Here is a 131,780-nt window from a genome sequence, read left to right as displayed (position 1 = left end):
TCGTCTATCAATATATTTCTAGACTCATGTATAGTTTTCATTTCCTTTATACACTTTCTTTCCTTGTGAGAAAATATTTTTTCATGAAATATCATGTTTCTAGAAATAATGACTTCACTAGTTTCTTCAAATAGCAATTTGTATCCCTTTGTACCAAAAGGATATCCTATCAACACACATCTTCTTGCTCTTGCATCGAATTTTCGTCTTCTATTAAATAAAGTAGATGCAAAGGCTAAGTACCCAAATACTTTCAGGTAACTATAATTTGGTTTCTTTCTATGTAAAACCTCAAAAGGTGCCTTCCCACTTAACACGGAGGAGGGTGTTCTGTTAATTAAATATGTAGTAGTAAGAACAAATCGCTTCAATATTTGGTGTCCATTCCATTTTGGAATTTTAACGCCCTTGCAATGTTGAGTATTTGTTGATATTTTTTCTCCACTTTCCCATTATGTTATGGAGTTTCTACACAACTCTTTTGATGCATGATTCCCTTCTCATCATAAAATCTCTTCATTTTGAATTCTCTTCCGTTATTAGTTCTAATTACTCTTACTTTTCTGTCAAATTGGGTCTCAACAAAGGTGCAAAAATGTTGCAAATGTAAACCTGTTTTAGCCTTACTTTGCATTATATATACCCAAGTACGTCTAGTAAAATCATCAACAATTGTTAAAAAATATCTAAAACCATCATAAGAAATTTCATTACAAGGTCTCCAAATATCACAATGTATTAAATAAAAAAATTGTTTTACTTTATTACTACTATAAAAAATGAAGGTTTATGTATATTTTCCAATGAACATATATAACACAACTTAGAGTCTTTGTTTGCTAACATATCAAAATCAAAGCTAGATTTGAATGAAGGGTGTCCAAGCTTGTAGTGCCACAAATCAAAGTCTTTCTCCTCTTTGCTGGAGCTTTGTAGTGTCATTCATGTAAAGATTTGTTGACTTGTGTTTTCTGAATCCTTGGCTTGTCTAAGCTAATATAGTCCATCCTCAATCTCGCCTATCCTAAGTGTCTTCTAGGTCAAAAGGTCCTGAATGACACAATGTTATTGTAAAAAAATTAGATAACACCTAATAGCCCGTGTTAACCTTCTTACAAATATTAAATTAAATCTAAATAAGGTCACACATAACACATTATTTAACACAAATTTACCACTTAATTTTACTACTCCTGCATGAGACACATCTACACTTTCTCTATTCGGTAATACAACTTTAGATTTAACGTTCAATGTTATCTCAGTATATAATTGTGGTGTGTGTACTATGTGATCTGAGGTCCCAATATCAATTATCCAAGTTGTGTGTGTGTTGATATTTTTATTTATTGTGCATACATTGAAACAAGAAAATAAATCAGAGAATGTAGTGAGTTTCTGATCCTGAGTTTGCTCTGAAGTTACTTGTACCATATTGACAGTAGCTTGATTTCGTTGAATGAAGGCCACAAGTTAGTGGAGTTGATCCTTTGTCAATAGATTGTGCTCTTCTCATTTAAGTTCAGTTTATACATCAACAGAGGATACCTGATTAATAGTGGGTTGTCTTATCTTGTTTTGGGTTCTTTATCCCTTTGTTTGGTTATCATCTCTATAGTATACCTTAGCTGTATGTCCTGGCAAATTGCAATTGGTTCATATAGGTCTATTTGGATTACCCTTAAAGTATCTTTCCAAAGAGTGTCCAATCTTCTTACAATAGGTACAATAATACTTTTCCTTATTTGGGTTGGCAGTTCTATGTGGCTTGTTGGCCTCTTTTATGCTGAAGGCCATAGCCTAGTTGGTGACAGACTTTAAAGAAATTTTTCTCATTTTATTCTCTTGTTGGATGGTAGAAAATACCTCGTTCAGACTAAGGAGAGGCTTCCTTGCCAAGATTTGGGACGTCAAGTTACCATATGACTCATTAAGTATTGTGTAATCCCTCTCCTGGTACCCAATAATCGGTTTAAGTCCCCCAAATGTGCATATGGGAATGGATTCATAATTTACGAGTTCATCAATAAAAAATTTGAGCTTTGAAAAATAAGCTCATACTGGCTCTTGATTTTGCATAATTGCAGATATCGACTGCTTAATTTGATACACCCTAGTTACATTTTGTTCAGAATGTCTTTGTTCTAGTTCATGCCATAATTGATGTGCTCTTTGAGCATAAAATGTGTCGATCTTAATATCAGGTGATAGTGCATTCTATATTCAAATAATCACCATATCATTGCACCGTTTCTAGTGCGTTATCAATGGGTCCGTTAGATCTGTAGGTTGTGTTAGGGTTCTATCTATAAATTTTATCTTGTTTTGTATATTCAATGCCCGCTCCATGAAAATTTTTCAAGTGTATTAGTTGCTGTCATTAAACAGTTCCGGGATAAGAACCACCTTAGAATTAAGTAATTTATCAAGATAATACAGGTTGTTGACATTTGAGAGGTCCAAGTTTGCTATAGCCAAATCCCTAAAGTTTGGGTTCGGGTTTGCAGTGGTTTTGTAAGAATTTTGACTCTCAATTCCTAATATGCTATGATAACATGAAAGAAAATAAAGTTCATCATTCAAACTATATAGAAATCAACGTTTTTGCATAAAAAATAACAAGAAAGATTGAAAGAAAATACTAAATTATGCAGGTGGTCCTTGGTGATGACAGAAGACGCAGAAGCGAGTGAATGGAGAGAGAAACTCGGCGAAGGCAGAAGGCACGGAGGCGAGTGAACAGAGATAGAAGCTCAGTGAAAGCAGAAGGCACAGAGTTGATGAACGGAAAGAGAAGCTCTTCATGGGAGTAGGTGTGTAATGTGTGTATGTATTCACCTGCAAACAACCAGAAACAAAATGCAAGAAAACAAAGTAAACTAAAAGCTTTCGGTGTCTGTCGGTGGTAGTAGAGAGAAGAAAAAATTAGGGTTTCTTGGGGAAGAAGACGGGTTTAAATACTCATTCTATTCTTGAGCTTACATGAGCTCGAACGCACCAGATCACTCTTTAGTGAACCAGTGCGTTTTGGTCTTTTGTCATGCGGGCAAGGTCATCCTGTTTTATACAGGCCCGATAACACTAAAGGAGCTAGAATCAACAAAATAAATTGTAGTTTGCTTTATATTTGGAGCTTAAGGATCGAAGCTGAAGTTGAAGATGAAGGAATGCAAGTGACAAATGATTAATGCACTTGAAGCAGTAAATGACGGACGAAGATGAGGTACTTGAACTGACAAAAATTTCAAGGACTAACCTCAAGTGGCAGAAAGTGTGACCAACAATGAAGTAGAGGAATCGAGGGAAATATGGATGAAGAGGTCTAATTGCAGCTAAGGAGTGGAAAATTCTTAAAACTACTTACAACATATTGCCAAGTTGAAGAAGAGAGTGAAAATTTAGGAGTTTTGGTCTAATTTCGATTAATATATGTAGAGAGAGAGAAAGAGAGAAAAAGAAGGGGAGGAGAAGGTTGTTACCTGCATAGAGAAGCTGTCATTAATGATAAAGTTGAGGTGAGACAGCAGTTGAGGAGTGAAAAATCCTTCAAGTCACAAGAAGATGAAGATGGAGATGTGTGCACAACTAGGTTAAAGCTATAGATTAGGGTTTTGTTCACTATTATTTTTTAGTAAAGTTGAAAATCAAAAGGATGGGTGTTAATTAAATTAGTAAAGGTCTTACAACGGTTTAACAAACCACTGCAAAAGTGTTGTAAATTTACAGAGGTATGTTGAATTTTACAACAGTTTAAGAAATTGTCGTAAAAGAATTGCAACAAATGCCTTATTTTATTATAGTGCCCATGTGAGAAATATTTTTCAATTTAGATTACAAGTCCACTTGCACAATGTTTTTTAAATTTTCCTAGATAAACAATAATTTATTCTTTGTGGTGTAAAATTTTGCCATGAGTTTAAGCAAGTGGCCTCCATATTGACTTCATCTTTCAGTTTAATGGCCTATAGTCTTCTTAACTTTTTCATCTTTCTTTGCAATTTAAAAGTTTGTCTCATTATTATTTTAAAAGCTTTATTCTTTATATTATTTTATAATTTCATTAAGATAGTGATATAGAAAATGACTATAAGTCTTACATCCACCTCATTTTCATTTACATCACAATCTCATTGTATAACAAACGATCTTGACAAATAATCATTTCATCTGTTTCTATTGGACTTAATCAAAATAAAAAAAAATTTCTTTTCATTTTTTTTTTCAAAAAAAATGATTGAAGAATGAAAAATGTGTTATCAACCCTTAAGAGTGTCTTCATCCAAATTTAGATGTCAATTGAAATTTTAATTCGTGAAACGCTCATATTGTGTTGGTTGCACTCATTAACGTCGATCTATGTTAAATTTTAAGATCTGTATTTAAGTTTTAAAAATTTTAATTTTGTGGCACTTTAAATTCAGTGTTTCTAATATTAGTGATTAAATTACATCAAATGTCAAACTTTAGGAATTGATTTGAAAATTTACTCAAGATCTTTATAATAATACTTAGCTTATAATTAAAAAATTAAATTAAATTAAAGTCATAATACTAAAGATGGTGAACTTCCATATATAACTCTTTCCTTAATAAAATCTCTCCAAAGTAAATCATTCAATTTTATCTATATCCTATTCTTAATAAGGTTGTTTTAAGTCCAAGACACGTCATGTTCCTAAGAGTTGAAGATGCTAAATATTTTGGAGATAAGTATTTAAGTATAAGTTTCAAAAGTCAATTGAACAAAAGTTTAGTTTATAGAAAAAGTGGAACCTAATTTTTAAATTGATAAATATAAACACATGAGAAGACATATATGTAAGATATATACCAAAAGAATATATATATCTCCTAATGTATTTATACTTATCAATTTGGAAATTGAGATTATATTTATTGGAAAATTTCAGGTTCATTTTTCTTTCGGATTGAATATTATAAATAAATATTTTTGTACTATTCTTATTATTATATCGTTAGTCTCTTGATATATTTAGATAATAGAAAATAATTTTGTATAAAGAATATTTTTTTTTAAATTAAAAATTTTTAACTATAATAGAAATAATAAATTATAAAATTAGTCTCTAAAATTTGACATTTTTACCATTCGATTTCTATGTTTTTTTTTTTTTTCTGTTACAAGTTGGTCTTAACATTTTCCTTCTATTCTAAAAATTCAATTTCTATCAAATTTTCAATTAAAAAAAAATCTAAAATAATTAGATCATATTTAAATTTTTTTAAAATAGTTTATTTTAAAATTTAAAATAATAAAAAAATTCTTAAAGAACAATTTTTTTGTGTGTAAAAATAAGCTTTTTTTTTTTAATTTTTTTAAAAATTATTTTAAAATTTAAAATAAATTATTTTTTGAAGCTTTCAATATGGTCTAACCATTAAATTTTTTCTTGGAAAATATGTCCGATAACTAAATTATAATGAAAAAAAAAAATAATATGAATAAAAATTATATAATTGACCCACCCTAAAAAAAAAAAAAAACTACTTGTCTCTATATTATGCTTTTAAATATAAAAAAAATAACATTTGTTTTTAATGTTAATTTTCTTTTCTTTCCCCTCTGTTATCTTCTTTTCATTGAAAACTTAGATACGAAATTGAACTGATTACCTTTTTTTTCCTACTATAACTAATTAATTAATTAATTAATTAAAAGTGTTAGCCAGCAAATCCTCATGCAATTGGCATAGAAATTAAAACCATATATGTGTATGTATACATATATTTAAAAATAATATATGGCAGCTGCACTTGAAATTGTATGCTTTATTAATAGAAAAAAAAAAAAGATGGTGGATAAAAATTAATAAACAAAAAAGAAATGGAATTGTTGCCTCACACATCAAATTCCACTAACTCCTCTCTGAAATTGGGTGAAGATATTTGTAAAGACTTTTTTTTTTTTTTTTGATTAAGTGGTCTACCTAACATGGGTGTTTTGATTAATTTCTTTAAAGCAATTTTACTTATAATAGAATTTTAATTATTTATTCAAAATAAGCCAAATTGATTACCCAAAATTAGGGTAAAGCACAATTACAAGCAAAAGCAATTTCAAGGTTCAATGTTGAATTTCTATAAATGGTGCTTCACCAACAACATTAGTTGCATCCTTAGCCTATTTGATTTGTTTTATATATAAAAATGTATTCTGCCTCTTCCTAAATTTTGTCCAAAATTCTAACTAAGATACATAAGTTCAAAAAAAATTGATTTATGATGCACGCTTCACGTGCTAAACAATCTTATTCATTTCATTTTTCTATATGAATTATAGTTATATATTGAAACATAAAAAGTATTTCGAATTTAATATAAGATATGGTTTTATAATCTAAGAAATGTATAAACTTTTCAATAATTTCTAAACTATATGAATTATTACTTTCAAAATGCATCATTATTTTATATTCATAAATTTCAGTTGATCAATAGTGTTAGCTTGAAAATATATTAAACATTTATTTAGCCAATATTTTTTTTAGAAGAAAAAAAAGGTATAATTCATGTAAGGAGGTTAGAGTTAATATTAGAGGAATCATAAGTCGGGTTTATGAAAGTGAGGACACTTCCCATGGTAGCCAAAGTATCATAACAATGATATTCATATGATATACATTTACATCTTCAATAAACTTCATTAAGTCGTGACTATCATCAAAGATCTTATGCTTCACAAAGTGGTTAACAGACGATCCATATCTAAATAATTTGACATTGTTAAGTCATTAGTCTCAATGAGTATTTTGTAAAAGTCATTGTCCACAAGCTACCTATGACACATTTTTGAATATATGAGTTATTCAATTATAAGAAATTATACATAAAAAAAGTATAGAAATCATCTAGCCAGTATGGGTGGTCAAATTCTAGTCAGGATCCAAAAAATGGATTGGACAAAAAATATGAGTTGAATAGAATTGAACGATCTATACTAAAAAAAAATCAAATAATGTAAACCGATTCTCAATTGAAATATCAAACAATCAAAAAAATGATATATTTTCATCTCATCCTAGTTCAAAGCGAAGCAAATCAGTTTTGGACCCAAAATATTAAAAATAATAAAAATTATTATTAGTTCTTAGTTAACAAAAAAAATATCAATTTGAAGTGGACTAGAATACCAATATGATACAATCTAGATTGAAACTAAAACTATCTAGTTTTTGGACTAGATCCTAACCCTTAATCAATGCTCAATTTGTCCAATTTTAGACCATTATAATTCTTGCTAACTAGTTACCATTATTGTTACAAATAACACATCTTACATAATGACGAGTAAAAATAGCACCATAAATAGAGTTAGCATTTATTTTTAACTAGTTGTTTATGGGATGGATCTGTTTGGAATTTCATTAAAATTATTATTGATTTATTAGTAGTGTGACTTGATCACTTATATAAAGTTAAAAAATTAGATAATTCTTAATATCCTCACCAAAAACCACATATTACAATCATAAATTACAGTTTAAAGATCCACAATATCTAAAATTGTTGAGTCACCAAATTAACATGTTACTCTGGCACCATTTATAACACTATAGGTCTAATAACTACTAGTTCAACAATTTTCAGACTGAAAATATTGATTAGAGCTCAACAATCACATATATCTGAATGTGAAATTAGAATATCACAATATAGTTTCTTATATCTCAATAGTTTGAATGTTCATAGACAATATTTATGCTCATTTTAACAAAACAAAGTTGTTGGGGCATAATTCTTAATCTAATATATAGCTTATTGATATAAATATCTCACATTGAGAAGCAATCCAAATGAAGAATAAAAACTTGCTTGGAAATTTAGGCTCTTTTTTGTGTATTCTAAATTTAACTTTCTCAATTTATAAATATTTCATCACAAAATTATATAAGTTTCTTTACAATCAAGGGAACAATGGTAAAAATGATGATGAAATTATAAAATTTTAAACTGTTATTCATAATGATTTCTAAGAAATTATTTTATAAATATGCAACTCTTATATGCTTTTATGAATAAACATATGCATAAACACGTTTCAAAAATAAAAACAAGAAAAATATTTTTCTTTATGAAGTAAAGCCTTAATTAGTTTTCCAAATACAACAACATAATTCATTTTGGTCAAGAGTTTAACGGTTGTGGATGATGTGATAAGTATATTTGCAAATAAAGATATATGTTCTTATCTAATTCCTAAATACGACAATTGTTGACCCCTCCAAGTGAGGGAAAGGGAACTTTTCGATTATATCCTAAATATATGAGGGATAATATATAAGAAAGTAGTTAAGACATAAAAATATATTCTCATCCACATGAGTCAAGGGTTAGTTAAGACATAAAAATTTGTTTTATAAGAAGATGGAATAGCCATTGCTAATCCTCCACATGGTACCTTATTAGATTACATGTTGATTTTTCATAATATCATACCATATAGGGAAGTTATGAGAAAGATCTATTGTGTCAACGAAATTCTTTCCCTCATGATATTTCTTCTCAATAACAAGCTCTAGGGGTTGGGCGACCATCTTTTAACCCAATTAATGAACATGAGAGTGTTCGTAAAAAAATTAAAATGCCAAAAAGAGATATGTCTTTAGGATTATAAATTTTATTTAGAGCAAAGAATGTAGGGTTTGTAGTAAGCCTTAATATTTCTAGTTAAGTGTTCATAATCTGTTCTTTGAATTTATCATAAATACAGTAAGGAATCTATGTAATTTGCATTGGGTGGATAAGGAGAGATGTGACCATTGATTTCGCTAATATAACAAGTCTAACTAATTAAGATATTCATATTTCCACCCGTCAAGCCTCATATAAACTTTATTAAAATGGTAATGATAGTCAGTAGATCTAATCTCCCACGATTAACATTCATCCGTTATTATTTTTTACATTAGTTAGTGATAGCAAAAGTCTTTTTTGTTTAACATATTTTAAAAGTTCATTTAAGTGTTTATGATGGTTTTTTTTTTTTTTTTTTTATGATTCTAAAACTCTAGTAAATAAAAGGAGATCACAAACAAAAGTTAAGTGATTGGGCACCAAAGGGAGGAAGATACATGGCAGGATGTGTTGGCTTAAGCTAACATCATATTTTTCTCTTCCTCACAGCCACACCCCATTTACCCTTTTGCCATTTCCTTTCTTGTATAAAACACTAACTTCCATTTGGCCATTTTTTGGCTAACATTCTCCTATAGTATTTTAGCTAGCAACCGGTTCAAATATTATTCCATTTGGACCACATTTGGGCGACCTCTTCACCCTTGATTAAAACCTCATGTTTCCCCTTTTATCCCTTCTTCAATTCGACCATCCTCATCCATTTTCTCTCCTAAACCATCCCACACAGCTGCTTGCTTTATTTTTGGACATTTTCTAGACTCCTCTCAAATATTATCTAGTCCCCAAATGCCACTTAGTTAAGGCAACATGGGAGGGGGAAGTGAAAACTGAGAGGAAAATTCTCCCGAATTATTTTTTCTTATTTAACAGATTAGTTGTTCTTTCTTGAAAAAATTTTCTCTTCATACTACTTTCTTCGTTTATGTCCCAAAATGTACTCTCTTGAGCTTGAGCTTCAATTTCCAAATATTTTGGCCTCATGAAGCATTTTCCTCCCTAAAGATTATTTTTCCCTCACTCGAGGAATTTTTTTCCCACCTAACCCTAATCTTAGTTTTCTTTTCCTACTTCTACTTTGATTCTTTCCCTCATTACTTTGGGATGTTTTCTAATATCTTAGGATGTTATCTGGGTCTTGAATAATTTTTAGAATCGAGAAAAAGTCAAAATTTTCTTTTGGGAAAAAATTCTCAGTCGGGGGATTTTTCTCCCTTAACCTAATCTTTTCCCTTTGTTGTTTTACTTTTATATAATTTTGATTTTTATACTTATATCATGATTGTATAATCATGCATATATAACCATCATATCATTCATAAAATAGAATAATCAGAGCATTTCAGGATATTTTATATATACTACATAAGATTAATATTTATTACTCTTTTTTTGAATATTTCATTTTATAGCAAAATTGATTAAAGATTTTAGTTCCCCTAGGTATTTAGGTTGATTTGGCTAGTTATTATGACCAATTTGATTTTTTCAAAATTTGAAAATTTTAAAGTGAACTAATCAAATAAACTAAATGCACAACCATAATCAGTAATATAGGATTGGAAAATATTTCTTCTAATGAAATGATGGCTCCCCTAAAGAAAATCCCCATTATTTTTTGCATATTTAATTCATGCTCTATACTACCTAAACTTCATAGTGTATAAATGTCAATTTTAGAATAAGACTGCTCATTCATAATCCTAAATTTAACATAAAGACGTAAGAATCTATATAGTATCTATTTAGAGATGTTTGTACAAAACTTTCTCATAATGAGAATTTATATAAACTTATTCCAGTCTGAATCAATTTGAAATGAACAATAATGGAATTGGCTTTAGATAATTAGATTATAGATATAAGTCTATAATCTTAGCCCGCTCTCATTTTGCAAGGAATCAATCTACTAATTTATTGATTCTAGTTAGTACTAGTAAGAGTAATCTTGAACTAAAAAATATATTCTAAAAGCCAATTATAAACTGAAAAAGGATATCTTTAGCAATTGCAATAATCAAGTTCATTTATATTCCTGATATAGTAAATGCTATCACACATATGACCATACTCATCCTTTTTTAGATAACATACTTCGACTTTTTTTAAAGAAAGTTTGTAAGTTAATAACAAACAAAAGTTTTTGCATTTTAAAGTCTTTGTACTTAATTTAATTCTTATAATTAAAGTTCAATCCAGTAGTTATAACTCAGAAAAGGTTCTTTTTTTCATTTCCTAGTGATTTATTTTTCATTTATATAATTTTTAAAATCTACAACTCTATTTTTATCAATTAAATGCAAAAAAAATTATCATTTTTTACTTATCACGATTTCAACATGATAATCCAATCACTCGAAATGAAAGGGTTTATGTAGTTTTGCCATTACTTTAAACACACTTTTATCATATGGTTATCCTACCAAACAAGCGCAAGCATATTGCCAAATATCTCTTTTATTACGATGACCATATGATGGTGAAGCTTATCCAGAAGATTTTCTTATTTGCATTCGCGTTTTAGAAAAATTTGTTAAATCAAGCTCTTGGTTAGGTGAAGGAAATGTGATTGTTTTACTAATGGTTAAGATCTAGTTGAGAGACACAATCCAAATTTTATTCCTCGCTACTGCACAGAGAAGAAGTAATAAGTAGGGATGACAAGATTTGAACTCATGACATTTTGTACCCAAAATAAATATACAGCCAAACTGCGTTATATCCCTTTCGATTAGTTTGCAGTATCATTATAGAGAATTTTTATCTTATTTCTCGTATTCTTATTTTCTCTATTGATTGTCAAAATTTCTTTATTTGCTTTTTTTTTTTAAAAAAAAAATCTCATAGTATATAACAAACATAAAAAGGAGTTTATAAGAAGAAGTATGCTAATGACTTGTGAAGATTATTGAGAGGAATAAACTTGTATAACATTATACACTACTATATTGCTTAATATCAAATTTAGCACCAACACTAAACACTAGGCTTGAGGTTTACAAGTCCAAATTCGGTTACCAAGTTGTAAAGATAGTCATTTTCTCAAGATAAATTTGGATATTTTTTTCAAGATGATACATACAAAAATGCACGAAATCTTAGAGAAAATTGAATAATGTTGGCCAACATTGGGGAGAAAACTCTGAGACTCACAATAGAAAAGTTTAACCGATCAAACACTCTTTTTAATTTAGTTCATAATTCTTTGCTCTCTTTAAGATTTTTTTTTTTTTTAATTTCAAATAAGACTTACTTGCTCTAATGATGTTTTTAGCATCTATTGTTAATTAATTGAACTGAATTATAATGTTTTTTTTTTTCCAATTCACACAGACTAGATTATAATTATCTAAAATTAATGGACTAAGTTGCAGTTATATCCCAAAGTATAATTTACCCTAATATTTATAAAATTGTAAGTAGACATTATCGAAATTGTTCTTCATTCAATTAAACTACACTTAAGCTCTTGTTATCCACAACGAGGATCCCAAAATCAAAACATCCAAACAGCTTCAATTTCTACTCCAGACGCAAGCATTAGAAAACGAATTAAATGATCCAATATCACAAAAAATTATTATAATAATAATTAAAAATAAACTATTCATGGAATATTATGCCTAGATGATAATTAGAAATAAGACGGAGCCTTGAACATAATCTGATATATATTAGGAGGAGTATACATCTGTAAACAAGCAATATATATAGTAATATCAGAAAATTTATTGATACAAGGTGCTTAAAAATAATAGTCAGCTTACTTAAAAAGCTCTAGCTAGTATATAAATTAAAATTTATAACTAATAATAATTATACTAATTAAGAGTACTCTTGTACAATTACTTCTCTTCAACATCGCATCTTCCCTCACAAGACAAATATTACTCGACCCAATTCCACCAAAACTAAATAGATCCAGCTTAATTAAGAAATGAAGGATAAAAACAATACCTTTTTTTGATTTTTCTGCGGTCTTTTGCAGCATATACACTATAAAGATATATAGCATATATATAGAATTACATACATATATATATATATATATATATGTATACACTAATTAACAATCAACGCAGCCTCTACCCAATTGTGGCCTTGGAGTGTGCCGGTTGTTAGCTCCTGAACCTGGATAATCATTAAGCTCCATATCCATTCTAGCTGGTAATTCCACATCAAAACTTTCCTGCACATGCCAACAATTTATAGAAGTAAATTCAATAACATGGAAGACTTAATTTACTTGGCTTTTTCAACTCTGTTAGAAATACCTGCATGAGGGTTTTTGGTGGAACTTCATGCATTAACTTGCTTCCAATCCCTGAAAAAAAAAAAGAGAACAAGAAAACCATGACTAGAAAAACAAAGAATCGAAGAAGAAAGAAAGGAAGTAAAGAGAAGATGGGTAGTGAAGGTTACTTGTAACTGGGACAGCATTTAAGCAGACTGTAAAGTGAGATAGACCCAATAAAATTACTAGTAAACGAAGAAAGAGAATGCTTGCCATTCTCAGAACAAATATTCTTTGTTAATGATAACCAATTGTAATTAGGTTTTTGCTGCTTGGTGAAGCTTTAGCTAGGTGGGTAAGTAACTCAGTTTATATCTGCATGTAAATGCATCACGATATATATATATATATATATATATATAGATATATAATAGATATTTCTGGATGTTTGGCAGGGAACAAATTAATCATCTCAGCCAAAGTCAAAAAGTTGATAGCAATCGAGCATGTTCTTATGGAGGCTAGAGGTTAACTTAACGCGTCTTAATATTTGTAAAGCAATGAATTTCCGCCATTGATGTGGAAATCAGTGTAAAGTGATGAACGCATTAAACAAAAAGGGTATAATAATATTTTATTTGAAGTAAAATGGAGCACATTATGGAAGTGGAGGGTGACAGAAGAATGAAATGATAGTGTGGCAGCAGCTGAGACATGCACTAACTTCAAGTCAGAGTGTAGTAGAAATTATCATGAAAATCTCATTTGGGATATTTAATAAATTGAATTGGCAATTTATTTTAGTTCATATATATATTTAAAATTTTACATATTTTATCAAGTAAATTATAATGTAAAAAATACACAAACTCGGATGACTATATAAATTATATTTGATAATTCATTGATATTAAGCTATCAACGAGAACACTTTTTCACCTCAAAATTATCATAGAATAATGCATATGAGTTTCTCATTCACAAGAAAATTTTAAAAAGGGAAAAATAATTGGTGACACAATTGATAGTGGGAGCCCAAAATGCAGCAGATGCCAAATGCAATAGCAATTTTTCCATGTAACCATGATGGTATTTACAATATCACGACCCACCAATATTTTATGCCCAACACCAATATTTTTTTTGAGTGTAAGATCTTAAAGATATGGGAATAGGAGATTTTTCTAATTAGTGTGTAAGATTTACAACAGTTTATATAGTAGCTCTATAAAATGTACACAAAATGAATTTAATATTTATTTATCATATGGGTACATCAAGAAAATATAAGCTTATAAATAATATATCAGAAAATATTATTTCTTAAATTAACAATACGATAATTTAATAATTAAGACCTTTATATTTTATGTGAAAGTTTTAAGTTTTGAATGTTAGTGATGATTTAAAACTCATTACTTAATATTTATATCTATGAGTTTGCGGCGACCAACCTATAATACTTAACTAAGTGAAATTGAGAACTTAATTTATTAGTATATTGGTGGAGCAGTAGTGACTAAATTGAATTAAGTTTTAGCGAGTCTATTAAGGTTTTAGGTAAAAGAAATATTTTATGATGGCTAAGTTCTCTTAGTTGTGGTAACAACAATGGGTTAAAAACCTAACCTAAACTTTTTTCAAATGAAAAATATTATCTCTTGTGAATTTTAGAATTTATGTGTTTGATCCATAAATGTTGTAGTATGTATTTATAAGTATAAGAAAATAAACAGTGTAATTTTAATAATACAATAGAAGAATCAATAATAGTAAAAATTATAAAATAATAAATTATACAGAGACAATACAAGTGAGATTCAAGTGAGGTTAATTCCTTGCCAACCTCCTTTATAAGCTAATGGTAGCATGAAATAAAGACGTCAATTATTGATTGAAATTTTTTGTAGGAAGTTAACTTTTGTACCTCTCTATGTTTCCATCAAGGTGACATTTTATTTTAGAACATCTATTAATTCTAACATTGTTACCAATGGAAGGAAAATGTACCTATGATCCGATATAATTGATAAGTAAAGCTTGTAATTTATCTAACATGGCCTTTCTCCATACTCGTAAGTTATTCTCTTATATTCTTGTGGAAGGTTTAATTTGTGAGTAATCAGGAGAGTAAGAAGAAGGAAAAAGTATGAATTTTACTTGAGACTTGTGAGTGGTAAAGGATCTCATTGGGTTTGTATGGAATAAAATATTCAAATTTTGAATGGTTGATAAGAGTAACAGGAAAATATTTACTTAAGATGTATGATCAATAGTGAGAAGAGGTTAAAATTGGATCAAACATGTGAGAGAAATATTTAGATTTTGAAGAGGGTGAGGATTGGCTTGGTGCTTGAACTGGAGAGGGAAAGGTGGGTAGAGATTTAAGGAAGATTGAAATTTTTAGTTTGTATTTGGTAAAGGATAGGATTATAAGGGGTTTAATTCAATATTCAAATTGAAAATGATATCTATAGACACTTTGTCTTTTTGAATAGTAAGAAAATTTCAAAATCACTAAGATAAGGTGCAATAAATCTTTTTTGAAGAATAGCTTTTCTAGGGATATAATTCTTATAAGGCTAGTACTCTTTGTCCAAGTGCGTGTCTTATAATGCTGATTAAAGTTTCATTTACAAGGCTAACCTCTATTTATAGAAATTGTTGGCAATTTAATTTTGTTATAATTGCTTAGACAATAAATTTATAAATTAAAAAATACTTAATACTATATTAATAGAAAGAACATAAGTTTTACAATACTTACAAGATAAAATTTCACACTCTAAACCCGTTATGCATTAACTTGTTGAAGCTAATAAATCTCTTTTTTTTTTTCACCTCATGTCCCAAATATTTTTCTTTTCCACATCATTGTCTATTCTTTTTTGCCTAAACATATTTATATAAATAGAAAGGTTATCATTTTGCCTTCACATTCTTTATTGTTGTCGTTTATTTCCTCTCTTTTTTGTTGCCGCTTCACCGTTGCCTCTTTATTATAAATTAATTGAAGTCTTAATTTTCAACATTAATTAAATCAAGTTTAATTATTCAATATCCTCCCTTAAACTTGATTTAACTAATCCCAACATCTTCTTTAACTTGATAAATATATCTGCTTTAAATGGTTTTGTGAAAATATCTGCAATTTGATCTTTAGATGCATAGTACTCGATCACGATCTCTTTATCTTTCACTAAGTCACAGATGAAATAATATTTGATGTCGATATGTTTGCTACGATCATGAAATACTATATTTTTTGTTAAGGCAATAAATGAGTGATTATCACAATACATTGTCACTGGACCATCTTATTGATGTTCTAACTCATTAAACAACCTTTGTAGCCAAACTGCTTAGCAGTGCAACTTGCACTTGCTATATAATATGTTTATGCTGTTGAAAGTGCTACTGCCTGTTGTTTTTTAGAGGATCAAGAAAATGCTCATGAACCAAGATTCAACACATAATCTGAAGTATTTTTTCTTTCTTCTGTATTACCTGTCCAATCACTATCTGTATACCTAACTAATTCAATTTTGTTAGTGGCTGAATAAATAATGCCATCATCAAGTGTTCCTTTAATATATCTCAATATTCTCTTTACAGCTTGCCAATGAGACTGTCTTGGTGATTCCATAAATCTACTTACAATACCAATTCCATAAACAATATTAGGTCTAGTTGCTGTTAAGTACCTCAAGTTTCCAATAAGTCTCCTGAAATTTGTTGCATCAACTAAATCACCACTGCAATTTTTCATAAGCTTTAACCTTTCTTCCACTAGTGTTAATATTGGTTTGCAAGCTTTCATATTAAATTTCTTCAAGATATCTCCTACATATTTCTTTTGAGAAATGAATATGTCTTTATATGTTTGATTGACCTCAACACCAGGAAAATAAGACATTAATCCCATATCTGTCATCTCAAAGTGAGCTGTAACACCCAACCTTTCTTTTTTTTTTTTAATTATTATTATTAATTTTTTATATATAAAAGTAATTATTATTTATATGATTTTAATTTAATTTATTTAATTTTAATTTGATTTAATGAGAATAATAATAAAAAGGGTAAAAAAAAAATTAGTTAGGGATTTAATTGAAAATAATTTTGGGGAAAAGGGGTGAAAATTTGGGTTCTGGGGGTATTTTTGAAAAAAAAATCAGAAACTGGGGGTCAAAACGCAATTTAAAAAAGTTACGCCACGTTAGCTGCCTGGTTAGCAGCTCCGACCAACCAGGAGGCACCAGGTGGCAGAGGTGCTGACGATTGAGATTCGTTCCCGCGCACACGGACGGCCCAGATCAAAAGCGCGCACGGATGACCCAGATTGCATCACGCACGGATGGTCCAGATTGAATCGCGCACGGACGGCCCAGATTGAATCGCTATGAATGGTCTAGATTCACTTCCTATTTAATCGCGATCGGATGGTCCAGATTAAAAGTGATAGACGGCCCAGATAAAAAGTGGATGGGTATAAATAACCAAATTCGCACCCAAATTCTAACTCTAGCCGCTAGAGCCCTTCACCGGAGAAGACAGCCCAGCTGCTGGGGAGCCGACCGCCAAATGAGGTAAAAATTTTCCCTCTTACACGAAATTCAATTTTAAACCCATCAATGGCCAAATTGGAGTGAAAGAACCGGCCGATTGGCCGAAAAATGCCACCGAAGCTCGGCGGGGGTGCCGCAGGGTGTTTCGAAAAATGCCTTCGATGAGGCCCTTTCTGATTCCCGTTTGATGTGATTTTTTCACCGTTGTGACCACCGTTTTCTTCTCTACAGGTTGACCGAAGCAAAACACCCAACCGCAACGTGAGCCAGAGGAACCGCCGCACCGAAGAGCCCCACCGCCGGTGAATTTTGGTTTTCTACATTTTTCAGCCCACTGAGGCCCTAAGTGTGTTTTCTCGTAGGAACCGGTGCAAGTTCGGCTAAATTCAACCAAAACGCCTGAAAATAGCCAACCAGAGGTGGATCGCCGCTGTGCCAAAATTTTGAAATTGGCCGAGTGGGCCCTAGGTCTAATTTTTTTGGTTTATTTGGGACACTTGTAGGTACCGTAAGCATGTTTAAGTTCCCGAAGAAAAATTCAGGGAACCTAGGGATCGCCCGCAGGCGCAGTAACCATTTAGTTTTCGGCATCGAATCAAGTAAGGACCCCTCACCATCTTTCCCATCATAGATATGAAGTTTGAATAAATAATAATATGGTCTTTTGTACAGGTTAGATAAATATGCATAATTAATTACGGATTGCTAATAGAGCCCGAAATCAGACATTTTTCTCTGTTGATCGCTGTTGATTTATTTTACAGTTTAAAAGCATGATGGTGTCTAGTTTTAGAGTCTTAAATGCATGTATTACTGTATTACTTGACCACTGTGTGATTTTCAGATTTAAGATATGATTGTATTACCGGGTACATGTTCATTGTTTATGTAATTGTGTTTAATTTGGTAATGGAGATTAAGGATAAACAGGAAAGGGATGTGATCTAATAAACAGATAAGGTGACAGCTTCACTAGATATTCTGAGAGATGGTGGATGGGCCGGGTTCATAGGGAACCCTACTGTGAATGTTGTCTCATACTGGACGGAGTATGGAGACTTGGTCATTTGACGCTCATACCGGACGGGGTATGGGGACGACCCGTTTTACTCTTATACCGAACGGGGTATTGAGGTTTAATGTCTTGGTGCTCATATCGGACAGCGTATGGGGACGACCCTAGAATTAAAATTGTTAATGGAAAGGGTTTACGTGTAGCGGGGACACCCATATGGATCCAGTAGGCTGATAAAAAAGGGCAATTGTTGTTTGATGATTTAAATATAACAGTATAATATGTGCTATGTTGCAGATTATATATGAAATCATGATATTTATAATGTTATTGTTTCTATAGGTTGTTTTTATAAATCTCACTACGGTAAGTAGATGGTAAATAGCTTTATTATTGATAAATGAATTTGTTTAAAATTTGTGCTCCATTGGTTGTTTTTTATTTTCTACCGATTTTTACTTTTGTGACGACGATATATTGTGATGTCTTTACTAGGCTAGTGTAGCTTACCCCTTATCTAACCATTACAGATCAGGAAGACCCGGTTCCCGAGCCCGATCCGCAAGAAGACTACGAGTAGACCCTAGATACTTTATAGTTTCTTTTATTTTTTCCAATTTTCATATTTCTTTCAAAAAAATTTCCGTGATGTTTGTTAGTACTTTTAAATTATCGTGTAAGGGATGTTAACCTTAACCTTTATTTCGCTTTCGTACTCAAATTATTATATGCATTTCTTTTTAAATTTTTGGAGTCGTTACATGAGCAATCATATCCTCCCTGAATTCTGACATAAGTCTTGAATTATTATTGGTGAAGATTAGATCATCCACATAAAGATAAACAACAATAATATCTTCATCTTTTTTGTCTTGATATATAGAGTATGTTCGTAAGGATACTTTTGAAAACCATGATAAAGAAAATAAGTGTCAATACGAATGTACCATGCCCTTGGCTCTTGTTTAAGCCCATATAAAGCCTTATTCAACCGATAAACTTTAACTTCTTCACCTTTCTTTTCACAACCAGGTGGTTGTTCAAAATACACTTTTTCTTCGAGTACACCTGTAGCGCCCGGGAAATTGAAGAAGAAGAGAAAAAAAAAAGGGGGGAGGGGGGGCCACGTCAGCAGCCACGTCAGCAGACCCATTCAGCAGTCCCGGCCAACCGGAACCTGCCACGTGGCAAGACCACGTCGATCCGGGACGGGCCACGTTGGCGATCCGCGTATGCGCGATCGGACGGCCCAGATCAAACGTGCGATCGGACGGCCCAGATGCAATCGCACGGACGGCCCAGATTAAAAGGCAAAAGGGTATAAATAAGACCCCCACACCAGACCACAAAACCCTAGCCGCCTGCCCTCACCGGAGAAGACGAACCAGAAGCCGGCCGCCACCACCCGCCGCCGCACCGGAGGGATTTCCGACCGCCGATCGAGGTAAATTTCATACCCCCGACTCGTTTTTCCATGTTGATTTCCCCTGTGGCCAAATCAGAGCCAAAATCCCGGCCAAACGGCCGAAGCTCAGCGGCACCGCCGCGCCCCTCCTCGATTTTTGCCTCCGATGAGGCCCTTCCCGGCCTCCGTTTAATGCAATTTTTATATCACCGTGATCACCATTCTTTTCTTTACAGGTTGATCGGAGCCGAATCACCAAAACACGAACTTCATCGGAGAGCCGCCGCACCCAAGAGCACCGCCGCCGGTAAGCTTCGGTTTTCCGTAATTTTTTGGCCCCCCGAGGGCCCTAGAGTTGTTTAATCGCAAGGATCGATGTAAGTGTGGCCAAATTCGGCCGGAAACGGCCGAAAACGGCCAAACCGAAGCGAATCGCCGCCGCAAGCGGCGCCGTCGTCGCCGGAACACGGTGGAGCCGCCGTGCCGAAAATGCGATATTGGCCGAAAGGGGCCCTGGGCCTAATTTGGGACTTTTTGGAACACGTGCAGGTACCAGTAGTGCGTTTCAGTTCCCCGAATAAAATTCAGGGAAAATTAAGGACAGCTTGTAGACGCACTGTGAAGCCGTGTTCGGACCCCGAAACGTGTAAGGACCCCTCACCCTATTTCCTATCACGGTTTTAAAGTTTAATAAATGATAAAACGGTATTTCATGAATCAACGAATGTGTGAAATTGCTTAGAGTCGCTAATGGAGCCCGAGTCTAGTGTGTTTGTCGGTTAACTGTTATTTGGCATGTTTTACAGTTTTAAATGCAGTATGAGGTTTGATATTTTCATTTTATAGTTTTGTGTGCATATTGTACTATTTTATTGATTATGGATTGAATGACTGGGATATTGATGCTGTATGTTGTCTGTTTGGCATAAATTATTGTTTTGCTTGTTTGTATGTGGATTGATGATGCTGACTGAGGGAAAAGAGAATGATAGATTATGTAAATGGGTAATTGTATAATGTGGTCAGCCTGACTAGATATCCTGGGAGATGGTGGACGGACCGGGTCCGTAGGGAACCCTACCGGGATTGTGGTCTCCCATACCGGACGGGGTATGGAGATCTTATGTGTTTTGGCGCCCATACCGGACGGGGTATGGGGACGGCCTGTTTCACCCTCATACCGGACGGGGTAATGAGGTCTATAATTTTGGCGCCCATACCGGACGGGGTATGGGGACGGCCCTGGAAAAATGATTTCAAGTGTTAAGGGTTAACGGGTAGCGGGACCCCTATGGATCCCCATGGATACTAGTGGGCTGGTAAATGAGGAAAATATGTTGTGTAACGATTGAATTACGAAAGGCTTGATAAGTATTATGTTATACAGTTTATATATGATTTCATGATGATGATGATGTTATTGCTTTCGTACACTGTTTTATGGATTCTATCGAGGTAAGTGAATGGTAAAGGTTTTATTATTGATAAAAGGATTTGTTGTAAATTATGCTCCATTGGTCTTTTTGTGTTTTCTACCCACCTTTACTTCCGTGACGGTGAGATATCATGATGTCTTTACTGGGCTAGTGTAGCTCATTTCTTATTTAATCATTTCATATCAAGAGGACATCGTTCCCGAGCCGGTTCCGCAGGAGGATGACGAAGGGGACGCCTAAAGACTCCATAGTCATATTCGTAGCTTTTACTTTCAAGTTTCTCCTTTAGGTAGTTTGATCTTTTATATTTTGTGAGCACGTTTTTGGTTTTAGTGTAAGGGATGTTATTCAAATTTTGACTTCGCTTCCGCATTTGATATTTTTAATATACATTTCATTTTAAATTTCCGGGGCCGTTACAACACCATTTAGAAATGTTGTCTTCACATCCATTTGATATATTTTCTAACACTTTTGGGCAGCAAGTAAAATAATCATACACACAGTATCCAATATAGAAACAGGAGCAAATACTTCAAAGTAATCAATGCTTGACTTTTTTTGTATCCTTTTGCAACTAGCCTCGCTTTAAACCGTTCTACTTCTCCGTTAGACTTATATACCCATTTGACTCCAATTGGCTTCTTTCCATTCGGTAGAGTAGTTAATTCCCATGTATTATTCTTCTCAATGCAAAAATTTCTTCATCCATCGCTGTAATCCACCGATAATCATTATATGCTTCTTCGAACACTATTGGATCACACTCTACAAAGAAAGCATAATGAACAACATCTCCATCATCAACGAGATTATTACTAACTTTATAATTCTTTAAATAGGTAGGCGGACGACGATTGCGTTGTGAACGTCTTAGTACAAAAGGAGATGAAGCTTCTAGAGTGATACTAGATTATTCTTCAGAAACTAGAGGAGAAGACTGCTCATCAGTGCGATTACTTGTTTCTATTTCATTATTTATGAACACCGAAACTGATAGTGATCTCTTTTCTTTTTCAGACCATTCCCATACTCCATCTTCATTAAAATTAATATCACGACTAATAATTACCTTTTGGGTCTTTGGGTTATACAGCTTGTAGCCCTTTATTTCCATGTTATAATCAATGAAGATACATTTGTCAGCTTTGTCATCAAGTTTCTTCCTTAACTCATCTGGTACATGTGAATAAGTGATACAACCAAATACTCTCATATGGCTTAAATTAGACTTTTGTCTGCTCCATATTTCTTGTGGTGTTTTATCACGAACACTTTTAACATGACATCTATTTAAAATATAAACTACACAAGCAACTACTTCTGCCCAAAAACTCTTAGGTAACTTCTTACAACGCATCATACTTCTCACCATGTCTATAATAGTTCTATTTTTTCTTTCTGCCACTTTATTTTGTTGAGGAGTATACTTAGCTGTTAACTGATGTTTAGTTTCATGTTTTCTTAAAAAATCATCACAAATAATATATTTCATGCCTCTATCAGTTCTTAAAGTTTTGAGAGAGTAACCATTTTGTCTTTCAATATATGCCATAAAATTCTTAACTATTCCACATGCATCCGATTTATGCTTTAAAAAATATACCCATGTCTTTCTACTAAAATCATCAATGAAAGTTATGAATTAAAAGGAGTATCCACGTAGCATAAGTCTGAATGTACAAGCTCAAGTGGGATTTTGGCTCTCCATGCCTGCTTTATAGGGAATGGATCTCTGTGATTCTTCCCTAAGACATAATGCTCACAAAATTGGTCAAGAACATGAATAGTTGGTAAGCCTGAAACCCACTCTTTATTTGCAAGAAATTTGATGCTCCTAAAATTTAAGTGCCCGAGCCGTATATGCCATAACCAATTATCATTGACAATCATAGAATTACAGTTAAACGGATTACCATAATTGATCTACGTTGGAAATAAATGGTTAGATGACATTTTTGTCTTTAAGATCATTCATTTCTTTGTATCACTTATAGTACACCCGTATTTGTTGAAACACAAATCATAACCCTTTTCTACTAGTTATCCCACGCTTAGTAGGTTTTGACAAATAGTAGGAACATAGTAAACTTCAAAAATGTAATATGTAGACCCATTATTTAATTTAATGACAATTTTTCCTTTTCCTAAAATTGAGACTTCATGGTTGTCGCCTAGTTTCACCGAAGAACGAAACAATTCATCTAACTTAAAGAAGACTTCCTTATTTCCACTCAGGTGATTGATACAACTTGAGTCTAATAACCACTGATTATTGTTACTTCAATTACTATCATAAGCTTCCATCAATAAAGTCTCTACACTCTCATTTTGGGCTACCCAACCTAATTTTCTCTATGTTCTGATCTCTTCGCACGACACTCTCTACTATAATGACCATATCTTTTGCAATTATGGCACTGAATAGGTAATTTACACTCTGATTGATAGTGACCATATTTTTTTGCATTTATGACATTGGATGTGAGACTTACCTTGAGAAAATTTATTCTCTGTTGCTCATTGTCTTGAAGTCGTTATGAAATTTCCTCCTCCTCTGCCTATGAAATTTGAGCCTCTTTGACTATATTATTATCTAGATGTCTCATCCTTTAAATTTAATTTAGCCTTTAAAGCTTGTTCTATTGTGCTTGGAGATCTTTCATTCATCCACATCTCCTGTGACTTTAATAAGCTTATAAATCATTAAGGGTCATGGTGTCCAAGTTTTTGGACTCTTCAATAGCTATCTCCATATAGTCGAATCGACTTGATAATGTACGTAAGATCTTTTTCATGACATCTCTCTCATTTATTTAGTCTCCATTATTCTTTATCTCGTTTATTAATTTCTCAATTCGTGAAAAATAATTACGAATACTTTCGTTTTTGTGTTGCTCTATTAGGTCGAACTGTCTTTTCAATCTTTACAATCGAGTTCGTTTGACTAGATTTGCACTTTCATATGTTTTGAGTAAAATGTTCTAAGCCTCTTTTGCTATTTTGATATGAAATATTTTTTCCAGGACCGACACCTCCACAGACTGATAAATTAAAAATAAAGTCTTCTTGTAACTCTCAGGTTTGAAAATTTGGTTTCGAATAATTTCACAATTAATAAAATAACATATTAAAATAATTTAATTTTTATTCTATTTTAACTTTGTGAAATTTTTGAGAAAAATGGATTTAGGGATAAAATTAAAAATAATTTTAGAAAAAATGGGCAAATTATGAATAAATTGATACTTTTGAAAGAAAAATTCAAAACATGGGGTAAAATCACAAAAAAAAAAATTCGGTCACGTGGGACGACCATGTCAGTAACAATGGTGAGTCAGAACGTGCAGTGTGGCAGACACGCTGACATCAGTTCCATACAGGAGGCCACACGGGCCATCCACTTGCTTGGGTGATCCAACGGTCCAGATCGCATCCCATGCACACGAACGATCCGAATTTGTTTCTTCTTCAGATGCGATCGGATGGAAGGGATTGATAGTGATAGACGGTCCTGATTCACACACGTGATCAGCCTAAATAAGTAATGATCAGACGGTTCTCCTTGCTCCATATTGACTCAAATGGACGACCTAAATTGAATGGAGAGGAGTAGTTAAACTCCTCATCGCAGGGAACCAAAACCTTAGCCGACAGAGGGGTAACCATAGAAGAAGAAGAAGGGCAGCTGAGAACTGAACAAAAATGCCAGAGAAGGAGACTAGCCATTGTCGCTGCCGCACCAGAGCCAAAACCCTAGCCGACAGAGGGGTGACCGTAGAAGAAGAAGAAGGGCAGCTGAGAATTGAACCAAACGCCAGAGAAGGAGACTAGCCATTGTCGCTGCCGCATCGGCACCACCGAAGCCACCGCCAACACTGAAAAGTTGAGATTTTCCTCTTCTCTGCTTAGAATTTAATACTGAATCTCCTTATGCCTATATTAGATTCGAAAGGCCAACGAATGAGCTAAAAAATACAAGCAAAACTCAATCGAGCCGTCACAGCCGAAATCCAAAACCCCATCCAATGAGCTTCTTTTTATTTTTCATTTTTTATGATTTTTTTACTGTTGTGTTCCTTGTTTCATTCTGATACAGGTTAGCTGAAGAAACACTCCGATCGCAAAGGAGATATGACATAGTCGCTGTACTCAGAGACCCTTCCGCTAGTAAGGTTTCGATTTTGCATTTTTCGGCCAACAAAGGCCCTCTAACTTAGTTTTTCATAGGTTTCCATGCAAAACCAGTCAAAATCGGCCAACATTGATTTAAAATGGCCAGACCGAGAGGAACTGCCACCGCGAGCAATGACAATGCCTTGTTGGAATCCTAAATTGGCCATAAAAGTTCAAAAACACATGTTTTAGCTTTTTAGGGTATTTTTATATATGTGACAAGTATTTTAATTTTTGTGGGAAAAATCTAAGAAATCTAGAGACCGCTAGGTGGCGCAGTGAAAAGTATGGTATTTTGAACACTGATCCGGGGTAAGAATTTCTTAGTATTTTCCTCATTATGGTAAATTGAAGCTTAATAATCAATAATATTATATTTCGTAAAAATTAGAAAAATTATCAAATTACAGGTCATCAGTGCAGTTGGAATTGATCAATACGAAATTGTTTACTTTACCTATATTGTTCATTGGTTGCTAGATTGTTATTGTTGCTTACCGCATGTACTTTAATTCATAAATTTAATTGCTTCTTGTTTATTGATTGAACAATCGTTATTTTCATATGTTGATTGTTTTAAAATAAATTCTCTAATTACATTTCTTAATTGTTAAAGTATAAATTTTTATTGTCTGTTTAAATGTCGTTCTATTAATCTGTAATTATGAAATGAAATGTTGGTATGTAATTGGTGATTGGTTGATGATGCGAACTCATGTACGAAAGGCTTACTGGGTACCCTAAAAAAGAGTGGACGGACTTGGTACATAGGGAAAACCCTACCGTAGATATTACCTTAGTCGAACGGGGCTGAGAAGTTCCATACTGAAAGGGGTTGGGAGGTATAGCTCACCCTCATATAGGACGGGATATCAAAGTGGTGGTATATTTGGTGCCCATTACCGGATGGGGTATGGGGACAACCAATCAATTGACAATTACATATTGGGTTCACGCATAGGAGGACATCTCTATAAATTCTTAACGGTACCGGTAAGTAGGTAAGGAGGTAAGTTTACTGTTTATTATTCATGTAAATGTGTAACGAAAATGATATTAGATTATTGTCCTCATAGGTCGATTTTGGAAACTCGTAAGGGTAAGTATGAAGTAAGGATTTTTTTCTTAAATGAATTTATTTAAGAAAGAAAATGGCTCAATTGGTTATTTTATGAATTTTTTACTAACTTTTAGTTTTCTGTAATTGGTGATAAGTGTGATATTCTTACTGGGGTAGTGTTTCTCATTCCCTTATTTAACTATTTTATATCAAGAAGATTAAAATCTAGATTTTGAATAGCAAGAGAGTTACGAATAAAGGTTACTCCCCGGACCTCATCAGAGTTGCCCAGTGGAGGTTAATCCCATAAGATTTTTATTTCCTTTTGTTTTAACCATTTATTCCATTACTATGAACTATTATAAATAGGCATTTTCGTAGCTCTATTAGGTATCTTAATTTACTGTGTAAGGAATGTAAACCTTAAATTCTAAATTGCTTCCACTTCTAGTTGATATAATTCAATATTTCCATTACCTTTAGCTTTGGTCTTTTATAGTTGGTATCAGAGCTGCGTTTTTCGGGACCATTCCTTACATAAAGATTAAATCACCAAAATACAACCTGTCACTCAACTCAGTTGTCCCTTACCGTACGAGTCGCGTAGAGATGGAAGGACTGAAAAAATAGATCAAAGAATTGTAGGATAGTAAGTTGATCCGACATAGTGTATCTCCTTGGGGTACTAGAGTCACGTTTGCAAAAAAGAGAGATGAGCATGATCACAATTAAGAACAAATATCCCCTCCCCAGGATCGATAATCTTTTCAATCAATTATAGGGTGCTCAGGTTTTCTCCAAGATAGACTTGCGTTTGGGTTACCATCAGGTAAAGATCAGGGTAGAGGACATTCCTAAGACGGTCTTCAGAACTAGGTATGGACACTATGAGTTCTTGGTCATGCCATTTGGGCTAATCGATGCATCAGACATTTTTATAGACTTGATGAATAGGATTTTCAAGCAGTTCCTGGATCAGTTCATCATAATGTTTATTGATGATATCTTAGTTTATTTAAAGAGTAAAGAGGAACACGTTAACACCTGACTCAAGTTTTATAGGTTCTTAGGGAAGAGAAGTTGTATGCAAAATTAAGTAAGTACGGGTTCTGACTCGAGCATATTACCTTCCTAAAGCATATAATATCGAAGGTTGAAGTGTCGGTGAATCCTGAGAAGGTTGAGGCGGTACTCAGTTGAGAAAAATTGACTTCGATTAAGGAGATTTGTAGTTTTTTTGGGAATGACATGTTATTATCGCAGGTTTGTAGAAGAGTTTTCTAACCTAACTGCTCCTTTGACCCTGCTTACAAATAAGAATGTCAAGTTTGAGTCGAATGAAAATTGTAAAAAGAGTTTTACAGAACGCAAAAAGCAGTTGACTACCGCACTAGTGTTGGCTCTGTCGAGTGGGACATATGCATATATAGTGTATAGTGATGTCTCCTACCTAGGGTTGGGCTTTGTTATGATACAGTATAGAAATATTATAGCCTATGGATCCAGACAGTTGAAAAGTCATAAAAAAATTACCCAATCCACGACTTAGAACTTGCTGCCATCATCTACGCTTTGAAGACTTGGTGTCACTACTTGTATGGGGAGACTTTTGAGATTTATACATACCATAAGAGCTTGAAGCATAAATTCACTTAAAAGGATCTCAACATGTGTCAGAGGCGTTGGATAGAGCTTCTCAAGGACTACGATTGTAAGATTTTGTATCACCCAGGTAAGGGCAATGTAGTAGCCGACGTGCTCAGTAGAAAAAGTACAAGTATATTGGCTCACTTAATAGTTTCTGAATACAGGGTAAAAGGGGTTGCATAACATATATGACTTTAGGACTTAAAGAGGGTTATATGTCTAGCCCATCTAACTGTCCCACATGAACTGATTAAGAGAATAAAGGAAGCCTAATTGAATGATTCCACCCTATTAGCTCTCAAGAAGGATACAAAACATGGGGTAAATCTAGAATTTTGAGTTTCTACCGATGGATTGCTCAGGTTCTAAGATAGAGTGTGTATCCCAGATAACATTGAACTAAAAAGGGATATTATAACAGAGACTCATAGTTCAAAGTTCACCATGTATCCTAAAAGTACTAAGATATATCAAAGTATACGACCTCGATTTTGGTGAAGCGGGATGAAAAGAGACATTGCCGATTTCGTCTCCAAGTGCCTTATATGTCAAGAGGTTAAGGTAGAGCATCAACGCTCAGGTAGGCTACTTTAGCTATTACCGATCCCGGAGTGAAAATGGAAACATGTCACCATGGATTTTATAACAAGGTTGCCTAAGGCACGCTCAGAAAATGATGTCATCTGGGTAATTGTTGATCGGCTCACCAAGTCTTCTCATTTCTTGGCAATCAAAATGACTGACTCCTTAGATAAACTAGCAAGAATTTATATCTAGGAGATAGTCAAGCTATATGGAGTTTCGGTGATAATGATATCCGACAGAGATTCCAGATTCACATCTCGATTTTGGTATAGTTTTCAACAAGCAATGGGGACGAAATTGTCTTTCAGGATAACATTCCACCCTCAAATAGATGAACAATCAAAACAAATGAGGGACAAAATTTCTTCTTAAGAGTGGGATAGTTGTAACACTCGGCCCCGAAAATTTAGTCCAGGATAATTTTAAAATTAATAAAATAATATATTAAAATAATTTGATTTTTATTCTATTTTAATTTTGTAAAATTTTTGAAAAAAATATATTTAGAGATGAAATTAAAAATAATTTTAGAAAAAATAGGGAAAGTGTGAATAAGGAGGGTACTTTTGAAAGAAAAATTCAAAATAGGGGTAAATTTGTAAAAAAAATTCCGCCATGTAAAACAACTACGTCAGTAGCAACGACGAGTCAGAACGCGTTGTGTGGCAGACACATTGACATCGGTTCTACGTGGGAGGCCACACGGGCGATCCGTCTGCCTAGGCAATCCAACAGTCCAGATCGTATCCCGCGCGCACGAGCGACCCGGATTTGTTTCATCTTCAGACACGATCAGACGAATGAGATTGATCGTGATGGACGACCCTAATTCGCACACGTAATCGGCCTAAATAGGCAACGATTGGACAATTTTCCTCGCTCCATGTTGACTCGAACAGACAACCTGGATCAAATGGAGATGAGTATTTAAACTCCTCTTCCCAGGAAACCAAAACCCTAGCCGACAGAGGGGTGATCGGAGAAAAAGAAGAAGGGCAATTGGAAAGTAAATCAGACGTTGGAGAAGGAGACCGGCCACCGTCACCGCCGCACCAGAGCCACCGCTGACACCAAAAGGTAAGATTTTCCTCCCCTCCACTCAGAATTTAATCTTAAATCTCTTTATGCCCATATAGGAACTGAAAGGCCGACTGGTGAGCCAGAAAATATGAGCGAAGCTTGGTTGAGCCACTGCGACTGAAATCCAAAACCCCCTCCGATGAGCCCTTTCCCATTTTTTATTTCTCTTAATTTTTTGACCATTGTATTTTTTATTTCATTTTGATGCAGGTTAGCCGAAGAAACACCCTGACTGTAAAGGAGGAATGGCAGAGCTGCCACACCAGGAGACCCTTCCACCGGTAAGATTTTAATTTTTGCCTTTTCGGCCAATAGAGGCCCCCTAACTTAGTTTTTTGTAGGTTTCTATGCAAAATTGGCTAAAACTGGCCTAAATCAGCTGAAAATGGCTAGGCTAAGAAGAACCGCGAGCGCTGAAGCTGTTGCCGAAGCATGGTGGCACCACTCATGCCGGACCCTAAATTGGTCAAAAAAGTTTTAAAACACTTATTTTGGCTTTTTGGAGTATTTTTGGATACGTGACATGTATTTTAATTTCTACATAAAAAATATAAGAAATCTGGGGACTACCAAGAAGCGCAGTAAAAAGTATGGCATTTTGAACACCGATCTAGGGTAAGAATCCCTCAGCCTTTTTCTCGTTATAGTAGATTGAAACTTAAAAATAAATAATATTGTGTTTTATAAAAATTAAAAAAATTTTAAAATTATAGGTCACCAGTAGATGCAAAATTGGTCAGTATGGAATTGCTTACTTTATCTATATTGTTCATTGGCTGCTAGACTGTTATTATTGCTCACTGCATGTACTTTAATTCATAGGTTTAATTGCTTTTGGTTTATTGATTGCTCAACCACTATTTTCATCTATTGATTGTTTTAAAATAAATGCTCTTATTATGTTTTTTAAATTGTTAAAGTATAAATTTTTATTGTCTGCTTAAATATCGTTCTATTGATCTGTAATTATGAATTGAGATATTGGTATGCAATTGATGATTGGTTGATGATGCGAACCCATGTATGAAAGGCTTACTAGGTACCATGGAAAAGGATGGATAGACCTGGTACATGGGGAGAACCCTACCATTAACATTACCTCAGTCGAACGGGGTCGAGAAGTCTCGTACCGGAAGGAGTTGGGAGGTATAGCTCACCCTCATATCGAGCGGGGTATCAAGGTGGTGGTATGTTTGACACCCATTATTGGATGGGATATGGGGATGACCGGTCAATTGACAAATTAGGCATTGGGTTCACGCGTAAGGGGACATCCCTGTGAACCTCCAGGGATACCATTAAGCAAGTAAGGAGGTAAGTTTGCTGTTTATTATTCATGTAAATGTGAAACAAAAATGATATTCAGATTATTGTCCTTATAGATCGGTTTTAGAAACTCATAAAAGTATGAAGTAATGGTTTTTTGTTAAATGAATTTATTTAAGAAAGAAAATGGCTCTATTAGTTGTTTTATGAATTTTTTTACCAACTTTTAGTTTTATATAATCGGTTATAAGTGTGATATTTTTATTGGGTTAGTGTAGCTCATTATCTTCTTTAACTATTTCATATCAATAAGATCAAGATTTAGATCCTGAATAATAAGAGGGTTGCAAATAAATGTTACCTCTCGAATCTCATCAGAGTTGCCCAACAGAGGTTAACCCTATAGGATTTTTATTTCATTTTGTTTTAATCATTTATCTTATTACTATGAACTACTATAAAATATAATTTTCGTAACCTTATTGAGCATCCTGATTTACTGTGTAAGGAATGTAAACACTGAATTCTAAATTGTTTCTGCTTATAGTTGATATAATTCAATATTTCTATTACCTTTATCTTTGGACTTTTACACTTCTCATTTAACGAATGATCACGAACTAAGTCTTATAAACTTGCTGCTGACAACTTTTTCTTTTCAGCAAAATCATTATCTAAAATTTTGTCATAACCATTGCTTCTCGAACACAGCTCCATTAAGTGTTTCCATATCACAAAATTATTTTTGCCATCAAACTTAAAAATTAATGACTGCACTTGTTGAATTTGGACTCCTGTTATTGAACTGGAAGTCATATTGATCAAATTTTATGCTCTGATACCAGATGTTGACAATTAAATTTTGTTATAATTGTTTAAAAAATAAATTTATAAATTAAAAAATACTCAATACTTTATTAATAGAAAGAACATAAGTTTTACAACTCACAAGGTAAAATTTCATACCTCAAATCCGTTATGCATTAACTTGTTGAAACTAATAAATCTTTTTTTTTTTTTTCACCTCACATCTCAAATATTTTTCTTTTTCACACACTTGTCTATTCTCTTTTACCTAAACCTATTTACATAAGTAGAAAGGTTGTTGTTTTGCTTTCACATTTTTTATTGTTGTCGCTCGTTTTCTCTCTTTATTGTTGCCGCTTCACCTTTGACTCTCTTTATTCTTGTCGTTTCACCTTCGCCTATTTATTGTAAATTAATTGAAGTTTTAATTTATAACATTAATTGAATCAAGTTTAATTATCCCACAGAAATACTTTTATAGGGCTACTTTTTTTTTTTTTTTTTAAATAGAGGCTAAAATTAAGTTTTTCGCAAGGGGTAATTATTTTCTTTACAAGAAAAAAAGATTAATGACCGAATTTGGTGATTTTTTATTTTTCTTCCTAGAAAGTAGTTTGTTTGAGGGAAAGGTTTTCTACAAGATTAATTTCTTTTAATGAATAATATATTTATAATATTGACTTTTCAGAGAGTTCTTTATAAGAACAATATTCTTTAGTGGAAGGGTTTTTCACAAAGCTAGTCTCTTTGTTGAGAAGGCTTTTGACAATATTAACCTCTTTTTTTGTTTTTTTATGAGACTTTTCTTTTTACAAGGTTGACCGACCTCCTTTGTTGAAGAGAATTTTACATTACTAGACTTTCTATAAGGTTAGTCTCCATCCATTTGATTTAATTTATGATTATTGGTTGATATAAATTAATTAATAAAATAATTAAGATATACTAACATAAAATTAGAGTTAATATAATCAATAATATATAGTAAAAAAAAAATTATTATTATTATTATTATTCTCCTCCTCCTCCTAAAAAATACAAAAACGTAATAGCGAAATGGGTATGGAAGAGCGGTAGCCAACTTTGTTGCTGCCCTCCTAATGAGATCACGAAAATTTGAATGACAATAAAAAATTGTTGATTTTTTCTCTATTATTTATATATATATATATATAGTACACGTTATACACGCAAGCCGATGTTTGACTTTGTCAGTGACAAAAGAGTATATGTATATATATATATATATATATACACGTATATTATTTATTTATTTAGTAAATTTTTCTCTCTATAATATACAATTTTTTAGTTTTTCTTTTTTTGACAATTGAATACTTTGTGATTCGATATTTGCCACTTTATATAAATTTATTAATTCTTTTTTGGAAAATAAGTAAATGCTAAAATGGTATGAAATAAATTGGGTTGGTTCATTAATTTTGAAGGGATTTGGGTTTAATCTTCTTTCCTTTGAGTGGATTCTAATGGGCTCCATTCTGTATTCTGTTTTTGCTTTCCTTTTTCTCCCTCTAAATTATGAGCCCAAAATGCTTCTTCTCCATAAATTTCTGTTTGTATTATCTTCTTGGATTTCTTGTTCCTACATAAATATTTTAATTTTCATAATCTTAAACTTATATTTTAGAAAAAGTAATAATTCGAACAAAATTAATAGAATACATCGGTAAGAAAATTTTTCATTTTTTTAATTTTGTCCATTAATTTAGATATAGAGTATGTTACTAGAAAAGTTATTAAAGAACGACAATTATAGAATTTTTTAACAATAAAAAGAAAATTTTCAATATAGTATCGAGAAATTAAGATAGAATATTACTAATTATATTTTGATATACTAGTTAATAATTGAAGTATAACTACAAGAACAATTACGGTTACATAAATCTTATAGTTCCCTTTAATGAAGAAATTAGAAGGTTGTGTCATATTCATGGTAGAAACATACATATGGATGCTGGAGTTGCTTGTAGTATTTAGGTTAAAAGAATCCAATTTATGGAGAGATTATTTTATCTTTATCACTCATTAGGCACAACAAGAAAATGGAGGCTAAACGAAAAGCAATTTCATCCACACTTAGACTACTTGAAGTTGGTAATGAAAAACTTAACTTAGTGTATGTTCAACCCTACATTAAGAAAGGAGAATATGATAACAAGTACCTTAGCCATCTTGGCCTTGACTTGTGAGAATCCTAGTAAGGTGGGATTGAAGCCCATTGTGCTTGTGAGATCAAGCTCTTCATGCTTTGAAAACCTACAAGTTGTAAAGCTAATACAATTGAAAAAAAAAAAAAATAGTTATATTATCTGAAAAAAATTTAAAAAAATAAAAATGTAACAACCCAAAGAATTAGACGGCCAAGATTTGATTTTGGACTTCAGGTCGTTACAAAACATACATCATAGATGTAACACCCAAGAATTTTTTTTTTTTTTTATTTCATTATTTTTAATTTAATTTAATTTAATTTATTTAAATAGAAATAATAATAATAATAAAAATAAAAAAGGGTAAGAATTATTTAGGGATTTAATTAAAAATAATTTTAGAGAAAATGAGTGAAAATTTGAGTTCTAAGGGTATTTTTGAAAAAAAAAATTGAAAACCGGAGAGTTAAAATATAATTTAAAAAATTTTCACCACGTCAGTTGCCTGGTCAGCAGCCCCGGCCAACCAGGATGCGCCAGGTGGCAGAGACACTGACGCGGGAGACCATGCGGAAGGGAGCCATGTGGGCGATCTGCGTGCGTGCGATCGAACAGCTGAGATACGTTCCCGCGCGATCAGACGACCCAGATCAAAACGCGCACGAACGGCCCAGATTGTATCCCGCACAGATGGCCCAGATTGAATCGTGCATGGACGGTTCAGATTGTATCGCAATAAACGGTCTATATTCGTTTCCTATTTAATCGCGATCGGACGGTCCAGATCGAATCGTGATGGACGGCTCAGATTAAAAGCCGATGGTTATAAATAATCACATCAGCACCCAAACCCTAACCCTAGCCGCCAGAGCCCTCGCCAGAGAAGACAGCCCAACCGCCGGGGAGCCGACCATCATCACCCGGCGCCATACTGGAGCAATTTCTAGCCGCCAAATAAGGTAAAAATTCTCCCATTGGCTCAGAATTCGCTTCTAAACCCACCTATGGCCAAATCAGAACGAAAGTACTAGCTAATTGGCCGAAAAATACCACCGAAGCCCAGTGGCACCACCGCAGGGTGCCTCAGTTTTTGCCTCCGATGAGGCCCTTCTCGATTCCCGTTCGATGTTTTTTCCACCATTGTAACCACCGTTTTCTCCTCTACAGATTAACCGGAGCAAAACATCAAACTGCAACGTGAGCCAGAGGAGCCGCCGCACCGGAGAGCACCACCGCTAGTAAGTTTCAGTTTTCTGTGTTTTTTCGACCCACCGAGAGCCGTAAGGGTGTTTTCTCATAGGAACTGATGCAAGTTTGGCTGAATTCGACCGAAAACAACCGGAAACAGCCAACGAGGCGGATTGCCGCCGTGCTGGAATTCTGAAATTGGCTGAGTGGGCCCAGGGTCTGATTTTTGGGTTATTTGGGACATATGTAGGTACCGTAAGCGCGTTTCAGTTCCTAAGAAAAAAGTCAGGGAATTCAGGGACCGCTCGTAAGCGCAGTGAAAATCTAATTTTAGACGTCGAATCAGGTAAGGACCCCTCACCCTATTTTCGATCACGGAATTAAAGTTTAAATAAATGGTAATATTATATTTTTGTAAATTAATAGATATGCATAATTAATTAAGGTTGCTAATGGAGCCCGAATCGGACATATTTCTCTGTCAGTTCTTATTTGATTTATTTTACAGTTTAAATGCATTATGGTATCTGGTTTATTTATGCTATAATTTTGAATGCATGAATCACTGTTTACTTCATTACTGTTTGATTTTGTGAATCTAAGATATACTTGCCTTGTTGGATGCACGTTGCTTGTTTAAGTATTCATGTTTGAATTGATAATGGAGATTAAGGAAAAATAGGAAAGGGGTGTGACTTGATAAATGGATAAGATGACAGCCTCACTAGATATCCTGAGAGATGGTGGACGGATCGGGTCCATAGGGAGCTCTACCGTGAACGTTGTCTCATACCGGACGGGGTATGAAGACTTTAATGTTTTGGCGCTCATACCGGACAGGGTATGGGGACGACCCACTTCACACTCATACCGGACGGGGTATTGAAGTTTATTGTTTTTGGCGCTCATACCGGACGGGGTATGAGACAACCCTGGAATTTAGTTTATTAATGAAAATGGTTCACGTGTAGCGGGGACCCCTATGGATCCCCATGGTTACTAGTAGACTACTAGACTGATAAAAAGGGAGCATCTGTTGTTTGATGATTGAAATATAAAAGTATGACATGTGCTTTGTTACATATTATGTATGAATTCATAATATCTATAATGTTATTATTTCCATAGGTCGTTTTTATAAATCTCACTGAGATAAGTAGACGGTAAATGGTTTAATCATTGATAAATGAATTTGTTTAAAATTTGTGCTCCATTGGTTGTTTTGATTTTCTACAAACATTTGCTTCTGTGACAGTGATATAGTGTGACGTTCTTACTCGGCTAGTGTAACTCATTCCTTACTTAATCATTTCAGATCAGGAGGACCTGATTCCCGAGCCTGACCCACAAGAAGACGGCGAGTAGATGCCTAGATGTCTTATAGCTTTCTTTATATTTTTTCATTTCTAGTATTTCCTTTAGATGACTTATTTTTTGATATTGTTTAGTTTGTTTAAGTTATTGTGTAAGGGATATTAATCAGAACCTTTTATTTCACTTCCGCACTCATATTTTTATATACATTTCCTTTTTAATTTCCAAAGTCGTTACAGTTGGTATCAGAGCCGCGTTCCTCAGACTCGTCCCTTACACAATAATACTTAGAGAAATACCAAACCAATGAATCATTACTCAATCATTCCTTGTGAAATGCAGGTGTAGAGAGATGAGGAGAGGAAGACCCCCACTAAACCGAGCAGCCTCGGATAGTTCGCTTCAGGAAGACGTTGACATAATATTTGAGATGCTGGAGAGATTCATTGCTGCCCAGCAGGGGTCGAGAGGAGAGAAGGGAGCTACTCGACCCTCCCTCGCTACCACAGGTTGAGCCACCACTGCAGCGAGAGGATCCCAAGCCACCCCGGTACGAGTCTGCTCCTCCACAGTACCACCCAGTGCCACTACTGCAGTATAATCCGGTGCCCCAGCCACAGTAATGCCCGACACTGCCACAGTATAATCCGATGCCCCCACCATATCAGCAAGTACCACCATAGTCCCCCCTAGTCTATCCTCAGCCTGGCCCAATCCCTCTTTCGAGGGACCCAGCTCATTCTATGATTGACTCAGGCTACGTAGAGAGGTACAGGAGACTGAACCCATCCACTTCTATAGGGGAATCCTCCTTTGAAGATGCCTAGTATTGGTTGGTGGAGACAGAGAAGGCCTTTAAGACCCTTGGAGTGACTCCCGAGCAGAGGGTCACCCTTGCTACCTACATGCTGGTGGGAGAAGCAGACCACTGGTGGGAACTCAAGTAGACCACCTTGCCTGTTCTAGTCACTTGGGAATAGTTCTTAACAACCTTCCATGTAGAGTACCTCCTAGAGCACATCCGACATTTTAAGGAGATGAAGTTTGTCCAGTTGGTCCAGGGGAACATGACGGTGTTAGAATATGCCCGTAAGTTCCTAGAGTTGGGCTGATACTCCCCTGAGATGTTGATGGATGAGGGCAGGAAGGCTAGGAGGTTCTAGTGGGGCCTCCGCCCAGAGATCAAGAAGCACCTATTTGTACTGGAGCTCAAGACATGGTCAGCCGTTTTGGCCAAGGCACAGTTAGTGGAGAGGAGCCTCCACACCCTCCCTCAGTCAGCAAGGAACCACAGACCCTCAGCTCCACTCCGCAGACCAGCACCTATTGCACCTGTCCAGAAGAACAAGAGGCCCAGACCGGTGATCCATGCTCCCCCTCAAGCTCCAGTGGCAGGACGTGATAAGATCTGTCAGCATTGTGGCAGGGACCACAGGGACCGACCATGCTACTGCCTCAACAACACTTGTCGCATATGTGGTAGTGCCCAACACTATGTGAGGGAGTGCCCAAGGAATCAGAATTAGGGAAGACTTCCTATCCAAGACAGGGCTTACAACCTCACCCAATAGGATGCCGATGCCGACCTAGATGTGGTACAGGGTATGTACACTATCTGTAACCATCTTGCTCATGTTTTGTTTGACACTGGTACATCATATTTATTTGTTTCACCTATTTTTGTATCCAAATTTAATGTATTACCTAATAAACTTGATTCAATGTTATTTGTATCTACTGTTAGGAGTGTAACACTATTAGGAGAAGTTGTCTACAAGGCTTGTGCCGTGGAGATAGCAAATAGAAAACTAAGTGTAGACCTGATAGAATTAGATACAGAAGATTTTGATGTAATCTTAGGCATGAATTGGCTAGCGGCATATCATGCCACCATAGATTGCTTTAACAAGAAGGTTGCATTCAATCCTCCTAATGAGGAGCCATTTATAAATAAATAAAATGATTTAGTACTTATTCCTTGATGACAAATTTTCTTATTTGCGAGTACCTTAACCTTGCTATTTTATCTAACTAGACAAACCCAAGAAAAAGAATTGTATTCAAGAGATTCTGATAGTCTGAGACTTTCCAAATGTGTTTCTGGATGAACTACCCAGACTACCAGTAGACAGGGAAGTCGAGTTCATCATAGATCTACAACCTGGCACCCAACCTATTTCGCTTGCTCCTTACCGCATGAGCCGCATTGAGATGGAGAAGCTGAGGAAACAGATCACTGAATTGTAAGACAGTGGTTTTATCAAACATAGTGTGTCCCCCTGGGGTGCCGGAGTCACTTTTGCCAAGAAGAGTGATGGAACGTTGAGGCTATGTATTGATTACAGAGGATTGAACAGGGTCACAATCAAGAACAAATATCTCCTTCCTAGAATTGATGACCTTTTTGATCTGTTGTAGGGTGCGCGGGTCTTCTCCAAAATAGACCTACGATCAGGTTACTATCAGGTAAAAATAAGAATAGAAGACATCCCTAAAACAACTTTTCGAACTAAGTACGGACACTATGAGTTTCTGATCATGCCATTTAGGCTAACCAATGCCCCAGCCATCTTCATGGATATGATGAATAGGGTCTTTAGAGAATTCTTAGATCAATTTGTTATCGTGTTCATCGATGACATCCTAGTCTACTCAAAAAGCAGAGAAGAACATGCTCACCATCTAGCCCAGGTTTTGTAGGTTCTCAGAATAAAGAAGTTGTATACAAAGTTGAGTAAGTGTGGATTCTGACTTGAGCAGACCGCCTTCCTAGGACATATCATATCAAAGGATGGAGTATTAGTGAATCCCAAAAAGGTTGAAGCGGTGCTTAGTTGGGAGAAATTGACATCAGTTAAAGAAATTCATAGCTTTCTGGGAATGACAGGCTATTACCGCAGGTTTGTTGAAGGATTTTCTAGTCTAGCGGCTCCCCTAACCCGACTCACAAAGAAGAATGCCAAGTTTGATTGGAATGAGGACTGTGAAAGAAGTTTTTCAGAACTAAAGAAGCGACTGACTACTGTACCTGTACTGGCCTTACCAAGTGGATCGGGGGGATATACGGTTTATAATGATGCCTCTTATCTAGGCCTGGGTTGTGTCCTAATGCAGCATGGGAATGTTATAACCAATGGGTCCAGACAGTTAAAGAGTCATAAAAAAAATTATCCCACCCATAACTTAGAACTTGCTGCAATCATACACGCCTTGAAGATCTAGCGCCATTATTTATACGGAGAGACCTTTCAGATCTATACCGATCATAAGAGTTTGGAACACATATTTACTCAGAAGGATCTCAACATGCGTCAGAGAAGGTGGATAAAACTTCTTAAAGACTATGATTGTGATATCTTGTACCATCCGGGTAAGGGTAACGTGGTAGTCGATGCACTCAGCAGAAAAAATGCAGGTATCTTAACCCATTTGATGGTCTCAGAATGCAAGTAAATTGGGACTACACAACAGGTTCGACTTCAGGACTTGAGGGAGGCAACATGTTTGGGCCATTTAACCGTCCAGCCTGAGTTAATTCAGAGAATAAGGGAAACTCAGTCAGCTGATCCTGCCCTGGTAGCCCTCAAGAATAATGCAGAACAGGGAGTTAGTTCAGAATTTTGAGTCTTTGCCAATGGGTTACTTTGATTTTAGGACAGGGTGTGCGTTTCAAATGACAGTGAGTTGAAGAGAGACATCATAGCAGAGGCCCATAGCTTAAAGTTTGTTATGTATCCCGGAAGCACCAAAATGTACCAAAGCATGCGACCCCAGTTTTAGTAGAATGGGATAAAAAGGGACATAGCTGACTTTGTGTCTAATGCTTGGTATGTCAGCAGGTCAAGGTATAGCCTCAGTGCCTAGGCGGGCTACTTCAGCCTTTACCGATTCTGGAATGGAAGTGGAAACATATCACCATAGACTTCGTGACAAAGTTACCTAAAGCACGCTCAGGACATAACACCATCTGGGTAATTGTTGACCGGCTCACCAAGTCTTCCCACTTCTTAACCATCAGGATGACCAATCCCTTGGACAAATTGGCAAGAATGTATATCCGAAAAATAGTCAGATTGCATGGAGTCCTAGTGACAGTGGTGTCCGATAGGGACCCTAGGTTCACTTCTCGATTTTGGAGTAGCTTTCAGCAAGCCATGGGAACGAAGCTGTCCCTCAGTACTGTCTTCCACCCTCAGACTGATGGACAAGCAAAAAGGACAATCCATACACTTAAGGATATGTTTTAAGCTTGTGTCCTTGACTCTGGGGGCCATTGGGATGACCATCTGCCCCTGATAGAATTTGCCTACAACAACAGCTACCAAGCGAGCATTGGAATGGCTCCGTATGAGACATTATATGGGCGTCCATGCAGATCGCCGATTTGTTGAGAAGAAGTGGGTGATAGAAAATTGTTCGGCCTGAAGCTGGTAGAGGAGACCACATCCAAGATAATTAAGATCAGGAGGAACATTCAGACAGCTCAGAGCAGGCAGAAGAGTTACGCGGACACCTAGAGGAGAGATTTAGCGTTAAAGAAAGGCGACAGGGTGTTCCTTAAGGTCACTCCTTTCAAGGGAATTAATAGGTTCGGTAGAAGGAGAAAATTGAACCCCCAATTTATTGGACCATTCGAAGTCTTAGACATGATTAGTACCGCCGCCTACAAACTAGCACTACCTTTAGAGCTTTCCAAGGTCCACAATGTGTTTCATGTGTCCATGCTACGCAAGTACAACCCGGACCCCTTTCACATCTTGGCCCACGAACTCCTCCCACTCCAGGAGGACTTATCTTACAAGGAAGTACCAGTCAGCATTACGGATCGAAAAAGTAGATTACTCCGCAACAGGAAAATATCGTTTGTAAAGGTCGTATGACAGAACCACACACCAAGGGAGACTACATGGGAGCTAGAATCAGACTTGAGAGCCTAGTACCCTCAGTTGTTCGAGTGAGAGCAAGAGACAAATTTGAGAGACCAAATTTCTTTAAGGGGGGAAAGTTTTAACACCCAAGAAATTTTTTTTATATTTTAATTTTGTTTTAATTTAATTTAATTTATTTAAATAGAAATAATAATAATAAAAGGGGTCAGAATTATTTAGGAATTTAATTGAAAATAATTTTGGGAAAAATAGGTAAAAATTTGGGTTCTGAGAGTATTTTTGAAAGAAAAATAAAAAATCGGATGTCAAAACGCAATTTAAAAAAATTACACAACGTCAGCTGCTTGGTCAGCAGCCCCGGCCAACCAGGATGCGCCAGGTGGCAGAGACGTTGACGTAGGAGGAAATGCGGAAGGGAGCCACGTGGGCGATCCGCGTGCGCGCGATCGAACGGTCGAGATCCGTATCCACGCGCACGGATGGTCCAGATTGCATCACGCATGGACGGTCCAAATTGAATCGTGCACGGACGGTCCAGATTGCATCGCGATGAACAGCCCAGATTCATTTCCTATTTAATTGTGATCGGACGATCCAGATCGAATCGCGATGGATGACTCAGATTAAAAGCGGATGGTTATAAATAATCTCATCTGCACCCAAATCCAAACCCTAGCCGCTAAAGCCCCTCGCCGGAGAAGACAGCCCAGCCGCCGGGGAGGCGATCGCCACCACCCGCCGCCGTACCAGAGCAATTTTCGGCCGCCAAACGAGGTAAAAATTCTTCTTTTGGCTCAAAATTCGATTCTAAACCCACCTATGGCCAAATAAGAGTGAAAGCACTGGCCAATTGGCCAGAAAATGCCGCCCAAGCCCAGCACCGCTGTTGCGGGGTGTCTCAGTTTTTGCCTCCGATGAGGCCTTTCCCAATTCCCGATCAATGTAATTTTTTCATCATTTTGACCACCGTTTCCTCCTCTACAGATTGACCGGAGCAAAACACCAAACCGCGACATGAGCCGGAGGAGCCGCCATATCGGAGAGCCCCACCGGCAGTAAGTTTCGATTTTTTATATTTTTTTGGCCCACCGAGGACCCTAAGGGTGTTTTTTCACAGGAACCGATGAAAGTTTGGCTGAATTCGGTTGAAAATAGCCAACTGAGGCGGATCGCGTCGCCGGAGCACGGCAGAGCCACCGTGCCAGAATTCTGAAATTGGCCGAGTAGGCCTGGGTCTGATTTTTGGGTTATTTGGGACATGTGTGGGTACCGTAAGTGCGTTTCAGTTTCTGAAAAAATATTCAGGGAATCTAGGGACCGCTCGTAGGTGCAGTTAAAATCTAATTTTGAACGTCGAATCAGGTAAGGACCCCTCACCCTATTTCCGATCATGGACTTAAAGTTCAAATAAATGGTTTTGTTATATTTTTGTAAATTAATAGATATGCATAATTAATTAAGGTTACTAATGGAGCCCGAATCAGACATATTTCTCTGTCAGTTCCTATTTGGTTTATTTTACAGTTTAAATGCATTATGATATCTGATTTATTTATACTATGATTTTGAATGCATGAATTACTGTTTACTTCACTACTGTTTGATTTTGTGAATATAAGATATGCTTGCCTTGTTAGACGCACGTTGCTTGTTTAAGTATTCATGTTTGAATTGGTAACAGAGACTAAGGAAAAATAGGAAAGGGGTGTGACTTGATAAATGGATAAGATGACAGCTTCACTAGATATCCTAAGAGATGGTGGACGGACCGGGTTCATAAAGAACCTTACCGTGAACGTTGTCTCATACCGGACGGGGTATAGAGAATTTAATGTTTTGGCGCTCATATCGGACGGGGTATGGGGACGGCCCGCTTCACCCTCATACCGGATGGGGTATTGAAGTTTATTATTTTTGGAGCTCATACTGGACGGAGTATGGGGACAGCTCTAGAATTTAATTTGTTAATAGAAATGGTTCACGTGTAGTGGAGACTCCTATGGATCCCCATGGATACTAGTAGGCTGATCAAAAGGGGGCATCTGTTGTTTGATGATTGAAATATAAAAGTATGACATGTGCTATGTTACAGATTATGTATGAATTCATGATATCTATAATGTTATTGTTTTCATATGTCGTTTTTATAAATCTCACTGAGGTAAGTGGACGGTAAATGGTTTGATCATTGATAAATTAATTTGTTTAAAATTTTTGCTCAATTGGTTATTTTTAGTTTTCTACCAACATTTACTTTTGTGACAGTGATATAGTGTGACGTTCTTATTGGGCTAGTGTAACTCATTCCTTACTTAACCATTTCATATGAGGATGACCTGATTCCCGAGCCCGACACACAAGAAGACGGCGAGTAGATGCCTAGATGTCTTATAGTTTTCTTTATATTCTTTCATTTCTAGTATTTCTTTTAGAGGACTTATTCTTTGATATTATTTAGTACGTTTAAGTTATTGTGTAAGGGATATTAATCAGAACCTTTTATTTCGCTTCCGCACTCAAATTTTTATATACATTTCTTTTTTAATTTCCAGAGTCGTTACAATAGAAGCTATACAAGAACAAAGCTCAAAAAGAGATATAAAAGCTCCACCATCAAAACATATGGACCTCATAAAAAAGAATTATTTGAACTCCAGGACCATGGGTCAAAGATAATTTTATCTTGTGATAGAAGATCTCACATATAGTTTATGAAAAGATAATATGATCTTTAAGTTCTTGGAGATTTAGTCACTGCCATCTAATAGAATTAAACAAACAAGCATCACCTTGGTCTTTTAGAGCTTGAGGCATATATGTAATTAGCAAGATCATCCCGACCTTTACAAATGGGATGAAGTACATTGTGGTAGCCATAAGCTCCACCTCAATGTTGAATTGAGTGGAGTACTTCAACAACTTAAAGATAAATCATACAAGAAAATTTATTTCTAAATATATATATGTAAACATTCTAAAAGAAATATATGGTGGAATACCCTAAAGTCTTCACTATATAAGCATATAACGTAAGTCATTAATAAAAATATCGAAAAAATTCTTACCAAAATAGTTCAAGAACTACATGTATTGAGTAAAAAGAGAAAATCTTTGCACAAAATGCTAGAACACCAATAAGGGCCACTCCTTATTCACTAGTATATAGAGTTGAAGTTGTTTTACCAATTAAAATAGAGATACAATCATTATAATTGATGAAAGTAAAGATCCCAACCAAAATAAGACAAACTATCATTAATATACGACAGAAATTATAAACCCACGCATTTACGCATATAGACTAGAACAAAGGTTATAAGGATATCCAACAAAAAGATGAAATTATTAAAGATTAAAAAGGTAACTTATTATTCAAATAGGCTAAGTTCATATCATTTTATCAAAAGGGGGTGTTCAAGCCAAATTGGGAAATACATATTGGGTGGAGAAAATCCTATTTAAAGAAGTTATTAAAATTTTAATCTCAAAATTAAAAGAATAAATTCATAAAAGCTATAAAAATAGATTGCTTAAATGATACTTGTTATGAAGAAAAATGCAAAAAGAAAAAGGAGGGAGAAAATTAAACTTTTATAAAAAGTAAAAAAAAAAAAAAAAAGAAGTCCTAATAAATAAAAACACTATAAATTGCTTATCAAATAAAACTTTAAGAGATATGATGAATTCAATGGGTAAATGTCTTTAAAAAGCTAAAAAAATTAATATATATATATATATCAAAGAGAGGAATAACTAGTTTAAAAACTTGAAAAAATGATTACAAATTTTTTATGAATATGAGTATCCAAAAATTCTTTGTTACTCAAGAAAGCTAATGAAAAGTTTCATTAATTGAGTAAAAAAGTAGTATTTATTTTATTAATTGATTACATTGACAAATCATTTTTCTTTTTTGGACGTCCAATTTTGGTTACATCGCATGCTTCCAAGAAGATATCTTTGAATTTGCAATACTAGCCATAATAAATGTTGAACGTGGGAGACGACCCATATCTCGTAATTTTTATTATTAAAATTTTTGAAGTAATGTAATTGATAATTTGATAAAAATAATTTATTTTTTTATACTACACATAATAATCTTGACTAAGTTTATCGTATTTAAATTTAATATCTTAAGAGATTATAACAATTCCGTTTCACTTTCATAGGAGAGGAGATACTTAGCATGATGATTTGTGAAAGGTTCAATAATTCTTATCCCAATTAAAAAAAAAACTGAACCTTTCATCTATACTCATTTTTTACATAAAAATTAATTAATAATATGTACAGTCATATTTTCTTGATTTGAAAAGCATACATCTTTATGAGCGATTTATAATAATGTAGGGGAAACACCCTTATTAATGTAATTCAAATTTATAATTTGATTAAGATTAAGCTGTCAAATCTTGTGTATATGTTGTCTTTAATGAATGTAATTAATTAAAAAAAAAAAAAGAAATAATAAATAGATAAGCATATTCTTAATAGAGCCCTAAACCGGCCACGCGGCCGTCCCGGATTAATAAAATCAATATTTAATATTTAAAAGTTACTTTCTGAGTTAGAGGTGTTAAAGTTAATTATTTTTTTAACTTAATTAATTAATTAATTATATTAAATTTAATATAAATCTGTTGACCTTTTTACACCGAAAGCCCCAAAAAGTCGTCTTCGTGTTGGGTTACTTTTTTTTTATATTTAATTTCCACGACCACGTGCACCAATCATAAAAATCTAAGAATAAAAAAATAAAAAAAGGAAAGACACGTGTCAAATTTCTAGGGCAAAGGCAGAAAGAGAGGGTAAGTGTCGATGTTTTGAGTGACGCATACGTGCACAACTATGACACGTGTCGGAAAGACACAGGCCATGTTGGTGTAAGAGATTTAAGAGGCCTTTAAGATTCGTCCATGTGGGACCCACTCGAACACATGGACGGAGATGACGTGGCCAGATCACATTTTTCGTTTTATCATTTTTTTTTTCTCGCGTTTTAATTTTTAATAATTATTTTTATTAAATTTATTTTAGTTTTTTAATTTAATGATATTTTTATATAATTAAGAAATTTTAATTTTTTTGCTCTCATCTATATTTCGTTTTTAGTATAAATTTGAAAGTACAGAAATAAAAAACTTTGATAGAAAATAATTTTATTTTTTATTTAAATTATTTTAAAAAAAGGCTTACAAACCATAATTTCGTTTTTTTGTTTTGTTTTTCTGAAATATGATTTTAAGTATAATAATAAATAATAAAATTAAATGTGACATATACCTAATTTAAGCTACACCAAGAATGAATAAAAAGAAAAGAAGGAAACCCAACTCCTGCTTTTTAGTGCAATTAGGTTTGTATGTACTTCATGACGGGAGATTGTGGTTCTTGTTAATATAATATTTAATTAATATCTAAATATGTTTACATGCCTAAAAAATTGTGAGATCACCATAATTTATATATTAAAAACTATATGTATACAATTTATCCGAAAAAAGAAAAGAGACAGATCGTTCTGTTGATTATCCCAGCAACATCTTTTTACCAACCACCTTGTTTACGTGTCAAATACATCTGATGTGTACATACACGTATATGTATGTACCCGATGTGTACATACATATGATATATGAATATTTGTTGGTTTATAGCAATACAAATATTAAAACCTGAAAAATGAGAAATTTATACTTTTTTTTTAGTTTTTATATTTTATGCCAGATTTTTCTCTTGGACCATTCGGTAGGGGAAGAGGGTGGAGCCTTCCAAAATAATTCAAGTATTATAAAAATTATATACTAAATTTTCTATATATATATATATTTTTATTTCTTTATGTTACCATTTACGTAAGGTGCCTAATTTCTTTAATACTTACCAAGTATTGTAAAATACCTTAAGACATATTATATTGCCAAAAATTATCGTGTACATAAACAATATGAAAATTGATATCCTCCTACTACTATTGTTTGGGAGTCTACGGTTTCATATTCTATTTTATTTTTCAATTGAGATTCTTTTCACAATTCTCTCGCTATATTACTTCGATATCAAATATTTAATATTATAAAGTGGTCTTTACTAAATCACATAAAATTCTCTACGTACTTTATGTTATTCGTGTCATACCATAAATTAGTAATATTTTGAATTACTGGACTTTCACTATCTAGGATGCAATAATCTACCGCTTCGTTTACCAGCATGATGCTTTTATTGCTCTTCCACAATCCCATTTTCATAATTTATACTGTTTTCATTTTTTACTGCCATTACTGTTTAAATTATAATTAAAGATAAAAGTTCAAGTTTCAATTCTAATTTTAAGTAGAAGTAGTATATATATTACTTTGTATTAAAAGAGCAATATGAGAGGGGTTTTTTTTTTTTTTTAATTTTTTATAAACTACATGATGAAAGATTTAGATACATGTAGTCTTCATCTATTTTATATATCATCATAAATAAATGAATCTTGCTGCTGTTATACCATTTGGTTCATTTTTATTTTAAGTTTTAGTCAATTCATAATTTTAATTAGTTCTTATAATTTGTTGATTGAATGATGAATATGTACACCCATTTTTATAATACCCAAATTCAAGTTATAGAATGTATATTTTTATTAAAAAAAAAATTATATTATAATTAGTAGACATGTGTTAACCTAATTAATTAAATAGATAAATTTTTACTCAAAAAATACATAATTTTTAAATTAGATTATCATCATTTTCACTTTTAATTTTTTTTTATTTTTTATAATACGAGTGCATTTGGTAGAATGACTGACTTATAATTATGCTCATTATTACTGTATTTAATTCTGCTATGAATTGAAACTTGCACGAAATGTAAGTAACTTAAATAAATATACAAGTGATATGTTAGGAGGGCATTTTATAATTAACATAAGTAATAATGATGGAAATAGATAACATTAACAATCAAAAAGTAACATAATTGCATTACAATCAACAATTAAATTTTCTGAATACTATATGAAATAAGTAAATTTTATATAAAATTTTAAACAACCATATAAAAAGTTTAAATACATAAATTTTTATTTAAAAAAATTACGAAATTTCAGTTTGGTATATATATATATAAAGTTTTGGTGTAAATTTATTCATACCTAAATTGTGAGTACATTATTCATAAAATAATATAAATTAATTCAAAATTAAAAGAAATTAACATTCTGAAGAGGTGGTATTCATGTTTTATAACATCTTACACAAATTATAATTACAAAATATAGTATAACCATTATTTTAATTTCAGTAAATAAAAAAATATAGAACTTTATATTATATTTTTTAACATAAGAATTTTATAAGTAAAAATGTTCAATTTAAAATTATATGTTTTTAATTATTGATATTAAAACTAATTTAATTAATTGAGCATAAATTTAAATAAAAGCAAGAGATGTACTACAAGCTGAGATGAACGAAAGCCTGATTGGAGACGCACTAATGTCCCCGTGAATGCAGCAATCATCAGTGAATTTTCTAAAAAAACAAATTGTTGGAAAGACAGTTTTATCCGTCTTCCAACCAATAATAACTTGACACGTGGCGAACATCGGTATAAAGTTTGGTAGAGATCGAAAAGGCGAAAAATGCTGAGTTGGATGAACCGGGTGCACCAAACTGTCTGTGAAACCATATAGAATCAGAAAAGTTTTTTTTGAACTTTTGAGAAAGAGAAGAAAATCTTTTGAGGCCACAAAAACTTGTGGCTCAGAATTAAACTGCGATGCTGACGTGGCATCCACCTTTCTTTTAAACGGATCAAAAACCTAAACTATAATTGTACGCTGGGTGCCAACAAAGACCTCAGAAAAAAAAAATAAATAAAAGGAAGGATTTGCAGAATTTTCTCGCGCGTGTTTTTTACTTTTCATAGTTCTGTTTGGTTCCCGAGAAAATGCAAGACCCTGCTATTACGCTATTTGGAAAGAAAATCCAACTGCCTGCTGATGGAGAGATTCCTACACTCTCCGGTGATGATTCGGATTCTCCTATCACCATTGGTTTGGAGAAGGAGATGAGTGGGAGAGATGGCGAAGAAGAGGAAAAGCTAGACAAGGTACGGTTTTAACAGTTGGTAGAATAGAAAACTTTTGCTTATTTTGAGGTCTGACCTTTTTCTAAAAGGAAATTCTGAAACAATTCATGGATCCGTTTTACTCACCTCGTTCTCTCACTCCTCTATTTTCATTTAGTTCTCCTCCTCCTTTTTGAAGCACAGCCAATACTTTTGGTTGTGAGTTTCGATTTTGATTTACTGGATTTTTGTACATTAAATATTTTCCTTGTATATCTTGGTGTGTAAGTGAGAAATGACCGCGAAGAAAAGGAAATTGTGATTTTCCTGCAATTTCTTTTCTAGGAATTGTTTATGGTAGTTCATTTTTCGTGATTCAATGAACTATTCGATCACTTACAGTTTCTATATACAGAAATCAAAGAATTTAAAATATATATTAGTTTCTGATTTCATCGTCAATAATGTTCGTCTCTGTAAAACAGCTCTGACTTGGTATTTACACATTCAATTTTCGCAATTAAGATATTATCACCTGAAAATTGGATTCCAAATGCTAATACCTAAGTTCAGTTTTACTAAATAAACTTAGTTTTTTTCTTTTAATGGATGAAATCTTCGCATTTTAGGACTGCACTTATTTGATCTTGCTTGCTTGTCCGCTAGCTTACAGATTGCTTATGCTTAGTTTTTGTGGTAAATATCGTTTTTTTTTAAAGTTTCTTTCATTTGCCAAGAGACTTTTGGTTCGGCGATTGTTAAGTATTCGAGATCTTCCTTGACGCAGGGCTTGAGAGATTCGTGTTTTTTTGGATACTTCCATTCTTTTTACAGTACGATGATGATAATTTTCCTTTCAAATTATCAATACTAATTTTTTAAATGTTTGTTGTGATTAATTGTATCAAAAAATTCTCTGATTCCTTTTTAGCTTAGTGAATGAACTGTCAGATTATTTTGAAAACCTGTTGTAATTCCGTTTTTAAAATAATCCTTTATTGGGTCGATAATAACCATGTAAATATACAAGACAAATCCTGAAGAAGATGGGTGGGAAAGGGGATCAAGAAATGATGGAATGTGTTGCTGCCTCTTTCTTTTAAGTTGATAATTTCTTCTTGTTGTCCTGCTGATTAGTCTTGTCAATTGTCAATCTGAGTTTTGTTTATTATACTTGGACAAATTACTTAAGAAAAACCCTACGAAAAATTTCAGGATTCCTTAACGCAGAAAGCCATTAGTGCCCCACAACAAGATGATACTAAACCAGTGAATAAAGAGGAGAGTACAACTACTGAAAGCTTGCCGGAGTCGGGTGTGAACCCAGAAACACAATCCGTAGATGAAGAAACTGGAAAATCAAAGACTGCCAAGGCTGAGAAAGCAAAAAATGATTTGAGTAATTCACAGGAGAAAACACTGAAGAAGCCAGATAAAATTCTACCATGTCCTCGATGCAATAGCATGGATACAAAGTTTTGTTATTACAACAACTACAATATCAACCAACCACGGCATTTCTGCAAAGCCTGTCAAAGATACTGGACTGCAGGTGGTACTATGAGGAATGTGCCAGTGGGAGCTGGGCGGCGCAAGAATAAGAATTCTTCCTCACATTACCGACACATCACCATCTCAGAGGCTCTTCAAGCAGCACGAATTGATGTTCCAAATGGTGTTAACCAACATGCATTGAAAAGCAATGGCAGGGTGCTCAGCTTTGGCCTGGACGCACCAATTTGTGATTCAATGGCCTCTGTTTTAAAGCTTAGGAATAAAAAAACTTTGAATGGTGGACGGAATGGTTTTAGCAATGTTGAAGAACAAAAGATTCCAGGTCCTTGCAGAGGTGGAGAAAATGGTGATGATTGCTCAAGTGGATCATCAATAACAGTTTCAAATTCAATGGAAGAAGGAGGCAGAAATTGTGCACAAGAACCATTGATGAGGAGCATTAATGGCTTCCCGTCCTCAATTCCATGTCTCCCTGGTGTTCCTTGGCCTTATCCGTGGAATTCTATACCCCCACCGGGCTTCTGCCCTTCAGGTTATCCCATGTCATTCTACCCTACAGGTTATTGGAATTGTGCTATACCAGGAGCTTGGAATGCTCCCTGGTTGTCTCCCCAGCCATCTACCACATGCTCAAACCAAAATGGTCCAAGCTCTCCACTAGGAAAGCATTCAAGAGAGGGAGAGACACTTAAACGAGATGAATTGGAGAAAGAAGAGCCTCCAAAACAAAAGAATGGCTCCGTTTTGGTGCCAAAGACTTTAAGGATCGACGATCCCACTGAAGCTGCAAAGAGTTCCATATGGGCAACTCTTGGGATAAAGAATGAATCACTTAGCAGGGGAGGGTTGTTCAAGGCCTTCCAGCCGAAGAAAAACGAGAAGAATCACGTGGCAGAAGCCTCTCCAGTATTATGTGCAAACCCTGCAGCCTTGTCTAGATCACTAAAATTTCACGAGAGCTCTTAAAACGGTTGGATACAGTCTAGATGTTGGTTAAGTAGGCCGGAAGAGCAACATCCAGATTCAACCTGTTGGAGTGAGTTTTGCTAGTTACCCTCTGGATCACTTTGATTCACTGGCCTCACGACAGAACAGCCTGCTAAGATTGACTGAATGAACAGACCAAGGAGCTTAAATTTCTTGTTCTCATTGCAATTAGAGAAAAGTAAAATAATTGTTATTTTGTAACAGTACGAAAAGGTGTCAGTTTCTTTACTTAGTTTCCTGAGTTGTGTTCATGTACATATGTTTACATATATATATATATATGTGAAATACTATTATAAAGTTGGGAAAATATCTTGTTTCTACCGTACCTAATACCTAGTGCTGAATTTCTTTAGTACCTCTGGAAGTGAATGTTTTTTCTCCTCCATCTTCCTTGGTGCAGTGCTGCTTTTTGCGATGGCTGATGCATTTTCTTTTTCATTTGTAACATATTCTTTCTGGGTAGCCTGTAAAAGGCTTAGTTACAGCTACTTGTACAATATATAGTGGAAAAGACAGTATATATGTGTGTGTATAGTTTATTGTCTGTCAATTACATATATGGGTCCGTGCGTACATGATCTCAATGCAAAAGAAGTTGCTGCTAGAAACAATACAGAAAAGATGCCAACTTGAAGATTGTGACTCTTGAAAAATCAGATAGGCTTGAATTTTCTCTGATGGGTAAAAACTAGCTTTCCTTTTCAAACCCTAGGAATCCTTACAAGTTGCACTTTAAAAAAAAAAAGAGGAAAGGCAGAAATGAAAATTCCTTGGTACCTCTTTCTTGATTCTTCCCTCAAAAATATTCCATACATATATTTATATATCACTTGTACCAAAGTAAAATTAAATTTAAACACATTAATGGATGAGGAGGAATTGTTGAAATTACCCGCGTGTGTTTCTGGTCCACGAATGAGATATTTTGCAAGGAGGAGCAAATATAGGCCACATCTTGTATATTTGCAGTGGGACCCAATTTTGCATATCGTGTAATCAACCCTTTTTGGCATTCACTCTTTTCTTTCTTTTCTTTTTGTATTTTAATTTTTTCTCTTTGTGATGAAGCAATTTCTGCCCTGTCATCGTTGATGTCTTTTTTAAGTTCTGCTTTTTTGAAAAAATTATTAAGTTTTTTTTTTTTTTTTTTTTTTTTAAAGAAATATGTGAGTAATATCAATTTTGTTTGTCTTATTTTATTGTGGAAAAATAATTAGATTCCAAAATTCTCAATTAATAAAAAGGGTTAGAAATAATTATTGTAAAGATGATTTCACCTAATGGAAAAGCAAATTTAGAGGTTGGTTGGGAGCTCACTCAGCCAATGTGGAAAATGCCAAAAGCATACCCACTAATCTACAGTGTCAGTAATTAACGTGACGTGTCACTTTTAGTTCTTTTTCTTTATTATTATTATTATTATTATTATTATTTTTGTTTTGTTTTGTTTTTCCAAATAATAATTTAAATTAATCAGAAGTAACACATAGATAGGATGTGTTTTTTAAATATGGGTATTTTCATATTACATTTAAACTTTCTATTTGAAATAAAAATTAATTTAAAATTACTTTCCTAGTTAAATTATTTTCTTGGCTTAAAAAAAAAAAAAAAAGAGAGAGAGATGGCAATAGCCTAAATGATATGATAATAGTTTAATCATATATATATATATATATATATAAAGATTAAGTCAATGGGTTTGAATTTGATTATTATTATTATTATTATTATTTCACAATTTTCATGATGAATCATTTTTATTTTTGGTGCGATTGAGGATGAAACCATATGGCCACTTTATCCATGTTGACCTTTCTTATGCATAAAAAAAGTAAGCCATTGACATATATGCCAACCTCCCACTATAAATCACTCTTGATCAAGTGTGCTTTATCTTTTTAATAATAATAATAATAACAACAATAACAATGAAATATTAAAATGAAATGAGTATTTAAATATATCAAATGCGGAAGCGAGATCAAAATTTCAGTTAACATCCCTTACACGAAAAACCAAAAACGTACTTAAAATATAAAAGATTAAACTAATTAAGAGAGAAACTCGAAAATAAAACTATGAGTATGACTACAGAGTCTCTAGGCATCCCATTCGTCGTCCTCCTGCGGAACGGGCTCGGGAACCATGTCTTCCTGATCTGAAATGGTTAAATAAGGAGTGAGCTACACTAGCCCAGTAAGAACATCACGATATCTCACCGTCACGGAGGTAAAGGTGGGTAGAAAAACACAAAAAGACCAATGGAGCATAATTTACAATAAACTCGTTTATTAACATGAAAACCTTCACCATCCACTTACCTCGGTGGAATTTATGAAAACAATATAAGAAAAATAATAACATTATCATAATCATGGAATAATATAAGCTGTAAAACATAACACTTATCACGCCTCTTGTAATTCAATCATTGTACAACATATCTTTTTCTCATTTACCAGCCTACCAGTATCCGTGGGGGTCCATAGGGGTTCCGCTACCCGTTAACCTTTAACATTCATAATCAGTTTCCAGGGCCGTCCTCATACCCCGTCCGGTATGGGCACCAAAACCATGAACCTCAATACCCCGTCCGGTATGAGGGTGAAACGGGCCGTCCCCATACCCCGTCCGGTATGGGCGCCAAAACCATAAACCTCAATACCCCGTCCGGTATGAGGGTGAAACGGGCCGTCCCCATACCCCGTCCGATATGGGTGCCAAAACCATAAGATCTCCATACCCCGTCCGGCATGTGAGACCACAATCCCGGTAGGGTTCCCTACGGACCTGGTCCGTCCACCATCTCCCAGGATATCTAGTTAGGCTGACCCTCATAATACAATTATCAGTCTACACAATCTTTCATTTTCCTTTTCCTCAGTCAGCATCATCAATTCACATACAAACAAGCAAAACAGTAATTCATGCCGAACAGACAACATACAGTATCAGTTTTTCAGTCATTCAACCCATGATTAATAAAAACGTAGTATTTGCACACAAATCTGTAAAATGAACACATCAAACCTCATTTTGCATTTAAAGCTGTAAACAGGCTAAATAACAGTAAATCACCAATCACACTAGACTCGGGCTCCATTAGCCACCTTAAGCAATTTCACACATTCGTTAATTCAAGAAATACCGTTTTATCATTTTGAACTTTAATACCGTGATAGGAAATAGGGTGAGGGGTCCTTACTTGTTTTCGGGATCCGAATACGATTCACAGTGCGCCTGCAGGCCGTCCCTAATTTTCCCTGAATTTTTCCCGGGGAACTGAAACACACTAACAGTACCTGCACGTGTTCCAAAAAAAATCCAAATTAGGCCCAGGGCCCCTTTCGGACCAAATCGCAACTCCGGCACGGCGGCTCCGCCGTGCTCCGGCGACGGCGCCGCCGTTGGCGGCGGCGAGTCGCCTCGGGTTGGCTGTTTTCGGCCGAATTCGGCCACACTCGCATTGGTCCTTGTCAGAAAACAACCCTAGGGCCCTCGGGGGGCCAAAAATCACGGAAAAGCGGAGCTTACCGGCGGCGGCGCTCTCGGGTACGGTGGCTCTCCGGCGAGGTTCGTGTTTTGGTGATTCGGCTTCGGTCAACCTGTAGAGAAAAGAATGGTGATCACGGTGATATAAAAATTGCATCGAACGGAGGCCGGGAAGGACCTCGTCGGAGGCAAAAACCGAGAGGGGCGCGGCGGCGCCGCTGGGTTTCGGCCGCGTATTCCGGCCGTTTGGCCGGGATTTCGGCCTCAATTTGGCCATAGGAGGAATCAGCGGAGAAAAACGAGTCGGGGGTATGAAATTTACCTCGATCGGCGGTCGGAAATTTCCCCGGTGCGGCGGCGGGTGGCGGCGGTCGGCCTCTGGTTCGTCTTCTCCGGCGAGCGGCGGGCGGCTAGGGTTTGTGGTCTGGTGTGGGGGTTCTATTTATAACCCCTTGCCTTTTGATCACAGCCGTTCATTTCGTTTTAATCTGGGTCGTCGGATCGCACCCACGCGGATCGCCAACGTGGCTCCTTTCGGAGTGACGCGGTCTTGCCACGTGGCAGGCCCCGGTTGGCCGGGACTGCTGACCGGGCCTGCTGACGTGGCTGCTGACGTGACCCCTTTTTTTTTTTTTTTTTTCTCCTTTCCAGGTGCTACATATCTAAAGTTGGAATTCATGATATATACATCAATCCACTGTTTGTATCACAAGAGTTTTTTCTTTTTTTTTTTTTCGATTATCTTTAAATCTCTTGGCCACCATTGTAGCATCTATGGTCTTCTTTTTCTAGATTTACTCTAATGATTTTAAATATAAGTTATAAGTATATACTTCATCTGCAATTGTTACAGATTAAGGTCACTCAAAACTGTTGATTCTTAAACTATTTTTGTACTAAAGCAACTTGTGCCGCCTTATATATAGATTTCCTTTTGGGGATTACGTACATATAAAAAGTTGTTGAAAAAATTCACCAGTTGTACTCAATTAATTAGATATTCCTTGGTTTTTCTTTTTCTCTTTCAGTTCGAAGCTTGTCTTTAATTAGGGTTTTTGAGGAGGTTGATGAATTTTGCTGGAAAGGAAGGCAAAGAGTAAAACCTGGTAAAATGATTGCAAAAGAAAAAGTTGGGATTGAGTCCACTAAAGAATAGTTTTAGTTGAAATATGAAAGAAAAAGTGAAGGGTTATTTTCAGATGAGGAAATGCAAAAATATCACACACACACACATACACATAGGGTTTGTGGGACACGTGTATGGCATCAAATTCTGGGTTCCTATGAGGATGACCAAATTTGGGTTTTGTCACTTTTTTTAAATATATTTTGTAAACATTATAATTGATTTTGGGTGCCTCTATTTTTAAAAAAATTGTTGCTGAGAACAAAAGCATCTAAAGAAAGTGTGGTGTAAAGTTCTCTCTTTTTCAAGAAAAGAAAGAAAGAAAAGTTGAGAAGTTTAAGTTCAGTTGCCTTTCCCTGTTGTAGTGGAGAACTGATGGGAACACCAAGCTTTTCAGCAAATAGATTCAAACTACTACATTATATATATATATATATATATATACACACACACATTCAATAAGGAAATAAAGGGAGAGCATTACTTGCAATTTGCATATAAATTATGGTAGATTTGACTTTTCAAGCATTAGTTTAATGAAAATTCTCTATGGGTACTTAACAAAAACTATAAGTAAATACTAACAAAAAAAAAAAAAAAACAGAAAATAAACAAAGTAACTTTGCCTAGTTGGAAATTTGCAGATAAGTCACTTGGATCATAAATTCCTGTCTTTAAAACGACATCAACTGAGTTTGATGTATACCACAAAACTCGAATTCAAATAGGATACACGCCTACAAACTGAAAAATTATGACATAGTCGGACTACAAACGATTTGGAACACCACCTTCTAACTAGTTCATTTTAACCGTGTAAGAAAAAATCTAACCCGGTATGATAAAATACTTGTTAAAACCAATTGAATTCACAACGTAAACCTCCCACAGTGCAGAGAAATTTCTTCTACAAACCTTCAACATACACAAACCATGAAGTTCTACCCTAAAATATTTTCAAGAATAAGAAAGATATTTAAGCATTGGATTATTGCAAAATTTATGAATTCCATCCACAAAAAAAATTATTGAACGTTACTTGGTTTTACCCAGAGTAATTTTCATTTGCTTGAACTTGTCTTTGTGAAATCTGTAATTTCTTCACTGCGCCATTATTTAACTGCCAAAACCTCATACTAAATAACTCTTAACATTATTAGATTCATACACAGTGAAATAATTAATTCAATATTTGAAGTGGCTTTAAAAATGCTACAGAAAAAGCAATTTTATAGGCGGAGTTTCTTTCAGTACTAACAGTGTAATGGATTTATATTAGAATGTAATTATGCAAGCATTGCTATGACTTGATCAATTAACTTTCCTGCACAAAAGATTCAGAATCTAGCCCGGGAGTATTGAAGTTAAACATTAAAAGATCCAACATGTAACTTATTTGCAGTTTGATTGGAAATATGAAGAATGATAATTAGTTAGCATGCAACACTACATAATACCTTTTTTTCTTCTCCAGTGGCCTCAAGGGCTCGAACTGTGGTAGTTAGTACTCTCTGTTCTGCAACCAGTTATTGGTCATTGAATTCTACATCCACCACTGTCTGGTGCACGGCGCACATTCCCATAGGCTGACACTTCAAGAAGATCCATGTCACGACCTGAAGTCCATCCAATCCAAGGGAAAAATTTGAGTGTTGGTAATCCAAACCAATTTTCTTTTCTACAGAACTTTATCCATGTCTGTTAGACCGGGAATACCTGAAACCCGACAGTAGGAACTTTTTTGAATGAGGTCAGCTCTAGATATTTCAGTCCTATTCCCCTTTGATCGATTAACTGTTGCCTGCAGGAAAGTCAAACAAAACTCAAGACTTTTTCTCTCACTCCCATAGCATGAATGTGGGAATCGACTTTGACATGCACAGATCTGGACAGAAAACGGTAAAAACTTACAGGAGCATTTGCTAATTGATTCAGGAGCATCTAGAATATAAGGTCACAAAAAAGAAACTTATAGGGTCCATAGGGTCCATTGGATGGAGAAGAGAGGGCGGGAGGGGGGGCGAGAATGAAGGGAGGAAATGACAGTGCTCTAATTCTCCCAGCAAATTACTCATTTCCCTCCAAGTCATTCTCCATTCAAATTCAATACATTATACTCCAACTAATATGTTACCTAAATGACTGAATTAGCCCCCGTCTATTTCCTCTTCCCTGACCTCTTCTCTCCTTCCAAGCAAGCCATAGGTTCCGAATTATCAATATCCCACATGCCTTATTTTGATGCGTATAAGTGCTTCATTCAAATGAGATTACAAGGGTCATTCAAATGAAAGAATCCTCCATCTAGCAAAGAATTTTGAAATTTTTCTTGCACTTTGTTCTAGCAATTTTTGAAATAAAGAGATTCTTGCACTATTCTAGAAATTTTTCTTGCAAATTACTCAACTACTGGTATTGAATTGCCTATTATTTTACGAAAAGGTGTTCGTTCTTACACAATGCATCCCATACAGGATTATGTCTCATATGATAAACTGTTTTCAAAGTATCATGCTCTTATGAGTAAATTTGACAGTAGCCCCTCAGAACCAAGAACGATTCATGAATCTCTCAAAATTCCTGAGCGGAATGCTGCTATCCAAGAAGAAATTACAGCACTTTAAAAGAATGGGACATGAGAGTTAACTAATCTGCCTTCAGAAAAAACTCCAATAGAATACAAGTGGATTTTCACCACTAAATACAATTCTGATGGTAGTATGAATCGGTACAAAGCACGACTTGTTGCTAAAGGTTTCACTCAGTCATATGGAATTGATTATCAAGAGACAGTCGCTCCAGTTGCCAAGCATAATACTATCTAGGTACTATTCTCATTAGTTTTTAATTTTAATTGGCCTCTTTATCAACTAGATGTGAAAAATATTTTTCTCAATAGTGATCTAGAAGAAGAAGTGTATATGAAAGTCCCACCTGAACTTGAAATAAATCTATAAAAGATATGTAAACTAAAGAAAGTACTTTATGGACTCAAACAGTCACCGAGAACATGATTTGATAGATTCACCAGCACAGTGAAACATATGGGATATAAACAGTGTCAGTCCGATCACACATTATTTGTCAAGCACTGTATCACAGGAAAGAGAGCTGTACTAATTATATATGTTGATCATATTATCCTGATAGGTGATCATAATGAAAAGATTCACAAACTAAAAGACTTCCTGGCCAAAGAGTTTGAAATAAAAGACCTTGCAGTACTCAAGTATTTTCTTAAAATGGAAATATCTCGGTCCAAGAAAATAATTTCTATATTTCAGCGGAAATATGTCTTAAATCTTCTGAACGAGATTGGTATGCTTGGTTGTAAACCGCAGAAACTCCTATAGAGTCAAATGCTAAACTTAGTTTCAGAAATGATAGTAAACCTACTGATAAAAAAATGTATCAGAGACTTATAGGCAAACTTATCTACTTGGCTCACACAAGACTTGACATTTGCTTTACAGTAAGCACTGTGAGTCAGTTCACGTCTCAACCTACTGAGGAGCATATGAGCGTTGTCTATCGAATTTTGAGATACTTAAAGATGACACCTGGATAGGGATTATTTTTTTAGAAGACTATGACAAGAGAAATTGAGATCTTTACTAATGTAGATTGGGCAGGATCTGTAACCGATAGGAGATCCATATCTGGTTATTACTCATATGTATGGAGTAATTTAGTCACTTGGCATAACAAGAAACAATCTGTTGTATCAAGAAACAGTGCTGAAGCTGAGTTACACTCACTTGCTCATGAAATATGTAAAGGAGTGTGGCTGAAAAAAATATTACTAAAACTAAGATTTTCTGCTCCAACTACTATGAGAATTTGGAGTGATAATCAATCGACTATTAGCATGACCAAGAATCCTATGCACCATGACAGAACTAAACATGTCAAGATCGACTGACACTTCATCAAAGAGAAAATTGAAAGCTAGGATATGTCACTACTATACATCCCAACCAGTCAACAAACAGCAGACATACTCACAAAAGTACTACCAAAAAGGGTGTTCAACAATTTTGCATCCAATATTGGATTACTCAACATTTATGTAACCTTGAAAAGGAGTGTAGAGTGTATATATATTTACATATATATTTATATAAGGGATAACTTATTCTTTTTTAGGTTTTTTTGTCCTCTCTTTGGTTGTTATGACAGCTGGATATGCCCTCCACTTTAACAACTAATTTTTCTCTTCTTCAACTTATTAGAATATTTTGTAACCTCTTTTATCAGGGCTAGTACCTATATAATAGCACTTCTTGTGCCCGAGAAAATCAAGGAAAATAGTGAAAGGAATTCTCCTCTTCATTTTGTTCAAATTCTTCTTCCTTCATTTCTTTACTATTTATCTATATATTTTAATTGGAAATAATAAATATAAAATTAATATTATGGTATAATTCACATCATAACAATTTGAGACTTAAAAAAGACTGAAGACATTTTCTTTTTCTGTCTCTAATTTTAAAATTTAGTAAATAAATCATCTTTTAAGAAAATAAAAGGCAGAAATCAGAAATGAAATCATAACTAAACAGTTTTCTATGACTGCAGGCCCCAAATTTTACATATGAATTTCACAATTTTGATGGAATTCCAAGCATACCCGATTTAACATTAGTGACCATCCTAAATATACTATATATATATATAGATATAAAGACCTCAGACCTGCTCCAAAAGGAAAAAGGAAGAAGTAGAAGCATCATAATATAGTGAAACTGGAAAACACAACATTGCAAACCCAGGCAAACTTTTCTATTTTGTTCAAAGGCAAAGTGGTAAAGCGTCTCGTACCTGCAAAACCTGGCAGTTTTCCAGTGTGCTTTTTCCTCCCTGAAGTTAGACAATACTAATGATCAAACCCAGCACTTACAAATAACAGAGACAATAAACTAAATTGCTGCAACCATCATGGCAAAAATAAAGTAGGGAAACATACATTTAAAAAGGAGACGCAAATTTCTACCATTTCTTCCTAGGTAACTGTGTTTGCTCGTGTATACACATGGTCTGATGAAAAGAGACCAAGTTCAGACAGGCCTTTAAAACTATAGTATTGCAGTACCTTCACTTGGAAAGAAATGCAACACCACAACAACTGATAAAAATAATTTTGGTCAAAGTAGCACCATAAATAATACTCAATGACAAAGGCATCCTGATTAGGTAGAAATTGTGTCATCAAAACTTTCATGACTCTATCAAGAACAAGGCCCTTGCCCGACCATTTTCTGTTATTTGATTTTCTGTAATTTCCTTTTCTGCAATCTCGGTTAGAATAATTGTTTTGGAATTATCTTTTTACCAATTCAAATTAGGATCACCGTAAAGCTTGATTATCCCACGGCCGACCGGTAAACCCTTGTCTACCTATATGAGGCCTGTGAATGCTAAAAGATTTGTCCTCATTGGTAGTAAATCTTTCGACGTTGACAGTGTTGGAAAGAAGCTTGATGGACTTTGTATCAGTGAAAATAAAGGGGAAGTAGAGTATCTATTACACTAAATAAGGAAGATGTCAAATGGTTTACTGATGCCTAATGCGATTTTTATTGGAAAAAAGGTGGCGACTATTGGAGAATAAAAAAGAAAAACCATCATCGCCATCTTTCTTTGTATTGGGCCCAGCAAAGAAGCTATGAAGCTCTTGAAGCCAAAACAAAGCCGCCCCTAAGCCTTATGGATGTGGAGGCCCAAGTTGAAAACCCGCAATGACTTGTCCAACTCAAAAGATAAGAATACCCTTGAAACAACTGACACTCTCACTCAATCTGATCAGGGAAAACCTAAAGAAGGTTGAAATTCAGACATGACCATCATCTGCTACGATGAAAGGTATGTTGAACTTAGCTTCTCTACTGAGGATAATATCAACAAAACCCTATCAGAGAAAAATCTTGCTTCACAATCTTCATCTCGATCTCTCAACAGATGTCGCGAGCTTGATATTGTTCAGAACGACTTGGAGGAATTTCCTATTGTTTTCATGGGGCAACCAAGAAAGTCGGAATCAGACGATCATTTATACTCTTCATGGGTCTTGCAAAACATCGGGAATATTCAGCAAAATGATTGGGTTAACCTACGAAAACCATGAGGCACAAACCATGGCATTGTTTGAGCAACTGGAAAAGAGAATGATGGAGAAGAAAACTACTATTGAGAAAACACCAAAAATGAAACAGAAGCAAACTGATGGTTGTGCCAGAGAGCTGAAATGTCTCGAATGCTTAGTGAACTACAAGGGTAGACAAAAAAAGAGCTTTGATGAGGAGATAATTACACAAATTTAATGATTTCAAAAATTATATCTTGGAATGTTAGGGGCCTCAACGACGTTTGGAAAAGGAATGCTTTGAAAGCCTGTCTCAACAGATAGAAACCAATCATTGTTTGTTTTTAGGAGATGAAGATGGAGACGATTACTGACGATACTATTAACAGCATGTGGAATATTGATGATGCAGGTTGGCTAAATATTCCTACTAAGGGACCTGCTGGGGGCATTTTGATTGTCTCGAGGAAAGAAATTGTTGAAATCAGAGACTTCTTCATCGGTGAGGTAATGCTCGCTTGCCTCTTTACCTACATTACTAATCAAAAAGTCTGGTTCTTTTCTGGAGTGTATTGTAAGGGAAATGTGGCCGAATGAAATTTATTATGGATTGAAATCTTCTTCTGTCTCAACAAAGGGGGAACAAAGGAATAATCGGTGGAGATTTCAACATGATCCTTAGGTGCAGCGAGAGGTCTGGTGACTAGTTCTCTAGTTCCAACGTCAATGAGTTCCAAGAACAAATTAAAAGACTGGATTTAGCTGACTTGCCATTGAAAGGAGAACGGTGGATTTGGAGTAACTCGAGAGAGAGCCCCTCATTTTTCAAAATTGACAGATTTCTCGTTTCATCAGAATTACTGCTGGAATTACCATCTCATTCACAAAAGGTACTCCCTAGAGCTTGATCTGACCACTTTCCTATTTGTCTTGATCCAGAAGGAATCTAGTGGGGAACCTATCCCTTTTAGACTTGATAACAAATGGCTTAGAACAGATGGTTTCAGAGCCTTGGTCAAATCGACTTGGCCTTCTAAGAATTTCAGAGGCACCACCAGTTTCAAACTTGCCAGTAAGCTCAAATATCTTAAGGAAGAGATCAAAAAATGGGTCATCACTACCGGTAGGGCAGAAGAACTGGAAATTAGAAGCATTATGTCAGAAATTGAAATTATGGACAATGTTGAGGGGATTTTGCGTCTCACTGATACTGACAGAGAGAAGAGGACACTTCTGAAACTCAATCTAGCCAACAAATTGAACATGGAAGTTATCTCTCGGAAGTAAAAATCGCGAGAGAAATGGGTTATGGATGGTGATAGAAACACTAAATATTTCTACTATTTGGCTAATCACAGGAGAAGTAACTATGCGAAAGAGCTCCTCGTTGACAACAAAAGTTTCGAGAGGAACACCACCATGAGAGAAGTTGCCAAAGACTATTTCCTTGACCTGTATTCTGAGGAATCTTGTGCAAGACCTAAACTGAACAACCTAAATTTTGCCAAAATTGACAATCAAGCTATTATGGATTTGGAAGCTGATTTTAGTGAAGAGGAAATTTTGGCCAGCATCCGTGCTTGCAATGGGGACAAGGCCCCAGGACCTGATGGATTCAACCACAAGTTTTTTCAAGAATATTGGGACATGGTGAAGCAGGATTTCCTTGAGTTCTTCAATGACTTTCACAAAAATTCCTCCTTTGTAAAATCAATCAACTCCACATTTCTTATCCTTATCCCTAAACAGAAGGATGCTAAGCAAATCAAAGACTTTAAACCAATAAGCCTTATAGGCAGTATCTACAAAATATTATCAAAAGTTCTAGCCAACTGCTTATCTAAAGTGTTATACCCCATCATCGGAGATTCTCAGTAAGCTTTTGTCCATGGGAGACAGATCATAGACGCCATCCTTATGGCCAACGAAATTGTGGATGAGGTCTATAGGAAGAAAGGCTAAGGTATACTCTGCAAGCTAGACATGAAAAAGGCTTTTGACCACATTTCTTGGAACATTATTGATTACATGCTCGAACGAATAGAGGAGCTAGATCTGCACGTGCATCTCTTCCACCAGTTTAGTAGTCTTTATAAACAGTGGTCTGTTTAACTTCTTCAATGCATCTAGAAGCTTGCGACAAGGTGATCCCCTCTCCTTTTTACTCTTTATTATTGTCATGGAAACTCTTCACAAAATGGTTGACAAAGCTAGAGACCTACAGCTTCTAAAAGGTATCGTGGTGGCAAGCCAAGATAAATAAATGGAGATTTCATACTTATTTTTTGCCGATGACACCCTATTCTTTTGCCAAATGAATATAAGCTCAATTTTAAACTTGAGGTGCATTCTTCTATACTTCCAAACTGTCTTGGGTTTAAAGATTAGTTACAACAAATCTAAGTTAGCAAAATTTGGCATCAAATACTCCGAGCCCTCTTTTGCTATGGTACTGGGATGTAAGGCCACAAATCTACCCATCAAATACTTGGGCATCCCTCTTGGTTCTAAACACAAAACAAAAGCTGCTGGGAGCCTATAATCGACATTTTCCAAAGTAGACTGGCCAATTGGAAAAAGAAATTCCTGTAAAAAGGTGGTAAGCTCACACTCATAAAGAGTACTTTGTCTAACCTACCCATCTATTACCTCTCGGAGCTTACCATTCCAGCTAGTGCAGCCAAAAAATTAGAAAGTATTCAATGTCATTTCCTTTGGGGTGATTGTGAGAACAGCCGCAAGCTTCACTTGGTCAACTAGGATGATATCAAACAACCTAAAGAAAAAGATGGACTGGGGTTAAGGTCCCTAATGACACTTAACAAAGCATTACACTGTAAATGGATTTGGAAATTCTAGAACAGCACAAATTGCCTTTGGAAAAATATCATTTAATGCAAATGGTCCAGTAAGGATCTGTATAATATGACCATACTAAACTAGAACAACTATGGAAGAAGCCAATGGAAGAGCTTCATGCAATATAATCACATTATTTAGAACTGCTCCACTTGGGTCATTGGTAAGGGCAACAAAATTCGTTTTTGGCAGGATGTGTGGCTGGGAAACAATAACCTCCAATCCCTTTTCTCCCACATATTTGCTATCGCCTGCGACAAGGATATCCTAGTTGAAGAATTATTTCAGGGGAACACTTCTTTTCCAGGTGCAGCGGGTGGCAATCGTAATCTCCAAGATTGGGAAATGGAGGAATACATGGAATTATCTGCAACTACAGTTAATATACAGTTAAATCTCAATGACGACTAACTCAAATAGAAATTAAACAAAAATAGCACCTTCTCGGTTGCTTCTCTTTACAAGTACCTGGTGGGCCCTACAAATGGAAATGAGTATGTTTTTCCCAGTAAAATCATATCGAAGTCGCAAGCTCCATCTAGAATCTCCTCCTTCACTTGGGAGGCTGCAGAAGAACACATCTTGACCATTGACAGTCTCATGAAGAGAGGTTTCCAACTAGTTAACAGATTCCCCTTATGCAAATCCAACTTGAAAAGTTGTAAGCACCTTCTGTTATGATGCCCAACCACTTACAGTCTGTGGACGGATCTCTACAGTCTAATGGGTATTCACTGGGTTATAGCAAGCTCCATCAAGGCTCAACTTCTCGCATGGGAGGGTCTCACTTTCAAGAACAAGTGCTTTTGACTAATTCTACTCACTATATTCTGAATTGTTTGAAAAGAAATAAGCAATAGAATTTTTGAGGGTATTGAGAGGAATTTTGTTAATATCAAGGACAAATGTTTACACTTTTTTAGTTCTATTATGTTAGGGCAGAACCTAGATAGTTTAGATGATTTTGGGCTCATTGCAGATACCTTTACCGAGCTGTAAATTCCTTGTACTCGGGTGGTGCCCCCTTGGCGCCTGATTAATATATGTCTTACATTTTCTTCTCAAAAAAAATTGTTTTAGAATTTTCTACTCTCTCTATTCTCATTCTCTACTCTCTATTCTCTATTCTATATTCTCCAATTCTCTTCTTCTACTGCCCGCTTTTTTCTTACTCTCTTCTCTTCTACAACTTTTGTTCACCAATGGTTATCCAAGGCCTATTTTGGCCACCTCATGAATCAGTGGTCTAACAACTTAGTATCAAAGCAAGGTCAGGTGCGCTCTCAACGGTTAAACCGACAAAAAACAAAGGGAAGGTTGTGATGTCATATTCTCAATGAGTGACACAACTGGAGGAAACGTTGAAAGGAATTGACCAGTGAATGGAAGATTTCATGACTGAAATCTATACAACCGTAGACACTAAGATGGCCGAAAATAATGCTCAGCTGCAGGCCATGATGTTTGAGATTCGAACCCTGTTGGGTTCAGAGTAACTAAGCCACCCCCCATCTGTAACACAAGTGCCAAACACTGAGGCACCCGCTTCCTCTAAAGGATTGTTACCACATCCAAGGGAAATGACAGTGGGAGCAGTAGCCATCACTCTCAAGAGTCTCTAAGCGACACTTTGGGGCATGACACTCCCCGGATGGATATTCCTGTGTTTGAAAGTGTCATATGTATTTTCATGTGTATGGAGTGGCAGATGACCAGAAAGTGAAGTTGGCTACTCTATTCATGGGAGAGAAACAAGACACTTGGATTTCAAGGATGGTAGACGCGAAACAAACAGCAAAAAGATCGGACAGGATTTAAAGAAGAATCTGTAGGCAGTTTTGGAGACTCTTCAGTGGCAGACATCATCTAGGAGTTCAATAAGCTAAAATAAGAGAATATTTTGGTGGAATATCAGGAGATATTCGAAGAGTTGAGGTCAGGAATGCTAGCAGGTAACCCGTACCTTACTGAGTCCTTTTTCATTTCGAGCTTCATTAGTGGGCTTAATAAAGAGCTAAGATCCATTATTATATTGTACAAATCCCTACCTGGAATATTGCTAATGAACAAGCACAACTTCAGTCCCAACACAGTGAAGTATGCTTAAATTCTAAAAATCTGTACACCACAGCCCTTACTCCAGGCAAAAACCCACTTGCAACAGCCCTTCTTCTCAAAACAACCTAACTACCTATAAAAATACTCAAAAACTTCCCAACCAGAACCCACCAAATAAAACCCTTGATACTGAAACAAAAAGACACTTCAACCCTTGCTATAAGTGTGGGGAGAAATATTTTCTTGGTCATCAGTATAGAGCTAAACAAATGATAATGTTAGAGTCTGCAGAAGAATCGGAAGGGGAAGAAACAGAAAAGGCAGACAACAGGGAGGAAGCAAAGGAGAAACCAAAAGAGCAGGGTACTTGATAAATATCGTTGCAAGCTATAGAGGGACAACAAAACGGTTGTACGGTAAAAGGTCTAGGGACCCATTAATGGTAAACCCATACTTATTGATAGTGGTACAGCTCACACATCTATCAATTCCCGAGTAGCAAAAGACTGTGAAGCCAGATTCTTGGAAACTCCAACCCTTCATGTCCTCGTGGCCAACGGGATGGTCAGTAACAACAGGACACTAGAACTTAACTGGAGAGTACAAAAAGTATGGTTTCAATGTTCTTTTTATATTCTTGATTTGGAGCATCATGGTATGGTGTTAGGAGCAGATTGGATGAGAAAACATAATCCAACAATGCTGGATTTTGAGAAGCTGCAAGTGGCTTTTATGAAAGAAGGAAAGAAAATAGTACTACAAGGGCTTTCAGAGGAAGGAGGACTGAAGCACCCGTCACATAAAAGATTGTCCAGGTTGGTGCAAAAAGAGTGGACAGGCACCAACAACATAGCATACTCTGTTAAGTGCATGATAAAAAGGAAACAGGGAACCTGCAGAGACAGCAAAGAACCAGATCATGCCACACTACAGTCAATAATTGAGCAGTACAATGGGGTATTCCAGGAACCAGATTCTCTACCCCCAAAAAGAGAGCTCCTGTAAATCTTAAACCATACCAGTGTCCATACTTTCAAAAGGCTAAAATAGACAGGCAGATTTTTAAGATGTTGGAGAACTCAGTGACCAAACCTAGACACAGCCCATTTGATTCTCCAGTGCTGCTTGTCAAGGAAAAAAAATGGTAGCTGGAGATTCTGCATCGACTACCAATAGTTTAATACTATCAGAGTAAAGGATAAATTCCCTATATTGGTGATAGATGACCTCTTTGATGAATGCTATGGAGCTACTTATTTTCTAAGGTGGACATAAGGGTCGAGTACCATCAAAATTAGAGTCAATGAGGAAGAATCTACAAGACCGCATTTAAAATTCATCACGGCCATTTTGAGTTTAAAATGATGTCATTTGATCTTACTAATGCTCCAACCACCTTCCAATCCTTGATGAATGACATGTTCAAACCTTATTTGAGGAGTTTGTGTTGGTTTTCTTTGACGATATATTAGTGTATTATTTGGAGACAGTATTTTAGACACTGCAGCAGCAAAAGCTCTCGGCAAACAGATCTAAATATTGTTTTGGGCAGCAAAAGATGAGTATTAGGGTCATTTAATAAATGCGGAAGGGGGGGATCCATCAAAATCTGAAGCCATGATATCACGGCCGAAGCCTCAGGACCAGAAAAACTTGTGGGCATAAAGAAGTTATAATTTCTTAAGAATACCTTAAAAGTTTGGAAGAAGTTGAGAGAAATGATATTGATGCGAAACCCAAAATTAACATGCAATCTAAACTCACACGTATCTAATTAGCATTAAAACTTAAATCTCTAAATAAACCCTTTTTATAAATCCGTAATTAACAAGTAATTGGAACTAAGGTAATTGGGCTGCAGAATAAAAAAAATTATTAAAATATTATAAGAATACCTTGATAAATTGAAATCAATTCTCAATGCAAGAGTAGGGTTGAAGAAACCTCAAAAGTTGCAAGCTTAGCTGCCTGTTATTTTATTGATATGAAACTTGAATGAAATAAAACAAAACAAGCGACCTATTTATAGATGAATACCGCAAGAGTCCTAATAAAAAAAAAAACTCATAATTAACTAACAATGCTTATCCATGCAGCATAAGGACTTTTGTCAACATGATCTTATGTGATAAGGACTCATGACTTACTCATAATTTCCACATGCTACATTAAATATGATAAGAACGGATTAAAGAAGAGCAAAATGCAAGGACTCTTGATTTTTCGAGATGCTGGCCATGTCCTTATAAAAGAGTGCTCAGCAAGGACTTTTAATTTGAGAGGAACATGCGGGTTTGCAGATAACTTGGAATCCAGCCATGCTTTATAGGATAAGGACTCTTCATCCTTCACATGTTCAATGTGCTTCATGCGTCTATCCAACCCAATCATGATAAGAGGAGTGATAGGCAAGTAGAGTGGTTGGCCAAAAGTCCAAGATTGTAAGGACTCTTAATGCTTAGCTTGTAGAAGATTTGGCCAAGCGTTCATGCTTTGTAGGATTCTTTGTAATACCCAAATCCGAAAATTGGTTCACAATAAATTTTTTTATATTTATAAAATATATAAATAATTAAAAAAATTTATTTTAATTAAAATTTTATTAAATTGTTGAAAAAAATAAATTAGGAATGAAATTTTGAATAAGGGAGGTGTTTTTGAAAGAAAACTTAAAAATAATGAGTAAAATTGCAAAAATTAAAAATTCGGCCACCTGGGATGACCCAATAAGCAGACTCGATGAACCAGTGTATATTGCGTGGAAGGCATGCTGACATCGGCACCAAACAGGATGCCACGCGAGCGATCCACGTGCCTAGCAATCCGACGATCCAAACCTCATCCTGCGCGCATAAACGGCCCAAATGCATTCCCTCTTTAAATGCGATCGGACAGACGAGAATGATTGCGATGGACGGCCCAGATTCGTCAACGCAATCAGCCTAAACGGAAAATCATCGGATCGTCCTCCTTTTTCCACGTCGACTCAAACGAGCGGCTTGGATTAAAGATGAGATGAGTATTTAAACTCCTCTTCGCAGGGAACCAAAACTCTAGCCGACAGAGGGGTGACTGGAGAAAAAGAAGAAGGGCAGCTAGGGAAAGAACCAGACGACGGAGAAAGAGGCCGACCACCATCGCCGTCGCACCAGAGCCATTGTCAATGCCAAAATAGGTACTTTTTCCCCCATTATCGCTCGGAATTTAATCCTGAGCTTCCCTGTGGCCATATCGGAGCCAAATGATTGACGGATGAGCCGAAAACTGCGGGCAAAGCTCGGCTGAGCCGCCATGGCCAAACCTCAAAACCCCTCCGATGACCTCTTTTCTGTTTCTTGTTTCACGCAATTCTTTGACCATCATGTTCACCGTCTTTTTCTGGTGCAAATTAGTCGAATAGGAATCCCAGCCGCGAAGGAGGACTGGCAGAGCCGCCGCACCTGGAGACCCCCTGCCGATAAGTTTCGATTTTTCAAATTTTCTAGCCAAATGAAGCTCCCTAACGTGTTTTTTCGAAGGGATACGTATAAAACCGGCCAAAACTGGATAAAACGGTTGAAACTGGCCAGACTGAGGCGAACCGCCGTCGTGAGTGGCGGAGCCGGCACCGGACCATGGCGGTGCCGCCATGTAATAACCCTAAAATTTACCAAAAGGATTTTTCAACACCAATTTTGACATTTTGGGGTATTTTTGGGTACGTAACGGGTATTTTAATTTCCGTAGGAAAAATTCAGAAAATCCGAGAACCGTCAGGAAGCGCAGTAGATAGCACGGCGTTTTGAACACCGATTCGAATAAGAATCTTTTACCCTATTCCCTATTACAGTAAATTGAGACTTAATAATTGATAATTTTGTATTTTGTAAAAATTAGAAAAACCCTAACAATAATTATAAGTCACTAGTGGAACCGAAACTGGTCAGTGTACGATTGCCCTAACTTGTCTGTGTTGCCTATTTATTTTTCTTACACCGCCTAAATTGCTTATTGTTCTGCTGTGTGCTTTAACTTATTACTTTTAATTGAATTTTCGTTTATTGATTGTCTAATCGTTATTTTTTTTTTATTGACTGATTTGAAATAAAAACCCTAATTACGTTTCTTAATTGTTAAGATATGAAATTGTATTATTTGCTTAGATGGCGTTTAATTGATATGTGAATATGAAATTAGATGTTGGTATGCAATTGGTAGTTGTTTTGTTGATGGGGATCTACATATGAAAGGCTTACTGGGTGCCCTGAGAAAAGGTTGACGGACCCGGTACATAGGGAAAACCTTACCATCGACATTATCTCAGTCAGACGGGACTAGAAAGTCTCATACCGAAAGGATTTGAAAGAAATGGTTCACCCTCCTACCGAACGAAATATCGAGGCGGTGGTATATTTGGCGCTCATTATCAGACGGGGTATGGGGACGGCCAGTTGATTAACAAATTTGGATATTGAGTTCACACATAAGGGGGACATCTCTATAGACCTCTAGAGGAACCAATACGCAGGTAAAAAGGAGAGTTGTTGTACTTGTCCACTTATATATAAAATCATAAAATTATTTGAGTATTTATTTTATAGGTTGGTTTTGGAAACTCGTAACGGTAAGTATGAAATACAACGATTTTATGTTAAATGAATTTATTTAAGAAAGCAAATAGCTCCATTAGTTGTTTTATAATTTTTACCAATTTTTGGTTTCCGTATCAGTGATTAGTGTGATGTTCTTACTGAACTAGTGTAATTCACCATTTTATTTCAAATCAAGAAGACCAGAATCCAAATCCAGATCCTGATTAGTAAGAAGGTTGTGAGTAGATTACCTCCCAGACCCCATCAAACACTAGTGGAGGTTAACCCCCTAGAACATTTATTTACTTGTTCTCAATCATTTACTCGTTTATTTTTACGAAACGCTGTAGAAGAGACATTTTCGTAACTCTATTGGACATTTTAATTTACTGTTTAAGGAATGTAAACCATAACATTATTGTTTGTTTCAGCATTTAAAGTATGAATTTGTTTTCTTTAAGCTCCAAACCTTTACAGTTAGTATCAGAATCGCGTTACTCGAAACCATTCCTTACAAAAAGATTGAAAAACACTGAAATACTACCCGATACTCAATCTTCTCTTGTGAAATGTAGGTACAAGGATATGATGAGAGGAAGGAACCGAGCAGACCGGGATGGGTCGCTTCGAAAAGATGTCAATTGACTCTTTGAGATGTTGGAGAGACTTATCTCTGCCCAGCAGATCTGGAAAGAAATGAGGAAGTTGTCTGACCCTCCACCACAACACAGTATGAGTCACCCTTACAATGAGAGGATCCAATACCACCCCGATACAACTCTACTCCTTCATCATATCATTCGGCACTGCCACAATACAATTCAGTGCCCCCACCATACAATCAGGTGCCGCCACAAGGTCATCCAGCTCTCCAGCATAATCCAGTTCCTCTTCCACGGAATCTAGTTTCACCCATGATGGACCCCACCTACATTGAGAGGTACAAGAGACTAAACTAATCTATCTTTGCAGGGGTATCTCCTTCGAAGAGGCCAAGTATTGGTTAACAGAGACAAAGAAGGCATTCGTAACTCTTGGGGTGGTTCCCGAACAGAAGATTGTACTTGCCACCGACATGCTCGTGGGTGAGGTAGGTCACTAAGTGGGTGGCAGTTGAAACAGGCTACCCTGCCCGTCCCAGTCACTTGGGAACAGTTCTTGGTAGCCTTCAACGCAAAGTACCTTCCAGAGCATCTTTAGCATTTGAAGGAAATTGAGTTTGCACACCTGGTTCAGGGCGATATGACAGTGTCAGAGTATGCTCGAAGATTTCTAGAGTTTGGTCAGTACTCTCCTGAGAGTATGATGGATGAAGGCAGAAATACAAGAAAGTTCGAGTAGGGTCTCCGTCCTGAGATCAGACAACAGTTGTATGTGTTCGAGCTCGGCACCTACTCAACAGTTATGGCCAAGGCACAGCTAGTAGAAAGGAACTTCCGTATTTTTTCTTCAATAGTAAGCAATTCTAGACCCCCGGTTCCACACTGCATATCAACACCTACTGCACTAGTTCAGCAGAACAAGAGAGCTAGGCCTATGACTCAAGTCTCTTCTCAGGGTCCGGCAGCAGAACACAGTAGGACTTGCCAGCACTGTGGCAAGAATCATGGAGACCGTTCTGTTATCGCTTCAACAATACATGCCACATATGTGGGAGTGTCCAATATTACGCGAGAGAATGCCCGTGAAATCAGAATCAGGTCAGACCTTCCATCCAAAGCAGAGGTTACACTCTCACCCAGCAGGATGCTGAAACCAACTCAGACGTGATACAAGGTACGTATACTATCTATAACCACCTTGTACATGTTTTGATTGATACTGATGCTTCACATTCTTTTGTCTCACATGCTTTTGTAAAAAATTTGAATATGTTACCTGAAAATCTTGATTCTATACTGTTTGTATATACTCCTAGACATAGGACACTATTAGGGGATATCATATACAAATCTTGTATCGTAAAGATAGCCGATAGAGAATTGAGTATACACCTGATAGAAATAGACACGGAGGATTTTAATTTAATTCTGGAGATGAACTAATTACCTGCGTATCACGCCACCATAGACTACTTCCATAAGAACCTTGTATTCAACCTTCATAATGAAGAGTCATTCACAAATTAATAAAAGTGTTGGATATTTTTTGTCCTCATAGCAATTGCATTGTTATATGACACTTTAACTCGGTTATCTTTTCTACATTAGACAAAGTTAAGAAAAAAACCTGCATCTAAGAGATCTCTGTGATCCGAGAATTCCCGAATGTATGTCCTGATGAACTATCCGGACTGCTAGTAGATAGGGAAGTCAAATTTACCATAAATCTTCAGCCTGATACCCAACCCATCTCAGTTGCCTCTTACCGCATGAGTCGTGTAGAGATGGAAAAGCTGAAAAAACAAATCAAAAAATTGCAGAATAGTGGGTTCATCCAACACAGTATATCTCCCTGGGATGCTGGAGTTATGTTTGCAAGGAAATATGATGGGTCCCTGAGGTTGTGTATTGACTACAGGGGATTGAACAGAGTCATAATCAAGAAAAAGTACCCCATCTCCCTGATTGATGATCTTTTCGATTAGTTACAGGGAGTTCAGGTTTTCTCCTAGATACACTTGCGTTCGGGTTACCATCAGGTAAAGATCAGGGCAGAGGACATTCCCAAAACAGTCTTCAGGACCAAATACGGACACTATAAGTTTTTGATTTACCATTTGACTTAACCAATGCGCCAACTATTTTTATGAACTTGATGAACAAAGTTTTTAGGCAATTCCTACATCAGTTGATATCCTAATCTATTCAAAGAGCAGAGAGGAATACGCTCATCACCTGACTTAAGTTTTACCAGTTCTCAAGAAAAATAAATTGTATGCAAAATTGAGTAAATGTGCACTTTGCCTTGAGCAAACTACCTTTCTGGAGCACATAATATAAAAAAATGGGGTGTCAGTGAATCCCGAGAAGGTTGAGACAGTACTCGGTTGGAAAAAATTAACTTCGGTTAAGGAGATCCGTAACTTCTTGAGAATAACAGGATATTACTGCAAGTTTGTGAAAGAGTTTTCTAGCCTAACCGCTCCATTGACCCTACTTACAAAAAAAAATATCAAGTTTGAGTAGAACGAAAATTGCGAAATGAGTTTTACAAAACTCAAGAAACGGTTGACTACCACACCCGTGTTGGCTTTACCGAGTGGGACAAGTGGATACACAGTATATAGTGATACCTCCTATCTGGGATTAGGTTGTGTTCTAGTGCAGCATGAGAAAGTTATAGTTTATGGGTCTATGCAGTTGAAGAGTCATGAGAAAAATTACCCACTCACGACTTGAAACTTACCGCTATTATCCACGTCCTGAAGATCTGGCACCACTACTTGTATGGGAGACTTTTGAGGTTTATACAAACTATAAGAGTTTGAAGCATATATTCACTCAGAATGATCTCAACGTGCATCAGAAGCGTTGGATAGAGCTCCTCAAAGACTACGATTGTAAGATTTTATATTAACCGAGCAAGGGCAATGTGATAATCGATACGCTCAGTAGAAAAAGTGCAGGTATGTTGGCTCACTTAATTGTTTTTGAATGCAAGATAATGGAGGCTGCGCAACAGATACGGCTTCAGGACTTGAAGAGGATTACATGTATGGCTCATCCAATAGTCCAACCCGAACTGATTCAGAGAATAAAATGAAGCACAATTGATCGATTCTACTCTAACAACTCTCATGAAGGATATAGAACAGGGAGTAAATCCAGAATTCCAAGTCTCTGCTGATGGCTTGCTCAGATTCCAAAATAGTGTCCCATCCGACAGTGAACTAAAAAGGGACATGACAAAGACCCATAACTCAAAATTCACCATGCATCCCAGAAGTACTAAAATGTACCAAATTATATGACTCCGTTTTTTGTGGAGCGGGATGAAAAGAGAAATTATCGATTTCATCTCCAAGTGCTTTGTATATCAACAGGTTAAGGCAGAGCATCAACGCCCAGGTGGGTTACTTCAGTCGTTACCGATCCCGAAGTGAAAATAAGAATATATCACTATGAATTTTGTAACAGGACTACCAAAAGCATGCTTAGGACATGATGTTATCTGGGTAATTGTTGATCGACTCACCAAGTCCTCTCACTTCTTAGCTATCAAGATGATTGACCCCTTAGACAAACTAGCAAGAATTTATATATGGAAGATAGTCATACTACATAGAGTTCCAGTGACAGTGGTATCCGACAGAGACTTCAGGTTCACATCTCGATTTTGTTCTAGTTTTCAGCAAGTAATGGAGACGAAACTGTTCCTCAACACCGCATTCCACCCTCAAACTAATGGACAATCAGAAAGGACAATTCGTACATTAAAGGATATGCTCCGACCTTGTGTTCTACACTTCGGAGGTCATTGGAATGATCACCTATCCTTGATAGAATTCACCTACAATAACAGCTACCAAGCAATTATCGGCATGGCCCCCCATATGAGACATTGTATGATCGACCCTAAAAGTCACTGATCTGTTGGGAATAAGTGGGTGATAAAAAATTGTTTGATTCGGACCTCGTAGAGAAGATTACAGCTAAAATAATTAAAATCAGGAAGAACTTCCAGACAATTTAGAGTAGGTAGAAGTTATGCGGACACCCGAATGAGAGATTTGAAATTTAAGAAAGACGATCGAGTGTTTCTTAAGATCACCCCTTTCAAAGGAATCAGCAAGTTTGGTAAGAGGGAAAAATTAAATTTCAGGTTTATTGGACCGTTTGAAATTGTAAAAAAGGATTGGTACGTCCGCCTACAGACTAGCACTACTTCCAGAGTTATCCAGAGTCTATAATATGTTTCATGTGCCTATGCTACGCAAGTACAATCCGAACTCCTCACATGTCCTGTCTCACGAGCCCCTTTCACTTCAGGAAAATCTATCCAACGAGGAGGTACCAGTAAGCATTGTGGAACGGAAGAGCAAAATACTTTGCAACAGAGAAATTCCTTTCGTCAAGATCCTATGGGAGATCACACACAGGAATAAGCCACTTGGGAGCTAAAATCAGACTTCAAAATCCCGTACTCCCAACTGTTTAACTAAGTGAGAGGGTGACAAATTTAAGAGACCAAATTTTTTCTTAAGAGGGGAGAGTTGTAATACTCGGTCCCAAAAATTGGTTTAGGATAATTTTTTTTACATTTATAAAATATATAAATAATTAAAAAAATTTATTTTAATTAAAGTTTTATTAAATTGCTGAGAAAAAATTAATTATGAACGAAATTGAAAACAATTTTAAGAAAAATGGGCAAAGTTTTTAATAAGGGGGTATTTTTGAAAGAAAACTTGAAAATAAGAGGTAAAATCGCAAAAAAAAAAAAATTTGGCCACATGAGACAGCCCAGTCAGCAGTCTCAACGAAGCAGAGCACGTCGCGTGGCAGGCACGCTAACATCGGCACCACGCGAGACACCACGCAAGCGATCCACGATCTGCGATCCTGGCAATCCGACGGTACAGGCTACATCCCGAGCGCATGAACGGCCCAAATGCATTCCCTCTTTAAACTCGATCAGACAGACGATACTGATCGCAATGGACGGCCCAGATTCGTCCACGCAATCAACCTAAACGGAAAATCATCAGACCGTCCTCCTTTTTCCACGTCGACTCAAATGAGCGGCTTGGATCAAAGAGGAGATGAGTATTTAAACTCCTATTCGCAGGAAACCAAAACCCTAGCCGACAGAGGGGTGACTGGAGAAGAAGAAAAAGGGCAGCCGGAGAAAGAACCAAACGCCAGAGAAGGAGGCCGACCACCATCGTTGCATCGAAGCCACTACCGACGCCAAAATAGTTACTTTTTCCCTTTTTCCCACTCGAAATTTAATCCCGAGCCTCCCTGTAACCATATCGGAGACAAGAATCGACGGTGAGCCGGAAACTGCGGGCAAAGTTAGGCCGAGCCGCTGCAGCCAAAACCCAAAACTCACTCCAATGACCCTCTTCCCATTTTCTGTTTCATGCAATTCTTTGACCACTGTGTTCAATGTCTTTTTTTAGTGCAAATTAGCTGAAAAGGAACCCCAGCCGCGAAGGAGGACCGCGGAGCTGCCGCACCCGGAGACCCCCTGCCGGTAAGTTTCGATTTTTCAAAATTTTCAGCTAATCGAAGTTCACTAACGTGTTTTTTCGAAGGGATACGTGTAAAACTGGGCAAAACCATATTAAAACAGCCGAAACCGGCCAGGGCAAGGCAAACTGCCGCCGTAAGCGACGGAGCCGACGCCGAAGCACAGTGGTGCCGCCGTGCCGAAATCTTAAAATTTATTAAAAATATTTTTCAACACCGATTTTAGCTTTTTGAGGTATTTTTGAGTACGTAACGGGTATTTTAATTTTTTCAAGAAAAATTCAAGAAATCCGGGGACCGTCAGGAGGCCCAGTAGGTAACATAGCGTTTTGAACACCGATCCGGATAATAATCTCTCACCCTATTCCCTGCTACGGTAAATTGAGACTTAATAATCGATAATATTGTATTTTGTGAAAATTAAAAAAAAACCCTAATAATAATTACAGGTCATTAATGGAGTCGAGACTGGTCAGTGTACGATTGCCCTAACTTGTCTGTGTTATTTATTTTTCTTATACTGAGTAAATTGCTTATTGTTCTGCCATGTGCTTCAAATTATTACTTTTAATTATTTTCTCGTTTATTGATTGTCTAATCGTTATTTTTTTCTGATTGATTGATTTAAAATAAATGTCCTAATTACGTTTCTTAATTGTTAATGTATGAAATTGTATTGTTTGCTTAAATGTCATTTAATTGATCTGTGAATATGAAATGAAATATTAGTATACGATTGGTAGTTGTTTTGTTGATAGGGATCTATATATGAAAGGCTTACTGGATATTCTGGAAAAAGGTCGACGAACCCAGTATATAGGGAAAACCCTACCGTGGACATAATCTCAGTCGGACGGGACTGGGACGTCCCATACCGGAAGGGTTTAAGAAATATGGCTCACCTTCATAGCAGACTAGGTATCGAGACGATGGTATATTTGGCGCTCATTACCATACGGGGTATGGAGACGGTCGGTTGATTAACAAATTTGGATATTGGGTTCACGCGTAGGGGGAACATCTCTATGGATCCTCAGCAGTACTAGTAAACAAGTAAAAAAGAGCGTTGTTGTTCTCATTCACTTATATATGAAATCATAATGTTATTTAAGTATTTGTTTTATAGATTGGTTTTGTAAACTCGTAACAGTAAGTAACAGTAAATATGGAATACAACGGTTTTATGTTAAATTAATTTATTTAAGAAAACAAATGGCTTCATTAGTTGTTTTATAATTTTTACCAACCTTTAGTTTACGTATAAGTGATTAGTGTGATATTCTTACTGAGCTAGTGTATCTCACTCTTCTATTAACCATTTCAGATCAAGAAGACCAGGATCCAAATCCTGATAAGCAGGAAAGTTGTGACTAGATTACCTCCTGGACCCCATCAAGAGATAGTGGAGGTTAATCCCCAATGACATTTATTTACTTATTTTTAATCATTTACTCGTTTCTTTTTACGAACCACTATAGAAAGGACATTCTCGTAATCCTATTGGACATTTTAATTTACTGTGCAAAAAATGTAAACTCTAACATTATTGTTTGCTTCCGCATCTAAAGTATGAATTCGTTTTCTTTAAATTTCGGACCTTTACACTCTTACTGATCAGTTATGAGTTGTATAAGAGTTATTGCCCGCCTCTACCAAAGGCCTAATGGATTCGACCTCCATCTTTTATGGATCTCCAAATCTGGCCCAAGCCTTCCTTCTTCATTGATCCATTCTTGAACATAAGCTAAAAGACTTGCTTGAGTTTCTTGACTCATGATCTTATGATTGGTCCACTTGGCGTAATGATATTCAATCCATATAATCCTATTGCATCTTGAGTTGAGTCCATCCTATACTCATCTCCATGTGGACGGGCTTCCTCATGAGTCGTGTCTTGATGGGTTTGAGTTGTTTCGTGATTTCCTCTCATATGGCCATGATCTCCTAAGCTCATTTAGCCGTGATTTCCAATGTGGCCGTGAGCTCCCATGTGGCCATGAGCTCTCATGTGGCTCATTATGATTTGTGCTACCTTGATCTCCATCGGATATTCTTTAAGAGATTTATATTCTTGATAGAATGGCTTCCAACAACGACCTCAATGATGATCAACTTGTGATTTCTTTAAGTCGACTTTTTGATTATGTATTTTCTCCAATAATCCTAATCGCATGGCCTAGTGTTTGGAATCCTCGAGTTTGTTGTTTTGCAAGTTTCACCTTGGTTTGATAATTGGTAACCCTACTTCTCATAATAATGGTGTCAATAAGTGCTTTTTGAAGGTTCCTATTTCTTTTAAGACTAAATTTTTTGTTCATAAAGTGACTTTGGTAGACTAAACATTAATTATATGCTTCTATAGATACACTAATTGAATTATAAATATCTTGTATAGGGTGGGCAGCCCCTTGGTTCCTTTTCTTAATTCTATCGTTCTTTTTTTCTCAAAAAAAAAACATTAATTATATGCTTCAAGCTCACAGACGAAATCAAGCTTTGACACCAGGGTTTATGGTTTAAAGCTGTGGAAACTTATAGCCATCTCTTCTTGAATTGCAACGTCTTTTAAAGAGTTTAGAACTGAATTTTTGATACTTCTCGTCTTTCTCAGATTTCTCCCAATAGAATCGATGGTTTTCTTTCTTTTGTTCATCAAATCCTGAGTATGAAGGAAAAGAATAAAGCTCTTTGGCAAGGGGCTTTTTCTGCTAAGCCATGGATGATTTTGCTACTAGATGTTTCAAAGACCAGATTTCTCCTTCTTGCATGCTTTGAAGGTAAATTATCTTTCTTGGAATCCCTTTGGGCTAAAGCTCATTGGCATTTTAAGATATTTCCTTGTCTGTGTTGTATAGAGGTTGACTGCCTATTTTTAGGAGGAACAGCAGTTTTTATTTTTTTCGGCCTCTTACTTTCTTTTCTTTTCTTTGGTTTCGGGGGAATACTTAATCCTCCTTTTGTATTATTATGTTTTCTCTTTTTATATATCTCTTCTTCTTCTACCCAAAGAGAGAAATAATATATATATACACACATATATATTGGAAATACCCTATCATTCTCATAGACAAACTGTATACAATTTTTTCATCCTCTAAGCAGAAGCTCATTAATCCGTGTTTGGCTTCAGAGCATTTGGGTTTGGGTACACGTGCTTAAAGCTTCCTCATCTACAAAAATTATTTCACAACTATCTTGCATGATGCAAACACTTCCTCCTACCAGCAAGTTGCGATTAACAATTACCTGGTTGCTCATCGTTGACATTTTAGGGATTAATGCTGCTAAAATATTCAACAATGGACCACGTCAATATTTGAGGCAAACAGCCTGAATCATTCTATATTATCCCAATTTATTTACTGTGTCGCATGTGTTCGCCTTATTTAGAATTCAGTGAATACGTCAGTACAGAAATTCTAACAACATAATCCATCCCCTCAAAGTATACTTTTAATAATACAATTCCAAGAACCATATAGTTACTAACCCAGATTCGAACACAAGTTCAGATTGTCCAATGAATTATCTCTTTGGCATTTTTGTAACACAAGCGTGTCTGGTGATTCTCACCTTGAACCAATTCCACTCCTACCTTAAATTCCAAGAACTCCAGCATTGCTATTCTCTTTGATAAAGAATAAAAATCTGTCCTAACTTCAATTGAAAATTATATCAGAAGATTTTTGTCATTCTAACCCCATCCATTTTTAGGGCGTTCTTATTTTTATTATATGGAACACCGTACAATCAAACTTGGAATATAGTAGCACAAAATCTTATTGCCAAATCAAATACAACTTCCTAGCCAACCTTCTCATCATAATCCTACATAAATGATGTTGTGAAAGATTAACTAAATCCAATATAATTTACTATTCCACCTCACAAACTCAACTCCCGCCCCAAAAACCAGAAAGCATCAACATCCAAAAACCCACATAAAAACCAATTGAAGACATCAATACGATAATAATAATACCTTGGAGAAAGGAACAATGTGATCATAATCATGGCATAAGCAGCCGGGACAGCCGACAAGCTTCCGGAACACAATGTTGCCAAGCGCGTCCCGGCGCCACCTATCTGGGTCGCGCCCCCTGACTTTCTCTGCTTTTTCCCAGCATTGTTGCTTCACACTGTACGGAAAGCTCCTAGGGTTTGAGCTCAAAACTGAGTAATCTTTCGAAATCCGTGGCTCACTAAATAAACTGGCGCTGCTACTCTCTTCTTGTGTCACCAGCTCCCACTCTGTGAGAGAAGCTGATGGGGTTAGTCTGTTTTTACGCGACCCTGATTGGGTGGCACTGGAGCCGAAATCAATGATGGGTGGATTCCGAGGAGGAGAGTTAGAAATGGAGCGGGATCGTCTTCTCGGATCTTTGCCTCGTCTCGTACTCATTTCTCCTGGTTTGTGGATGAAGCATTGAACTTTCCTTCTTAATAATTTAAATAAAATTAAATTATATGTTAATAATTTACTTTTATTTTTTATTTAAAAAACATTTGTGTTCATCTAAATTACCTTTTATTATTATTTAAATATATATATATATATAACTTATATCTCATAAAAAAAAATCTTGGCCTCTACTTAAAAAATATTTTTCATTTAGTTAGAAAAAATAATGAATTAGATATTTTTATTGATTCACGTAGAAAAAAAAATAAATGCACAATTAATTAAATATTCTTTCAATACGTGTTTATATTTGTGTTATTAATTGTAATGAGTAACATGTTTCTTATATAAAGTTAAATTATAAATTTATAATTCTCATTAATTAAATATTTAATGTCTTTATTAAATTTATATATGATTACAATTGCAAATCATAATTAAATATCTATATATTTTTTTAATTAAATGATTTAGAAAATTTAAGGTTATGTTAGTATAGAATTTGTAATAACTTAGATATCGGAGAGAGGATGGACGTTTGAGATTAAATGGGGATTCAACGGCTTAGATTTGAGGATAGACTGAGTATAAAAGGGCGGGGGTTACAGACCAACCATAGAACCCTGTTCAATAAGTGGAATGTCTTAACTGTCCGCTCTCAGGTTGGGCAGTAAGGGTCGAAGAAGGGCAATCACTCATTCTTAAAACCAGTATTCGAAAGAGTCGGGTTGAAAAAAGGGGGAAAGCTCTCTGTTCCTAGTCTCCTGTAGCTGGATCCTCCGGAACCACAAGAATCCTTAGTTCGAATGGGATTCCAACTCAGCACTTTTTGAGATTTTGAGAAAAATTGCTCTTTGGATAGCATAGTCCGATGAAAATTGTAAGCTGTGTTCGGGGGGAGTTATTGTTTATCATTGGCCTCTATGGTAGGGAGGGAGTCAGACTGAGAAGGAAAGAGGGAAAAGAAAAAATGTAACGACCCCGGAAATCCAAAAGGAAATATATAATAATTCAAGTGCGGAAGCGAAACAAAATGTTAAGATTTACATCCCTTACACAATAACTTAAAAGTACTGAACAACATTACGGAATGAATTCTCTGAAAGAAACACGAGAAATAAGAAAAATAATAGAATATAGAAAGTATATAGCATCTACTCGCAATCTTCTTGCGAATTGGGCTCTGAAACCAGGTCATCTTGATCTTAAATGGTTAAATAAAGGATGAGCTACACTAACCCAGTAAGGATATCACACTATATCACCGGCACATAAGTAAAAGTTGGTATAAAATCAAAACAACTAATGGAGCACTAAATTTAGCAAATTCGTTTATCAATCATAAAATTATTTACCGTTCACTTACCATAGTGAAATTTATGAAAACAACCTATAGAGACGATAATACCATACATATAATAACTTTATGAACAATCAGTAACATAGAACATATCATAGATTCATATCCATTAACAATAAACTAAATCATAATTGTTTCTCATTTCACCAGCCTACTAGTATCCATGAGGGTTCATAGGAGTGTTCCCATTACACGTAAACCTTTTCCTTTAACAATCTCAATTACAGAGTCGTCCCCATACCCCGTCCAGTATGACTGCCAAGATAATAAACCTCAATACCCCATCCGGTATGAGAGTGAAGCGGGCCGTCCCCATACTCCGTCTGGTATGAGCGCCAAATTACCAAGTCTGCATACCCTGTCTGGTATGAGATAACATTCACGGTAGGATTCCTTATAAACTCGGTCCATCCACCATCTCTCAGGATATCTAGTGAAGCTATCATTCTATCTGTTTATTTGATCACACCCCCTTCTTGTTTTTCCTTAGCCTCCGTTTCCAAATCAAACATGATCACATAAATAAATAAACATGCATCTAGTAATCTAATCATATCTTAAATCCCAAAATCAAACAGTGGTCAGGTAAGGCAGTGATACATGCATTTAAACCATAAAATAGATAAAGCAAATACCATCATGCTTTTAGACTATAAAATAAATTAATAGAAGTCAACAGAAAATAATGTCCGGTTTGGGCTCCATTAGCAATCCGTAATTAATTATGCACATCTATTTAATTTGTACAAAATACCGTATTATTATTTATTCAAACTTCAATTCTATGATAGAAAATAGGGTGAGAGGTCCTTACTTGATTTGACGCCGAAAAGCTAAGTGGTTTACTGCGCCTATGGGCGGTTCTTGGGTTCTCTAAATTTTTCTTCGGGAACTGGAACACGCTTATAATACATAAAAATGTCCCAAATAAATCCAAAATCAATCCTAGGGCCTACTCGGCCAATTTCGAACATGAGTCACCGTGTTCCGGTGACGGCGCCACCGCTTGCGGTGGCAGTCTACCTCGGGTCAGCCGTTTTTAGTCGAATTCGGTCGATTTTACATCGATTCCTGCGAGCACTCACGCTAAAGGGCTTCGGTGGGCCGAAAAAATATGAAAAATCGAAACTCGCCGGCGGCGGGGCTCTCCGATGGGGCGGCTCCTCCAGCTTACGTTGCGGTTTGGTGTTTCGTTTCGGTCAACCTGTAGAGAAGAAAATGGCGATCACAATGGTAGAAAAATTATATGAAATGGGAATGGGGAAGGGCCTCATCGGAGGCGGTTTGTTAAATTTTTCGTGGCAGTGCCACCGAGCTTCGTCGGTGTTTTCCAGCCAATTGGTTGGTTTTTGCACTCCGATTTGTCCATGGGTTGGTTTAAATTTGAATTTCGTGCAAAAAGAAAATTTTTTACCTTTTTTGGGGGTCGAAAAGAGTTCCGGTGCGGCGACGGGTGGCAGCGGTCAACTCCCCGACGGCTGGGTTGTCTTCTCTGACGAGGGGTTCTGGCAGCTAGAATTAGGGTTTGGGTGCGGATGGGGTTATTTATACCCATCCACTTTTGATCTGGGCAGTCTATCACTTTTGATTTGGACCGTTCATCGCAATCCAATCTGGGCTATCTGTGCGCGATTCACTCTGAGCCGTTCGCACGCGGATTACCCACATGGCTCCCCCTGCGTGGCCTCCCACGTTAGCGCCTCTGCCACTTGGCGCATCCTGATTGGTCGGGGCTGCTGACCGGGCGTTTGACGTGGTACAATTTTTTTAAATTACGTTTTAACCATTGATTTTCGATTTTTCTTTCAAAAATACTTCAATAACCCAAATTTTCACCTTTTTTTTCAAAATTATTTTCAATTTAACCATTTATCAATTTATTCAATTTTTTCCATTAAATTTAAATAAAACAAAATATAATATAATAAATTAAATTAAATAATCAAAAAATTATATTTATTAATACAAATAAAAGCTTTGGGTGGGTGTTACAACTCTCCCCCCTTAAAAGAAATTTAGTCCCTCAAATTTGTCTCTCACTCTCAATTGAACAGCTGGGGATACTAGGCTCTAAAGTCTGATTCTAGCTCCCATGTAGCCTCCCTCGGTGTGTGTTCTGCCATATGACCTTTATAAAGGAAATTTCTGGGTTGCGGAGTAATCTACTCTTTCGATCCACAATGCCGACCAGTACTTCCTCGTAGGATAGATCCTCTTGGAGTGGAAGAGGCTTGTGGGCCAAGACATGAGAGGGGTCTGGGTTGTACTTGCGTAGCATGGACACATAAAATACATTGTTGATCTTGGAAAGTTCTGGAAGTAGTACTAGTATGTAGGCGGTGGTACCAATCATGTCTAAGACTTCAAATGATCCAATAAATCGAGAGTTCAATTTCTTCCTCCTGTCGAACTTACTGATTCCCTTGAAATGAGTGACCTTAAGGAACACCCGATCGCCTTTCTCAAATTCTAAATCTCTCATTCGGATGTCCGCATAACTCTTCTGTCTTTTCTCAGCCGTCTGAATGTTCTTCCTGATCTTAACTATTTTGGATGTAGTCTCCTCTATCAGATCTGCGCCGAACAGTTTTTGATCGCCCACTTATTTTCAACAAATCGGCGATCTGCATGGGCGCCCATATAACTTCTCATACGGAGCCATGCCAATACTTGTTTGGTAGTTGTTGTTATAGGCGAACTCTATTAGGGGTAGATGGTCATACCAATGGCCCCCTAGAGTCAAGGACACAAGCTCGGAGCATATCTTCAAGTGTACGAATTGTCCTTTCTGACTATCCATCGGTCTGAGGGTGGAATGTAGTACTGAGGGACAGCTTCGTTCCCACGACTTGCTGAAAACTACTCGAAAATCGAGAAGTGAACTTAGTGTCCATGTCGGACACCACTGTCACTGGCACTCCATGCAATCTGACTATTTTTTGGATATACATTCTTGCTAACTTATCGAAGAGATCAGTCATTCTGATGGCCAAGAAGTGGAAAGACTTGGTAAGCCAGTTAACAATTACCCATATGGCATCATGTCCTGAACGTGCTTTAGGTAATTCTGTCATGAAGTCTATGGTGATATGTTCCCACTTCCATTCTAGGATCGGTAATGACTGAAGTAGTCCGTCTGGGCGTTGATGCTCTGCCTTGACCTGCTGACATACCAAACACTTAGAAGCAAAGTCAGCTATATCTCTTTTCATCCTGTTCCATCAAAATCGGGGTCGCATACTTTGGTACATTTTAGTGCTTCCGGGATGCATGACAAACTTTGAACTATGAGCCTCTGTCATGATGTCTCTTTTTAACTCATTGTCACCTAGAACACACACCCTGTCCTGAAATCTGAGCAATTCATCGGTGGAGACTCAGAATTCTGAGCTAACTCTCTGTTTTGCATCTTTCTTGAGGGCTACTAGGGCGGAATCAACGGACTAAACTTCTCTTATTCTCTAGATTAACTCAGGCTGAACGGTCAGATGACCCAAACATGTGACTCTCCTCAAGTCTTGAAACCGAACTTGTTGTGTGGCTCCAATCTGCCTGCATTCTGAAACCACCAAATAGACTAATATACTTGCACTTTTTCTGCTGAGTGTATCGGTTACCATATTGTCCTTACCCAGATGATATAATATGTCACAATCATAGTCTTTAAGAAGTTTTATCAACCTTCTCTGATACATGTTGAGATTCTTTTGAGTGAATATGTGTTTCAAACTCTTGTGATCGGTATAGATGTAAAAAGTCTCTCTATATAAAAAATGGCGCTAAATCTTCAAGGCGTGTATGATTGCGGCAAGCTCTAAGTCATGGGTGGGATAGTTTTTCTCATGACTCTTCAACTGTCTGGACTCATAGGCTATGACTTTCCCATGCTGCATTAAAACACAACCCAGGCCTAAATAGGAGGCATCACTGTAAATTATATATCCCCCAATCCACTCGGTAAGGCCAGCACAAGTCCAGTAGTCAGTCGTGTAGCACCCGGAAAGGAGGAGGAAAAAAAAAAAAAAAAAAAAAAAAAAAAAAAAGGGGGGCCACGTCAGCAGCCACGTCAGCAGGCCCGGTCAGCAGTCCCGGCCAACCGGGGCCTGCCACGTGGCAAGATCGCGTCACTCCGAAAGGAGCCACGTTGGCGATCCGCGTGGGTGCGATCCGACGGCCCAGATCAATCACGCGATCGGACGGCCCAGATTCAAACGCACGGACGGCCCAGATTCAATCAAAAACGAACGGCCCAGATTAAAACGAAACGAACGGCTGTGATCAAAAGGCAAGGGGTTATAAATAGAACCCCCACACCAGACCAAAAACCCTAGCCGCCAGCCGCTCGCCGGAGAAGACGAACCAGAGGCCGACCGCCGCCACCCGCCGCCACTCGCCGCCGCACCGGGGAAATTTCCGACCGCCGATCGAGGTAAATTTCATACCCCCGACTCGTTTTTCCCCACTGATTCCTCCTATGGCCAAATCGAAGCTGAAATCCCGGCCAAACGGCCGGAATACGCGGCCGAAGCCCAGCGGCGCCGCCGCGTCCCCTCTCGGTTTTTGCCTCCGACGAGGCCCTTCCCGGCCTCCGTTCGATGCAATTTTTATATCACCGTGATCACCATTCTTTTCTCTACAGGTTGACCGAAGCCAAATCACCAAAACACGAACTTCGCCGGAGAGTCGCCGTACCCGAGAGCGCCGCCGCCGGTAAGCTCCGTTTTTCCGTGATTTTTTGGCCCCCCGAGGGCCCTAGGGTTGTTTTCTGACAAGGACCAATGCGAGTGTGGCTGAATTCGGCCAAAAACGGCCGAAAACAGTCAACCCGAGGCGACTCGCCGCCGCCAGCGGCGGCGCCGTCGCCGGAGCACGGCGGAGCCGCCGTGCCGGAGTTGCGATTTGGGCCGAAAGAGGCCCTGGGCCTAATTTGGATTTTTTTTGGAACCCGTGCAGGTACTGTTAGCGTGTTTCAGTTTCCCGGGAAAAATTCAGGGGAAAATTAGGGACAGCCTGCAGGCGCACTGTGAATCGTATTCGAATCCCGAAAACAAGTAAGGACCCCTCACCCTATTTCCTATCACGGTATTAAAGTTCAAAATGATAAAACAGTATTTCTTGAATTAACGCATGTGTGAAATTGCTTAAGGTTGCTAATGGAGCCCGAGTCTAGTGTGATTGATGATTTACTGTTATTTGGCCTGTTTACAGCTTTAAATGCAAAATGAGGTTTGATGTGTTCATTTTACGAATTTGTGTGCATGTACTACGTTTTTATTAATTATGGGTTGAATGACTGAAAAACTGATACTGTATGTTGTCTGTTTGGTATGAATTACGATTTGCTTGTTTAAATGTGAATTGATGATGCTGATTGAGGAAAAGGAAAAATGAAAGATTGTGTAGACTGATAATTGTATTATGGGGGTCAGCCTGACTAGATATCCTGGGAGATGGTGGACGGACCGGGTCCGTAGGGAACCCTACCGGGATTGTGGTCTCACATGCCGGACGGGGTATGGAGATCTTATGGTTTTGGCACCCATACCGGACGGGGTATGGGGACGGCCCGTTTCACCCTCATACCGGACGGGGTATTGAGGTTTATGGTTTTGGCGCCCATACCGGACGGGGTATGGGGACGGCCCGTTTCACCCTCATACCGGACGGGGTATTGAGGTTCATGGTTTTGGCGCCCATACCGGACGGGGTATGGGGACGGCCCTGGAAACTGATTATGAATGTTAAAGGTTAACGGGTAGCGGAACCCCTATGGACCCCCACGGATACTAGTAGGCTGGTAAATGAGAAAAAAAAGATATGTTGTACAATGATTGAATTACAAGATGCGTGATAAGTGTTATGTTTTACAGCTTAGATTATTCAATGATTATGATAATGTTATTGTTTTTCTCATATTGTTTTCATAAATTCCACCAAGGTAAGTGGATGGTAAAAGTTTTATTATTGATAAAAGGTTTTGTTGTTAATAAACGAGTTTATTGTAAATTATGCTCCATTGGTCTTTTTGTGGTTTTCTACCCACCTTTATCTCCGTGACGGTGAGATACCGTGATGTTCTTACTGGGCTAGTGTAGCTCACTCCTTAATTAACCATTTCAGATCAGGAAGACATGGTTCCCGAGCCCGTTCCGCAGGAGGACGACGAGGGGGATGCCTAGAGACTCTGTAGTCATACGCATAGTTTATTTTCGAGTTTTCTTTCTTAGTTAGTTTAACCTTTTATATTTTAAGTACGTCTGTTTGGTTTTTCGTGTAAGGGATGTTAACTGAAATTTTGATCTCGCTTCCGCATTCGATATATTTAAATACTCATTTCATTTTTATATTTTCCGGGGCCGTTACAAGTCGCTTCTTTAGTTCTGAAAAACTTCTTCTACAGTCCTCATTCCACTTAAACTTAACATTTTTCTTTATGAGTCAGGTCAGGGGAGCAACTGACTAGAAAATCCTTCCACAAACCTGCGATAATAGCCCGCTATTCCCAGAAAGTTACGGATCTCTTTAACTGATGTCAATTTCTCCCAGTCGAGCACTGCTTCAACCTTTTTAGGGTTTACTGATACTCCATCTTTTGATATGATGTGTCCTAGGAAGGTGATCTGCTCAAGCCAAAATCCACACTTACTCAACTTTGCATACAACTTCTTTACTCTAAGAACCTGCAAAACCTGAGCTAGATGGTGATCATGTTCCTCTTTGCTTTTTGAATAAACTAGGATGTTATCGATGAACACGATAACAAATTGATCCAAGAGTTATCTGAAGACCCTGTTCATCAGATCCATAAAAATAGCTGGGGCGTTAATTAGCACAAATGCTAGACCAGGAACTCATAGTGTCTGTACCTTGTTCGAAAAGCTATCTTGGGGATGTCTTCTGTCCTGATTTTTACTTGATGGTAATCTGAACGCAGGTCTATTTTGGAGAAGACCTGCACACCCTGTAACTGATCAAAGAGGTCATCAATCCTAGAAATGGGATACTTGTTCTTGATTGTGACTCTGTTCAACCCTCTGTAATCAATACATAACCTCAACGTTCCATCTCCCTTTCTAGCAAAAGTGACTCCGGCACCCTAAGGGAACACACTATATCTGATAAACCACTATCCTGCAATTCAGTGATCTGTTTCCTCAGTTCCTTCATCAATTGTAACACCCACCCAAAGCTTTTATTTTATTTTTTTTATTAATAAATATAATTTTTTGATTACTTAATTTTTTATTAAATTAAAATAAAATAAAATAAATAAAATAATCAAAAAATTATATTTTTTAATAAAATAAAATAAAATAAAATAAAATAAAAGCTTTGGGTGGGTGTTATAAAAAACAGAAGAGAAACAGAGAGTGTGTGTGAGAGAGAGAGGGAAAATAAAGTGAAGGGAAGGACGGAGAAAGCACGAAGAAGAGAAGGAATCGAGTAGGACAAGAGATGAGTGACCAAAAATTTATTGTAAGGAGTGAGCCTGCAATGGAATTTGTGAGACAGAGGAATATGAAGGCGAGAGGTAAGAAGAATTTAGAATTTTAAACTTAACTAGGGCAATCCTTAATGAAATATCGTGTTGCAAGTCAGCTAAGGTGCACTGCGTTATGGAGACAGAAGTATGTGAGTTGTGTTAGAGGAGGAGGTGTGATGGAAAGTCGAACCCCGAGGAAGGGAGAAAGAGCATGCGTCTGAGCCGTGGAGAGGTATATGGATCTGGTAGATGAGTGTGCGAGGGAGAGAAGTAGAGTGGATTCAGGATTAGTGTTGTGTAGGCTAAGACAGAGTCTTTGAAAGGGAAATCAATGTGCAACCGAAAGGTGAGGAGAATGCGAGGGTTGTATACACTAGATGTATAGGTGTAAGCATAGGTGTGCCTGTGTGACTCAGGTGTGTGGGTGTGTGAGACCATTTGGTCGAGGGTTACATGTTTTGGTGTGCCAATATAGTAGTTGGTACCCTGCAATATGTGTATGTATAAGTACGTGGGTGTATGAGGCCACTTTGCCGGTGTTTACAGGTTCTAGTACACCGTTATGACGATTGGTGGCTTGCAATGTGTGTATGTATAGGTGCGGGTGTATGAGGCCATTGGCCGAAGCGTGCAAGTATTAGAGTACTGGTGTGATGAGTAGTGGCACATAGTGTGCATGGCAACTCGGTGCTCGACAGGGTGCTCACCTGGTCAAGTGCGTGCGAGGCCGTTGGCTGGTATTAACGGGGTTTGGTGTAGCCATTCAGTGGTCGTTTGATGCTGGGATAGCGGTGTGTATCTGATGTTGTGGTGTGATGGTGTATGGGGCCACTTAATGGCTGACATTGTGATTGTCGTTGTTGTTGGGGTGAAGCCCCATGATGCAGCAATGATGTGCGTGTGTGGTCCCTGTGGGCCAGTATTGGTTGGTGGGAATGTGAGAGACTTGTGGGTTGAGTTGAGAGGGTGTATGAGTGAGTGTATTGACTGGTAAATTGGTATTTGAATTAGTATAATACTAGGGTCAAAAGTGTAGAGTTTTTTCACATTCTGTGGCTAGTGAGTGAGGGGACTAACGGTAGAGGTAGAAGGAAGCTGGGTTTGTCATTTATTGGTAATCGTAAGAGGAAAATAGAGTGATAGAAGTAGTAGGTCATTGAATTAAGTGTGGGCGTGAGGAAGGGATGATGTGAGAAAAGAGGGCGGTTAGTAAGGAAAAAATGAGTGGCGATTGAAAAGAAGTAGAGGTGTATGATAGTAGGGAGGGAGTTTAGCTAATTGTCATTTTTTTGTTTTAGTTCTAAATTTTATCTTACTGGATTATGTAGATTCGTTACTTTTATTTTTAGATGCTTTTAAGCAGGAATTGGAACCAGAGTGCTTATCAATAGAGCACCAAACTTAAAAGAAATAGGATATTACCATTGATATTGAGACATAGTGGTATAACTAACTGAATTAAAATAGTAGTGGAACTTCCATGTGTATGGTTATATTTGCAGAATTTCTTTGAATGAAGAGTTGTATCTATTGTAACAAGACTCGATTACCTTATGGTTAATGGCTAAGAGATTTGGTTAAATATTCTACATACCTTGTTTTGGGTATGATAGTAAATATGATATCTTAATATAGTCTGAACAGTGCAGGAGTTGTCACAGAATTACCTTATCGAATTATTATGTGCTCATACTCTATTATAATAGTTAAATTTTAGTATTGCTGACCTAATATTGCATTGTAACTCCAAATTATTATTGATCTAAAAAATTCAAGATTAAATTATTAGAAATAATTCTTGGTAAATATATATATTTTCTATTCAAACCATTCAAGTTTAATTCTTGTAAACTTTATATACCCATATGAGAGAACTAACCCTTAAGATGATGTTGGAAAAACCATTTAATTCAATAACTTTTTAACTTTATAAAAAAAAATAAAAAAAAAATTATCACATAAAAGAATAAAGTTTAATTTCATCAAACCCACAACAAATAGAGAATTTATAATAATATTAAAAAAAAAATCATATTTTTCTTTTTATATGCTGAGCTTTACATGCTTTTTAAGGAATAATTATGTGAAAAATGAGATGATCAGTAAACAAAAATTCACTAAAATTTAAGTTCTGTGAGATCATTAATATTGTAATATAAAATTTTTTAGAGTAATTTAAATTAATGGAAGTATCATTCTTCTTCTGACACAATAATATAATCTTAGTTAGTATCAAAATTAAGTGATAGAAAATTTCTCTTCCTTTGCTTTTAATTATTTTCCATTCCACAACAAAATTTATAAACAATAACTGGTATTGACATACATATTTTACATTGAAAAAACATACATAAGGGTAATACGTAATCCAAATCATGATCAAACCCAATAACCAAGAAGTTTCCATGAGGACGACTTACCTTGACTTCTCAGGTCAATTTCAGAAATTATTGCAAAATTTATGAGGAATTTAAAGCAGGAAAATTTGTCATCCATCTAATTATATAACTCCTTTATGGAAATTTCTCTGGATGTGTTTAATATATTGCCCTACTTTTTCCATGGAGACTTTGTTTGGTTTTACTACCTTTTCAGGATTATGACAAAAACTCGCCAATGCTCCATTTTATATATATGTCTTGCATGTATGCATACCTGCAAGTGTTAGAGAAGAAAAACGAAGACTTACAACAAGAATGGAAGATAATACATCTGTTTATAATTCTTTAACGTTGGTAGCCGTTGTCTGTCTTCTAATCATAATCGACTTGGTCATTATCCTGCAAGATTTCTCAAACCATATTTGTTATGTTCTCCATATCTTCCCAAACTTTATTTTCTCTTCATGGAACTTTTGGACGCAAAAGAATTACGCCACTGTCGCAAAGAACCAGCTCTTTGTTGACAGAAATAGTACTGTTACAGAAACAAAAAGATTAACAGCGGAAGAACTGAGGAAGACGATGGAGAGAAACTTTGATGTGGGAGCAGATGATGTTGAAGTATTGTTTGAGGAGGAAGAACCGAGCTGGAGAGAATTGAGGGAAGCTTTTGATGTGTTTGATGAGAACAAAGATGGATTTATTGATGGGAGTGAGTTGAGGAAAGTGCTGAGTGTATTGGGTTTCAGAGAAGCTTCAGAAGCAGAATGCAGGAAGATGATAAGAGCATTTGATGAAGACAAAGATGAACGAATAGATTTCTTTGAATTTGTAAGGATTATATTTAAGAGTTTTTCTTGATTATTAAATATTATGTTTTGGTTATTAATTATTAGTTGTAAATATTTTTCTTGAAAAAAAAATCATGGGCTTTCCCTTTTTGTTTAGATGGATAAAGCATAAATTTGAGAAAAATATATATTTAATTTATATCTCAATTTTGTGAATAATAGCTAAAGTTTATATAGGAATATTGATAGCTTAAAGTAAAATAAAATATCTCATTAATTTTTTTTTAATAAAAAAATATTTCCATTTTTACACAAACTAAATATAACAAATGAATTAAACTAAAAATTTAAATTTCTTAATTAAAGAGTATTATAAATTTATATAGTTAATGTTATTCTATTTTTTAAAATCAAAAGAATATACTTTTAGGAATTCCCATTTGAAATATGCTTATATTTAAGTATTTAAATTTATCATAAAAATCTTATTTTAGAATATAAAATAACTCTATATTAAAAAATAAAAATAAAATATATAAAGTGTTTAATGCCAAATATATCAATTTGATTCTAGTAGTTTTAAGTAGATAATGTGGAAACATTTTATAACTTTTATCTATTAATTCAATCATTAGTTTTAATTTTAATACTTTTTTATTCATCTAATACTAATATGTACTTATCTACTAATAAATTAATATTTTTAAATAATAGAATAATTCAAATTCAATAAAGCATTATATGTTATTAATTTATCAGTTAAAAAGTAGATTGAGTTTGGTAGAGAATATCAAACATAATATATTTAAAATAATTAATAATGTACTTGTTAATGATTTTCACGAGAATATTAAATAAATTGATTGGACTATTTCTTGGGGTTGAATTTGATTGAGTGAAGACTCTTTTGAAACAAGAAACAAAGACCTCTTTATATATATATATATATACATACATATATTAAATAGAAAATTATTTAACTAATATATGAAGTTTAAAATTTACTATTTTTCAGTCCTTAATATTTTTTTTTATTATAGTTTAGTCTTTACATTTTTAATTTGCTACAAATATCTAACTAATTTGATATTTGCCATTTTTTGAAAAAGAAAAACCAATAAGATTTAATCAATTTGGATCATATTTATAATTAATTTTTTCAGTTGAAAATAGTTCAATTATATGGAATATAATATATTTTTTAAAAATGTTAATTAAATATATAAATAAAAACTCATAGCTTATTCTTCCACTTGGCTTGTCCTCTTTCAATTCATACAATTCCCACCCCATATCTCCCTCTTCATTTTCCTCTTCCTCTTGACATCACAACACCGCTCAATATTGTCTCGTGCATCATTTCTTCTTCCTCTTCAGTTAGCTTCTTTATATCTAATTACTGCAACTGCCTCAATCGAGCCTCGACATTTTAATCTCTTATTTCTTTTTTTTTTTTCTTTTGAGTCACTATCATCCATAATCTCTCTTGGCATCTTTTTCAAGTCATGACTCAATTATGAAATTGAAGTTCTAATATATCTCTATCTCTATTGCATATATGAGCTTAAATGTTTTTGACTTAAAATAATAAATTGTTACTTTCATTTGCTATTGATTTCGTACAATTATAATGAAGGAATTGATTTTTGTTTTTATTTTCTCATTTTATGTAGTCATATATAAATTCTTAGTTTAACTTATCTTTATAAAATAGATAAAACTTTCTTTACTCAATGAAAGTGAATAGTAGAGATCTTTAGTTGCTTTTATTTCAAGGTTTAAATTGATAAGTTATCTTTATTATACATGTCAAGGTTTGGTGAAGACTGAAAAAATTATTATTATGCATTATGTGGGTTGTTTGCCCATATATATATATATATATATATATTGTAAAAGTACAAAACTTAATTGAAATGAAAATTGAATAATAGCGGAAGTAATTTAGAGTTTATGGTTTATATTTCTTGCACAGTAAATCTAATAGAGATACGATATATTCCTTTTAGGGAATTAAAATAACATAAATAAAAACGTAACTAAAATCTCATGAGTTCAATCTCCATTGGGCAACTATGATGGGACGCAAGAGGTAACTTTTAGTTTTAACATTCTTTCTGTTCAGGATCCAAATCTTAATCTTCCTGATATGTAATGGTTAAATCAAGGAGATGAATTACACTAGTCTAGTAAGAATGTCAATACTTAACACTGATACAGAAAACTAAAAGTTGGTAAAAATCATAAAATAACTAATGGAGTCATTTTTATTTTTAAACAAATTCATTTAATTTTAAAAACAAAGTTCATACTCACCTTTTAGGTTACCAAATTCGATTTATGAAGACAATATTCAATATAACAATTCAGCATACATTCCGAGAAACAATAATCATCAACTTTAACTTTTTACCTACCTACTGGTATCTCTGGGGGTCCACAGAGGGTTCCTCCTACACGTGAATCCAATATCTAATTTATTGATTAACTGATCATCGCCATGCCCTGTCCGGTAATGAACACCAAAAGTACCACCGCCTCAATACCCAATCTGGTATGAGGGTGAACAATACTTTTCAATCCCTTCTGGTATTGGATTTTCTAATCCTATTCGACTGAGGTAATATCCACAGTAGGGATTGCCCTATGTGCCGGATCCATACATCCTTTTCTATGATACGCGGTAAGCCCTTTAGTATACATGTTCACATCATCCATTAGTCATCAATCACACACAACCAATTTATTCCATATTTACAGAACAATAAAACAATAATTATATAGGAAGTATATATTAATAGATTAACAACTAAGAGACATATGATCAAAACATTTATTGCAAACCAACCCACAGATAGGCACAAAAATTGGTAGATAAACTAATAAACGAGAAAGAGATTAAAATCAATAAATTAAAATACACAATATAACAGTAAGTAATTTAGGCAATATAGGAATAAATAGGCAATGCAGATAACCTAGAGTAATTATACACTGACTATTTACCGGATCCACTAAAGACTTGTATTTAATTAATTATGAATTTTTAATATTTACAAATATACCGTCCATTATTTGTTAAATTTTAATTAATCGTAGCAGGAGAAAAGGGTGATGAATTCCTATACTGGATCGGTATTCGAAACACTGCCTTTTTTATTGCACTTCCTACCGGTTCTCGGGTTTCTTGAGTTTTTTTTTTGTGAAAATAAAAAACACGGGTCACATATTCCAAAATACTCTAAAAATACAAAAAATAAGCATTTTTCAATTTTTTGGTCGGTTTAGGGTTCAGGCACGACGACGCCGCTATGCTCCGGCACTGGCTTTGCCGCCCACAGCGGTAGCCATACCAGTTTCAACCACTTTTGTCAGGTTTTATACGAAGACCTGCAAAAAATGATGTTAGGCAGCCCCTATTAGCCAGAAAAGAGAAAAATCGAAGCATTACCAGTAGAAGGATTTTTCAGTGCGGCGGCTCTTCTGTTCTTCTTTCGCGCTTAAGGATTTCTTTGGTCAACCTACACTAGAAATGTGTTAGGAATTTAACGGTCAAAAGATTGAAGGGAATAGGAACCAGGATCGGACTCACTAGAGCAATTGTTGGTCGCAGCTGCCGCAGTTTGGTCGAGCTTCGACATGGGTGTGGAAGGCTTGAAATCAAATTTCGAATGAAAGGGGAAAAAAAACTTACCTCCTCGTGGTCAGTGGTGGCTCTGTTGTGGCGGTGATAGCAGTCGAGTTTCCTTCAAGCTACCCTTCTTCTACTTTTTTGGCGAGGACAAGTGCGGCTAAGGTTAGGGTGTCCTAGGATGTGATGCTTATATACCTTCTCCGCGTTGATCTAGGCCATCTATGTAGGGACACGTGGCCCTCTCCCCACCATTGGATCGATCTTACTTGGAGAATTAATATGGACTGCACGATCTAATTAAATTCAGTCGTTCGATCGCACTTGAAGAGAAAATGGATCTGGGTTGTCCGTGCGCACGAGAGGAGATCTAGGTCGTTGGATCCGTTGGAACGCAGATCGCCTGTGTGGCTTTTTGTGTGAATGCATGTCCACGTGTTTGCCACGCCTTGCGTGGCAATCGGCCGTGCTGTTGATGTGGCGGTCCACGTGGCCAAATTTTGTTATTTTTATTTTTACCCAAGTTTTTTAAATTTATTTTCAAATAGGTCCTCCTTTATTTCTACTTTAGTCTTGATTTTTGAAAATGTTTTCAAATACATCCAAAAAATAATTTTCTTCAAAAATTCAATTAAAAAATTAAAAATAAAATTTTTAATTTATTTTATTATTATGATTTAATTATCTCGGGCCTAAATTCTGGGCTCGGATGTTACAACTCTTCCCCCTTAAGAAAATTTGATCCTTAAAATTTGTCGTTCTCTCACTAGTCAAACAATTGAGGGTATTGGGCTCAGAAGTCTAATTCTAACTCCCAAGTGGCCTTGTTCTTTGAGTGATTTTGTCATTAGACCTTGACGAATGAAATTTCTCTGTTATGAAGTACTCTACTCTTCTGGTCTAAAATACCAACTAGTACCTCCTCGTATGACAGATCTTCCTGGAGTGAAAGTAGCTCATAAGATAAGACATGTGAAGGGTTCGAGTTGTATTTGCATAGTATGGACACATAGAATACATTATGAATTCTAGATAGTTCAGGAGGTAATGCTAATCTATAGGCGGATGTTCCAATCCAGTCTAAAATCTCAAACAATTCGATGAATCGGGGGTTTAACTTCCCCCTCTTTCCAAACTTGTTGATACCCTTAAAAGGGGTGACTTTAAGGAACACTAGATCGCCTTTCTCAAATTTCAAATCTTTTTTTCGAGTGTTCGCATAACTTTTTTGCCTACTCTAGGTTGTTTGGATATCTTCCTGATTTTAACTATCTTCATTATGGTTTTATCTACAAGGTTTAGGCCAATCAGTTTTATATCACCCACATCTTTCTAACAGATCGACGATCTACAGTGTCGACCATATAATGCCTCATACGGAGTCATGTCAATACTTGCTTGATAACTATTATTATAGGCAGACTCTATTAGGAGTAGGTGATCGTCCCAATTCCCTCCGAAGTCTAGAAAATAAGTTCTGAGCATATCCTTTAGTATATGAATGGTTTATTCTAATTGTCCATCTATTTAATGGTGGAATACTGTGCTAAAGGATAGTTTTGTTCCTATTGCTTGTTAGAAACTTGTCTAAAATTGAGAGGTGAATCTGGGGTCCCTGTCTAATACCACTGTCACCGGAACTCTATGTAGCTTGACTATCTCTTGGATATAGATTCTAACTAGCTTATTGTAGGGGTTAGTCATTCTAATGACCAAGAAATGAGAGGACTTTGTGAGTTGGTCAACAATTACCCATATTGCATTATGTCCTGAGCGTGTCTTAGGCAACCCTGTTATAAAATTCATGTTTCAGGATTGGTAATGGATGAAGTAGCCCGTCTGAGTGTTGATGCTCTACCTTGACCTGCTGACATACAAGACACTTGATTCATCCTACGTACGCTCCACCAGAATCGGGGTCGTATGCTTTGATATATCTTAGTACTTCTGATATGCATGGCGAACTTTAAACTACGAGCCTCTGTCATGATATCCCTTTTCAGTTCACTGTCATTTGGAACACATACCCTGTCTTCGAACTTGAGCAACCCATCGGCAGAGATTCGAAATCCTGAATTTAAATCTTGTTCTGTATCCTTTCTAAGAGCTGCTAGAGTGGGATCAGTCAGTTGAGCTTTCTTTATTCTCTGAATTAATCTGGATTGGATAGCTAGATGAGCTAGACATGTGACCCTTTTCAAATCTCGGAGTTGTATTTTTTGCGCTACCCTTATTATCCTACATTTAGAAACAATTATGTGAGCCAACATACCTGCACTTTTTCTGCTGAGAGCGTCAGCTGCCACATTACCCTTACCCGGGTGATACAAGACCTTATAATCATAGTTTTTTAGGAGCTCTATCCAATGTTTCTGACGCATGTTGAGATCATTTTAAGTAAATATATGCTTTAAGCTCTTATGATCTATATAAATCTTAAATATTTTCCCATACAAGTAGTGACATCAGGTCTTCAAGGCGTGATAATGGTAGCGAGTTCTAAGTCATGGGTGGGATAATTCTTTTCATGAGTTTTCAACTACATGAACCCATAACCTATGATCTTTCTATACTGTATCAGAACGTAACTCATTCCTTGGTAGGAAGCATTATTGTATATTGTATATCTACCTGTCCTACTCAGCAAAGCTAAAACTAGCGTGGTAATCAATCATTTTTTGAGTACTGTAAAGCTCCTTTCGCATTCATCATTCCACTCAAACTTGACGTTTTTCTTCATAAGTCAGGTCAAAGTGGGCGACTAGGCTTAAAAACCCTTCAACAATCCTATGGTAATAACCTACCATACCCAAAAAACTTCAAATTTTCTTAACCAAAGTTAATTTTTTTTAACCCATTACTACCTTAACCTTCTCAGAATTTATTAACACCCCATTCTTTGATATTATGTTCCTTAGAAAGTTAGTTTGCTCAAGCCAAAATTCACACTTGCTTAGATTTGTATATAATTTCTTTTCCCTCAGAATCTGTAAAATTTGATACAGATGTTGTGCGTGTTTTTCTTTAGTCTTTAAATAGACTAGGATATTATCGATAAATACAATGACAAACTGATCTAAGAACTGCTTGAAGGCCCTATTCATCAAGTCCATAAAAATGACAGGTGTATTGATTGACCCGAATGATATGACCAAAAACTCATAGTGCCCATACCAAATTTTGAAGGCCACCTTAGGGATGTCCTCTGTCCTGATCTTTAGCTGATAGTAACCCGAACGCAAGTCAATCTTGGAGAAAATATTAGCACCATATAACTAATTGAAAAGGTCATCAATCCTGGGAAAGTGGTACTTATGGATTATGACCTTGTTTAATCCTCTATAGTCAATACACAACCTCAAGAACCCATCTCCTTTCCTTACGATTGTGACTATAGTACTCGAAGGAGATATACTGTGTCAGATGAACCCATTATCCTGCAATTCTTTGATCTAGTTTCTCAGTTCTTCCATCTCAACACGACTCATTCAGTAAGGGGCAACTGAATGGGCAGGGTGTCAGACTAAAAATCTATGGTAAATTTAATTTCTCTATCCACTGGTAGTCTTAGTAGTTCATCAGGGAATACATCCAAAAAATCTTGAATCACATAAATCTCTTGAATGCAAATTTCTTTTTTAGGTTTACTTAACGTAGAAAAAAGTAACTGAGTTAAAGCATCAAATAAACAATACAGTTACCATTAGGGAATAATATCTAAAACTTTTATTAATTTGTGAAGGACTCTTTGTTAGAAATGTTGAATACAAACTTCTTATGAAAAGAATCCACAGTGGCATGATACGTTGCTAACCAGTTCATTCGTAGAATTACATCAAAATCTCTCGTGTCTAGTACTATCAGATCTATAATCAATTTTTTACCTGTTATTTCTATGATACAAGCCTTGTATATGATATTCTCTAATAGTGTCTCATTCTCAAGTATAGACACAAACAACACAGAATCAAGACATTCAAGTAATACATTTAATTTTTTGTAAAACCATGTGAAACCAAAGAATGTGAAGCACCAGTATCAATTAAAACATGTACAAGGTGATTATAAATAGTGTACATACCTTGTATCACGTTTGGGTTAGCTTCAACATCCTACTGGGTGAGGGTATAGGCTCTACCTTGAATTGGAGGTCTGACCTGATTCTGATTTCGCAGACACTCTCTCAGGTAGTGCTGGGCACTTCCACATATACGACAGGTATTGTTGAGGAGATAGTAGGGTCAGTCCCCATGGTCCTTGCCACAGTTCTGACAAGTCCTGTTGCATCCTGTTGCCGGGGCCTGAGGATGAGGTTGAATCACGGGTCTAAGTTTCTTGTTTTACTGAATTGGTGCAGTAGGTGCTTGCTTGTGATGTGAAAATGGAGGCCTAGAATTGCCCACTATTGGAGGAAAGATGCAGAGGTTTCTTTCTATCAGTTGTGCTATGGCCAAAACTACTGAATAGATGCTGAGCTCGAATATATAAAGTTGCTGTCTAATATCAAGACGGAGGCCTTACTCAAACTTCTTTGTCTTTCTTGCCTTCGTCTATCATGCTCTCAGGAGAGTATCGACCCAACTCCAAGAATTTTTGGGTATACTCAAACACTATCATATTGCTCTAGATTAGGTGTACAAACTCCATCTCCTTCAAATACCAAATGCATTTTGGGAGGTACTCTGCATTAAAACCTGCCAAAAAATGTTCCTAAGTGACTGAGATGGGTAGGGTGGCCAGCTTCAGTTGCCACCAATGATCTGCCTCACCCACAAGCATGTAAGTAGCAAGTATGACATTTTGTTTAGGAATCACCTCAAGAATTACGAAGGCTTTCTTTGTTTCTGCCAACTAGTACTCAACTTCTTCGAAAGTGGATAGCCTTGTAAAAGTAGATGAGTTAAGTCTCTTGTACCTCTCAATGTAGTCTGAGTCCATCACATGTAGAACTGGGTCCTGTTGAAGAAGTACTGGATTATGCTAGAAAAGGATTGGGTGACCCTGTGGCAGCACTTGGTTATATGATGTGGGCACTAGATATTACTGTGGCAGTGATGAATGATACGGTGGAGGAAAAGGGTTGTATTGGGGTGGCATTGGATCTTCTTTTTGCAGAGATAGCTCATACTGTTGCAGTGGTGAAAGGTCAGATAGCTCTCTCCACTCTTTCTTAGCCTACTGGGCAGAGATGAGTCTTTCCAGCATCTCGAAGAGTCGATCAATATCTTCTTGAAGCGACCCCTTCTGGGCTGCTCTGTTCAGTGGGGTCCTTCCTTTCCTCATGTCTTTGTATCTGTATTTCACAACAAAGGGTTGAAAGTCAAGTTGTATTGAATGATTCTAACCTTTTATGCAAGGAATAGTTTTGAGAAACGCGACTCTGATACCAACTGTAAAAGCTTAAAGCTTAATTAAAATAAAATATTGAATAATAGTGAAAGTAATTTAGAGTTTAGAGTTTACATTTCTTACACAGTAAATATGAGTGCCCAATAAAGCTACAGTATATCCCTTTTAGGAAATTAAAATAATATAAATAAAAATATAACTAAAATCCTATAGAGTCAACCTCTATTAAACAACTCTGATAGAATATGGGAGCCAACTTTTAGTCGCAACCTTTTTAATATTTAGGATTCGGATTTTGATCTTCCTTATCTGAAATGGTTAAATGAGGGGGATGAGTTGCACTAACTCAATAAGAATGTCAACACTTAATACCGATACGAAAAATCAAATGTTGATAAAAATCATAAAACAATTAATGGAGTGATTTTCTTTTTTAAACAAATTCATTTAATTTTAAAAACGAAGTTCATACTCACTTTTTAGATTCTCAAATTCGACTTGTGAAGACAATATTCAATATAAAAAGGTAAATTCAATATCCAAAAAATAATAATCATCAACTTTACCTTTTTACGTACCTATCAGTACCTTTAGGGGTCCATAGGGGTTCCTCCTACATGTGAATTCAATATCTAATTTATTAATTAACCGATCGTCCCCATACCTCGTTCAGTAATGGGTGTCAAACGTATCACCGCATCAATACCCTATCTGGTATAAGGGTGAACAATACTTTCCAACCCCTTTCGGTATGAGACTTCTCAACCCCATTCGACTAAGGTAATGTCCATGGTAGGGTTTGCCCTATTTACCGGATCTATACACCCTTTCCATGATACCCAGTAAATCTTTAACATACATGTTCACATCATCCACCAGTCACTAATCAAACATAATCAACTTATTCCATATTTACAGAACAATAAAATGATAATTACATAAGCAGTATAAATTAATAGATTAATAAATAACGGAGACATGATCAAGGCATTTATTGCAAACCAATCCATAGATAGGGACAAGAACTGGTAGATAAACTAATAAATGAGAAAGTGATTAAACTCAATAAATCAAAACACACGATGAAATAGTAAGTAATTTAGGCAATATAGGAATAAATAGGCAACATAGATAAACTAGAGTTAATTATACACTGACCAGTTACTGGCTCTACTAATGACCTATATTTAATTAATTAGTAATTTTTAATATTTACAAATACACCATCTATCATTTATTAAACTTTAATTAACCGTAATGGGAGAAAAGGGTGAGGAATTCTTACACCAGGTTGGTGTTCGAAACATCACTTTTTTCACTATACTTTATGGCAGTTCTTGGGTTTCTTGGGTTTTTTTTTGCAAAAATTAAAAATACATGTCATGTATTCTAAAATACCCCAAAAAGGCCAAAAATAAGCATTTTTTATTTTTTTGGCCGGTTTATCTCTTCATTATGTATGTAACACTCGGGCCCATAATTTAGGCCCAGGATAATTAAATCATAATGATAAAATAAATTAGAAAGGAGAGAAGAGAAAAGTTTTTTGTTAACACATCAGTAAGAGAAAAAAGAGGAGAGAAGAATTATCTACTAACACCCCCTTTCAAGTTAATGTCATATGAGGAAGGAGACAAAGCTTTTGTCAAAGATAGAGGAACTGAACGGTGGGCAGTGACTTGGTGAAGATGTCACCAATCTGATCGTCAGTAGAGATGAAGTGAATATACAGTTGGCCAGTATTGACCCGCTCATGTACAAAGTGATAATCGAGCTTGATGTGTTTAGTACAGGCGTGGAAGACGAGATTAGAGGAGAGATAAATTATCACACCAGATGATCAGAAGACCTGAGGAAGAAATACCAAGTTCAAAGAATAAGTCTTGAAGCCAAATAAGTTCTGGGGTGTCATTTGCTAATGTCTTGTATTCACTTTCAATTGATGAACGAGCAACTATCGGTTGTTTTTTAGAGACCTAGGAGATGAGATTATCTCTTATATAGATGGCACAATTATTTATTGAGCAATGATCATCTTAGCACCCACCCCAATCGCTGTCGATTAACATCAAAGCTGGCAGTAGGAAGCATATGTGAAGTATAAGCCATATGAGATGGTATGAGCTAGATATATGAGCACCCGCTTGATTGCTTTCAAGTGGGCAGCAGTCGGAGCATGCATAAATTGACAAAATTTATTGATTGTAAAGGCAATGTCTAGGTTTGTCAGGGTGGCATATTGGAGGACACCAACTGTTCTTCGATATTGAGTGCCATCAGCAAGAGGAGTGGGATCAGTTTTGAATAATTGGGTTGTAACAAAGGGTGTTGAACAACCTTTGACATTATGCATGCCAAGTTGATCAAGGAGATCAAATATATATTGTTTTTGAGTAAGGAAGAGAACCCAATGTGTATGAGTGACCTAGAGACCAAGGAAATAGGAAATCTGACCAAGGTTTTTTTTCTGAAAATTCATGTTGGAGAGATGAGATAATGTATTAAACTGTTTGTTGAGAAGAGCTAGTGTTTATGATATCATCCGCGTAAACTAGGAGAAAAGTAGTAGCAGTATTGTGTTTGTATATAAATAGAGAGTGTCTACTTTAGAACCATGAAATCTCATGAAGAGAAGGAAGGAATGAAGCTGTTTAAACCAATCCCACATAGATTGTTTAAGGCCATAAAGGAATCGAGCGAGCTTGCAAACATCATATGGTTTGAAGGGATCAATAAATCCTCGCGGCTGGTCCATATATATATATATCTTTATTTAGTAAGTAATGTAGAAATGCATTAGAGACATCGAGTTGTTGAAGCAGCCAACTGCGAGTAGTTGCATAGCAAAAATGGTCTGAATGGTAGTTCTTTTTATCACTAGACTGAAAGTCTCATGAAAGTCGACACCAGATTATTGGTGAAAGCCTTTGGCTACCAATCGGGCTTTGTATTTGATAATGGAATCATCTGTTTTTTTTTTATTTTGTAAACTCATTTATTTCTGATGATATTTGTAGTAGGTGGTTTGGAAACTAAGGTCCAGGTATTTGTACGTTGAAGTGTTACAAGTTCATCATGCATGGCTTATTGCCATTCAGGAAAAGGCTTAGCTTGGGAGTAGGTGGTAGGCTCATTTTAAAGATAATCAATTTTATGAGAGAATTTAGACGTAAGAAAGGAGGAGCATTTTATGAGAGAGGTGGGACGTAGTATCATGGGATGGGTTCAGGTAGGTGGAGAAGGACGAGGAAGAGGGGGATCAGATGGTAGCTGGGAATTGGATAAGTTTGAAGAATTTAAATTAGTAGGAGGAGGGGATAAGGTATTTGCATTAGTAGGAGGAGGGGAGGTAAGGGATGGATTTGAATTTTGAATGGGTGGATAAGAGGGAGAGTGTAGATGGTTGGATTGTGTTGGGGTTATAGGATGAGAATAAGTTACCAAGACAGTGGGATTGAGATGATGTGTTCCAAATATCATGCCATGTAAAATCAGGAGAAAAAGTTAAAACTGATAAAGAGTCTTTTCGTGACTAGAAAGAAAATTATTGTCATGAAGATGACATCGCGGGCAACGTAAATACATCCAGACTCTTTCTCCAAGCATAAGTGTCCTAGATGATTGGGTAAAGGTCCCAAATAAACAGACTTTTAGCTACGAAAGGAAAAATTGTGGCGATTGTAGGGTCAAAGTAAGGGGAACATTATAGAGCTCAAGATATGGAGGTTTCTAAAATCAAATTTCTTTTGAAACAGTTTGGTGTAGGGACTATTATCATGTAAAATTTTGATGGGAAGAAGATTGATTGTGTATATAGTCATTTGAAATACATATGACCAATATAGAAAAAGGACATTACTTTAGGCTAAAAGAGTGAGATTTGTGTCAACAATATGTCTGATTTTTCGTCCAGCAACGCCATTTTGCTCATGCGTGTGTGGGCATGCAAAAGGATGGAGGATGTCGTATTTAGTGAGATGGTGATGAAGTTTTCGATATTCACCACCCTAAGCTGATTGAAGAGATTTAATTTTTAAATTGAATTGGTTTTTTACTAAAGGTTAAAACTTGATGAAATAATCACTAACATCACTCTTAAATTTAAGAAAATAAATCTAGATATACCTGGTAAAGTCATCAATAAACATAAGAAAATAATAGAAGTCTAGATTAGAAAAAATGGGGGAAGGACCCCAAACATAAGAGAAGACGAGCTACAAAGGAGCCTGACTATGGTGATCGACATTGAGAAGACTTTGTTTGGACATTTTCCCATAATGCACGTAGTGCATTTGGAGGACAAGGAAGAAAGACCGAAAACTAGATTGTTTTGCCTAAGGATCCTGGACATAAGCTTAGAATTTGGATGCTCTAATTTTTAATGTCAATCATCAAAGGTTGGTTGTGTCAGGTTCGTCGTCTTTGAAGCTGGTGGTGACGTGATATAAGGACCATCGTTATTGAATCGTTGTAGCAGCACCTCATTGGTTGTTTTTAATAAAAAATGTAGAAGACTAAAATTTAAAGAAACATTTATTATCAAAATAAAATTGGTGGATTGATAATAAATTTTGCGTGAGAGAGGGAACTCGAAAAATAGAGTTTAAGGAGAAATTTTTTTTGAATGAGTGAGATGAGTAGAGCTAATATGAGTGATATCCAAACCTTGTCCATTCCCAATTCTGATTTAATTGTTGCCTAAATAGGGATCTGCAAGATTGAGAGAAGTTAAGTCTGGAGTGACGTGAAAGTTAGTGTTTGAGTCAACAAGCCAATGAGCTTTGTGAGTTTAGTTGCGATTTGTTACGGTGGAGTCTAAGTAATTTATTTGACCATCATTAGGTGTTCATTGTTCATACTGTCTTCTGCACTTATCTGGAGTATGATTACAAAAATGATGGATCTAATAAAAGCCTCTGTATTGGCATTGTTGTCGAGAATGGGAGAACGACTGAGAGTTGGAAGGGGCATATTGAGGTGGGAGCTTCTGAGTGATGTTGGCCACTAGAAGGGTGTGTTGGCTATTTAGTAGAATTTCATTGGCCAACAAATGACTATGTAGTTCATTGAAAGAGACGGGATTGAGTCGCAGGTTAAGTGTAGTAATTATGCTACGATATTCACTTCCAATGTTTCTGTAGATGATTCTATTGAACTCAGATAAAGTGATCATTCGACCTGCAGAGGTGAGTTCATCAGCAAGTGACTTGGCCTTTTGGAGATATTGAGAGACTGTGAGATCATGTTTTTTGAGTTCTTGTAGCTCAATATTAAGTTGTGATTGTCTGTTATGAGAGATGGAGCCAAAGGTACTAGCTAATGGATTTCAGACCTCATGGGAGGAAGTCATGCCGATGACATAGGGAAAGACCTCTTCAGATAGAGAAGATAGCAACCAACAGAGCAGCATTTGGTCTTTTTAAAACCAGGTTTCATAATCTAGGTTGTGGATGATTTCATTGGGTTTATCAGGATTATTATAGTCTTTGGTGGAGCATATGAGGTGTCGTCAATGTATCCCATCAATTTTTAGTAGTTTAGAAGAGGGATGAACTGTGTTTTTAAGCAAGATAATTCTTATTTGTGAGTTTAATGGAAAAGGAGTGGTATGAGGTGGAAACTATATTCTGGGTCAGTGCAAATGCCATTTGTGACTCTGGTACCATGTCAAGGTTTGGTGAAGACTGAAAAATTTATTATTATATATTATATGGGCTGTTTGCCCATATATATATATACAATGAAGAGATAAGGATAAGAAGGTGCAGTATAATCAGTAAAAGAAAAAAGAGAAGAGAAGAGTTATATGCTAATACATCAGTAAGCGAAAAGAGAGGAGAGAAAAAAAGAGTTATCTGCTAACAATACAAACATAACTGAAATTTTTGGTTATTCTACAAAAAAATATGATTGTATTTTGATATTTTATTAAAATAATTTTTATTTACTTTCCAAATAATCTTACAATAATATTATTATTCTAAAATTTACTTTAATAACAATTATTAGAAGTCTCTTTAAATTTGATAGAATATAAGTACAACTTTTGTATTAACCAAATACTTAATTTACTTGTATTTACTTACAAAAGTTTTAAAAAGAAATTTACCTTCTAAGAAAAAAAAAAGAAAAAAAAAGATGAAGATAAGAAAGGCCAAATAAAAAAATTAAATGAAATTCTAAAAGTATTATAACATTAAAAAGCTCGAAACAAAACCATGATAAAAGAATAATATGAAAAAATATTTTTAGTAGAGAAATTCAATAAGAATATGAATAAGAATATCTAAGAGGCCCCAAAAGCAAATTTGAGCATCAAGTATTAGTAATAGATTCAATAGCATATTAATGTCTTTCTAATTTGCTCAAACAAAACATAATATGGTATACTCAAATAAAATATGTTATAAACATATATTAATTAATCTTTAGACATTTTCCTGTACATATACCTCTCCGTCCACCAACTCAAAACTATCAAAGCTATTAGTCCATAACCATAAGAGAATTGTTAACTTCTATTTTTTTAGCTCAATAGCATGCTAGCTGTATGGACCAAACTTGGAGAGTATTTCAGCACAAGATATAAACGAGATTGTAATTGTAACATTTTCATAATAAAACACCTCTTATACACTTAAAGAAACTTCACAAGTTAACAGAAGTTACAGTGTTACGCTTAAAATAAATTAAAATATTTAAAAATATAAAACATGAATCTTCTAAAAAAATATAATATATGACAATAAAAATATTTTATCTTAAATTGAAATACATGCAACAATACAACCCAAATAATTGTTAAACCTTCCACAAATGCAATTTACTCTTGGTTGTCCCAAAAATAAAGCCAACATGCTGTAAATCTTACTACGTGCCATTGCATGAAGCCATATATACCTCTATCTACCAAAAATTCAGAAGACAGAACATGATATCAACTTGGGAATACTCGTATGCCAATGGTAAAGACATTTATTATTAATTTTCTAACATAATTAATTAAATATAATAACATATTTATATTAGAATTACTTTTAAAAATTATATTATTTTTCACCTTAAAATTATCTTAATTAAAAATTACTTTTTAAAATACTTTTCTAAACTCATATCAGAAAAACTAATCCCATTAAAGCCAGATTCTTGTTTCATTTAAAGCTTTTAATTTTCTTTTTTTGTTTTATGACGTCATATAAGCTTAAAAAATTGAATATCTTCCAGATTTGATTTCGATATGTGAAGGGCCACCTGGCATGCAATGATTGGATAATGCCTCCCTCATATCATCCAACAAGACACAAAAAATCTTCCTACGTGGCAAGAGTGTAGGCCCCACGGATGTTTCTGCAACCAACAGCAACACAGAAATAGATTTGCGGATATACCAGCAGGATAAAAGGATAAGCCTCAAGGCTTTTCATTGGCTGATCAAAGCCCCACTAACTCATCTCAGCCGTTGGAATCTCTGAATCACAAAAATCAACCGTCAATCTTAAACAACCAACCACCACCACAGACCAGACTGTGTCTATGTCTATGTCTATGTCTGTGTTAAGAAATCACTTCACATTACATTTTTAGCTTCTCACCATCACCACCGCAGCAGCATCTTCTTCTTTGGTCGGATAAAATGGCGACCGTCACAACGCAGGCTTCGGCTGCCGTTTTCCGGCCATGCACTTCCAGGTCCAGGTTCCTCAATGGATCATCTGGGAAACTCAACAGGGAAATCTCCATTAAACCTGCAATGGCGTCTTCATCGTCAACCTCTTCTCTCAAAGTAGAAGCCAAGAAAGGCGAGTGGTTACCGGGTTTGGCTTCCCCAGCTTACCTTAATGGAAGGTAAACCCTTAACAGATACATTCTTGTTTGTTTCTTTGTGTTAATTAAGTGGGTGAATGAATGACTGAAAGTTGTTTGTGAAAATGCAGCCTTCCTGGTGACAATGGGTTTGATCCTCTAGGGCTAGCTGAGGACCCAGAAAACTTGAAATGGTTCGTGCAAGCTGAGCTTGTCAATGGGCGCTGGGCAATGTTGGGTGTTGCAGGGATGTTGTTGCCTGAAGTTTTCACCAAGATCGGGATAATTAATGTTCCCAAGTGGTATGATGCTGGGAAAGCAGAGTACTTTGCTTCCTCATCTACTCTGTTTGTGATTGAGTTCATATTGTTCCACTACGTGGAGATCAGAAGATGGCAAGATATTAAGAACCCAGGAAGTGTGAACCAAGATCCCATCTTCAAACAATACAGTTTGCCTCCTAATGAGTGTGGTTATCCAGGTGGCATCTTCAACCCACTCAACTTTGCTCCTACCCTTGAGGCCAAAGAGAAGGAGCTAGCAAATGGTAACTCAGTAATCAACCATATCTTTCACATTTTAATACTTGGTTAATTAGACAGGGTTAACTAAAACCTTTACTTTTTGGGTTTACTTCAAATTTATTTATATTCTAGTTCAATTCATTCAAAGATCTTAGTTATTCATTTAAATCATTATAATTTACGCATTTGATACATGATCGATTTAACTTGATTCGGGTATTCAAGTCTACCATTGTAGATTTTGTATTCTTACTTCTTGTAAGGAATCACAAAAAACAAGTACTAATTGAGTTGGATCTTGAATTTACTTATAATTAGATCGCTAGTTACTTGGATGGAGATTTTATGTTTCCACTTGTCAGTGAAAGAATCACAAAAGAAAAAGTGTGGTCTAGAATTTAGTTGGAATTAGATTGCTATTTTTATTCGAAAAATATTGTTTAATGAAGAAATCACAAAAAAAGAACTGCTTGAATATACCATAGAATTTACTTGGAATTTTCACTCAAAATTTTCTATGATATTTGAAGGAAACTTAAAGATAGTGTGTGGTTGATGAATACAGGGAGACTGGCAATGTTGGCGTTCTTGGGATTCATTGTGCAACACAATGTGACTGGACAAGGGCCTTTTGACAACTTGTTACAGCACCTGTCTGACCCATGGCACAACACCATTGTCCAAACATTGAGTGGTAACTAGGTGATGTGATACCTTGGACTTGCGCTTTTCCTTCTGTATTCACGCATTAGTAATTGAGTGGGATTTGGAGCGTCAATGTAAAACAACAAACCTTCAATGTACAGGGAACTGAGATGGTGTTTATTATATTATTATTTACATTACTTTGCACCTCCTAATATCATTACTCAAAATTTGGATCTTCTAGCCACTAATTGAAGGATTAAACACCACAAAATATAAGCTAGAGCTTATATTATCATTTGCACTAAGTTTGTGACAAATGAACTCTGCACTAGCTCAGCCAGTTGTACGCTCACAAGTAGTATGAGTCATAGCTCGATATTTGACTTAGTACTAAATTATACAACAAAATTTGATCTTTATTGCTTTAATCATTATGTTACCACCTCTAAAAGCACTATATAACATTTTGTAATCTACAACTAGAAGTTTAAACAACCCAATCAATGCATATATACACTTAGATTAAGATACCTCCTCAAGTTATACACAACAATGTCCTAATGGCTATTTTGTACGGAGTCCATAAATTGATCTACAACATTTGTAATGAACGAAATATTTAGACAAGTCAGAGTGAGGTAATTTAATTTTCTAGCCAACCTCTTCTATATATAAGAATCCTCTAATAGTTCATCATCACCAACATAAAGTTTGAAATTAGCATTTTGGTTCTTTGATCTAGCTGCCTTTTCAAAGTAGAGTTTGGAATTTTTATTATAAAAAAGTTTCAACTCTTAAATTCCCTTGTTATCATGACATGTGATGATCATATCGTCGAACATACATAATGAGTAAAGTCTTCCAACTACTCAGTGATGATAGAAACATAATGGTCAAGTTCTTCAATCAACAAATCAACTTGGATTCTCTCTAGACAAGAAAGTTATCAAGGTTGATTTGTGTAAATGGTTTCCTCTAAAACGCTGCATAAAATTTTGGTTTTCACTTGGTTCAATAGTCAATTAATGTAAGAATATGTTATGAAAAATTAGATACTAAAGCACAAGTAACACAATTCAAAGGCTTCTCATATATAATTTGATGAACATTTAATTGCAAAACCTAAGGATACCATATTTACCCGACTTTAACGTCTAATATCATCGGTTAAGATATTATATGATTTATTTATTTTAACATGTATATGAATCATACAAATATGTTTAGGCATTATGAGTATAATTGAAATGTGAAGCCCTAGAAAATACATACCTTGACCATGATCTTCAAAGGGTTTTTAGAGGAGTCCTTCTCATTTTGCCTTGCTCCTTGATGAACTTTGATCTTCACTAAAGGTTCTTCCATGAACAAAAATTCCTCAAAGGATTAGTACTGTGATCTTCTCTAATTTATGACCACAAGCCTAAAATAATTCTAAACCACAGTTTAAATACTCTTTATCTAGAGTAATTTTAACCTTGAAAAATCAAAAGTGCTAGCATTTATCTTTAAGGCCCTATTTATATGCAATGTGGAAGGGTTAAAATTATAATACCTCAATTAACTAAGAAAATTCTAAAAGAGAGTTTTAAAAGATTCTAATTCATATAATATTTAAAATTTATCTAAAAAAAATTAAAATATTTTAACGTTTGAATAAATTCGAATAATATAAAAATATAAAATAATAATTATTACAAAAAATTCCTTTATTTGAAAACTTATTCCAAATTAATAGGTTCTTGTTCTTCACCAATAAGTCTAGGAAATAATTCTACCTATTTGATACTCTATTGAATCTTACTTGACATAGAGTAAAATTCTACCTATTTGAGTAATTCTAGTGAACTTGTTTATGACAAGCACTCATACTAGTTGTTATAATATCTAATCAAATCAAATATTCAAATCTAATGGTACTTATATGTCAAATTGCTTTTTTATATAAAAAAAATCATAAGCCTACTTTTTTTTTTTTACATATATTTGTACTTTTCAAAATTTTAAAACAAGAACATACAAAAACCTTAAAGCTAAATAATTAATCAAAATTAAAGAAAAATTCAAATATATATATATAATAACAAAAAAAATCAAAATACATATAATTGAACTGTCACAAAATACATCACATGAATTTTAAATTACAATCAAGACAATACGTAACGAATGAAACTATAGTTGTTGACAGAAAAAGCTAACTAGTAACAATAGTATTTGATACAATAGATGGACATAAAGGTGGTATATTGCCAACTTCCTTAATATAGAAAAATTAAAAATTCATAATTAACAGAGTATAAAGTGAATGCACATAGAAAATTATAAAACTTGAAACAAGTATATAACAATTATAATTTAATGATATATCTACCGTGCAGCCGTACTATTATATATATGATGAATAAAATTTTAATTTTAGTTTTATTTATAACCAAAATATATTTAAATGTTGTTCTAAATTATATTTTATTTTGATTAATATATAATTTTTTAAATTAAATTTTAATTCTTTATTTAAATATTTCACAAGATATTTTAAAATAAAACATAAATAAAACAGATAATAGATATAAGGTTTTACTTAGTAAATAATGTAATAGAATATGGAGAAGCATATATAAGATTCACCCTTATGAGACACAAATTTTTATTGGATGGTAGTGTTTGGGAATTGAAAGGGAAAAAAGAGAAAAAAAAAATAAAATGTGTAAATAAATTTATGACTCAAAAAATGAACCATGATCCCTTTATTGAATAATTTATCCCATCTTTAGAGATAAACATGCTAGAAATAATAATTTATAAATTATAGAGGCTTTTATTGTAACGGCTTCAGAAATTTAAGTGAAGATGTATGTATAAAAAATCTTAAACGTGGAAGCGAAATAAAAATTTTGATTTAACATTCCTTACACAATAACAAAAAACGTATTCAACATATGAAAAAATAAACTGATTAAAAGAAATACTCGAAATAAAAACTATAAATAGAACTATAAAGTCTCTAGACGTCTAACTCGCCGTCTTCCTGTGGAACGGGCTCTGGAACCACGTCTTCCTGATCTAAAATGGTTAAGTAAGGAATGAGTTACACTAGTACAGGAAAGACATCACACTATCTCACTGCTACAGAAGTAAAAGTTGGTAGAAAACAAAGCAACCAATGGAGTATAATTTATAACAAACTCATTTATTAATAATAAAAACCTTTACTGTTCACTTACCTCGGTGAGATTTGTGAAAATAACATATGAAGACAATAGCATTATAACCATCATAAAATTATATACACTTAGTAACATAGCACATGTCATACTTTTGTACTTCAATAATCAGATAACAAATTTGCTCTTTTACCAGCCTACTAGTATCCATGGGGATCCATAGGGGGTCCCCGCTACACGTGAACCATTAACATTAATAAACTGATTCCAGGGCCATCCCCATACCCCGTCCAGTATGGGCGCCAAAACCATAAACCTTAATACCCCGTCCGGTATGAGGGTGAAACGGGTCGTCCCCATATCCCGTCCGGTATGGGCGCCAAAACACATAAGATCTCCATACCCCATCCGATATGAGAGATCACGTTCCCGGTAGGGTTCCCTACGGACCCGGTCCGTCCACCATCTCCCAGGATATCTAGTCAGGCTGTCCCCATTTTCCTTAGTCTCAATTTTCCAATCATACACAAAAACGTAAACCAATAATAACACCAAACAAAACAATACAACATCGGTTTCACCATAATTCAAATCATAATAAAAGAAACCATGATTCATGCATACAAAATCACAAAATAAATACATCAAATACCAAACTGCATTTCATACTGAAAAATATATCAAACAACAACTGACCAATAATATATCAGATTCGGGCTCCATTAGCAACCTCAATCAATTATACATATCTATAAAGTCATAAAATACCGTTTTATCATTTATTAGGCTTTAATGACGTGATACGAAATAGGGTGAGAAATCCTTACTTATTTCAGGGTCTGAAATCGACTCTACAGTACACCTACGGGCTGTCCCTAAATTCCCTGAATTTTATCCAGGAAACTGAAACGCACTACCGGTACCTGCATGTGTCCCAAAAACCCCAAATCAGACCCAAGACTCCTTTTTGGCCAATATCAGAATTCCGGCACGGCAGCTCCGCCGTGCTCCGGCGACGGCACCGTCGCCCGCGGCAGCTCCGCCGTGCTCCGACGACGGCACCGCCACTCGCGGCGGCTCCGCCGTGCTCCGACGACGGCACCGCCACTCGCGGCGGCTCCGCCGTGCTCCGACGACGGCACCGCCACTCGCGGCGGCTCCGCCGTGCTCCGACGACGGCACCGCCACTCGCGGCGATGATCCGCCTCAAGTTGACCATTTTCGACTGAATTCGGCCAAACTTGCATTGGCTCCTGCAATAAAACAACTCTAGGGCCCTCGGTGGGCCAAAAAATCACGAAAAACTGAGACTTACCGGTGACGGAGCTCTCGAGTGCGGTGGCTTCTCCGGCGCGAGTCGCAGTTTGATATTTTGCTCCGGTCAACCTATAGAGAAAATGACGGTGATCACAGTGGTGTAAAAATTGTATCAAACGGGAACCGGAAAGGGCCTCATTGGAGGCAAAAATTGAGAGAAGCCGTGGCGGCGCCGCTGGACTTCGACGGTATTTTTCGGCCGATTGGTCGGTGGTTTAGCTCCGATTTGGCCATGGGCGGACTCATCATCGAAAAACGAGACAAGGAGAGAAAATTTACCTCGTTTGGCGGTTGAAAAACCCTCTGATACGGTGGCGGGTGGCGGCGACCGGCTCCTCCGGCAACTGGTTCTTCTTCTCCGGCGAGGGCACTGGCGGCTAGGGTTTGGGGTCAGGTGTGGGTGAGGTTATTTATAACATTCCCCTTTTAATCTCAGCCGTCCATCACAATTTAATCTGGACTGTCCGATCGCGATTAAAATGGGATTAAATCTGGACTGTCCATTGCGATGCGATCTGGGTCGTCCGTGCGCATGAGATTTGGGCCGTCTGCACGCGTGAGATCTGGACCGTTTGATCGTGTGCACGCGGATCGCTCACGTGGCTCCGTCCTGCATGGTCTCCCGCGTTAGCTTCCTTGCCACGCGGCGTGTTCTGGTTGGCCAGGACTGCTGACTGGGCTGCTGACGTGGCACAATTATCCTAAATTGTGTTTTGACCATCGGTTTCCGTTTTTCTTTTCAAAAATACCCCCAGAATCCAAATTTTTACCCGTTTTTCTCAAAATCAATTTCAATTAAATTTTAAAAATAATTTTACCTTATTTTATCATTATTATTATTTTTATTTTCATTAAATTAAATTAAAACCTTATAAATTAAATATTAAAAAATTAAACTAAAATTCTAATATATATTAAAATAAATAAGAAAAAAATAAAAAATAAAAAAAATAAATTGGGTGTTACAACTCTCCCCCCCTTAAAGAAATTTGGTCCCCCAAAATTGCCTCTTACTCTTGGTCGAACAAATGGGGATACTGGGCTATAAATTCTGATTCTAGCTCCCAGGTAGCCTCCCTAGGCGTGTGGTTCTGCCACACGACCTTTACAAATGATATTTTTCGGTTGCGGAGTATTCTGCTCTTTCAGTCCGTGATACCGACTGGTACTTCTTTATAAGATAAGTCCTCTTGGAGTGGAAGCAGTTCATGAGCCAAGACATGAGAGGGGTCCGAGTTGTACTTACATAGCATGGATACGTAGAATACATTGTGGACTTTGGAGAGCTCCGGAGGCAGTGCTGGTCTGTAGGTGGTAGTACCAATCCTGTCTAAGATTTCAAAAGGCCAAATAAATTGGGGGTTCAGTTTTCCCCTCTTGCCGTACCTACTAATTTCCTTGAAAGGAGTGACATTAAGAAACACCCGGTCACCTTTCTCAAACGCTAGATCTCTCATCCGGGTATCTGCATAACTCTTCTGCCTACTCTGAGCTGTCTGAATGTTCTTTCTGATTTTAACTATTTTAGACATGGTTTCCTCTACCAACTCCGGGCCGAACAATCTTCTGTCGCCTACTTCTTCCCAACAAATAGGTGATCTGCATGGGCGCCCATATAACGCCTCATACGGAGCCATGCTGATGCTCACTTGGTAGCTGTTGTTGTCAGCAAACTCTATCAGGGGTAGATGGTCATCCCAATGGCCCCTAGAGTCAAGGACACAAACTCAGAGCATATCCTCAAGTGTACAAATTGTCCTTTCTGATTGTCCATCAGTCTGAGGATGGAAGGTAGTACTAAGAGACAGCTTTGTTCCCATAGCTTGCTGAAAGCTACTCCAAAACCGAGAAGTGAACCTGGGGTCCCTGTCGGATACTACTGTCACTGGAATTCCATGCAATCTGACTATTTTCCGGATGTACATTCTTGCCAACTTGTCCAAGAGATCGGTCATCCTGATGGCTAAGAAATGGGAAAACTTGGTAAGTCGGTCAATAATTACCCATATGACATCATGTCCTAAACGTGCCTTGGGTAGCCCCGATACGAAGTCTATGGTGATATGTTCCCACTTCCACTTCGGGATCGGTAAAGGCTGAAGTAGCCCACCTGGGCGCTGATGCTCTGCATTGACCTGCTAACATACCAAGTATTTAGATACAAAGTTAGCTATGTCTCTCTTCATCCCATTCCACCAAAACCAGGGTCACATGCTTTGGTAGATTTTGGTGCTTCCTGGATGCATGGCAAACTTCGAGCTATGAGACTCTGTCATGATGTCTCTTTTTAACTCACTGTCATCTAGGACACACACCCTATCTTAGAAACGGAGTAATCCATCGGCAGATATTCGGAATTCTGAGCTCACTCCCTGTTTTGCATCCTTCTTGCGGGCTACCAGAGCGAGGTCGACTGACTGGGCTTCCCTTATTCTCTGAATTAACTCGGGCTGGACTGTCAGGCAGCCCAAACATGTGGCTCTGCTCAAGTCCTGGAGTCGAACCTGTTGTGTGGCCCTAATTTGCTTGCATTCTGAAACCATCAAATAAGCTAAGATACCTGCACTTTTCCTGCTGAGAGCATCTGCTACTACGTTGCCTTTACCTAGATGGTATAAGATATCACAATCATAGTCCTTAAGGAGTTCCATCCACCTTCTCTGACGCATGTTGAGATCCTTCTGAGTGAATATGTGTTTCAAGCTCTTATGATCGGTATAGATCTGAAAGGTCTCTCCATATAAATAGTGGCGCCAGGTCTTCAAGGCGTGTATGATTGCGGCAAGCTCTAAGTCATGGGTGGGATAATTCTTCTCTTGATTCTTTAACTGTCTGGACCCATATGCTATGACATTTCCATGCTGCATCAGGACACAACCCAGGCCTAGATAGGAGGCATCACTATAAACTGTATATCCCCCCGATCTACTCGGTAAAGCCAGTACGGGTGCAGTAGTCAGTCGCTTCTTTAATTCTTAAAAACTTCTTTCGTAGTCCTCATTCCACTCAAATTTGGCATTCTTCTTTGTGAGTTGGGTTAGAGGAGCTGCTAGGCTGGAGAATCCTTCAACAAACCTGCGGTAATAACTTGCCATCCCCAGGAAACTCCGGATTTCCTTAACTGATGTCAACTTCTCCCAGCCAAGTACCGCTTCAACCTTTTCAGGATTCACTGATACTCCTTCCTTCGATATGATGTGTCCTAGGAAGGAGGTCTGCTCAAGCCAGAATCCACACTTACTCAACTTTGCATATAACTTCTTGTTTCTGAGGACCTGTAAAACTTGGGCAAGATGGTGAACATGTTCTTCTCTGCTTTTTTAGTAGACTAAGATGTCATCGATGAATACGATAATAAATTGATTCAAGAACTCTCTGAAGACCCTGTTCATCATATCCATAAAGATTGCCGGGGCGTTGGTTAGCCTAAATGGTATGACCAAGAACTCATAGTGTCCATACCTGATTCGAAAGGTCGTCTTGGGAATGTCTTCTGTTCTTATCTTCACCTGATGATAGCCTAATCGCAGGTCTATTTTAGAGAAGATCTGTGCACCCTGCAGCTGATCGAAGAGGTCATCAATTATGGGAAGCGGATATTTGTTCTTGACCGTAATCTTGTTCAATCCTCTGTAATCAATACACAATCTCAACGTTCCATCTTCATTCCTTGCAAAAGTGACTCCGGCACCCCAAGGGGACACACTGTGTCTAATAAAACCACTGTCTTGCAATTCAGTGATCTGTTTCCTCAGCTCTTCCGTCTCAATGCGGCTCATGTGGTAAGGAGCAATCGAAATGGGCTGGGTGCCTGGCTGTAAGTCTATAGTGAACTCGACTTCCTTGTCTACTGGCAGTCCGAGTAGTTCGTCTGGAAATACATCTAAAAAGTCTCGGACTACCGAAATCTCTTGGATATAAATTTCCTTCTTGGGCTTGCATAATTAGAGAAAATAGCAAAATTGAGGTACTAAAAAATTAAGAAAACTTACCATTAAGGAATAAGTACTAAATAATTTTATTAATTTTTAAATAGCTCCTCATTGGAAGGATTAAATACAACCTTCTTGTTAAAGCAATCTATGGTGGCATGATGCGCCGCTAACCACTCCATTCCTAAGATTACATCAAAATCCTCCGTGTCTAACCCTATCAGGTATACACTTAGTTTCCTATTTGTTATCTCCACGGCACAAGCCCTGTAGATAACTTCCCCTAATAGTGTTTCACCCCCAGCAGTAGACACAAATAACAATGAATCAAGTTTATCAGGTGATACATTAAGTTTGGAAGCAAAAACATGTGAAACAAATGAATGCGATGCACCAGTGCCAAATAAAACATGAGCAATATGGTCACAGATAGTGTACATACCCTGTACCATGTCCCGGTCGGCATCGGCATCTTGCTGGGTAAGGTTGTAAACCCTGTACTGAAAAGGAGGTCTTCCTTGGTTCTGGTTCCTCGGGCACTCTATCGCATAGTGTTGGGCACTGCCACATATGCGATAGGTGTTGTTGAGGCGGTAGCATGGTCGGTCCCCATGATCCTTGCCACAGTGCTGGCAGATCTTTCCACGTGCTGCCCCTAGAGCCTGAGGAGGGGCCTGGATCACTGGTCTGGGCCTCTTATTTGGTTGGACCGGCGCAGTGGGTGCTTGTTTGCGGGGTGGAGCTGAGGGTCGGTGACTCCCTGCTGACTGAGGATGGGTGTTGAAACTCCTCTCCATAATCTGTGCCTTTGTTAGAACGGCTGAGTATGTCTTGAGCTCCAGTACCAATAAGTGTTGCTTGATTTCTGGGCGGAGGCCCCACTGGAATCTCCTGGCCTTCCTGCCTTCATCCATCAATGTCTCCGGGGAGTTTCGGCCCAGCTCTAGGAACTTACTGGCATATTCCGATACCGTCATGTTTTCCTGAACCAGCTGAACAAACTCCATCTCCTTCAGGTGTAGGATGTGCTCAGGGAGATACTTCGTATAGAAGGCCGCTAAGAACTACTCCCAGGTGGTTGGTGTAGGCAGGGTGGCCTGCTTGAGCTCCCACCAACGACCTGCTTCCCCTACTAGCATGTAGGAAGCAATGACGGCTCTTTGCTCAGGAACCACTCCCAAGGTCTTGAAAGCTCTCTCAGTCTCCGCCAACCAGTACTGGGCATCTTCAAAAGAGGATCCCCCTGTAAAAGTGGAAGGGTTCAGTCTCCTGTACCTCTTTATGTAGCCTGGGTTGATCAAGGAAGGAGCTGGGTCCCGTGGAAGAAGGACTGGGCGTGGCTGGGGATAGACTGAGGGGCCCTGTGGTGGCACCTGCTGATATGGTGGGGGCACTTGATTGTACTGTGGCGGTGTCGGGCAGTACGGTGACTGGGGCAGTGGTTCATACTGCGGCGGTGGTGCCGGGTGGTATTGTGGTGGAGCAGGCTCATGCCGGGGTGGCTCGGGATCCGTTTGCTGTAGGGGTGGCTCAACCCGTGGTAGTGGGGGAGGTTCGGGTAACTCCCTTCTCTCCTTTCGACCTTGCTGGGTGGCCATGATCCTTTCCAGCATCTCAAATATTCTGTCCACATCTTCCCGAAGTGAATCATCCCGGGCTGCTCAGTTTAGTGGGGGTCTACCTCTCCTCATTTCTTTGCACCTGCATTTCACACGGAAGAGTTGAGTAACGATTTATCGGTGGGTATTTCTCTAAGCATTATTGTGTAAGGGATGGGTCCGAGGAACCTGGCTCTGATACCAATTGTAACGGCCCCGAAAATTTAAGTGAAGATGTATGTATAAAAAATCTTAAATGCGAAAGCGAAATAAAAATTTTGATTTAACATCCCTTACACAATAACAAAAAACGTATTCAACATATGAAAGAATAAGCTGATTAAAAGAAATACTCGAAATAAAAATTATAAATAGAACTATAAAGTCTCTAGACGTCTAACTCGCCGTCTTCCTGTGGAACGGGCTCGGGAATCACGTCTTCCTGATCTGAAATAGTTAAGTAAGGAATGAGCTATACTAGCCCAGTAAAGACATCACACTATCTCACTGCCACAGAAGTAAAGGTTGGTAGAAAACAAAACAACCAATGGAGCATAATTTATAACAAACTTATTTATTAATAATAAAAACCTTTACTGTCCACTTACCTCGGTGAGATTTGTGAAAATAACATATGAAGACAATAGCATTATAACCATCATAAAATCATATACACTTAATAACACAGCAAATGTCATACTTTTGCACTTCAATAATCAGACAATAAATTTGCTCTTTTACCAGCCTACTAGTATTCATGGGGATCCATAGGGGGTCCCCGCTACACGTGAACTATTAACATTAATAAACTGATTCCAAGACCGTCCCCATACCCCGTCTGGTATGGGTACCAAAATCATAAACCTCAATACCCCGTCCGGTATGAGGGTGAAACGGGCTGTCCCCATACCCCGTCCGGTATGGGCACCAAAACACATAAGGTCTCCATACCCTGTCCGATATGAGATACCACGTTCTCGGTAGGGTTCCCTACGAACTAGGTCCATCCACCATCTCCCAGGCTATCCAGTCAGGCTATCCACATTATCCATTTATCAATTCACATAACCTTTTTCCCATTTTCCTTGGTCTCAATTTTCCAATCATATACAAACACGTAAACCAATAATAACACCAAACAAAACAACACAACATCGGGTTCACCATAATTCAAATCATAATAAAAGAAACCATGATTCATGCATACAAAACCACAAAATAAATACATCAAATACCATACTGCATTTAATACTGAAAAATAGATCAAACAACAACTAACCAATAATATATCAGATTCGGGCTCCATTGGCAACCTTAATCAATTATACATATCTATAAACTCATAAAATACCATTTTATTATTTATTAGGCTTTAATGCCGTGATAGAAAATAGGGTGAGAAATCCTTATTTGTTTCAGGGTCTGAAATCGGCTCTACAATGCGCCTACGGGCTGTCCCTAAATTTCCTGAATTTTTTTTGGGAAACTAAAATGCACTACCGGTACCTGCACGTGTCCCAAAAACCCCAAATTAGACCCAAGGCCCCTTTTCGGCCAATATCGAAATTTTGGCACGGCGGCTCCGCCGTGCTTCGACGACGGCACCGACGCCTGGGGCGGCGATCCGCATCGGGTTGGCCGTTTTCGGCCGAATTCGGCCAAACTTGCATTGGTTCCTGCAATAAAATAACCCTAGGGCCCTCGGTGGGCCAAAAAATCACGAAAAACCGAGACTTACCGGCAGGGAAGCTCTCGGGTGCGGCGGCTTCTCTAGCACGAGTCGCAGTTTGATGTTTTGCTCCGGTCAACCTGTAGAGAAATGGACGGTGATCATAGTGGTGTAAAAATTGCATCAAACGGGAACCGGAAAGGGTCTCATCAGAGGCAAAAAACGAGAGAAGTCGCGGCGGCACCGCTGAATTTTGGCGGTGTTTTTCGGCTGATTGGCTGGTGGTTTGGCTCCGATTTGGCCATGGGCAGACTCAGCAACGAAAAACGAGCTAAGGGGTGAAAACCCTCCTATGCGGTGGCGGGTGGTGGCGGCCGGCTCCTCCGGCGAGGGCACTAGCGGCTAGGGTTTGGGGTCGTGTGTGGGTGAGGTTATTTATAACACACTCCATTATTCATGCTGTTACAACAGAAAATGCAACAGGTAAATATCTTAATTCTCTATATCCCCCCCTCAAGGTGGAGATTAATGGAAACCAACCAATCCCAACTTGGACAAGAGAAAATCAAACTGAGGAAATGAGAGGTTCTTGGTGAGAATATATGCTAGTTGCTGCTTACTAGGAACAAACTGAGGTTGAATGAAACATTCCTTCAAATGATGACGGACCAGATGGCAATCAATTTTGAGGTGTTTGGTGCGTTCATGGAACATTGGATTGACAGCAATATGAAGCGCAACATTTTTGTCACAATACAAGGAAATTGACAAAGAAACGTTAATATCAAAATCATATAATAAGTAGGAAAGCCATTTTAACTCACAATGCTGAAGAACATGAGACAGTAGTTTGTTTTTTTTTATTTTTCATGAAACCAAATAAGAGCCTAGGAAAACACAGTAGCATGTGAAAGATTTTCTAGAATCCTGACATACAGCCCAGTCTGCATCACAATATACTCTTAAATTTAGATAATTTTGAGATGACATAAACAATCATTTGGAGGGACAGGCTTTGAGATATCGTAAAAGATGAACTGTTGTATCCCAGTGTTCTTGACATGGAGAGCTAAAGTTAACATACTGACTTAATTATTGAATGACATGTGTGAGGTCTGGTCTTGTGATATTGAGACAAAACAACTGCCATATTAATCTCATGTATCTGTTAGGTTCAGAAAACAAATCACCTGCATCTGCTTGTAATATTTGTCCCTTTTGCAATGGAGTCTTGACTGATTTACTGTCAAGTAGACCAACATCTTAAAGAATATCAAGGATATATTTGCGCTGATTCAAGTACAACCCTTCAGAAGATCTAGCAATCTCAATTTCTAGAAAATAATGTGCTGGTCATAGATCCTTAATAGTAAATTTGTCATCATGGAAAGCCTTCACAATATTGATCTCAGCTTCATCACATCTTGTAACTAATACATCATCAACATAAATAAGTAATGCAAGAAAAGAACCTCCATTTCTCCTAGTAAATAAATAACAGTCATGTTCTGATTGTTTGAAGCCAAACTGCTATAATTGATAACAAACTTCATAGTTCCACTCAAGATATGCTTGTTTCAGTCTATATAAGGACTTCACTAATCTATATACCTGCTGATTTATATCCTTAGTACATCCCTCAGGTGGCTGCATATATACTTCTTCATGTAGTGTCCCATGAAGAAAAGCATTGTTAATGTCTAAATGATGAAGAGGCCAACTATATACACTTGCGAATGCCAAGAATACTCTGACTGTCACTAATTTTTCCACAGGAGAAAAGGAGTCATAATAATCTATCCCAGCAATTTGATTATAGCCTTTGGCAACTAACCTTGCCTTAAATATGTGAACAGTGCCATCTAAGTACGACACCTTCTATACCCATTTGCAACCTATTGCTCTATTCCCTTTAGGCAATTCAGTTAAAACACAAGTCTAGTTCCTTTCAAGTGTTGCTAACTTATCTTGCATAGCCTTCACCCACTTTGCATCAGTGGAAGCATGTCTATAAGAACTTGGTTCTGTAATTGCAGAAACATTAGCCAAAAATGATATGTAGTGATCATGAAACATTGGTGAAGGATGATAGGAAAAAGTGTTAATTGGGTATGGTGATCCGGTATGAACTACTACTGAGGTACTGACCTTAGCACATGTTAAAGGTGATTGGACAATATTATACACGAAATCAGTGAGCCATGAGGTTAGTTTTAGCTCTAGTGCTTCTTCTAGGTTGATTGGGTACTAGTATATGAGAAGAATTAATAAGAGATTCTACTATGGTGGTAGTATGAGAAATAGGTGAAGAAGAATTAGACTTAAAGATAGAAGATGAAGGCTCATCTGTAAAATTATGGTCATCATCAAGAGGAATGATAGGTAAAGGTGTAGCAAATGGTGATGGTTGGTATGGAAAAATATTTTCATAAAAAACAATGTCTCTAGAGATCAAGACCTCTTATGATTTAAGGTTGTACACTTTGTATGCCTTCTGTCCAAGACTAAAACCTAAGAAAATATACTTGATGTCCCTTTGATCAAACTTATCTTTGTGAGGTATGACATTTGCCACATAATATACACAACCAAAACATCTGAAATCTTCATAAGAAGGTAACTGTCCATGTAAAACTTCAAAAAGTATTTTCTAATTTAAAAGTAAAGTTGGCAGTCTGTTGATAATATGTGTGGCAAAGAGTATGGATTCTCCCCAAAAACATTTTGGCAACTGTGACTGAAACATCAATGCCCTGACAACTTGTAAAATGTGTTTGTGTTTCCTCTCTACTACCCCATTTTGCTGAGGTGTGTAGGGAAAAGTTTTTCTTATGCAAATACCTTTATTCAAAAATAATGTCTGACATTCTTTATTTATAAATTTAGTGATATTATCATATCTTAAACTTTGAACAACTGTGCCAAATTTTGTTTTAATGAATTGAAAAAAATATTTTAAAACTTGAGTAGTCTGAAATTTTTATGCCAGCAAATATGTTCATGTTGAACGACTGAAATCATCAACAATGGTGAGAACAAAATATGCTCCCAACAAAGATTTTTGATTATAAGGTCCCCAAAGATTCACATGTATTAATTGAAAAAATTTGGCAGTTTTAATATGACTGAGTGGAAATGATGTTCTCTGTTGCTTAACTATTTGACAAACGTCACAAGAAGCAAGGAAAATATGTTTATTTTTTAGAAAATATAAATGAGACAACGCTAAAGAGGAAACATGTCCTAGTCTTTTATGCCAAAAAGATAAGGACCGAATTGATTTTTTTTTTTTGGAATCAATATAAGTGCAGCTGAGAGAATAAACTAAATTGACAGTATTGCTATTTTGTTTTAACAAATTTGTGTGATAATCAATCAAGTCAGGACTAATGCTCATCGAATCCAAAATGTAAAGTTGCTCAATCACTCTTCCAACAGCTAGGATTTTCTCATTCTGTAGGTCCTGCAACAAACAATAGTTAGGAGAGAAAACAAATTTAATCAAAGAGTTTTCTAAAAATTTATTTACTGATAGTAGGTTATATTAAAAAATTGGTATATGCAAAGTGGATGTTAAAATAAGATTGGGAGAGAAATGTACATCTCCTACATGATGTACCATATTGACTGAACCATCAGGTAAGAAAACAGGAGTAATGGCTTTGACTAGATTTGGTTTTTGAATGAGTTTTAGATCACTGCACATATGACTTGAGGCTCCTGTATCCATAATCCAGCTACCAGGTTCCAATAGATCAAGTATATTAAAAGCAAAATTGTAACACCCTAATTCTTTTATTATTATTATTGGAATTATTTTTATTTTATTTTATTTTATTTTTGTAATTGATTTATTATGTAATAATTATATGGTTTTAAATTTAGTTTAATTTAATTAAATAGAAATAAAAATAATAATAATGATAAAAAGGGATAAAATTATTTTTAGAATTTAATTGAAAATAATTTTGAAAAAAAAGGGTGAAAATTCAGATTCTGGGGTGTTTTTGAAAAGAAAATCAAAAACCGAGGGTCAAAATGTAATTTAAAAAAATTACACCACGTCAGCAGCCCCGACCAACTAGGACACGCCGTGTGGTAGAGACGCTGACGCGGGAAGCCACGTGAAATGGAGCCACATGGGTGATCCACGTGCGTGCGATCGGACGGCTGAGATCCGTTCCCACGCACACGGACGATCCAGATCAAAAGAGCATGCGGACGGCCCAAACTTTACACGTGCAGACGGTCCAGATTGAATCTCGCACATGATTCATTTCTAATTTAATCACGATCGAACGGTCCAGATTAAATCATGATGGACGGCTCAGATTAAAAGGAGAATGTTATAAATAATCTCATCCACACTCAACCCCAAACCCTAGCCACCAGAGCCCTCGCCGGAGAAGACAACCCAGCCGCCAGGGGAACCGACCGCCGCCACCTACCGCCGCCCGTTTCGCAGGAAGATGGCGAGTAGATATCTAAAGATTTTATAGTTTTTCTTATAGTATTCATTTCTAGTATTTACTTTAGTTAGCTTATTCTTTCATACGTTTAATACGTTTTGGTTATTGTGTAAGGGATGTTAATCATAATATTTTATTTCGCTTTCGCACTTAGAATTTTTATATATACGTTTCCTTTTAATTTCTGGGGCCGTTACAGTTGGTATCAGAGCTGCATTCTTCGGACTTGTCATTTACACAATAATACTGAGAGAAATACCAACCGATTAATCGTTACTCAATCATTCCTTGTGAAATGCAGGTGCAGAGAGATGAGGAGAGGAAGACCCCCACTAAACCGAGCAGCTCGGGATGATTCACTTCGGGAAGATGTGGACAGAATATTTGAGATGCTAGAAAGGATCATTGCTGCCCAACAAGGCCGAGAGGAGAGAAGGGAGTTACCCGACCCTCCCCCACTACCACAGGTTGAGCCACCGCTACAGCGAGCGAATCCCGAGCCACCCAAGCACGAGCCTGCTCCTCCACAGTATCACCCGGCACCACCGCCGCAGTATAATCTGGTGTCCCAGCCACAGTACTGCCCAACACCGCCACAGTACAATCTAGTGCCCCCATTATATCAACAGGTGCCACCACAGGGCCCCCAAGTCTATCCTCAACCTGGCCCAGTCCCTCTTCCACGGGACCCAACACCTTCCCTAATTGACCTGGGCTATGTAGAGAGGTACAGGAGACTGAACCCTTCCACTTTTGCAGGGGAATCCTCTTTCGAAGATGCCCAGTATTGGTTGGCAGAGACAGAGAAGGCTTTCAAGACCTTAGGAGTGGTTCCCGAGCAGAGGGTTACCCTTGCTTCCTACATGCTGGTGGGGGAAGCAGGTCGTTGGTGGGAGCTCAAGCAGACCACCCTACCTACACCAGTCACTTGGAACAGTTCTTAGCAGCCTTTCATGCAGAGTACTTCCCGGAGCACATCCAACATCTAAAGGAGATGGAGTTTATCCAACTGGTCCAGGGAAACATGACGGTATCGGAATATACTTGTAAGTTCCTAAAGCTGGGCCGATACTCCCCTGAGACATTGATAGATGAGGGCAGGAAGGTTAGGAGGTTCCAGTGGGGCCTCCGCCCAAAGATCAAGCAGCACTTATTGGTACTAGAGCTTAAGACATATTAAGCCGTTCTGGCAAAGGCGCAGATCGTGGAGAGGAGTTTCAACACCCTTCCTCAGTCAGCAGGGAGTCACAGACCCTCAGCTCCACCCTGCAGACCAGCACCTATTGCGCTTGTCCAACAAAATAAGAGGCCCAGACCGGCGATCCAGGCTCCCCCTCAGGCTCCAGGGGCAGCACGTGGCAAGATCTGTCAACACTGCGGCAGGGATCACGGGGACCGACCATGCTATCGCCTCAACAACACCTGTCGCATATGTGGTAGTGCCCAGCACTATGCGAGAGAGTGCCCGATGAACCAGAATAAGGAAGACCTCCTATTCAGGGTAGGGTTTACAACTTCACACAGCAGGATGCTGATGCCGACCCAGACGTGGTACAGGGTATGTACACTATCTGTAACCATATTGCTCATGTTTTATTTGACACTGGTGCATCGCATTCATTTGTTTCACATGTTTTTGCATCCAAACTTAATGTATCACCTGATAAACTTGATTCAATGTTATTTGTGTCTACTGTTGGGAGTGGAACACTATTAGGGGAAGTTGTCTACAGGACTTGTGCCGTGGAGATAGCAAATAAGAAACTGAGTGTAGACCTAATAGGGTTAGACATGGGGGATCTTGATATAATTTTAGGGATGGATTGGCTAGTGGCGTATCCCGCCACCATAGATTGCTTTAACAAGAACGTTGTATTTAATCCTCCTAATGAGGAGCCATTTACAAATTAATAAAATTATTTGGTACTTATTCCTTGATGACAAGTTTTCTAAATTTTCAAGTACTTTAACCTTGTTATTTTCTCTAACTAAGCAAGCCCAAGAAGGAAATTTATATCCAAAAGATTCCAGTAGTCCGAGACTTTTCAAATGTGTTTCCGAACGAACTACCCGGACTGCTAGTGAACAGAGAAGTTGAGTTCACTATAGACCTACAACCAGGCACCCAGCCCATTTCGGTTGCGCCTTACTGCATGAGTTGCGTTGAGATGGAAGAGCTGAGGAAACAGATCACTGAATTACAAGACAGTAGTTTTATTAGACACAGTGTGTCTCCTTGGGGTGTCAGAGTCACTTTTGCCAGGAAGGGAGATGGAACGTTGAGACTGTGTATTAATTATAGAGGATTAAATAAGGTCACAATCAAGAAAAAATATCCCTTTTTTCAGAATTGATGACTTCTTCGATCAGCTGCAGGGTGCGTAGGTCTTCTCCAAAATAGACCTGCGATCAGGTTACCATCAGGTGAAAATAAGAACAGAAGACATCCCCAAAACGACCTTTCAAATCAGGTACGGACACTATGAGTTTCTGGTCATGCCATTTGGACTAACCAACGCCCGACCATCTTTATGGATCTGATGAACAAAGTCTTCAGAGAATTCTTAGATCAATTTGTTATTATGTTCATCGATGACATCTTGGTCTACTCAAAAAGTAGAGAAGAGTATGCCACCATCTAGCCCAAGTTTTACAGGTCCTCAGAAAGAAGAAGCTATATGCAAAGTTGAGTAAGTGTGGATTCTGGCTTGAGCAGACCGCCTTCCTAGGACACATCATATCGAAGGAAGCAGACCACCTTCTTAGGACTCCTTAAAGACTATGATTGTAATATCTTATACCATCCAGGTAAGGGCAATGTGGTGGCAGATGCTCTCAGCAGGAAAAGTGCAGGTAT

The 131,780-nt window shown here is 36.6% G+C and overlaps 5 protein-coding genes across 6 annotated transcripts; 3 read left to right on the top strand and 2 right to left on the bottom strand.

The window, feature by feature from the left end:
* Window positions 1–12,303: 12,303 nt before the first annotated feature.
* On the bottom strand, window positions 12,304–13,286 carry LOC110823614 (uncharacterized). The gene is made up of 3 exons (XM_022054036.2): window positions 13,078–13,286; window positions 12,930–12,979; window positions 12,304–12,844 (listed from the first exon to the last, which is right to left on the bottom strand). Exons 1-3 carry the CDS (start codon window positions 13,163–13,165, stop codon window positions 12,722–12,724), a joined length of 261 nt encoding a protein of 86 aa, XP_021909728.1. The 5' UTR covers window positions 13,166–13,286; the 3' UTR covers window positions 12,304–12,721.
* Window positions 13,287–49,321: 36,035 nt separating this feature from the next.
* Window positions 49,322–52,396, top strand: CDF3 (cycling DOF factor 3). The gene is made up of 2 exons (XM_022036174.2): window positions 49,322–49,608; window positions 50,782–52,396. The coding sequence occupies exons 1-2, from the start codon at window positions 49,447–49,449 to the stop codon at window positions 52,045–52,047; spliced, it is 1,428 nt and encodes a 475-aa protein (XP_021891866.1). The 5' UTR covers window positions 49,322–49,446; the 3' UTR covers window positions 52,048–52,396.
* A 1,614-nt stretch (window positions 52,397–54,010) lies between these two features.
* On the bottom strand, window positions 54,011–82,840 carry LOC110810074 (HNH endonuclease). Of its 2 annotated transcripts, XR_015816166.1 has the most exons (5): window positions 82,382–82,840; window positions 61,514–61,552; window positions 58,409–58,493; window positions 58,150–58,308; window positions 54,011–54,232 (listed from the first exon to the last, which is right to left on the bottom strand). XR_015816166.1 is itself a non-coding variant. In XM_088210932.1 (4 exons), exons 1-4 carry the CDS (start codon window positions 82,799–82,801, stop codon window positions 58,226–58,228), a joined length of 627 nt encoding a protein of 208 aa, XP_088067058.1. In that variant the 5' UTR covers window positions 82,802–82,840; the 3' UTR covers window positions 57,934–58,225. The 2 variants fall into 2 exon arrangements, 1 of the variants encoding a protein (XP_088067058.1); XM_088210932.1 differs by lacking the exon at window positions 54,011–54,232 and having other exon boundaries at window positions 57,934–58,308.
* Window positions 82,841–94,203: 11,363 nt separating this feature from the next.
* On the top strand, window positions 94,204–94,974 carry LOC148240253 (Calcium-binding EF-hand family protein). The gene has a single exon (XM_088211316.1). The coding sequence runs from the start codon at window positions 94,341–94,343 to the stop codon at window positions 94,884–94,886; it is 546 nt and encodes a 181-aa protein (XP_088067442.1). The 5' UTR covers window positions 94,204–94,340; the 3' UTR covers window positions 94,887–94,974.
* A 16,385-nt stretch (window positions 94,975–111,359) lies between these two features.
* Window positions 111,360–112,975, top strand: LHCA4 (light-harvesting chlorophyll-protein complex I subunit A4). The gene is made up of 3 exons (XM_022036128.2): window positions 111,360–111,641; window positions 111,731–112,146; window positions 112,689–112,975. Exons 1-3 carry the CDS (start codon window positions 111,430–111,432, stop codon window positions 112,823–112,825), a joined length of 765 nt encoding a protein of 254 aa, XP_021891820.2. The 5' UTR covers window positions 111,360–111,429; the 3' UTR covers window positions 112,826–112,975.
* The last annotated feature ends 18,805 nt before the right edge of the window (window positions 112,976–131,780 follow it).

This window comes from Carica papaya, chromosome 9, assembly GCF_054855325.1.
Source record: "Carica papaya isolate Zhongbai chromosome 9, ASM5485532v1, whole genome shotgun sequence".
NCBI lineage: Eukaryota > Viridiplantae > Streptophyta > Magnoliopsida > Brassicales > Caricaceae > Carica > Carica papaya.
Note: the sequence above shows the minus strand (reverse complement) of the source record. Positions and strands in the feature narration are given on the sequence as shown.

Excerpts from the sequence above, each read along its gene's own strand:
- LOC110823614 (XM_022054036.2), bottom strand. The coding sequence starts at position 13,165 with ATGGCAAGCATTCTCTTTCTTCGTTTACTAGTAATTTTATTGGGTCTA. Across the intron at positions 12,980-13,077 it reads AAATGCTGTCCCAGTTACAA|GGATTGGAAGCAAGTTAATG; the intron begins GTAACCTTCACT and ends TTTTTTTTTCAG. Across the intron at positions 12,845-12,929 it reads CACCAAAAACCCTCATGCAG|GAAAGTTTTGATGTGGAATT; the intron begins GTATTTCTAACA and ends TGGCATGTGCAG.
- CDF3 (XM_022036174.2), top strand. The coding sequence starts at position 49,447 with ATGCAAGACCCTGCTATTACGCTATTTGGAAAGAAAATCCAACTGCCT. Across the intron at positions 49,609-50,781 it reads AAGAGGAAAAGCTAGACAAG|GATTCCTTAACGCAGAAAGC; the intron begins GTACGGTTTTAA and ends GAAAAATTTCAG.
- LOC110810074 (XM_088210932.1), bottom strand. The coding sequence starts at position 82,801 with ATGAGTACGAGACGAGGCAAAGATCCGAGAAGACGATCCCGCTCCATT. Across the intron at positions 61,553-82,381 it reads ACATTGTTCCTTTCTCCAAG|GGAGGAAAAAGCACACTGGA; the intron begins GTATTATTATTA and ends GTCTAACTTCAG. Across the intron at positions 58,494-61,513 it reads AAAACTGCCAGGTTTTGCAG|GCAACAGTTAATCGATCAAA; the intron begins GTACGAGACGCT and ends ACTTTCCTGCAG.
- LOC148240253 (XM_088211316.1), top strand. The coding sequence starts at position 94,341 with ATGGAAGATAATACATCTGTTTATAATTCTTTAACGTTGGTAGCCGTT.
- LHCA4 (XM_022036128.2), top strand. The coding sequence starts at position 111,430 with ATGGCGACCGTCACAACGCAGGCTTCGGCTGCCGTTTTCCGGCCATGC. Across the intron at positions 111,642-111,730 it reads CCAGCTTACCTTAATGGAAG|CCTTCCTGGTGACAATGGGT; the intron begins GTAAACCCTTAA and ends GTGAAAATGCAG. Across the intron at positions 112,147-112,688 it reads AGAGAAGGAGCTAGCAAATG|GGAGACTGGCAATGTTGGCG; the intron begins GTAACTCAGTAA and ends TGATGAATACAG.